Source organism: Elephas maximus, chromosome 22, assembly GCF_024166365.1.
Source record: "Elephas maximus indicus isolate mEleMax1 chromosome 22, mEleMax1 primary haplotype, whole genome shotgun sequence".
In the NCBI taxonomy this organism is placed as follows: Eukaryota; Metazoa; Chordata; class Mammalia; order Proboscidea; family Elephantidae; genus Elephas; species Elephas maximus.
In genome coordinates, this window is record NC_064840.1 from 57,626,662 (window position 1) to 57,770,840 (window position 144,179).

A 144,179-nucleotide genomic window follows, 5' to 3' on the forward strand; every position below is an offset into this window, starting at 1 on the left:
TCAATTGCATCAAGAATTCTACCCTCAGCCCCCACCTTGTTTAAGACCTAAGATTAATTTTTTGCTAGAGTTAGCATCTAACGAGCCAGTTTAATGTCCCCTACTTGCGCTTGCCTGTCTTGATTCAGTCTATGTAACTGGCTTTTGCCTCAGTTTCCCTGTCTTTACACTAATTTCTTGGTTGAACCAGAGCACTGTCTTGAACCTCAGCTTGTTTGCTGGGATCCTGATACTCTCCCTGGCTTTTGGATGTTTCCTCTCTAGGAATTTGTATCCTATTTCCTTTGTCATCGCTGGCTGCTGGAACTCTTCCATGAACAGGCACTTGTCACTTCACTGGGGACTACAGTTTGGGCCAGAGTCCCTGCTAGTGATGAAGCAGCCCCTTCACTTCATTATGTCCGGAGTTCATTCTTGCCCTTAATAGCCATATAAAATGATCTGAGCCTTATCTCAGGGTGGTGCAAACAGTTAATGTGCTCGGCTGCTAACCAAAAGGTTGATGGGTTGAGTCCACCCAGAGGCATCTCGTAAAAAAGACCAGGTGATCTACTTCCGGAAAATCAGCCATTGAAACCCCTAGGGAGCGCAGTTCTATTCTGATACACATGGGGTCTTCACAAGTCGGAGTTGACGAGACAGTAGCTGGTTCTGATGTATATCAGTTGGATTCAGCTATTCATAACAGAAACTGCAGTTTGCAGGGGTTTAAAAAGATGGTGTTTTGTTTTTATTACATAGATATTGAACTATTTGGTAAATATTTGGTATAGACTGAATATGTTGGCCGGGAAGTTCCATGATACTCTCTGGGCCCAGCTCCTTTAACTTTCAGCTCAGCCATCTCTGGTATGTACCCTTTGTCCTCATGCTTTATTCCTGCCATCATGAGGTGCTCCACTGCCAGCTCCGTGTCCTTGTTCCAGGCACGCAGAAGGTAGAGGATGAAAAACAATGGTACGTCAGCGCATTGCTGCCTTAAAGGAGCTTTCCTGGATGCCCGACTCAGTGTTTCTGCTGACATTCCATTGGCTAGCAGTGTGTCACATGGTAAGACCCAGCTGCTACCAACCTTGGAAAATGTCTGTGTTTAATCTGACACATTGCCTCTCCGAAAAAAAAGTGAATTTTAAAGGAAATTAGAAGCAAAGTATGAGTATTGGGTGACTCGCTGGGTCTAACGTATCACGTAACCTCTGGAAGTCGTGTCCTCCCTAATATTTTTGACAGTGTCTCAGATGGAGGGGATGCCCATTTACACTTTCCTGATGGTTATCAGTGACTGCTAACCAAATCCCCGCTCCCAGATCAATTCTCCAGCACCCCTCCTGACTCTTCACTGCGGGGTCCCTTCCCCTTCATTTGCGAATTCCATCCTCTGCCTTTTATTCTCCTAGTGGGACTGCCACAATGCTTTTGTGATACAAGCTTTCACTAAAGCTTTGGGATAACAGAGAGTTGTTGCAGAGCGTACACATACACACAGATACACAAATACATGCATGCACACATCCATACATACACACACATGCCCTACACACACGTATGTGCATGCATGAGTGTCAGCCTTCCTCATTACTCTGAGCTCCTTACCATTTCCCTCTGCGTTAGGTGCAGGCCATCAACCATGCTGCTGAAGCCTACTCTCACACTTGCCCCCAGGAATTTTCTTCTAGCATTTCTAGAAATTATTTCTTGTGGAGAGCAACTAGCAGTGCAGACTAGCTTAGTTTTCCTTTTTACAACAAAAAGATCCATTTGCATATTTTCCTAAGTAAAACAGCAGTTGTCTACCTGCGAGATACTCTGTTTTTCTCCCAGAGCAGGGTTAGAAAATTGCGAGTTGTGATCTGAATCTGGCCAGCAGATGTGTTTTTGTGGGACCACATGCTATTTTAAATGTTTTTGTTTTTCTTTTTGAAAATTAAAAAAGTCACATAAAATTCAGAGTTTAGGCTTCTCTTGAAAAATCAGAAGCTCTGGAAGCACTGTTTTATGTGGCCCAATGAGCTGGAGCGGAGCAGGGTTAGCTGCCGTTTCTGGATGGGGCATTGGGGACCAGCTCAGCCAGCCCATTTGCTCTTGGCAGTTACTTGTTTGGCCTTAAAGGTGTTCGAGTTGGCAGCCTTCGCCTAGAACAGCAGGCTCAAACTGCAGCTTGCTTTAAAAATAGCAAATATTTTCTCCTACTCCGTACATTTCCCTCATGAGCCTTGTGGGATAGAGGCAGGAAGCAAAGCAGCAGGGTTCTCTAGATGCCTCTTTGATGTTGTGAGTCTCTCTCTACAGCATCAACAACATGGACAGCTTAAGAATATTAGATCAGAATCTTCAACCATTTGCAGTGTTGTTTTCTCTTTTAAAAAAGAATCTTATCATATTGTTTTAGTGTTTTCTTTTCTCAGATACATCACCCATTAGCTTCAAAAGCTTAGATGATTTCCTACATTCTTTTCTGCTGTGAAGCTTTGAGTAACTTCCCTAAGGAGATATCATAAACTCATAGGTTTGCTGGAAAAGGGCAGCATATTTAGAAATAATTTTTTAAATATGTGCACAGCTGCGACAATGGACTCATACATACCAATGATCAGGAAGATGGCACAGGATCAGGCAATGTTTCATTTTGTTTTACATAAAGTCACCGTGCGTCAGTGTCAGCTTGACGGCAACAACAACATGTGCACCGTAATAAAAATAGTGGTATTGTATGGCAAGTAAATTTTATCATTAACATATAAGGTGTTTGCAAAACAAAAAGTTATGAAAGTATTTGTACCGCTTACTTTTGTGTATTTTAAAAGTTACCCATTGTACAGTTTTCTTTAAAGGCAACTCATTATTTTTGTGTATCGTCATTTTTCAAAAACTGATGGCTCATCAGCTCTGGAGGTTGGAAGTGGCTAGTGACTTTCTGGATTTCCACATTAGTAACAAGCTCAACTAACAGTTTTAGGTAAATACTGTTTTCAGATACCCAGATTCTTTTTCAGTTATGTATCCAAATCTATCCAAAAAAAAATCCCAAAGCACGCATTTAAAAACACATGTAAGTAGCTCTTAACCAGGCTTTAGAAGGAAAGAAAAATGCTCCCCCTTCGGTCTCTCTAGTTCTTTCTTAAATACAAGTTTTTTGTGGCACACAATTCAGAACCATGAGAAAACGTGCTCTACCGTGTTGTTTTTTTTTTTTTGCTTGTTTATTTTTTTAGGCAACCAATATGACCATTTCTTTTATTCTTTGTTTAATACATTTTCTTTTTCATAATATCTCACATTAAGCCTAAACCTTATGACTATGGCCAAATTTAATTTCAGACCCAAATTTCACTTAATTAAATCTGTTAGAAGCTCTCTTAATGCCTTGCTGCCTTGCAGACTAGAATATGTAGCCCAGATGTATACATAAGCCACAGTAAATGAAACGATCTTTAGTCTAGTCCAATTTGACCACTGTTACATAAATATGACCTTAAGACTGGAGGCCTGCCAAGCAATTTCCTTGAAGTAATTTGATTTAGTGTTTAGCTTGAGAGCTACCATAATCTTGACATTTAGACTGCCTCTTTACACAGAGATAAAGAGTCACTATGACTGGTTAGCCCAGCATGGTTCAGGCAGCACACAAAGATTCTTGAGCTTTTCTCCTCCTAAGAGTCTAGATCTTGCCTGAGTTGTTCAACATTCCTTATCATTTTGCCTTTACAACCTCACAATTTTATGCTTAAATATAATCTCCATACATTGTATTTATGTAAAAGATCATTCCCTCAGTCAAATAAACACTCTTTTCCATTGTTAAGGAAACCTTGGTGGTGTAGTGGTTAAGTGCTACGGCTGCTCACCAAAAGGTTGGCAGTGCGAATCCACCAGGTGCTCCTTGAAAACTCTATGGGACAGTTCTACTGTGTTTTATAGAGTCAGAATCGACTCGAGCAATGAGTTTGTTTTTTTGGTTTGGCCCATTGTTAAATTATGTTGTTGTTTCTGTTGTATGCCGTTAAGTTTATTCTGACTCCTAACAACACAAGAGGACAGAATCGAACTGCCCCATAGGGTTTCCTAGGCTGTAAGCTTTATGGGAGCAGGTTGCCAGGTTCCTTGTAGTGAATGGTGGGTTGGATCCACTGACTTTTTGATTAGCAGCCAAGCACTCTACCACTGCACCACCAGGTTCCTTGTTAAAAGTCTAAAGAGTTATAAAATATGACCACTGCCTTTTAAGAGCATGTTTTGGTTTGGGTAGTGTTTGAATTCTGATTTTCCAAGCTCTAATTAAGGTTCTTGAGAGGGAATATTGTGGTTGATCCCAAACATCCATTCCACCCCAAATGGCTCTTAATCAATGTGGTAATTCCAACCTCTTTGCCTGTAATTGGTCAAGAATGGGCATGTTACTTAGTTATAGCATTTGAGTTATAGGGTAAGTCTGTTGGAGGGGCTCCTGGGAAAATACTTCTCTCTCTTAAGGGAGAACCACAGGAGACAAACTTCTAGTTAAATAAAAAAATACGGAGGATTAAAGAATGTCTTTCAACCAGTGGCAACTCCATTAAAGTGAGAGAGAAAGGACTAAAAACAGTATAAGCTTATAAGGGCCAAGATGATGGGGAAAAAAGGACAAAATTTTGGAAGCTAAAAGAGAAATAAATGAGTGATAATTGACTTAATAAATCCAAGAAAGAAGAAACCTAAGCCAGAAGAGTGGAAAGACCTGAAGGAAGTCAACTGGCATCGCAGAACTCCAGAAGAGCCTAGGAATTATTGGTACCGACTACTTATGAAGTGGCAGAGGTGAGGGGCTGAGGTACATGATGGTAAAAACAGGAGAATTTTGGAAAGTCCACATAACAAACACTAGACCTCAGATCTTTCCCTCCAAGCAAAGCACCGGTGATTCACTCTCTGGAGAAGTTCACCCAGAGGGACTCTGGGCCAGCTCAGGATGGGGCTTGGAGGAGGGTGCCATATTGAAAATAGGGAGATAAAGTGACACTCTTTCTATTGAATGATGAGACCCTTCTCCAGGGTTTGGACTAGGGTAAAGCTAGTGACCACTTGCCTTGGGCACAAAATTTAAGGGAACACACGGACACACACACATACACACACACACATGCACACAAAACCTTAGTGATTTTTTTTTTGCTTATTATTTATTCTTTCATTTCTGATCTTCTTTATGTGATTATTTTCCTTCTGTCTGAATTACATCTTCTAGAAGTCCAAAGCTGATTCTTCTCTCTACCCAGTCTCTTTTGTCAAAAGGTCATCTCTGATTATTTTTGACAAGACCTTGAGTAGACAATATTCTACTAAATAGTCAGTGAATTCCCTATATATTCATGGAGGAGCTAGTCCTTCTTTGGCTTCTTATCTACCACACACATTAGTCATTAGTACACTCCTCTCCCTAGATCTATGGAACACTGGTGGTGCAATGGTTAAGTGCTTGATTTCTAACTGAAAGGCCAGTGGTTCAAATTCACCAGCAACTCTGTGGGAGAAAAATTTGGCAATCTACTCCCATAAAGATTACAGCCTTAGAAACCGTTTGAGGCAGTTCTACTCTGTCCTATAGGGTCACTATGAGTTGGAATCAGTAGCACACAACAACAACAAAAAGTCCCTAGATCAGTGTTTGAGAAAAGTTGTCTGAGAACTCCTACTTTAAATGTTTATTAAAATTAGAGTATCTAGGGGCTGAGATTCTGGTGTTTGCATTAAAAGTAATTCTTCAGATTAATCTTATATACTGGCAAGTTTCAGAGCTTTCTATATTTTAAGGTGTACGAAAGTAAGAATTGCTGCTCTTTGTCTCATTAACTCTCCACCTCGCCCTAACATCTTACATGTAGTATATACACTGTGAACCCTTTTAAATGAAAATAGAATATTAAATGTATACTACCAAAACATGTAACAACACATTTGGCTGAATTACATGAAACTGCCATTTTCATAGGTCAAGAACAATGTCACAGCAGCACCTTCCCTTGGTTCAACTTCATATTTGTTTGGAAAAGTGAAAAACAAGCTTGCCAACGGTCTCAACTGAACTATAAAATGTCAAGCAAGTTAGTCTTCTTAGTTTTGAACTCTCTGATGAGCATATGGAACCAAATGAACATGTAATTCAAGTCTTAGGTTATATATTCCTTAAGTTTAAACTAAAACTTACAAACTACCATACAATGAGTTTGCAATGGTGTTATTTGCCATGACTTATGGTAACCCTATGTGTGTCAGAGTAGACTGTGATCCATAGAATTTTCAAGGCTGTGAATTTTTTTAATAGATCACCAGGCCTGTCTTCTGAGGCACCTCTAGGTGGGTTCGAACTGCCAAATTTTCAGCTAGTAGTTGAGCACTTAACTATTTATGCCACCCAGGGACTACAGAAGTTTGAAAATTTTGACTATTAGCAATGAAAGCGTTGAATCCAAAAAGAGCACTGGGTTTAAACATCTTTGGATATCTGAAGTGAATTAATTTAATACATTTTAAGAATCTTCAATTTCTCAAAATATTCTACAGAAATTACTTATAAAATAAATTGTTAAAAACAAAAACCTTGATACATCAAAAAAGACACAGCATAGGGCAGGGATTAATGTTTCTAAATATTAGTTAGTTTCTACCATATTAATCCCATATTCAAACTTTTCAACAAGACCAAACTTGTTAGCTTAACTTTCAAGGTCCTCCGAAATCAGGCTCTAAGCTGACATCTCCACTCCTCAATGAAGAAGCCAAACTGGTCTACTTATCATCTCCCAGCCACCCCTCTCTCTCACTTCTTTGTGTTTTCCCTTGTCTGCAATGCTCCGCCTGCTTCATCTCATTAAAGTGAAACTCTTGCTTTCCTTCAAGGCCTCTTTGCACTCTTCTCTTCCAAGAAGTTTTTTTCTAAACATTATTTAGAAATAATGTCCCCGCATTTGAATTCCTACAAAAGTAAACCACTCATAGGGTGAATATCAAGTATTACTTTGAACTCAAAAGTTATATGAGTATATTTTATCTTCCAGGCTAAATTAGAAAATCCTGGTAGGTAGGAACTATAAAATCAGCCAGGAAGTTGGTCATTCCCTCTGAATTCACAAATATTTACTCTTGACAATGTTCAGGAGTGCTCCTTGCCTGAAACACTGGTTCCTACTTAATAAACTCATATGACTCAAGTAAGCACTCAAATGTCCACTTACTCATTTACAATTAGAAATGTAAAAATCACAGGTCTAATGGATGTTCTGTGCACTCTTTCCACATATCGAAAATATACTGGAAGTCAAACCGTAATCAAAGGCTGCTTAATCGATTCACCTGTCATAGGAACCAGGAATATTGGAACCCGTATAATTTAGGCAGATAGTATATGATCAAGAACTGATGGTATTGAAGGAGGAAGTCCAAGCAGCACAGAAGGCACTGGCAAAAAACAAGGCTCCAGGAATTGATGGAGTACCAATTAAGATGTTTCAACAAATGGATGCCAAGAAATTTGGAAGATAGCAGATACCTGGCCAACCAACTAGAAGAGATCCGTATTTGTGCTCATTCCAAAGAAAGACCATCCAATAGAATGCAGAAATTATTGAACAATATCATTAATATTATATGCAAGTAAAATTTTGCTGAACCTAATTCAAAAACTGTTGCAGCAGTACATTAACAGGGAACTGCTGAAAATTAAAGCAGGATTCAATAGAGAGGACATGGAACGAGAGATACCATTGCTGATGACACATGGATCTTGGCCAGAAGTAGAGTGTCATGAATTGAATTATGTCTCCCTAAATATCTGTGTATCAACTTGGTTAGGCCACATGTGATTGTCTTCTATTTTGTGATTGTAATTTTATGTTGAGAGGATTAGGGTGTGATTGTAACACCACCCTTACTCAGGTCACCGCCCTGATCCAAGGTAAAGGGAGTTTCCCTGGGGTTGGGGAACTCATACCACCAAGAAAGCAGCACTGGGAGCAGAGCACATCCTTTGGACCTGGGGTCCCTGGGCCTGAGAAGCTTCTCGACCAGGGGTAGATTGAAGACAAGGACCTTCCTCCAGAGCCGACAGAGAGACAACCTTCCCCTGGAGACGATGCTCTGAATATGGACTTGTAACCTACTAGACTGTGAGAAAATAAATTTCTCTTTGTTAAAGCCATCCACTTGTGGTATTTCTGTTTCGGCAGCACTAGATAACTAAGAGAGAATTTGGTAACGAGAGTGGGATGCTGCTCTAACAGATACCTAAAATGTGGATGCAGTTTTGAAACTGTGAATGGATAGAGTTACAACAGTGGCAGAGGACCAGCGCAGCAGAGAACCTACAGTGGTTGAGAAGTGGCAACAGCAGTGAACCATCAGTAGCAGAGCCAGGAGACCAGTGCAAAATGGCACTGGAGCCAACCCGTGGAATGAGAGAGCTGAATGCCTGTGCACAGGAGGCTTTATGGCGGAGTGGGGTGCCTTCAGGCACTTATCAGTGGAGCTACTGAGCTTTGGAACACTTGCCCCCAGCAGAGCAGATGTGGGCATGAGGCCCGAGAAGCCGAGAGGCCAAGAAACCAGAGAACAGAAGCTGAAGAGACAAAGAACAAAAGAAGCAGAGCTGCCTCAGTCTCAAAAAGTACGTCCTTGACCTCAGGGGTTTCAAAGGGTGAAGCCATGGCCTCTGGTGTTTCTAACGGTAGAGTTGCCACTCAGATGGACTAGAAGAATGGTGCACCTAAAGCAGAGAGAGCAGAGTTGCTGTCCCAGTGGGCCTTGAAGGCAGAGCTGAAGGCCATGGCTAAGGGGCTTCTGCTCAGAATCCCAGAGAGTGTGGCCAACACCTAGAGGCTAGAGGGCAGGGCCACTGTGTAACTTGTCTCAGAAAACAGAGAATTATTTTCAAAGCTTTGAGGGCTAAACTAATGTGTTCTGCTGACTTGCTTGGTGCCTGTTATCCTTTCTTTTCCTCCAGGTTTTCCTATTTGTAATGGAAAAGTCTAGCTTGTCCCTGTTCTGCCATTGTACCCTTGAAAACAGATAACTTGTATTCCAGATTTAACAGATAAAGAATTTTTAGATTTTGGACTTAGAGTTAAGACTTTTGCTATGATATGTTGGAATTAATATGTTTTACATGTTACAAAGATGTGATTTTGGAGGGGTCAAAGAGTGGAATGTCATGGATTGAATTATATCCCCTCAAAAATCTGTATATCAAGTTGTAGGCCATGTGTGGTTGTCCTCCATTTTGTGATCGTAATTTTATGTTAAAAGTATTAGGGTGGAATTGTAACACCACCCTTAGTCAGGTCACCTCCCGGATCCAAGGTAAAGGGAGTTTCCCTGGGGTGTGACCTACACCACCTTTTATCTCTCAAGAGATAAAAGGAAAGGGAAGCAATCAGAGAGTTGGGGACATCATACCACCAAGAAAGCAGCACTGGGAGCAGAGCATGTCCTTTGGAACCAGCGTCCCTGAGCCTGAGAAGCTCCTCAACCAGGGGAAGATTGAAGACAAGGACCTTCCTCCAGGGCCGACAGAGAGAAAGCCTTCCCCTAGAGCCAATGCTCTGAATTTGGACTTGTAACCTACTAGACTGTGAAAAAATAAAATTCTCTTTGTTAAAACCATCCACTTGTGGTATTTCTGTTATGGCAGCACTAAATAACCAAGACATAGAGACTACCAGAAAGTTGTTTACCTGTTTTATTGACTATGCAAAGGCATTCAACTGTGTGGATCCTAACAAATTATGGATAACATTTCAAAGAATGGGAATTCCAGAACACTTAATTGTGCTCATGCCGAACCTGAACGTAGACTAAGAAGCAGTCGTTCGAAAAGAACAGGGGATACTGCATCGTTTAAAATCAGAAAAAATGTGTGTCAGAGTTTATCCTTTCACCATATTTATTCAATCTGTATGCTGAAAGAATAATGAGAAAAGCTGGACTATATGAAGAAGAACGCAGCATCAAGATTGGAGAAAGACTCTAACAACCTCCGATATGCAGATGACACAACCTTGCTTGCTGAAAGTGAAGAGGACTTGAAGCACTTACTAATGAAGGTTTAAGAGTACATTGCTGTTGTTAGGTGCCCTGGAGTAGGTTCTGACTCATAGCGACCCTTTGTACAACAGAATGAAACACTGCCCGGTCCTGCACCATCCTCACAGTCATTGCTATGTTTAAACCCATTGTTGCAGCCACTGTGTCAGTCCCTCTCACAGAGGGTCTTTCTCTTTTTCGCTGACCCTCTTCTTTACCAAGCACGATGTAGGCAACTCTTTCCCAGTCATATTTTGAGTGCCTTCCAACCTGAGGGGCTCATCTTCTGGCAGTGTATCAGAAAATGGTCCGCTGTTATTTGTAAGATTTTCATTGGGCAATTTTTTTGGAAGTAGACTGCCAGGTCTTTCTTCCTAGTCTGTCGTAGTCTAGAACCTCTGCTGAAACCTGTCCACCATGGGTGACTCTGCTGGTATTTGAAATACCTGTGGCATAGCTTCCAGCATCACAGCAACATGCAAGCCACCATAGTACGACAAACTGACAGATGAGTGGTGGATATTGGGCCCAAAAAACGAAACTCCTTGCCATCGGGTGGATTCCAGCTCTTATAGAAAAACACCACATATTTGTTCGCGTCGCTGTACTTCATTGAATACCGTTAAGAGCTGGATGGGGACTTTGAGCTCATCTGGTCCAATCATGTTATCTTAAGGAAGGAACTGAAACCTAGAGAAGTAAAATGACTTGATCCGAGTCTCACAGTGAAGGAGGGTGAGAGTGGCAGAACTAGGTCTGGGCGTCTCAGCTACACCACTTTGATGCCTTGTTTTAGGCATTTCTTTTGCACCGTTGGATTTCATTTCTCTTCCCTCTCTGACTTCATTTATGAGTAAGGTCATAGTCCTTGGTTCAGCTGGGCAGGAGCCAGGTTTCTAACTCCTGCTGAGAAGATTTCACTGTCCTCTGTGGATCGTCCCCACCCCCTCCTCTTCATGCCCTCCAATCCCTTCCCACTTGCCAATTCTGGACATTGGAGCTTCCTGGCACCTTCCCTCACCTCGGACAAGTTGCATCCATTGTAGACGTTTGGACCTCTGCCCTTTGGTTTGAGGAAGAGGGAGGTGCTCTGGCGTGGAAACTCCAGAAGAGAGAAGAGATAAGAATTAGAAAAGGGAGGCTTATGGGAGAGCCTGAGGGACTAGTTGGTACTCCCGTAGGAAAGGTGATTAGGGCCAGACACTGAAGGAACTGTGTTTATGGAAGTCTGTGTAAGACTCTGGGCACAGCAGCCCTGTTTCAGCATGTTGCTGGGGAGAGGTTCTTTCTGACCCCCTGCCTGCTACCCCTTCCCTCCCCATCCTTCATCCCCCTCTCACTACCTCAGGTCATAGAGCAGCTTTGGCCTTCGGGAAAGCCTGGGGCAGAGTCAAGCTCTCTAGGCAAAGGCATTGAGGACATCCTGATACCTCCCTGAACAAAAGGGAAACTTTGGGAGGTGGTGGAATTAGGATCTTACCATTAATATTCTCTCAGCTGTATGCACAGACTGGTGAAACCTGGAGGCATATACATTTTATACATTATTAATTTTGCCTTTTTCCCACTTCAAAAAATAGAGGACTGGTAAACCATCTTTAAGATTTTCGAGAAAGGGATCTTTGGGGCATTACCTTGGTATTAATTTTTTAATTCTACTTTTTTGTGGGCAGAGAATGTTCTTTATGGTATATATTCTCTGTTATTTGGTTAGGTTAATTGTGTTCTAAATAAGAAGTCAATTTTTCCAAGTGTTTCATGGCGTATTTGTTTCCTCAGACTGTGGTAACAAAGTACCACAAACTGAGTGGTGTAAAACAGCAGAAATTTAATCTGTCACAGCTCTGGCGGCTAGAAGTTCAAATTCAGGGTGTTGGCAGGGCTGCGCTTTCTCTGAAGGCTCTAGGGGAAGATCCTCCCTTGTCTCCTCCAGTTCTGGGAAGCTCTAGGCTTGTAGCCTCATCACTGCAACCTGCCTCCATCACCACGTGGCATGATCCTCTGCATCCCTTTGTGTTTCTGTGTCTCTTCCCCTTTTCTTGTAAGGACACCGGTCATATTGGATTAGGGCCCACCCTACCCCAGTACATCATGTTAACTAATTACATCTGCAAAGATCTTATTTCCAAAGAAGGTTTGCATTCACAAGTACTGGGGGTTAGGACTTTTAGGGGGTCGCAAAATCAATCCATAACACGTGGATACTTGAAAAACAAGTGGGCATTTCCTACAGCTATACTTCATAATAAAAAAACAAAACAAAACCCGTTGCCAGAGTCGGTTCCTATCCATAGGGATCCTATAGGGCAGAGTAGAACTGCCCCACAGGGTTTCCAAGGAGCTGTTGGTGGATTCGAACTGCCGATCTTTGGATTAGTAGCCGAGCTCTTAATCACTTCACCACCAGGACTCCTATTTCATCATAAGGCTCATTAAACACCAATGCTGAATTAGCTTTTTTACATGGAATACAGCACCTCGTTTGTCATCAGGTGTAGCAACTTCAGAATATCTCTAACATTTTTGTTTTGCGACATACAAATTTGCAGGGACATGCATGTCCCAGAAATATCTAACCCTGTAACGTCACAGAAAAAAAAAAAAAAAATTTTTTTTTTTTTTTTTTCTGTCTCAGAACTATGCTATAAATGGGCCACATGGAAATCTTCTGGAAACTATCAGGCAGAGCGTTTCTCCGATTGTGTGGTGGTGACAACCTACATCAGAATCAACTTGGGAGCCTTTTAAAAATGTGGTTTTCCAAGTCCCCAGCCTACTGAATCCGAATTTCTAAGGATGAGGCCTGGAAATCTGATCTTTTAAGATTGTCCCCCATCGTTGATTCTGAGGCACACTAAAATTTGAGAAGTACGGCTCAGGATCCATCATCTAAGCAGCTTTTCAGTATTTCTTCTTCAAAGGAGCTACAAACCTGTATCACTCTGTGTGAAAGCAGGTGTTCTTGCTAAGCCTCCCCACTGACCCCAATGTCTCTTGTCCTACACGTCAAAATGCTGCTCTCTAGAAGAAGAAAGTCAAAGGACGTCATCCCTACTGTACTTCAGTAGCTTCTATTATTATATACATTTTACAATCAGATTCTCATTACAATCCCGTGAGATGGCATAATGGGTTGAACGGTGATTTCTAAAAAAGGTATGTCTATATATATATATTTTTTATATATACCAACCCTACGTGGGGCAATTCTACTCTGCCCTATAGAGTCTCTATGAATCTGAGTTGACTCAATGGCAATGGGTGTGGTTTATATACCAACCCCCAGTGCTTGTGACTGAGACCTTCTTTGGAAAAGGGTCTTTGCAGGTATAATTAAGTTAAGGGTCTTGAATTGTGATCATCCTAGATTATCTAAAAAACACCTGTTGCTGTCCAGCTGATTCCAACTCATAATGAGATGAACCCTAAATCCAAAGACTGCTGTCCTCAAAAGAGGAAGAGTTACAGGCACAGAGAAGAAGGCCATGTGATGACACAGGCAGAGGTTGGAGTTCTGCTGCTGAAAGTCATGAGACTCCTGGAACCACCAGAAGCTGGAGAAGACAAGGAAGGATTCTCTTCTACAGCCTTCAGAGGGAGAGTGGCCTTGCTGACACCTTGATTTTGGACTTCTGCCCTCCATATCTGTAAAAGAATAAGTTTCTATTGCACTAAGCCACCAATTTTGTGGAGATGTATATGACAAACCTAGGAAGCTCATAAAGATTGGGTATTGTTATTCCCATATATGATCATAGAGATGAATCTGCTGTAGTGGAATAAATTTTATTACAATAACGCTGGGTTCTAGGACACTTAAAAAAACAAACAAACCCCTTGCTGTCAAGCTGATTCTGGCTCATAGCAACCCTCTAGGACAGAAGAGAACAGCCCTATAGGGTTGGTTCCCAAGGCTGAAATCTTTACAGAAGCAGACTGCCACATCTTTCTCCTATAGAGCAGCTGGTGGGTTTCGACTGCCAACTTTTTGGTTAGCAGCCAAGTGCTTTAACCACTGTGCCACCAAGGCTCCTTTCTAGGACAACAATCAAAAAAACAATTCAGTTGCCATCTAGTCAATTCTGACTCATAGTGACCCTATGGAACAGAGTAGAACTGCCCCACAGGGTTCCCAAGGAGCGGCTGGTAGATTCAAACTGCTGACCTTTAGGTTAGCAGTTGAGCTCTTAACCATTGCGTCACTAGGTCTCCTTCTATGACAATAGTAATCTTGGATTGAGTCTTCCTTTTAGAGGATGTTAAAGAGAGAGCCAAAAATCAAACCAAATCTGTTGCCGTCAAGTAGATTCTGACTTATAGCTACCTTATGGGACAGAGTAGAACTGCCCCATAGGGCTTCCAAGGGGCACCTGGTGAATTCAAACTGCCGACCTTTTGGTTAGCAGCTGAGCTCTTAACCACTGTGCCACCAGCGCTACTAAATAGAAAAACAGAGGGTCAAATTGACAGAGTCCCCTAAGAGCATAGGAAAATTCACAGAGGTCACTGACCGTTCTGGAATGTACCCAAAAACAGATAAAAAGGAATAATGTGGAGACACAATGACCACAAAGTCCCCAGTGTGACAAAAACATCTGGTAAACATGAACTAGCTCAAAGCTTAACACATGCAAAGAATTTATCTTTAGGGAATTTCCCTTGCTTCCTGAAAGATAAATTCGAAATCTTTAGAATTCCCTGAGTAGTTGAGATACCTTTATTATTTGAAAACCTGAAGACTAGCCTGAGGATTTGTACAAATGAATGGGGGCTGACCAGGCCACAGAGACCACCTAGTAACCTGATGTCGGCTTATCTCAGAAGGGGTAAGGTTGGGCGGGCCTGGTTCAATTATTCATGCTAAGATTAAGCGATGGTTAATTTTCTACTCTATTTCCTCCGGTCCTCCTTAAAAACTTGTTATAACTGGCTTTCCTGTTTCTCTGAAGAGACAGGTCTCTCTGTATGCATACAGACCAATTGCTGGAATAAACTCTATACACTTTAGTTTTTTGTGTGCTTTGATTGTTTTGATGGGGGTTGAAGGACATACAGGATTCGTGTACATTTCCTTCTACCCTGAAGGGTCAGTATGTAAGTGCTGACTTTTTAGTGAAGCGAAGAGGGTGGAGGGGGAGTTACAGGTATGTGCAGTAATTTTTCTGGTTGAAAGAGTATAGCCTACTCTGCCCTTGAGATGGTTTTTAGCTTAGTGACTCTCATGGCACAGCCAGTAAACATGCCCAAAGACTTGGACATGGCTGTGATCACCTACTCTCCAGGAGCTGGGAATTTTCCTGACATCAGCCTGTGCCCTAACCAGGCAATTTTAGAGGCTTTCGCTTCTTCCTGACATCAAGTCTATTGTTTCAACTCTCTTTACAAATTAGCCCTGATTCTCTCATCTCTGGTGGAGCAGGACAGGGGAATCCATGGTTAATGATAACGAAGGTAGTGCTAACCACTCCTATTTCAATACTGACCTTCTAAAAAGATATTGAATTTATAAAGTATTCATAGATCTAAAAGCACTACAGTGTAGCTTTAAGTGAAAGCTTTAGCTTTACTTTCAGACAGACCTGGGTTTGATCCTAACTCATTTACCAGATCTGACGGACATTTAAGCGAGTTACTTAACCTCCTTGAGTATCAATGTTCTCACTATCAAAATGGAATCTTGCTCCATAAGGTTGCTGTGAGGATTAAGAGAGAGAGTATAAAGGGTCTAGCATGGTGAGTGACACGCAGAAAGTGCTCAGAGGTAGCTGTAATCGTGTCTTGCATTTTCAACATAGTTGTGACTTCCACTGCTTTACTCCATCCCAGTCTCTCAGGTTCGCCCTTTTTCTTAAATATTAGGGGGACCAAAGGTAGGCATTACAGGGTAAATTTGAGTCTCTCTTATGATTCTTTGATGTTTCTTTGTGGTCTAAAATTAGCATTTAATTTGAATACTTGCCCTACTAGCCGTTCTGTTTTTCCTGCCTGGGAAATGTCAAGCATGGAGGATGTGAAGTATTCCTCATGGGGGACATTGAAAGTGTGAGAGTTAATGACAGCAGTTATTAAAGAAAAAAAGAAGAAAGCACAAGCATATGGAATCATTAAATTATTAATGATTTTTTTTCTGCAGTGAATTTATAAATAATCCATGTCTAAAAGGTTACCTCCTTTACATTTCTTTAGGGACCACTGAAGACTCTTCTCGTTTTGAGTTTAAAAAGAACTGACAGTTGGAAAAAGGTCAACAAAATGTTCATTGGTGCGGTTTCTATGTCCAAAATCCCTTAAACAAGAGCTTAGCCTATTTCTATAACCATATCAAACGGTCTCTCTTATTTTGGGAAGCAGAGTGAGCCAATGAATTTAATTTAGCAAATGGGGGTGGGAAATGAAAATAATTTCAATAATCAAAGTTTCATATTAAATAATACCACTTTTTTTTTTTTTTTTTGCAGAAAACCTGCAAATTGAAGTTAGTTTTTGTGGATTAAAAAAAAAGAAACCCAACAATTATTCTCTAAAGGGTACCAATTTCCTAACACATTAATTCTTTAGGATTAAAAAGATATAACAGAGAGTGGGTGAGGTTAGATAATAGGAGAAATCTGCAACCAGCTATGGTTACTCTCTACCCAGGTTTGGCTTTCCACGGGCCTGTGAATCTTCAGAAATTATATGCAAAAATTCTTTGGTATGCATATGGGGGAATTGGATCAATAATTTTCTTCAGATTTATGGCCTGGACGGATGCTAAGGTCTACTGATTCTTCCTATTTCCTTGCAGAACTGGCTAAGAGGAGGGAGGAGTCACGAGGAGATGCTGTTAGTGAGGTGTTGTTCAGTTATTTCCCACTCATAATGACCCCATGTGACAGAGTAGAACTGCCCCGTAGGGTTTTCTATGCTGTTATCTTTTGGGGAACAGATTGCCAGGTCTTTTCTCCCGAGACCTTTCTGTTATAGCAGGCAAGCGCTTAACCATTTTACCACCAGGGCTAGGGAGGCAAAGGAGAGAAGGATGAAACAAGAGCTCTTGCATTGTTAATTAACCTCTTCCTGCTTAGAGCTACAAGTACCTCCCCTATCTTCTTTCATCTTCTCCACTTCACTAAGACTCAATGGTACACAAAGACAACAAAATCAAAGGCAGAGCTCTAAACTATTAACTGATTCAACAATACGGGTGAACAAAAACTAATTACTAGAACACTTAAATGAAACAGTATTCAGTGACATCAGGTGAAGACCCAATTTTCCTTAACTTTTTTGTTTCTTGAGTTAAAATTTTTTTTGAAAGTTCACTCATTAAAAAAATATTTTATTGAGTTTTTGGTGAAAGTTCACACTGAAAATTAGATTCCCGTTTAACAATTTCTATACATATTGTTCAGTGACATGGGTTACACTTTCTACATAGCATCACTATTTTCATGATTTCCATTCTGGTTGTTCCATTTCCATTATTCTTGCTTCTCTGCCCCCCTGACCTTCTCATCTTTACATTAGGGTAATGTTGTTAGGGTAATGTTGACTGTTTGGTCTCAAGTAGATGACTTTTCTTAATATACAAGAAGCACAGTACTCAAGGGTGATATTGTTTATTTTATGAGCCAATCTGTTATTTAGTCCAAAACTTACCTTCAGGAGTAATTTCAGTTCCAAGTTTAAAGGGAATCTCAGGGCAATAGTCTCAGGGGTTCCCCAGGTCTCTGCTGGTTCAGTAAATCTGTGCTTTTTAAAATAAGATTTTGAGTTTTGTTCTACAATTTTCACCATTCTATCTGGGACCATCTATTGTGGCCCTGGTCAGAATGGATGGTAGTTGTAGCCAGGCACCATCTAGTTCTACTTGTCTCTGGATATGTGAGGCTGTGGTTCATGTAGGCAACTGGTCCTATAGGCTGGTTTCTCCTTTGAGTCTTTGGTTTCCTTCTTTCTCTTTTGCTCCAGATGAGTAGAGACCATTAGTTGTATCTTAGATGCATACTCACAAGCTTTTAAGACCCCAGATGCTACTTACCAAACTAGGATATAGAACATAAACTTTGTAGCCTATGTTGTGCCAATTGACCAAGATATCCCTCGAGACCATAGTCCTAAGCCTTCAAACTCAGTAAACCAACCTGCAAAGTATTTGGTTATGTCTGGGATGTGTCCATGACTGTGCCTCCTATGTGCTTTTATATGTATGGATATAGGTGCAGCACTCACAAACATGTATACGGATAAGTGTGTGCCCAAATATATACCCACATACACCTTCCTATACACATGTAAGTCAGAATTGACTCGACGGCAATGGGTTTGGTTTTTTGGTTTATACGCATATAGCCACATTGGCTGCAGCAATGGGCTCAAACACAGCAACAATTGTGAGAATGGTTCAGGACAGGCAGTGTTTCATTCTGTTGTACATAAGGTTCCTATGAATTGGAACTGACTCACCAACTCAATGGCACCTAACAACAACAATAACGTACACATATATGTATACATGTCTAAGTAACTACTCATGTATTTTTAGTTATTACTGTTGTTGTTGCCAAATTGTATGTTATAGCATTTTCCAATAATGTCACTTATTCTTGTGTATTTCTAAGTGTCATCCTTTACCTTGGTTAAGTTGTACTCACTTCGCTGATATTTGGTGTTGCCTTTCCCATCACCAACACTAACAAGTGTCTATTGTCTAGAGAGTGATTCTCCCCCATCCCTCTCCCATCCACAGTAGCCACCAAAGAATGTTGGATAAGGGTTTCAATCTCCCCACAACCCTGCCAGCATTTGTTGTTGTTGTTTTATCATTCCCATTTTTGCAGGAATGAGATGATATCTCATTGTAGTTTTGATTTGCTCCTGATAGCTAATGATTGTGAACACCTTTTCATGTGTTTGTTGGCCACTTGGATGTCCTCTTTGGTGAAGTGTCTGTTCATGTTCTTTGCCTATTTTTTAATTGGATTGTTTATCTTTTTGTTGTTGAGTTGTTGAGGTTTTCTATGTATTTTAGAGATCAGACCCTTATCAGATGTATCATGCTCAAGGATTTTTTTCCAAACTGTAGGTTTTCTTTTTACCCTCTTGATAAAGTTTTTTTATGAGCCTAAGTATTTAATTTTTAATAGGCCTCGGTTACCTAATTTGTCTTCTGTTGCTTGTGCATTTGTAGTTGTGTTTGGTAATCTATAACTGAAAACAATTAGGTCCCATAGCTTTTATTCTACATTATCTTCCAGGAACTTTATAGTTTTAACTTTAACATTTAGGTCTTCAATCCATTTTGGGTTAGTTTTTGTGTGTGGTGTTAGACATGGTTCCTGTTTCAAGTTTGCTCATTGTGTGTGTGTATTTGCTTATAACTACTATCTTGGCAATTTCCAATAAGAGTTTGAATCAGGATATAAACCCATAATTCAGTTATAAAACTCTTAGGAATTTTTTCTGATGGCGGGGGCATAGTTTAAATGTTTTCTTTGAATAAGAGAGTGTATTCCTTTTACAAGCACTTAAAAATAAATCTTTCCAACAAGTTCAGGCCTTGAGAGTTATTTAATTGTGTTACTTATTTGTAGTGGTAAGACAGTGAGTAGAAATCACATGTAAAATTGGGTGGGGAGAGAGTAAATGATTTATGTTACCAAATTTGATCACATTTTTTTTGATGAGGACAAAGCTCAAGGAGTTTATATCACTTGCCCAACGGAGGTAAGCGTCAGGGTCAGAATCCAAATCTACGTGTGTTGAACTTCAAAGTCCATATTCTTTCCCCCGCAGTCTGCACTTCTGCGATCTCCACTCCTAGTAGCTCCCATTCTTCCACTCCCTATCCTTGACAGAAAGGAACAGATTTGTGGGGATCCTGGGAGAAAGAAGGGTTGACTATTGCTGCATCCTGACGTTTACTCCTCTGGGCTGGTAGGCTGATGAGAAGGACATTCAGGTATGGGATAAAACAAAAGATGTGAACCAACAGCTTTCTTCAAAGACTGTACCATTTATCTAGCAGAGAGTATGAAGAACAAGCCAATTAAAACCTGAGCAAGGGAAACTATTGTTGGTGTTGGTGCTTTGGAAAGCAGAAAATTTGATTTGGGTTTTACCTTAAAAACTAGGGAGTCATTGCCCCATTTTGGGGTGTGAGGCAGCATTTTACCCATCATGGATTCCAGTGTTATCCCCTTCCTTTTTCTTTATATCGCCTTAGTTTCTTTCCAAACTCCACAGAACGCATCAGCACGGGACAAAAACCCATCTGCTAAGGGGAGAACTTGAGTACCATCTTTAATATCTGAAATGTTTGATCTAAGTTTTGTTGTTGTTGTTCTTAGCTGCTGTCCAGTCAGCCCCCAACTCATGGCAGCCCCATGCACAATGGAACAAAATGCCGCCTGGTCCTGCACCATCTTCACAATGGGTTGTGGATCAAACTGTTGTGACCCATAGGATTTTCACTGGTTGATTTTTGGAAGTAGATACCAGGTCTTTCTACCTAGTCTGTCTTAGTCTAGAAGCTCTGTTGATAGTTGTTCAGCGTCATAGCAACACACAAGCCTTCACTGAAGGTGCACTGACCAGGAATTGAACTGGAGTCTTCCGCATGAAAGGCAAGAATTCTACCACTGAACCACCACTGCCCCCTCTTACGCCACGGTCTAACTTTGGTGCTAAATAAATGTTAGTTCCCCTTTCATTCCCTCAAAAGATGTGAGGTGAATAGAATTTTGAGGGAAGTTGTTTGTCTGAACTCTGTACGTTTGCAAAGTGCTGTATAGAATGTTTAGATGGGGAGGCTCTGAGAACATCATCTTTGGGTCCAACTGTCTTTAACCAACGGCAAGATGTGATCAGACGGCCCAGTCAACCAGAATGCTATTGACACTGAACTTAAGGAGGAAAGAGGAAAATTACAAGAAAACCAATTGATGAAAATGATATTTAAATAACCATAAATATGCCCAGGTAGCATCCTGCGTTCAGTACCCATTCCTCTTGTTCTCCTACATCTCATTCTCCAGTCCTGGATGGTAACCACTGACACTCAGAAAGACAGGGCACTGGACGCTCTGGAGTCAGCAAAAACCAGATTAATTCTTTTCTTTCCAAACTGTGCCTACTAAGATAGGAAAGTAGACTCGTATTTTAGGAAGTTGTTTTTTACAAAAAGGATTTTCTGGCTAAGCCTTGATTAACCAGAGAGCTCACTAGTTGGAATACAGTATTTGGGACCTGGTATTTTTTTTATATGCCTTACCTAAGGACCCCCTGGTGCGCAGTAGTTAAGTGCTTGGTTGTGGTTCAAACCCACTCAGTGGCTCCATAGAAGACCTGGCGATCTGCTCCAGTAAAAATTGTCGCCTAGGAAACCTTATGGGGTAGTTCTCCTCTGCCATATTGGTGCTATGAGTCAGTATTGACTCAATGGCACACGACAACAAAATATGCCTTACTTATAGTTGGCGCTCAGTAATGTGTGTATTCTTCCAAGGACTATGGTGGAGACTTGCAGAAATATATATGAAGCCATGGAAATGGTTTCCGTCCTCCCTCACTCCAAATCTAGGTGTGTCCTGCCTCTCATTCCCTTGCTGCTTTGCTTCACCATTCTCGCATGAAAAGAGATCTAAGGTGACAGGAGATGTGATGAGTCATCTGACATCAGATTAAGTCCCTTTTCATTTGCCGTTTATGCCTGCCTCAGTCTCTGCTACGGGAACAACCGTGTATGTTTCGTGGATGTTTTTTAATTTGCAGAAGACGCAAATGGATTGCAGTGAGACTCTGATGATTTAAAGGTCTGATGCGTGTAGCTGTCTGATAGCTCTTTGTTTTCCACACTTCTTTGCCTAGAAAAAGAAATCAAAGTGTGTTTTAATCATGCTGACCAGCAAGGGTGAGGAATTCCTTCACTTTGCTGTGTGTCTCTGGTTGTGTGTATTCATATCTTTCTCTAAAGGTAGGTTTTATTTCTGCTTTATCTCATATTCCCTTTTTAGTTCTATGTGTTTACGCTTTTAGTTGTGTTTGAATGAGCAGATATGAAATATTCTATAGATAAATACGTAAAGCCGTGGCCTAAGAATGACCACTGTTACAACTGCTAATAAATCTATCTGATTTTTACTAGTTAGGTTTAAGTTGTAAGATGACTTTTTTTTGGGGGGGGGGAGGACAATAAAACATATTATAAACCATGTTTTATTTTCTCTTCCCAATTAAAAATGGTAATCATAAGAATAACATAGTTTTCTATTTGTCTCTGCTATGAATGTATTTAACTTATTTATTTCTAGTTGTATTTAATATTTTTTTCCAAAACTGTGATTTTATTTATTAGCTGTGCTGTTACTCAGTGTATAAACCCTGCCACTTTGCAGATAATCATCTTTGTTTCAGGAAACATGTCATATTATTATGCTGAAGTGTACCCTAAAAGAAAGATCATTCATTTTCAAAATTAAGACTTAAAAAGGATCTGCTGAACGTAACTTCACTCCCATGGGCTGGTAGGTTTGCAGGGAACTTGCTCTTTAAGACCCATGAGGGATTTTCCTAAAATGTCTCAAAGTGAAAAAAAAAAAAGAGTAATGGCATGAATTTTTTTTGTCTAATACTCTTTTGTCTAGAAATAGTTTATCATTATTAATTATGATAGCAAGATGATATTTTATATTTAAAACATCTTTCGTGCTGAAATCCCAGAGTTTCCAAATGCTTTTGTCAATCAGCTCTTTCTCTTTAGCAGACAGCTATCCTTTTTCATTTTTGCTTGATGAGCCTTTCAATCCCTTTAATTTTTTTTTTTTCTTTCAAGGTGTAAATCTCTTTGGGAAATTTGTGGAATACTATTTCAGGTGTCAAAGTTGAATTTTATAAAGGAAAATGCAGAGGGGGTATTAATAAAAATGAATTATGTCAAAGGAAGGTAACCTACTTTTAAAGTATTTTTGAAAAAATACAAAGAGATATGCATTGAAATATTGTCTAGCATGCAAAGACTGAACATGCTCTTATCTCAGAACAAATTTTGAATTATTTAAAAAATATTTTAAGTAAATTTGCTTTAAAACTTGCATGCTCACAGATTTCCAAATTAACTAAATTTCAAAGTTGGTTTTAAAAACGAAGATCTCTTGTTAAGACCTGAGTGAAATTACTAGCCATTTCAGTTTGCTTTTAGAAGGTTCCCCAGCAAAGCACCTTGCTGGTTTTAGAAACGGAGGCCAGTCAGATCAGTATTTTAGACAAAAAAGGGCAAGACTTTTCTATAAACACCAGAAGACTTCTAGTCCGATCAGTTCAATTGCAAGTTACATTTAGTGACATTAGTAAGAATTCCAAGGCTTGTCTCTATCCCTTTACATTTGTGGTGTATTAGACTTGTAAAAGTGCTCTTAAGATGATATTTGATTATCACACTAGTCATGTGGTGTAGGCATTATGATTACCATCCCTGTCCTAAAGGTGAACAACTGAGGCTCAGAGAGGTAAGGTGGAATCAGTGCAAGTGGAAGCATGAACAGGTAAAGAGAGAGAGAGAGCGTGCAGGGGAGGGGATGCTCCAGTGGTCTGGACGCCCCACTTCCCCTGTTACTGAAAACTAAGCATGGCAGACCCAGCCTGGCCTGCCTGCAACCTCTGCTTCTCTAACTCTTTCTTCAATTTGGTCAATGCAGGTTGTGCAGGCTGTGCGTCTGAGGAGAGACTCTTTCACAAGCTATTCTTTCATTATAACCAGTTCATCAGGCCTGTGGAAAATGTTTCTGATCCTGTCACGGTGCATTTTGAAGTGGCCATTACACAGCTGGCCAATGTGGTGAGTGTGTATTGGCAAGGACCCCAAACTCTGAGGGAGTCAGAGCAAATTCCAAAGAGTGTCATGCTTTTTTGCATGTGGTAAATAAGGGAATTTAAGAACTCCAACAAACAAATGAAAAATCTGTGTGGATGCTGGCTCCTTCAAAGCAGTCCTCTTGGAAGGGAGACACCGTCCTCAATGGTACTGTAATTGTTTGTGTTTAGGCAGTCCTTTTCTGGAACTATTTTCAGAACCAGTTTATGAAACAAAGAGGTGAAGGTAGGGTGGGGCGGAATACAAAGGGAGCAAACTTTATTGTGCATCTGTTATGCACCAGACACTGTGTTTACACTCAGGAGACAGAAGAAGCTCAGTTAAGTAACTTTCCCAAGGTCATAAATTAAAAAATGTGGAACCGAGATTTAAAGCCAGGCCTGTCCAGCTCCAAAGCTCATGATCTTTTTATTTCATAGAAAAATGATTTGCTTTGTAAATCTTCTGAGGAAAAATTCACTTTCTTTTTTATATGCAGTTCCATCCAGCCTTAAAAAACAGAGCATAGAAATTTCGAGGTTTTGTTTTCATTTGTTGCTATCATGTTCAAGAACAATTAGGACTCTTGAGTAATCTTTACTCTCTAGCTGCTGGGCAGGAAGACAGTAGGTCCTGGTGCTCTGACATAAAGCAGGGTTCTGGACTTCAAGCTTAGCATGGGAGGGGACAGGGCTGGCCTGAAGCTCAGGTTCTGGAACAAATTCCAGGAATAGGCAGGCTTAGGAATAAAGGAAATCTGAAGCATCCTTGAAAGGGGGTTACAGAGAGTTCCTGAGACAACAGAGCACAGAAGGAGGGAGCCCCTTTTATCATTTCCTCGCTAAGCCTCACCCCATGGATGGGGAAATAGTCCTCCTTCCTCCCAGACCTTGCCTGTGGGTAAAATGACTTCTTTAGGCATGCTTGGAGAAAATCTTTCATTACAGATGTGGAGTCAGGCTCCACCATGTTTCTCCAGTCAGGCTCCACCATGTTTCTCCAGTCAGGCTCCACCATGTTTCTGCACTCTGTGTTTGCCAGTGACTAGGCTGACCCTGGTCTGAGTCCAGCTTTTTCTGTGGGAGACACTGTTTCCCTGCCCTGGCTCACTGGGGCTGGCTATCATGACGGGTGGAATCTTCATGGGTCTACCAGGGCAGGGAATGGTAAAATACAGTCGAACTCCAAGAGGGGGAGACAACTGTAGTTGGAGAGTACCTTATAGATGGCCTCCGTCAACTCAAAGGCCTCAGCCAGTGGTCCTCTACCTTCTGGCCGCAGGCTGGAGGTGTGTATAAAACCCAAACCAAACCCACTGCCGTTAAATCGATTCCGACTCATAGTGACCCTATAGGACAGAGTAGAACTGCCTCACAGAGTTTCCAAGGAGTGCCTGGTGGATTCAAACTGTCGACATTTTGGTTAGAAACTGTAGCATTTAACCACTATGCCACCAGGGTTTCCAAGAAGTGTATACATACTGATTAAAACAAACAAACAAAAAAAAACAGATGTTTTCTCTCACCCAGATAGGCCCACTCATTCCTTCAATAAATATTTGTTTAGTGTCTACTGTGACTATCCTTAATCCCAATAGCTCAGTACTGGTTATCTGTCTCATACTGGCATGGAAGCTATACTTTCTACTAATGAAGAACTGAAGTGAGTTTTATCTAAAGTCTGTGAGGGTGAGTTTCCTTCAAATCCCTGAGTGATAAACCCTTTCAGGGCATTATTCTGAAGATGACGGGTGATGCACTGCTGACTGCAAATTTCGGGCAAAATCTGGAGCCTGACTTAGGGACTGTATTAGCTGGAAATTCCATTTGGCTGCAAGTAACAGAGATAAAAAAGATAACACAGCTTAAGGAAAATAAGTTTATTTCTTTTTCATAACAGAAATTGAAAGGTTAACAGTGAAGGACTGATAAGGTGGCTTCATAGTGTTAGCAGTTGAGCCACTGTGCTTGGTTGCTCAGGTTGTGCACTCCACAGCTCCAGGGCATGTCATTCACATGGACTATGATGATAAAAGCGTAAACCATACTTAGGCAAACCTACAGAGACAGAAAGTAGATTCATGGTTTAAGGCTATGAAAATGAAATGAGATGAGGAATGCCTGCTTCCAATGCAGGCATTTGGTGCTATATATTTCCCTCTCGGTGCTGCTTTAGCTGTATCCCACATATACTGATAGGTTGTGTTTTTATTTTCATTCAATTCTATGTATTTATTTATTTTGTAAATTTTCTTTGAGGCTTCTTTGACCCATGGATTATTTAGAAGTGTATTTTTTAATTTCCAGAGCTCTGGTGGCCCAGTGGTTAAGAGCTCAGCTGCTAACCAAAAGGTCGGCAGTTCAAATCCACCAGCTGCTCCTTGGAAACCCTATGAGGCAGTTCTACTCTGTCCTATAGGGTCGCTATGAATCCTAATTGACTTGATGGCAACATGTTTGGTTTTTGTTTTTAATTTCCATGTGTTCAGAGATTTTCCCACTATCTTTGTGTTATTGATTTCTAGTTTAATTCCATTATGATCAGAGAATATACTATGCTTTAAATTCTTCTAAATTTGTTGAGGTTTGTTTTATTGTCCAGGAAATGGTCTATCTTGATTTAATGTTCCATGGGCACTTATAAAAAAACATGTATTCTGCTATTTTTGAGTGGCGGGTTCTGTATATGTCAATTAGATCCTATTGGTTATCCTCTTCAGATATTATATGTATTTGCCGATTTTCTGTTAGCAGTTTTATCACTTGCAGGGGGCAGGCTGTTGAAGTCCAGAACTATAATTAGAGATTTATCTTTTTTTCTTTCAGCTTTTGCTTCATGTATTTTGATGCTCTGTGTACACATTTAGGATTGTTATGTTTCCTGGTGGATTGATCCTATTTTATTAAGTAATGTCCCTTTTCATTGCTAAATTTTTTTTCTTCTGAAGTCTACTTTGTCAGATAATAATATAGCCATTCCTTTTTTTAGTAATAACTTTATTGAGACATAATTCATATGTTACACGATTCACCCCTAAGAACCACTTTCTGTCTCTCTAGATTTGTCTATTCTGGACTTTTCCATAAATGCAACCATACAATATGTGGTCTTTTGTGATTGACTTCTTTACTTAAAATAACGTTTTTAAGATTCACCCATGCTGGAGCATGTAACAGTACTTCATTTCCTTTTATTGACAAAAAATATTCCATTGTAAGGTTCTCCATTTTTTTATCATTAATGTTTGCATGGTATATTCCATGCCTTTGTTTTCAACGTATCTATGTCATTGCATTTGAAGTGAATTTCTTGCAAAAAGCATGTAGTTGAGTCACTTTGTCCACACTGGAAGTCTCAGGAAATATAGTTTAATTAACTAGGTGCATTGTTTCCCAGAAAAGGGAAGGTAAGTATTGGGCAGACAACTAGCAGTCTCTACCACGGGGACAGAGACAGAAATCAGGTGACCGTTTGTGGTTGCAGAAGATATGTTTACAGGGACTGGTGTGAATAGGGGCCCAGTGTTGAAGATGCAATGTACAATCTTGGTAAGGATGTCTGCAACCACCGAATTACTGTTAGGCCCATGCCATAGAGTTAGGTCAGAAGTGAAATGTAGGGTAGCTAAATTTGGAAGGGACCCATGAAAGTTGAAATTACCTCTAGTTCACTCAGGTTGGTATTTGGCCTAACCACAAATATTCCCAATGTTGGTATATTGGAGGCTACTGCTTCTCATGTGAGGTCACCAAAAGTCCCTGTGGACCATATTCATTGCCGTCACTGAGCCATGCTGAGCTATGGATGCACGGTCAGCACTCTCTTTTAGAAGACTGCTAGACCCTCCACTGCTGAGCCCCCAAGTTGGCCTTAGAGCTCCAGAGAGCCTACATGGAAGTGTCTGTTTGCTGCCCATGCAGAATAACCTTGGCCATGATGTTTTCTGGTCTCCAAGTGTAGGAGCATGTCCACTGTCTCCCACACAGAGATCCAAGACAAAGCCCCTGCCCATTGTTTTTGATGGCTTGTCATATCTGAAATAACAAGTGTAAAGCCCTTATAAAACGCAACCCATCTAGACTTTTTGATCTGAGAATCTCAGTCTGTTGCTGAGTCCATTTGAAATTGTAACTCAAACTCTTTAATGTGGCCTGGTGTCAACCAAATTATTTTCTCAAGAAAAAGACACATGGTGATGGTTCCAGGAACGTGAGATGGTATTATGAGTCTCTGGCCTCCTCCAGATGGGCTGTATTATAGCAGAGTCCATAGTCATTGGTGTAGTCTAGAAGTGGATGGAGAATAAGACTCGCCAGACCATATCCTGATCCATAAAGTTGGCCGACACCCCTGAAGGTGTCTACACTTTCACGGACAGGTCTATACTACCTGGGCCTTTACCACATAAAGCTTTACCAGCTTGTGAAAGCGTGGGTGGGGAGATAGAGATACTGCCAGGAAGGTATTGCCAGCTGATTTCAATTCTATGAACACAGTACACCAGTTCAGACAGTTTACAGAGCTTGGAAGATGGTCAGAGGCTTATGCCAGTTACCTCTGAGACTTTCCAGGAACCAAGATTGCAGAACTAGTCCATTCCTGACAGACAGCTAATAGATTTATTGAAATGGCCCCTGCTGTAATCTATAGAAATCAAGATGACCCTCTTATGGTCAGAAGGCACTGACCTGAGACTTGGGTAATTTTAAAGCCATGTACTGCTTGGCCTATATAGAAGTATACTCCACTTCTTTGCTCACCCCTCCAAGTAGGAAACCTTAAATGTAACTTCTTTTGCTGACCTTTTTAAATCCTGGGACTTACCATGGCTTGACACAAACCCATTTGAAGGAGAAGCTAGGCAAAGTCTTCAGAAGCTACCTAGTGTTCCAGGAGAATTAGCAACCAGAATGGGGTGGCATAGGTGGAGTACTGCAGAGAGGCTTATTGAACCAGGGCAGTCTGGCATCTGAGCCCTAACACAGCTCCCTTAGCCACAATTGAGCTGCTGTATACTGGAGGGTGCTCTTGTGTCTTGGGAAGCAAGCTAGGCTGAGTAGGCTTTTGGAATCCACTACTAGTCACTGGGTATCCATCAACACCCTCCACAGGATATGTTGTAAGGCTGCTGATGGCTCTGGGTGTGTCTTCAGTAGCTCTCCCACTGAGAGTTAGTAGCTACTTAGGAATTCATTATATCTGGGATATTGGCCTGGAATACTCTTCCTCCAAATAGCCCCATGATTCTTCAGGACATTTAGGCATCTGCTTAAACATCACCTCCTTAGAGAAGACTTCTTTGGCCATTCTGTCTGAAATAGATTTGTGTGAATGTGTGTGTATGCACATACATACATACACACACACACACCACTCTATCCCTCTTCGTGTTTCTTCATAGGACTTATCAGTATATAACATTATCTATCTGGAGCCCTGATGATGCAGTGGTTAAGAGCTGGGCTCCAAACCAAAAGGTCGGCAGTTCAAATCCACCAGCTGCTTCTTGGGAACCATATTGGGCAGTTCTACTGTGTCCTACAGGGTGGCTATGAGCCAGAATCGACTCCACGGCAACAGGTTTTGGTTTTGGATTTTATCTATTTACACACCAACCATTAATGCCAAAGATGAAGAAATTGAAGATTTTTACTAACTTCTGCAGTCTGAAATTGATCAAACATGCAATCAAGAAGCATTGATAATTATTGGTGTTTGGAATGCAGAAGTTGAAAACGAAGAAAGATTAGTAACTGGAAAATGTGGCCTTGGTGATAGAAATGATGCTGGAGATTGCATGATAGAATTTTGCAAGATCAACAACTTATTCATTGCAAACACCTTTTTTCAGCAACATAAACAGTGACTGCACAAGTGGACCAGGCCAGACGGAATACACAGGAATGAAATCGACTACATCTGTGGAAAGAGACGATGAAGAATCTCCATATCACTAGTCAGAAAAAGTCTAGGGGCCAAAAGTGGAACAGACCATCAATTGCTCATACACAAATTCAAGTTGAAGCTGAAGAAAATTAAAACAAGTCCATGAAAGCCAAAGTATGACCTTGAGTATATCCCACCTGAATTTAGAGACCGTTTCAAGAACAGATTTAACACATTGAGCAGTAATGACTGAAGACCAGACGAGTTGTGAAATGACATCAAGGACAGCATACATGAAGAAAGCAAGAGGTCATTAAAAAGGCAGGAAAGAAAGAAAAGACCAAAGTGGATGTCAGAAGAGACTCTGAAAGTTGCTCTTGAATGTTGAGCAGCTAAAGTGAAAGGAAGAAATGGTGAAGTAAAAGAGCTGAACAGAAGATTTCAAAGGGTGGCTCAAGAAGACGAAGTATTATAACGAAATGTGCAAAGACCTGGAGACAGAAAACCAAAGGGGAAGAACACGCTCAGTATTTCTCAACCTGAAAGAAGTGAAGAAAAAATACAGGCCTCGAGTTGCAATATTGAAGGATTCTATGGGCAAAATGGAGCCCTGGTGGCACAACAGTTGAGTTTGGCTGCTAATTAAAAGGTCGGCCGTTCGAATCCACCAGCCACTCCCCAGAAACCCTATAAGGCAGTTCTTCTCTGACCTATAGGGCAACTATGAATTGGAATCAACTCTTTGGCAATGGGTTTTGTTTTTTTTTTTTATGTGGGCAAAATATCGAACAATGCAGGAAGCACCAAAAGAAGATGGAAGGAACACACAGAGTCACTATTCCAAAAAGAATTGGTTGACGTTCAACCATTTCAAGAGGTAGTATATGATCAGAACCAATGGTATTAAAGGAAGAAGTCCAAGCTTCACTGAAAACATTGTCAAAAACAAGTCTCCAAAATTGATGGAATACCAACTGAGATGTTTCAACGAACAGATGTAATGATGGACGCACTTACTCATCTATGCCAAGGAATTTGGAAGACAGCTACCCGGCCAACCAACTGGAAGAGATCCATAGTTGTGCCCATTCCAAAGAAAGGGGATCCAAAAGAATGTGAAAATTATCAAATAATTTCATTAATACCACACACAAGTAAAATTTTGCTGAAGATAATTAAAAAACTGTTGCAGCAGTACATTGACAGGGAACTATAAAAATTCAAGCCAGATTCAGAAAATGTACAATAAGGGATATCATTTTTAATGCCAGATGGACCTTGGCTGAAAGCAGAGAATACCAGAAAGATGTTAACCTGTGTTTTATTGACTATGCAAAAGCATTCCACTGTGTGGATCATAACAAATTATGGATAATATTGCTAAGAATGTGAATTCCAGAGTACTTAATTGTGCTCATGAGGAACCTGTACACAGACCAAGAGGCGTGGTTTGAATAAAACAAGAGCCTACCGCGTTGTTTAAAACGAGGAAAGGGGTGCTTCAGGGTTGTATCCTTTCACTATATTTATTCAATCTGTATGCTGAAAAAATAATTCAAAAAACACCCTGGTGGCGTAGTGGTTAAGTGCTATATGGCTGCTAACCTAAGGGTTGGCAGTTCGAATCTGCCAGGTGCTCCTTGGAAACTCTATGGGGCAGTTCTACTCTACAGGGTCACTATGATTCGGAATCGACTTGATGGGACTGGGTTTAGTTTTTGGTGTTTTACGAAAAGAATCAGGATCACAGCATCAGGATCAGAGGGAGACTCATTAACAACACTACGGATTGACATAGTGGCTACAACAATGGGTTCAAACATAGCAATGATTGTGAGGATGGCACAGGGCTAGGCAGTGTTTTGTTCTGTTGTACATAGGATCACTGAGTCGTCACTAGCAAGCAAGATGACACAATCTTGCTTGCTGAAAGTGAAAAGAACTTGAGGCACTTACTGATGAAATTACACCTCAAAATAAAAAACCAAAAATCTTCACAACTGGACCAATAAGCAACATCATGATAATGGAGAAAATATCGAAGTTGTCAAGAAATTTATTTTTCTTGGATCCACAATCAATCCCCACAGAAGCAGCAATCAAGAAATCAAATGATGTATTGCATTGGGCAAACTGCTCCAAAAGACCTCTTTACGGTATTCAAAAGCAAAGATGTCATCTTGAGGACTAAGGTACGTCTAACCCAAGCCATGCTATTTTCAATCATGTCATATGCACGCGAAAGCTCAACAATGAAGAAGGAAGACCAAAGAAGACTGATGCATTTGAATTATGGTCTTTGTGAAGAATATTGAATATACCAGGGACTGCCAAAAGAACAAACAAATCTGTCTTGGAAGAAGTCCAGCCAGAATGCTCCTTAGAAGGAAGGATGGTGAGACTTCATTTCCTGTACTTTGGACATGTGATAAGGAGGGACCAGTCCCTGGAGAAGGACATCATGCTTGGTAAAGTAGAGAGTGAGTCAAAAGAAAGAAGACCTCAACGAGATGGATTGACATAGTGACTACAACAATGGGTTCAAACATAGCAATGATTGTGAAGATGGCACAGGGCTAGGCAGTGTTTTGTTCTGTTGTACATAGGATCACTGAGTCGAAATCGACTCAATGGTACCTAACAACAACATCTATTGTATTTCCATCTATATTATGTAATATACTATATTATATATCTGGTATTAATTTTCTGTCCTCAACTAACAGCTAGGACCTGTAAAGGGGCCACCCTGTTTACTGTTCTATCCCCAGCCTTGATAGAGCACATAGTAGGTTGTTGTTCGGTGCCATCAAGTTGGTCCTGACTCATAGCAACCCCATGTACAAAAAAATGAAACGCTGCCCAGTGCAGCCACTGTGTCAGTCCATCTCATTGAGGGTTCTTCCTCTCTTTTGCTGACCCTTTACTTTACCAAGCATGGTAGGTACTCAATAAATATTGTGAAATAAATGATTAAAATAGTCAGAGGAGGCTTGAATGGAAGTGTGAAATGCATTGTTGGGTAAGTGGTACAATCTAGCTGTAAACTAGCTAGCACTTTAAGGTGGGGTCCTTGTGCAAATGGACTCAGGACTCAGATCCTAGAGAGTCTTGAGGCATAGTTGAGGATGGCAGTTTTTGGGAGGTGGAAAAGAAAGCAGCAAGAACAGTGAACTGGGTTTGAATATCTATCACCATCTGCAATATTTCCCTTCCTTCCTTTGCACCCTCTCTCTTTTCTTTCTTCTTTTCTGTCATGGAATCAGAAACGTTTATGGGATGAGGTGATCAGGAAAGCCTTCACAGAAGAAATGAGACTTAAACCAGCTTCGAAAGCCATGTTTCCTTTCAACATCAACATGGTTGGACCATGTCATGGATTGAATTGTGTCCCCCCAAAATATGTGTATCAGTTTGTCTATGCCTTGATTCCCAGTATTGTGTGATTGTCCACCATTTTGCCATCTGATATGATCCTATCACTATGATGTTAATGAGATGGATTAACGGCAGTTATGTTGATGAGATCTACAAGATTAGATGGTGTCTTAAGCCAATCTTTTTTGAGATATAAAAGAGAGAAGTGAACAGAGACATGGGGACCTCATACCACCAAGAAAGCAGTGCCAGGAGCACAGTGTGTCCTTTGGGGTTGCTATGCAGAGAAGCTCCTCAACCAGGGGAAGATTGATGACAAGGACCTTCCTTCAGAGCCAACAGAGAGAGAAAGACTTCCCCTGGAGCTGACGCCCTGAATTTGAACCTGTAGCCTACCAAACAATGAAAGAATAAATTTCTCTTTATTAAAGCCATCTACTTGTGGTATTTCTCTTATAGCAGCACTAGATGACTAGGACAGGCCACATTTGGAAATATTTTATTTCTGGTTGCATACTAAATACTTTTTATATATTGCGTTTTCACTCTTCTTGCTCTCCTCCATCAGCATGAGTAATTCATATTTGGCTCATTTTAGTTGTAATTCTTGTGCTGACGTCCACCTCTGTTAGCAAGCACCTTTGAGGCTAAAAATATTATTTCTTCTTCCCAGGATGAAGTAAACCAGATCATGGAAACCAATCTGTGGCTGCGTCATGTATGTGTCTGCATCATCTCTTCCTCTCTTTGAACTGTGTTACTCATGTATTAGCTTAATAATGTCTAATGGATAAAATGTACTAGCATTCCCTCTTTCCATCTCCAAGTTGTGACAGAGTATAAAATATTACCCATCCTGTCATCTCCAAAGCCTAAAATTCAGCTCTGGTAACAGATGGCTTGATAGAAGTTTCACAAATACAGAAACGTGGTGGCAAAAGTCTCTCTGACATAGACTCTGTCATTTCTCATTTCTGCTCTCAAGTTTCCTGTTTTTATCTGTAACTTGAACTCCAGAGTCAGACACTTGCCTGTTCTTTGATCTCTACTGCAAGAGGCCTAGGGAAGCCAGTAGCTCAGCACGAGAGCAAGTAGGTGCTAGTTCCACCAGGTGGCTTTTTTTTCAGTTATGCCATGTCTTCCTTTCCGTCTTAACCTTTACACAGACTTTTTGTCATACATGTCATCATACACTTGAACTACCATTTTGGTAAGAAAATAGGTTGCTATTCCAGGTTGAGTATTCTGTGGAACATGGAAATTGAGCCTGCAATCTCAGCCAACTAATTAATGATCAATAGGTAATTAGTTATCTAATTAAATATTTGCCAAAGTTAGCTCAGTTACCTAGCTCCCCACACTTCGTGGATTTAATCTCCCAAATTTTTTTTTTTTTAATTGTAGTTTAGATGACGGTTTACAGAACAAATCAGTTTCTCATCAGTTAGTACACATATCTTTCTATGACATTGGTTAACAACCCCATGACATGTCAACACATTCCCTTCTCAACCCTGAGTTCCCTATTACCAGCTTTCCTGTTCCTGCCCCAGGGCTGGTGACCCTTTAGTCTTGTTTCATTCCATGGGTCTGTTCAATCTTTGGCTGATGGACTAAACTCAGGAGTGACCTCATTACTGAGCTGAAAGGGTGTCCCGGGGCCATACTCTCAGGGTTTCTCCAGTCTCTGCCAGGCCAGCAAGTCTGGTCTTTCTTTTTGAGTTAGAATTTTTTCTACATTTTTCTCCAGCTCTGTCCAGCACCCTCTGTTGTAATCCCTGTTGAAACAGTCAATGGTAGTAGCCGGGCACCATCTAGTTGTACTGGACTCAGCCTTGGTAGAGGCCTGGTAGATATGATCCATTAGCCCTTTTGAACTAATCTTTCCCTTGTATCTTTAGTTTTCTTCATTCTTCCTTGCTCCCGAAAATCTACCAAACTTTTGGTAGAAACCAATGTATTCTTCAAAACTCACTCAAATTCAACTAGGTACAAATAACATTAAAAATTTTAAAACAAACAAACAAAAAATAAATGTTGAATCCACATAAAATTAACATTGGGAGAAAGTTACTAAGAAATTTTTAAATCACTTCTATTTCCTTTAGATCTGGAATGATTATAAATTGCGATGGGATCCAATGGAGTATGATGGCATTGAGACTCTTCGTATTCCTGTTGATAAGATTTGGAAGCCTGACATTGTTCTCTATAACAAGTATGGGTGTCTGACAGTCATTGCCTCTTTCCAAAGTTGTCTTTGATGCATGCTGACCAGCAAAGGGAGTGTTGCTGATGGTGTCTGATTTACTTTACAGTGCTGTTGGCGACTTCCAAGTGGAAGGCAAGACAAAAGCTCTTCTTAAATACGATGGCACGATAACCTGGACTCCACCAGCTATTTTTAAGAGTTCCTGTCCTATGGATATCACCTTCTTCCCTTTTGATCATCAAAATTGTTCCCTGAAATTTGGTTCCTGGACATATGACAAAGCTGAAATCGATCTTCTAATTATTGGCTCTAAAGTAGATATGAATGATTTTTGGGAAAATAGTGAATGGGAAATTGTTGATGCTTCCGGCTACAAGCATGACATAAAGTATAACTGTTGCGAAGAGATATACACAGATATAACCTATTCTTTTTACATTAGAAGACTGCCAATGTTTTATACTGTTAATCTGATTATCCCCTGTCTCTTTATTTCATTTCTAACTGTGTTGGTCTTTTATCTTCCTTCCGACTGTGGTGAAAAAGTGACACTTTGCATTTCGGTTCTGCTTTCTCTGACTGTGTTCTTGCTGGTCATCACAGAAACCATCCCGTCCACTTCTCTTGTGATCCCACTGGTAGGTGAGTACCTACTGTTCACCATGATCTTTGTCACCCTATCCATTGTGGTGACAGTCTTTGTGTTGAACATACACTATCGTACTCCAACCACACACACCATGCCCAAGTGGGTAAAGACAGTTTTCCTTCAGCTGTTACCCCAGATCCTGATGATGAGGAGGCCTCTGGACAAGATGAAGGAGACACGTTCTGATAAAAACCCCAAAGGTATTTCCAGTAAACCAACAAAAGTCAAGTTTGCTAACCACAGAGAGCCCAATCTTAAAGAGTGCTGCCATTGTAATAAAACAAGGGAGCTTACCACCACCAGCAAGAGAAGATTAAGTCATCGGCCTTTACAATGGATGACTGAAAATTTGGAGCACTCCCCTGAAGTTGAAGATGTGATTAACAGTGTTCATTTCATTGCAGAAAACATGAAGAACCAAAATGAAACAAAGGAGGTAAATACATGTCTCTTCTGGCCTGCCCAGTCTTCACCCTTAGCAGGCTTAGAGATACGTTATAGACATGGTCAGATTATAAGTGTGAGGTCTGTTTACAAGAGGCCGTCAGGCAGCTTTATTCTAAGGTCCGGCTTTCTTATTATGCAGCTATGTGTGGAGTGATGGGTTATACCTGGGTATAGGGTGGGGTAAGATATAGTACCAGGGTAAACTTCCATTTCCAGAAATTTTAACTCAAGTGGAATCTGGTTAAAATCAGCATTAAATGTGACCTTGGTTAACGAAACCAAGAACTGCTACACAAGAAACAATGGCAGATAGAAGGATGGAAAGAGAAAAGTTGCCCCCAGAAAGGAAGGAGAACAACTTGCAAGAGCAACTTGCAGTCTGAAGGTGGTGAGAAAAAGGTGGGAATGAATCTTCTGGCTGCTCTGATCCCACTCATTTTAAATGGGAAGAACTTGGGTGTTGAGTGAATGAGCCTCAGGGATATTTTTAGCACAAACTGTCAATACCATTTTCTCCCCTGCTGCCCAGAGTCTAACTACAGCTTCATGCTCCTATGCCCCAAAGAGAGAGCTCCAGAAAATCATGCCTATTATAGTTCCATACTATAAGGATGACTAGCTAAGGGCATCTGAAAATTTGTGCTAGGTGTTTGGGTTCGACCTCATACCACAGTTCCTGGCATCCCTATCTTCTAGTGAAGAGATGTTGTGAGACCCGAAGTCCACCCTCTTGGTGTGGGGAAGATGCTATGAATGCCTGTCACATGGAGGGAGGTGGGAGGTCATCAAGGGATGAGAAAGCCCAGAAAATGTGGAGTCTTCATAAACTCTAAGAGGGAGTTGCTATTGACTTAATTATCCCCAGATAGGGCTTTCAAGGCACAACCACAGAGCCTTAGCAGGAAGTTGGAAATTGAGAATTGGAAAGACATGACAAACGCAAGAAACTCTCCACAACTAACTTCCCTTTGAGGTCTGGAGGGTTGCCTATTCTTGATAAGGATTTCCTCAATTATACTCCCTGTCCTACCACCGTTTCTCCTCTCCTCTCATCCCCTGCCTCAAACCCATTTCCCAGACTTGCCAAGGGGCCAGGATACCTAGTTGGGCAAATCACAAGAGTAGAGATAGCTAAGCTTGAGAGTATTCCTTACAGTCAAGAAGTGTCCTTTGTGACCCACGGACTCATGAATTGTTTAGGTCTTCTGCATACTCTGTGCTCAACCATATGAGATACGTTTTTCCCTCAGACAAGACACAATTTCTCATGTGTACTATGTAGGGGACACAGGTTAACCAAAATAATACCAATATTTGTTTAAAAATGACCAGGGGAATCTTCTTTGAAAATGAAAAAGTTTGTTTATGAAACAAAGCATGTTTCCTTTGGTTTTGACTTAAAAATACTACTTTGTCTCCATTTCAGGTAGAAGATGACTGGAAATATGTGGCCATGGTGGTGGACAGAGTGTTTCTTTGGATATTTATCATTGTTTGTGTGTTTGGAACTTCAGGGCTATTTCTACAGCCACTACTTGGGAACACAGGAAAATCTTAAGATATATGGAACTTGCAACCACTTTGTTTTGTATTCCCTACCATAAGGAAAAAGACATAAAGCTTCCTACCCAAGTCCCCTATCTACCGAAGCCAATGACTAGATGGATAAATAGGATTGTGGAAGAGGAACCTGAATGCCTTCCTTTGTAGATGTTTTATAATGCAAGAGCCCAGAATGGCACCACTCCCAGGCTAAGAGTGTCAGGTCAGGCTTCTCCTGTCTGTATATGGGAGGCTTCCTGGGACATGAATGACCTGCAGTACAGTCAAACTGTGTAATTAACATCAAGATACACTAAGAAGAGGTTTATTGTACCTCCGGTTTATGCTGTTTATCAGTGTAATGACACATGCCAGCTGTGAAACTCTGGGACTGGGACCTTGCTGACATTTGCAGTGCCCGTGAACTATTATACCCTTGCTTTCCTGTGCATGCCTCTGTGATGATCCCCACACACGTCAGCATTTTTTGATAGATTCGTTGGTAAAAATAATACCAGATAATCAGTGTCTATCTTACCAGGGTATATTTAATTAGCATTCATCTGTCAAGAACCTTGATGGTAACCCAGCCCTGTGTTAGGCATTGCAAGGGTAATACAAATAGGTTCTGTCTCCACGCACTTGCAGCTTTTTAGGAAAAGTCATATATACAAGACCAGGCAGGTATCATGCAGGAATGTCACTAGGAGGAACAGATTACCTGATAAGCAAGGTAAGCACGTGCTCAGAGCATCAACAGAACAGGGACACCAGTTGTCAAAAGCAAAGACCCATAGATGCCAAGCAGACAGGATACAAGGAAAATTGAGAGCCACAGTGGAAGGGAACTGGCAGGGCACTAAATGATGAGGGCACCCACACTTTTTAATGGGAAATTGGTGAAAGTCAATTTTTCATTGTGGGAGATCAACAGAATTTTACATTGATTGTTGAAACAACTAAGTTCACAGACTCATTTTCTTTGTTGTAGAATATGTGAGAATGTTCTTTTTGTAGAAAATGTGGTGTATAGTGAAAATCTTAGTTCCTGTCACCCACTAAAAATTTTATAATCCAGTTCATCTCATTCCACTAAAATAGCATATGCCACTTTTGAGTTCAATCGCTAATATTATAGTCGCATTTAAAACACACACGCAGACACACGCACACATACGTGTATATATCTAACTCACATATCGTGTTTGAATGCATGAGTAGCAGAGGAGAGGATACCACAGATTATCAGTGCCCCTATAGGGCCCTTAAATGCCTTATCTGGCCCTGGTCACTAGAACAATCAAAATAAAAATGTTATATGATGTGCCCAGGCAAACCTAAACAACCTTGGTTGTGGGTTGAGAGAAGGTCTTCTTCTAGTCTTTTCCCTTCAATAGTTTCCATTTGTTCATTGTATCTGAGACTGAAAATAAAGTTATTTCTTCTGTAAGAAATTATGATCTTGTATCTTTTGGGACAATTCCTCTTCTGAGAGGGAGAACCTTCAGAATTCTGCTTTATCCACCCTAATTGCCTTATTTGTTGTTTAATTGCCTTATTTGTTGTATAAATATTACTATAACAATTTTAAAGGTTTATTTTAAAAGAGGGGGAAAAAAAGCTAATCTAGCACAGACACTTTCTTGTTTGCCTTTTCCCCTCCAGTGGTTGCCCATAAAAAATTTTACATTTCAATTTGACCTTTCAATTTTGTATTTTGCTTTTTTCTCAACATAGGTATCAGCAACACTTCTGCCACGTTGTTACCTAGTCCTGAAGTTTAATTTTTATGATTACACAATCCGTTGTGTTGATATTCAATAATTTCTCTTGCCACAATGTAAAGTCTTTCTCTTCTCTTTTCTTTGATAACGCACTCTCTAGCACCCCAGCCAGAAGTCTTGAATTGAATTACTCTGTTTTAAGATATTTTTACTCGTTATTTGTGATTGTAGTATCAGTATTTTATTTTACTGTCTTTACAGAGGACTGGTTGTTATTTAATACCTTTTTTTTCTTAACAGCCTGTGGGGGAAAACATGTATACCAGAACTAAATAAAAGAGATCGAATGATTTTATAGTATATTGTGTGGGAAAAGGCCACAAAGTCAGAATTTTAAAACAAGACTTTTAAGAACTACTTTGCAGGAAAATAGGAGAGTGCTTCCAGACAGGGGTGAGGAAAGCCTTATGCTAACTTCTTAACACATTCCTTTTTTAAAATAATTTATTTCATTTTTCTTATTGTTGTTGAGAATATACTCAGCAAAACATATACCAATTCAACAGTTTCTACATGTACAATTTAGTGGCATTGATTACATTCTTTGAGTTGTGCAACAATTCTCAACCTCCTTTTCTGAATCATTGCTCTCCCATTAACATAAATTCACTGCTCCGTAAGGAAAGGTTCATATCTAATCTTTTGAGTTGCTGTTGCCAATTTGATCCCTTATAGGTGGATCTTAAAAGAGCATAATCTTCAAGGCAGACATTCTTTACTAGTTAAACTAAAATATTGTTTAGTTTCAAGAAGACTTCAGGGAATATTTTTGGTTTAAGACTTAAAGATTATCAGGGTAACAGTTTTGAGGGTTCATCCAGCCTCCATGGCTCCAGAAAATCTGGATTCCATGAGAATTTGAAAATTTGTACTGTATTCCCCCCATTTGATCAGAATTCCTCAATAGAAGCTTTGATCAAAACTTTCAGTAATGGTAGTGGGGCACCATCCAGTTCTTCTGGTCTCATGACAAAGGAGGCAGTTGTTCATGGTGTGGCTACATATTCCATATTCTCTGTCTATTCCTGACTCTACTTCTTCCTCTGTTGCTCCAGGAGAATAGAGACCAATTGTTGTGCCTTGGATGGCTGCTTGCAAGTTTTTAAGACCCCAGGCACTACACAACAAACTAGGAGGTAGAACAAAAGCACTAAACCCTTAATACATTCTTCTTACTTGAGTATGCTTCAGACCTCCCAACCCACCCTTCCAGAAGCTGTTTAATGATCTATAAGACAGGAGGGTCTTGTACTCACAAGTAAACAAATTAATGACATACATTTTAAAAGAAGGAAAATAAGCATAAAACAGGGATGTAGAACAGGGATGATGGTAGTGCCTAAGATAATCTTAACAATTTTTCTCTTTTTTCTTTCTATTTCTCCTCTTGCAGCCTAAGCTGGGACCATCTCAGAGCATTCTGGTGGGCATATCTAATTCTACAACAAGCCAGGCTGCCCTGCCCTAGGGTGGGTAACCCTGCCTGGGTGTGCCACAATCCACCCCAATAGATATAGTGCTGCTTTAGGCTAGTTTTCCCAAACCTCAAGATTATGTCCACAAGGAGCAAAGAAATGCATGGTTTTTATTTTTGCTATTATTTTATTGGCATACTGAAAAGAAAATCTTAGTACAAAGAAGTAGCACGTGTCAGATTAAACATAAATGGTAGTCTCCATGGCTGTTCATTAAATGATTTATTTTTAACACATAGTAGTAGGTGCGACAGAGAAAGAATTATGACACAACCATAAGGCCCATCCTAGCATAAAAGTATTACTCTTTGAAAATTATAGTGTTCCAATGTGGCTGGTTAGAAACCACCTTTAAAGGGACCAAGGTCATTGGTGAGAGCCATTATGACTTTGCTGTGTTCTTTTATGGCAACAGGCTAAAAGAAAAACCAAACCCACTGCCTCAAGTCGATTCTGACTCATAGCAACCCTATAGGACAGAGTAGAACCGCCCAATAGAGTTTCCAAGGAGCAACAGACTAGATCACTAAATTTATCACTGGATACAATGGAGAGAACAGGTTGTCATCACCTTAATCCAGGAATTAATCTTAACACTAATGATGAGACAACAAACAGTATGTTTCCTGATACAATGCAATGTGAACTACATATCATCATCTATGGTGTATTTCTGCCCAAAATATTAAACTAGAGTTACATTTAAGATTACAATTCTAATTTCCAGTTTACATGAAATATAGGAAACAGGAACAAGTAAAATAATACCACAAGGAAGCAACCAGACAAATCCAAAAATTGGGACATTCTTGGGGAAAACTGATCTAGTTACTTCAGCAAGTCAGTGACAAGAAGAGATTAAAACAGATTGAAGAGACATAACAAAATGGTTCCAGGTTGAAGACAAGCTAACTATATTTAGACCAGCTAAACATAAAGTGTATTTATGAGACAGTTATAGAAAATTGAATATAGAATGATTAATTTTGCTAAGCCTGATAATGTTATTTTGGAAATTCTGTAATGTTTAAGGAAATATTTTTTAAGGTACGTACTGAAAATTATATATGTGTGTGTATAGAAACTAAACTCTTTGTGGTAGAGTTGATTCCAACTCAGTGATCCTATAAGACAGAGTAGAACTGCCCCAGAGGGTTTCCAAAGAGTGGCTGGTAGATTTGAACTGCTGACATTTTGGTTAGCAGCCCAACGCTTAACCACTGTGGCATCAGGGCTCCATATGTATGTATACAAGTATATATATATATATATATATATATACACACACCCAGTGCCGTCCACACACACATATGTACATATATATGTACATGTGTATGTATACACACATATATATGTACATATGTCTATATATTATAGCTGGAAATGTGAGGTGGGGCTGATCAACAGTACAATTTTGTTCCCATTTTAGACAAACAACCCAAACCCAAGTTTCTGGTTTTTGGTTTAATTAATTAATAAGTATTAATTAAGTCTTGACTATGTACTCATCTCAGTTAGATGCTGTTGTGAATATAATAGAGGATTAAGATAATCAGAGAACAATGTAGTATAGACTGAAAACTCCACAAACTTTCAGAGACAGGGATCTCAGTGAGAGCCAATGCTCAGTGAAGGCTTCAAGAGGAGGTGGGGTATGAGCTGAAGGCTGAGAACAATTTAGGAAAGCTGTCTGTGTATCTGTGTGTGCACACACACGTGCTTGCATGCTTATGTGTGATGGCAAGTCGTGTGGGTCTCCCAGCTTCCACTTGTTGGAATTAGCTGGCAAGTTTTGCCCACAGAAGATTTTTCTTGCTCTACATTTGAAATTAAAATTTCCTTGCTTTAAAGCTATCTTTTGTAGTTACTTCCTTAGGGATATTGTGATATATAAATATTTATCATTTTCCACTTTTTAACTCCTTATCATCCTCTTCTACCTTAGCTGCAATGTGGCTTAAGCTGTGCCACACATACAAATGCTCGCTCTTTGATATATCTGTGACTGGTCTGAAATAGGCTTGCTGTGGAAAATATTTCAGGTCAGTATTTTTCAAAATTTAAAACTGAATTCAAATCTAAACTTTTTTTTTAAAGATTAATATTGTCACCGACTTAACAAACTAATGGGTTAAGTAAAGCTAAATAATGAGATAAAGTCAAAATTATTCTCAATAAAAAGAAGGAGAACAGTGATCTGGCCTCCGATTCTACAATCACATCAGAGAGTTAAGATGTGGAAATTCTTGATTTTCATTACAATGTATTTCCACAGATTCTGTCTGAATGTGATGATAAAGCAGATTACATTTTCCTAAAGGAACAAATTTATAATTAGAAGTTGTGTGGTTTTTTTTTTAATTATAAAAGCTCCAGTATAACTCTCCAAAGTATGAGATTTTAGAACTGGGGGAACTTCAATAGTCATGAGTCATAATCTATTATTTTTTGTTGTCATTATTGCTATCTAATAAAGTTGGACCCCAAGTGTGCAGAGTAGAACTACTCCATAGGGTTTTCAAGGCTGTGACCTTTTGGAAGAACATCACCAGGCCCTGTCTTCAGAGGCGCCTCTGGGTAGGTTTGAATTGCCAAACTTTTGGCTAGTAGTAGAGCATTGGTCCATACTGATAGCACTTCACCATTTTGTGTCTCTTTAAAAAATCCAGAAAATGTGCATAAAAGTAATGGACATATGGATCATACAAAATGCTCATATGTTCTACAGCTTGTTTGTATAGTATATAAAAACACAATTCTATGGTGTAATAAATGTTACCTATTGAAAACAAGTACAGTGACCATATTAAATATTGTTTAAACATTGAAATAACTATAACTGTGATTTTTTTTTTTTTTTAGGGATTTAGAATTGCTTTTGAGGATGATTGAATTATACAAATTTCTCTAAAAAGAGCAGTCCAGGCTATTTGAACAAAAATTCTGTTATTTCTGTTTAGTATGGGTCCATGCTTGTTCTAAGAATAAAGCAGATCTGGACATTTTGCAGGTCTGGGAAAGAGAACCCTACAAGGGAGACTGAAGATGCAGGAGGCAGGGGGAGTGGTAATTAAAGTATTGACATCCAGGAGGGGGACAAAGGGAAGGAGAGACTAGCTATGAAAAGGAAAAGGTCTGGTTGGGATGAAGGAGACGAAGGGAGTCTGATTGGAAGCAGGAAAAGCAGCTAGGAGGCTACTATAATTATCCAGGAGACTGTAAACAGCCAGGTGGGCAGAATCCCATTAAAGTGGATGCAATCCTTCTGCCAAGTCTAACAACACACGTTAATCACCTACCTTTAAGCCACACTTCACTAATTATTTATGTCCAATAAATCAGTAACCCTCTTCCCAACAGCATCACCTTTCCAGTCCCATCAATCTGCAAAGTCAAGATTATTTAGAGTCTTTAAAATAGGTCCACAATCTTCTCATGGTACGGCACCACCTTTGGTGATTCTCAGTGTTCCAGTTGCCATGTCCAATTGGACAAGTCTGTAGGGATTGAGGGTTCCTGGGTGGTACAAATGGTTCATGTGCTCATTTGCTAACCAAAACATTGGTGGTTCGAGTCCAACCATAGGCACCTCAAAAGAAAGCCTTGGTGATCTACTTCCAAAAAATCAGCCATTGAAAACCCTGTGGAGCACAGCTCTACTCTGACACACACGAGGTCATCATGAATCAGAACTGACTACAGCAACTGGTATAGGGACTGAAATTTAGAAAAGATTTCTAGTACAGGATGGCTGACTGAAGAGCTATGTCCCTCTCCCCACAAGTCTTACTGACATTCCAGAAGAAATGTAAGATAAAAATGAATTCATAACATCAACAGAAGGTTGGCGAGACGCCTTCATAGACCAGATCAATGGAAAGGTCTGAAATTTGTAGGGCAGATGAGATCAAATTTCTGGTAAAATCTAAGAGAGCAGTGAAATCTGTGGTCCCATACAAGAAAAATGAGACTGCCAAAGAGATTATTTTTTTTTCCTAGTAAAACCCCAGAAAAATCCTAAAATTACAGACAGTGGAGACATCAAGAGGAGGTGGTGGAGTTATCAGTGAGTAATCAAGTGAAAGACCAAGGAGAGCTGCAACAGTGCTCTGTTTTCACAGTGACTTTTGTAGTCTCTTCCACTAATGTGGTCATTCTAACACCTAAGATACTAGAGAGGGCATTGGAGACAGAGAATTAGGGTGCAAGATTACTTAGGGCTACCAGGAAGGAAGGAGAGCCCCTAAGGGTACAAGATGAGCTTCTCACACACCTGAAAGGAAGGAGCCCGAGAAGATTCCGCTTTGTTTAAACCCAACTCACTCTAATGCCAACTATTAATTAACTATGGGCAAACCCACATTTATTCAGGTTTCTCCCATCAAGAGATGTTTCATTTCCTTGAGGCTACGCAGTCAGGTTCTTGCAATAAGCACGTGCATTTGGATTCTGTGTACAGGCTAGATGCATGCGAGGTCTAAGGTATAATTTTGTGTTGATGGTTTGTCTTTCAAATTGCTCTGGAGACTTGTTCTTCGTGGTAACTATGCAGCCACATCTTCAAAGCAGGAGTAAAAATCAGGACGGAGCCTGTAACTGACACTATCAGAAAGAGCCACAGGAAAATTCGGTCAAGAACTTGAGCCACGAATTTCCAGTCTTGTACTACCTGCAAAAGAGTAAAGGGGGCCATCAATTCAAGGTGTTGGGCAACTCTCCTGAAATCATTTGGAGGGATTTAAAAAGAATAATATTCATATTTATGGCACTTAAGTTTTGAAAATACACCTAACCCGTCACCTGCAACATAGGCTGATGCCTTCTCGTGACTTCACTAATGGTACCCAAGAAAATAGCCTCGTAAGTCCAGTTTATAAGAACATTTTAATCAATATGAAAGAAGCAAAATAAAAACAACGGAGTTGTTTATGCATTGTTAATGTTACTGATTAAAGTTCAAACTAGGAAAAGCCTGATTTTAAACAAATAAAAAGACAGTATATCTTAATGTGATGCTTTCTCATGTACATATGAAATTAGCCACAAATTTAAAAATTAAGTATTATTGTGGCCAAGTGTCACAGGTCTTCTACTTCACATGTGGGTATGCTGTTAAATAGCTGTAGAATGAATGATAGACACTGCAGAGGAGGAGAACTGACCAGGAGATGACAGGAATTGACAAGGGAGGGAAGAAACCGAAGTCCCCTTAGTTAGGAAGAGTTGAGGGAGATTAAGAAACAAACCTCCAAGAGTGGGGTCAGAGTAGGAGCTAGCTACAAGGCTAGGGAGGTCTTAAAGAGAGAGGTGTGTTTTCATCCTTCAAGAGAAAATAAAAATAAAAAAAAAAACGAACCATTGAGTCTATTCTGACTCATAGCCACCCTATAGGGCAGCGCAGAACTGCCCCCTAGGGTTTCCAAGGCTGTAATCTTTACAGAAGCTGACTGCCACATCTTTCTCCCGTGGAGCAGCTGGAGGGTTCAAATGGCCCACCTTTTGGTTAGCAGCCGAGTGCTTAACCACTGTGCCACCAGGGCTCCTTTAAATAAATGTTCCAATTTTGTTCTATGGGGGTGTTTTAAAAGATGGAACAGAACAGGAGGCTGCCATTGTAGAGGGAGCTTGAAGCAGAGTTTGCGACAGCAGGAAGCCGCTGCTGAAGGACTTGAACGCATTGTGTGCACAGAGCGATTTAGAAATAAAAGCTTAGAGACAATGCAAAGAAGATAGATTAAAATGTTAAAAGTGTTACCTTTAAATTGTGGGATTGTTAGTGGTTTTAATCTTTTTATTTACACTTCTCTGCATTTTCCAAATGCTCTATACTGATGTTATTTTTATAATTTTAAAAAATTTATTTAAATCTTTGTGTTAGAACTTTTAAAAGATGTAAAGAAAGAAACAAAGAAGAAACAAAACAAAAAACCCTTAAGAAATGCTGAAATGCTGGCTCTATAGCAGCGATCTCTTCTCTAGTGCTTTTTTCTTTTCTTTTCTTGGTTGAAAAAATGACAAATTTTAAGAAAGAGGATATGCCTGTGCAAAGAAGAGAAAGTGTAGAATATTTCATTAAAAAAAGAACACTCTTTCATAAGTCTGTTTATGGGAACAGGTTCTTGACACAAATTCACAGATTTTAGAGGAAAATAAGTGAACCCTAAATAATACACAGTTCTATTGGTCTACAGGAAACCCTGGTGACATAGTGGTTAAGAGCTACGGCTGCTAACCAAAAGGTTGGCAGTTCAAATCCACCAGGCGCTCCTCGGAAACTCTCTGGGGCAGTTCTACTCTGTCCTGTAGGGTCGCTATGAGTTGGAATCAACACAACGGCGACAGGTTTGGTTTTGGTATTGGTCTATTGTATAATTTCTTTTAAGCAACAGACTAGTTTTTCAGTTTTCTTTATAATGAATATTTGTATGTCAGATAATATTTTCATTCCACTTGGAAGGCCCATTTATAGGAAGAATCAAAATACAGATGAGAAAAAGAAGGGTGAGAATCAACATTTATTGATTGCTCATATAATCACAAGGCGAGGCTCATATGCCTGGGCAGATAACCTGTTGCTCTCTGGCAATCATGTAGCAGGTATACAAAAACCAAACCAAACAAAACCTGTTGCCGTCGAGTCAATTCCGACTCATAACCACCCTATAGGACACAGTAGAACTGCCCCATAAGGTTTTCAAGGAGCACCTGGTGGATTCAAACTGTCAACCTTTTGGTTAACAGCCTAGCTCTTCACCACTGCGCTGCTAGCGTTTCGCCTGGGCAGAAAGTGCATGTTTTATATTTTATGTCATTTATTCCTCACAATAACCCATTTAGGTAGGTTTCAGAAAACTGAAGCTCAGGAAGGTCTCAACTTGTCTCCAGTCAGACATGGTAGGGGGTTGGATGTGAGCTCAGGACAGTTCTAGTCTGAAATCTACATTCTTCCCATAATTTTTTTTTTTAATCTGTAAACTGAATTACTACACTTTTCCTCTCCCCAAAATATCTGATGTGACACTCTACTTTCATATTAATTAATGAACCTGGTTCTTTTTGATTCTCTAATTTCTTAATAAATATCATCTAATGAAAAACCTACCATTTCATGAAAACTGAGAGATAAATTAGTAGAGACCAGGAAAACCAAGCACCACACATCTGTGAGTTTGTCATTCTATGGTGGCTTGCAAGTTGCTGTGATGCTGGAAGCTATGCTACCAATAATTCAAATACCAGCAGGGTCACTCATCTTGGACAAGTGTCAGCAGAGCTTCCAGACTAAGAGAGGAAGAAGGACCTTGTGATCTACTTCTAAAAAAACTGGCCAATGAAAAGCTTATGAATAGCAGTGAACATTGTCTGATATATCAGTGCCAGAAGGTGAGCCTCTCGGGTTGGATGGTAATCAGAATATGACTGAGGAAGAGCTTAAAGTAGAGTAGGACCTTAATGACTTGGACCGAGTCAAGCTTTCCGGACCTTCATTTGCTGATGTGGTACGACTCAAAATGAGAAGAAATAGCTGCAAATAGCCATTAATAACAGAATGTGGAATGTACGAAGTATGAATCTAGCAAAATTGGAAGATATCAAAAATGAAACGGAACTCATAAAGATTGATATCCTAGGCATTAGTGAGCTGAAATGGACTGGTATTGGCTATTTTGAATTGGACAATCATATGGTTTACTATGCTGAGAATGACAAATTGAAGACGAATGTGGTATTGTGTTTATTGTCAAAAAGAACATTTCAAGATCTATCCTGAAGTACAATGCTGTCAGTGTTAGGATAACATTCATATGCTTACAAGGAAGACCAATTAATATGATTATTATTCAAATTTACGTACCAACCACTAATGCCAAAGATGAATAAATAGAAGATTTTACCAACTTCTGTAGTCTGAAATTGATCAAAACGTGTACTCAAGATACATTGATAATTAGTGGTGATTGGAATGCAAAAATTGAAAAGAAAGGATTGGAGTTAGAAAACACTGGCCTCAGTGATAGAAACGACTCTGGAGATCACATGATAGAATTTTGCAAGACCAACAACTTATTCATCGCAAATGCCTTTTTAAACAATCTGAGTGGCGACTGTAATTGTAGAACCTATTGGATGGAATACACAGGAATCAAATCGACTACTTCTGTGGAAAGAGAAGATGGAGAAACTCAAAGTCATCAGTCAGAACAAGGCCAGGGGCCGGCTGGGGAACAGAGCATCAGCTGCTCATATGCAAGTTCAAGTTAAAGCTGAAGAAAATTAAAACAAGTCCATGAGAGGCAAAGCATGACCTTGAGTACATCTCACCTGAATTTAAAGACCATCTCAAAAACAGATTTGATGAATTAAACACCAATGACTGAAAACCAGACAAGTTGTGGATGACATCATACATGAAGAAACTAAAAGGTCATTAAAAAGACAGGAAATAAGGAAGAGACGAAAATGGATGTCAGAAGAGACTCTGAAACTTGCTCTTGAACATCTAGCAGCTACAGCAAATGGAAGAAATAATGAAGTAAAAGAGCTGAATAGAAGATTTCAAAGGGTAGCTCAAAAAGACAAAGTAAAGTATTATAATGAAATGTGCAAAGACCTGGAGTTAGAAAACCCAAAAGGAAGAACACGCTCAGCATTTCTCAAGAACTGAAGAAAAAGTTCATGCTCTGAGTTGTAATATTGAAGGACTCTGTGGGCAAAATACTGAACGACGCAGGCAGTATCAAAAGAAGATGGAAGGAAAACACAGAGTCACTATACCAAAAAGAATTGGTTGACCTGCAACCATTTCAGGAGGTAGCATATGATCAAGAACGAATGGTATTGAAGGAAGAGGTCCAAGCTGCACTGAAGGCATTGGTGAAAAACAAGGCTCCAGGAATTTGCAGAATACCAATTGACATGTTTCAACAAACGGAGGCAGACCTGGAAGTGCTCACTCGTCTATGCCAGGAAATTTGGAAGACATCTCCCTGGCCAACCTACCAGAAGAGATTCATATTTGCGCCCATTCCAAAGAAAGGTGATCCAACAGAATGTGGAAATTATCAAACAATATCATTAATATCACATGCAAGTAAAATTTTGCTGAAGATAATTAAAAAACTGTTGCAGCAATACATGGACAGGGAACTGCCAGAAATTCAAGTCAGATTCAGAAGAGGACGTAAAATGAAGATCATGGCTGAAGTCAGATGGATCTTGGCAGAAAACAGAGAATACCAGAAGGATGTTTACCTGTGTTTTATTGACTAAGCAAAGGCATTCAACTGTGTGGATCATAACAAATTATGGGTAACATTGCAAAGAATGGGAATTCCAGAACACTTAATTGTGCTCATGAGGAACCTGTACTTAGACCAAGACGCAGTCTTTCAAACAAAAGGAGATACAGTGTGGTTTAAAATCAGGAAAGATGTGTTTAAGATTGTGTCTTTGCACAATACTTATGCAGTCTTTATGCTGAGCAAATAATCCGAGAAGCTGGACTATATGAAGAAGAATGCAACATCAGGACACAACATCAGACACAACCTTGCTTGCTGAAGGTGAAGAGGACTTGAAGAACTTATTGATGAAGATCAAAGACTACAGCCTTCAGTATGGATTACACGTTAACATAAATAAAACACAAATCTTCACAATTGTACTAATAAGAAACATCATGATAAACGTAGAAAATATTGAAGTTGTCGAGATTTCATTTTACTTGGATCCACAGTAAATGCCCATGGAAGCAGCAGTCGAGAAATCAAACAACATATTGCATTGAGCGAATTTGCTGCAAAAGACCTCATTAAGGTGTTAAAAAGCAAAGATGTCACTTTGAGGACTAAGGTGCGCCTGATCCAAGCCATCGTGTTTTTAATCATCCATACGCATGTGAAACCTGGACAATGAATAAAGAAGATTGAAGAATTGACTCCTTTGAAGTATGGTGTTGGAGAAGAATATTGAATATACCATGGACTTCCAGAAGAATAAACAAATCTATCTTGGAAGAAGTATAGCCAGGGTGCCCCTTGGAAACAAAGATGGCGGTATTTCATCTCAGGTACTTTGGACTTGTGATCAGAAGGGACTAGTCCCTGGAGAAGGACATCATGCTTGGTAGAGGGTCAGAGAAAGAAGAAGACCCTCAACTAGATGGATTGACACAATGGTGCAGCAGTGGGTTCAAACACAGCAATGATTGTAAGGATGGTGCAACACCAGGCAGTGTTTCATTCTGTTGTGGGTAGGGTCTCTCTGAGTTGTAACCGATTTGATGGCATCTAACAACAATGAGGATAACCAACTTAAAGAGTTTAATTGAATTATTTAAAATAGAATTGAGGCTCTTATTAATTTCCCATAATTTTTTCTTAAAAAAAAAAAAGGATTGAGGCTACTTATTAGCTGTGGTGTCACTAGGGTTGGTGTTGTCACCCAGTGTAGTAATTCATTGTGTCACCTCTCCTATGCTAACTACCACAATCCATTTAACCCATTGCCATCAATTGTAGCTAAAACACCAGAAAATTTGACAAAATCAGTGAGTATAAAAACATGGCTGCAACAAAAACAATGCACGGTTGTAGTGGGTGCTGACAAAACCGCGTAATTTGAAGCATCATTGTAATTGGGTAATACCGACAGCTCTAACTGGAGCACGTTACCAAACAAAAATCCAAACCGTTGCCCTAGAGTTTTAGCCTTGTAGGTATATTGATACACGTAAGCTGAGCCTGGACTCCTGGTGGCGCAGTGGCTGAGAGCTCGGCTGTTAACCAAAAGGTCAGCAATCAAATCCACCAATGCCTCCTTGGAAACCCTATGGGGCAGTTCTCTGACCTATACAGTCACGATGAGTCGGAACTGACTTGCAATGGTAATGGATTTTGTTCTGGGGTTTAAGCTGAGCTTACAAAAATTTTGTTTGTTGTTATAACTAACTATAGGAATATTTTTTTTATAAAAAATAATAAATTTTTGCTGAAACACTGCACAAAAATTTTATAGACAGTCATTTTGGTGCCACCCCCTCTGACAGTGTCACCTGGTGAGATCTGCACTCCCTGCAGCCCTTTAGTGAAAAACCAAAAAAAAAAAAAAAAAAACGAAGCCAGTTGTTGTTGAGTAGATTCTGACTCATAGTGACCCTATAAAACAGAACAGAACAGCCCCATAGAGTTTCCAAGGAGCAGCTGGTGGATTCGAACTGCGGACCTTTTGGTTAGCAGCCAATCTCTTAACTGCTGTGCCACCAGGGCTCCAAGTGAGGCCACTGCTTATAAGGAATAGTGCTTATTCTACAATTGCTTCACTTTTGCTTACTTTTTTTGTGAACTTCCTAAAAATTCATACTAAAATCTCTATAAGAGAACTTGTTTTAAATTTTTTATGTGTAAACTGATTGCCAGGTAGCCCTGGTGGCAAAGTGGTTAAGCTCTAGGCTGCTAACTAAAAGGTCGGTGTTTCGAACCCACCAGCTGCTCTGCAGGAGAAAGTTGCAGCTATCTGCTTCCACAAAGATTTCAGCCTTGGGAACCCTATGGGGGGTAGCTTTACTCCATCCTATGGGTTTGCTGGAAACCCTGGTGGTGTAGTGGTTAAGTGCTATGGCTGCTAACCAAAGGGTTGGCAGTTCAAATCCACCAGGCACTCCTTGGAAACTCTATGGGGCAGTCCTACCCTGTCCTATAGAGTTGCTATGAGTTGGAGTCAACTCGATGGCACTGGGTTTGGTTTGGTTTGGATAAGTTTGCTATGAGTCAGAATCAACTCAAAGGCACACAACATTGCCGTGGAATGGATTCATGGCAACCCCAAGTGTTAGAGTAAACCTGAGCTCCATAGGTGTTTTGGTTGTAATCTTTACAGAAGCCAATCGTCAGGTCTTTCTTCAGCGGTGCTGCTGCATGGGTTCAAATCACCAAACTTTTTGATTAGTAACAGAGTACCAACCTTTTGTGCTACCGAGGGACCCTTATACGTGTCAAGTAGACAGCTAATAATGTCACATTTTAAGCAATGACAGAATTTTGTTGTAAACAGTTGTTACAATATTAATCTTCTACACATCACAATGGCACCATTATCATGAATGCTAGTTTACTCACCTGGCTGATAAAATGCTCTTTCTTCACATGCCTTGAAATGTATCGAATGGAATCCGTGGCCTTTTCCAAGGAAGCAACCAGAATTTTTTCTCCATCACTCATTTGTTTCTGTTTCTTTTTTTCTGGAACTCTAGCTTTCACTACTGGTTTACTCTCATCTTTGTCTGGGAAAGAGTAGCGATCTACATGGTCCTTCATGCAAAGTAATTTAGGGAGTTGTTGAAGAAATAGCCTCTTAACCCAGGGGGCCATGGGATGGTACGTTGAGGAAGATCTGTGGTGAACATTAATTACAAAGACAGTGACAATGATTGACAGGGTAACAAAAATCATAATGAGCAAGAGGTATTCTCCAATGAGAGGAATGACTTTTGAAGAAGATGGGATTATTTCTTCAATAACTAAAAGAAAAACTGTCAGGGAAACCAAAACAGATGTTGATAATGACAGCTTTTCACCTTCATCAGAAGGTAAATAGAACACGAGAACCGTTAGGAAAGACAGCCCCAGGCAAGGGATTATCAGAAAGAGGGTGTAAAACAAAGGCAGGCGTCTCAGGACAAAAGAATAAGTGATGAATGGATATGAATATAAACCCTCTCTTCTGTTTCCCTTCATCCCTTTTGCATTTAATATTTCCCATTCTCCATTATCAAAGAAGTCTTTTCTGTCAACATTCTCATTTATCAAAATGAGGTCAACCATGGTACCATCGTAAGTCCAGGATCCAAACTTCATGGAACAGTTCTGTCTGTCAAATGGGAAAAATGTGACATCCATGGTGCACGAGCTTTTATAACTGGCAGGAGGGGTCCAAACAACAGTTCCATTATGCTTCACGATGACTTTTGTCATGAGGGAGCCTTCAAAGCGTCCATCAGCACTGTAATTAAAGTAGCTTCACTTTAGTAGTTAGTTAGCATATTTTAGTGTTGTTTTTTTAACCCACTACTGTACTATTTGGAAACCCCGGTGGCGTAGTGGTTAAGTGCTACTGCAGCTAACCAAAAGTTCCGCAGTTGGAACCCACCAGGCGCTCCTTGGAAACTCTACGGGGGCAGCTCTACTCTGTCCTCTAGGGTCACTATGAGTTGAAATCGACTTGACAGCAACGTTTTTTTTTGTTTTGTTTTGTTTTCCTTACTACTTGTATTGCATTACTTTCCTACCACAGTAGTGTCAAACGATATTTTTTAAAGAAACAATGCAATAAGAAATACGATACAGAAGTACGAGAAAGGTATTTAAAGTTGTACATTTCACTTAATTATTTTGTCAAAATAAGGCTTTTCTATTCCAAGCCCTATTTTGACCAGAGTACTTCCCTCTGTAATACTTACTTTTCAAAGAGAACTATGTCAGGAAGCCAGAGAGATTCTGATGGAACTTTAATTGAATGAATCCCGCCATATTCATCAGGATTCCAGCATAATTTGTGGTCTGTCCATTCCTGTATGAAATTAGTATACTGTAATTTTATTCTGAAAATTCAATGTATTAGACTTTGGGCTCTGACGATTTCTGTTAATTTACTGATCCAGTGTTTTACAGCCTTCAGTACAGATTACATCTTGACATAAAGAAAACAAAAATCCTCACAACTGGACCAATGAGCAACACCATGATAAAAGGAGAAAATATTGAAGACGTAAAGGAGCTTATTTTACTTGGATCCACAATCAATGCCCATGGAAGCAACAGTCAAGAAATCAAAGGACGTATTGCACTGGCAAATTTGCTGCAAAAGACCTCTTTAACATGTTAAAAAGCAAAGATGTCACCTTGAGGATTAAGGTGCGTCTGACCCAAGCCATGGTATTTTTGATCGCTTCATATGCATGTAAAAGCTGGATAATGAATGAAGAAGACCAAAGAAGAATTGATGCCTTTGAATTTTGGGTTGGCAAAGAATATTGAATATACCATGGACTGCCAGAAGTAAAGCCATTACGCTACTTAAAACCAGGGATGGTGAGACTTCATCTCATGTACTTTGGACACGTTAACAGGAGGGACCAGGCCCTGGAGAAAGACACCATGCTTGGTAAAGTAAAGGGTCAGCAAAAAGAGGAAGACCCTCAACAACATGGGCTGACACAGTGGCTGCAACAATGGGCTCAGACATAATAACGATTGTGAGGATGGCACAGTACTAGGTAGTGTTTCATTCTGTTATGCATGAGCATGCTATGAGTCAGAACTGACTTGGGGGCACCTAACAACAGCAACAATGGGTACCAGACAATTGTGAACATCACTGAAGTGGCTTGGACAAGCATCCATCCAGTATGTTAATATGAAACTTTCAGTATCCTCGGACTAGGATGACATTAGAACTTTTATTCAACGGAAAAAAAAAAATTCCAAAACTTTCCTTTTAAACTCTAATCTGTATATGGCAAATGTCCTGTTACCTAATTCCTTACCACGATAATAATGATAATAATAAAACTACCCACCATAATCTCTACTCTATCCTGTAGGGTTGCTATGAGTCGGAATCGACTCGACGGCACTAGGTTGGGTACCCACCATGATGGAGCCCTGGTGGTGTAATAGTTAAGCGCTCAGCTACTAATCGGAAGATCAGCGGTTCTAAGCCACCAGCAGCTGTTTGGGAGAAAAGACCTGTCGATTTGCTTTTGCTTCTGTGTAGATTACAGCCTAGGAAGCCCTATGGCACAGTTTTACTCTGTCATATACAGTCGCTATGAGTGGGAATTGATTCGAGCGCACAAAAGAAAACCGTGCACCATAAAATATTGTTTTAAATACGAATTTTAAATGTTTGCTATTTTAAAATACCCCAATTTTTAAAACTAACATAACTAAAAAAAAAATCCCACTACCATGGAGTCAATTCCAACTCACAGCAACCCTGTAGGACAGAGTAGAGCTGCCCCATAGGTTTTCCAAGGCTGTAAATCTTCATGGAAGCAGACTGCCGAAATCTTTCTCCCTCGAAGAGGCTGGTGGGTTTGCACTGCTGACCTTTTGGTAAGCAGCTGAGCACTTAATCACTGTGCCACCAGGACTCCTTAAAACTGAGTATATTGCAGTAATAAATACTATCAGAAATAAAGTCAATTATGAATTTTATTTTGTGAGCTCCCAATTACAGATTTAGATTATATTCCTGATATTACTAGCCCCCAGGTGCTTACATATTTTTCCTCATGATAGAATAAGATGTTTAAGCATGTTTTACTGAGGCTGATGGATCCAGGTTAGCAAACCTGACCATTAATTGATTGGATTACAAAGACCAAAAGGACGATGTATAGATGACCCAATGAACAGCAAAAGCGGACCTTACTAAAAAGACTTCAGATCCAGAATCTTACGAAATCTGACCTGAAAATTAAATTCTTGTATCCCACTGTCCCTCGTGTGAATGGTTGAGTAATGATATAAGATAATGGGAAATTTACATTTCAGAGAGTTAGGAGGGTGTGCTCAGTGTGAGGCTTCCTGGAGTCTGTGATGCCAACCTTGCCATTAAAAAATCAGGAGTCAGCAGATGGCTGACTTCTATAGATGGTAAAATACTGAAATATGCATGATGCCTGGAAACTGATGGAAGCAGAGTCCAGATGAGACATTGTTTGTCTTAGACAACATTTGTGAGTGATCCTTGAAAAAGAAATTTAGAAAGGTATGGGCCTTTAAAAAGATAAAATCTAAAGCATAAAAAATTGCTTGACTATGGGTAATCACGCATATTGAGAATGGACAGTTTAAGAGCCCAAAACAATAAAGTATTTACCATGTTTACTTGGCACTCATAGGTGTCTCCCTTTTTCTTCCTCTCCTGCCCATTTGGAGGAGCAAATATAACTCTCCTCCAGGAATAATTTGTCTCCTGCTAAGGAGACTCTGGAAACCCTGGTGGCGTAGTGGTTACATGCTATGGCTGCTAACCAAAGGGTCGAATCTGCTAGGCGCTCCTTGGAACTCTATGGGGCAGTTCTACTCTGTCTTATAGGGTCGCTATGAGTTGGGAACTCAAAGTTGTGTTACTGTTGATAGGTGCTGTTCAGGCGGTTCCAACTCACAACAACCACCTATGTACAATGGAGTGCAACACTGCCCAGTCCTGTGCCATTCTCACCATCTTTGCTGTGCTTGAGTCCATTGTTGCAGCCACTGTGTCAATCCACCTCCTTGAGGGTCCTCCTCTCTTTTGCTGACCCTCTACTTTATCAAGCATGGTGTCCTTCTCCAGGGGTTGGTCCCTCCTGATAACATGTCCAACTCATAGGGTCACTATGAGTTGGAATTTACTCAATGGCAATGGGTTTGGTTTTATTTATTTATTTTTGATAACATGTCTAAAGTAAGTGAGATGAAGTCTCACCATGTTTGCTTCTAAGGACCATTCTGGCTGTACTTCTTCCAAGACAGATCTGATCGTTCTTCTGGCAGTCCATGGTATATTCAGTATTCTTCAGCAACCCATAATTCAAAGGCATCAATTCTTCTTCGGTCTTCCTCATTCATTATCCAGCTTTTGCACACATATGAGGCTTGGGTCAGGAACTCTAGTAGCATTTTTTTATTTCTGTTTCCCTTCCACTTTATCCATTTTCTACATTTTACTTAGAATAAAATTCACTGTATTGTGTACAGTTCCATATGAGAACAGTCATATAACCACTACCATCATCAAGATACAGAACAGCTTCATCACCTCCTAAAATTCCCCCATACTGTCCGGTTGTAGTCAATCCCTCACATCCCTCTCCCCTGGCAACCACTGATCTCTTTTCTTTTCCTGCAATTTTCCCGTTCCAGAATGTCTCATAAATGGACCACGTGTAGCCTTTTGATTCTGACTTATTTTACTTAGCATAATGCATTTTGGGTTTTCTATGTTTTTGTGTATATTAGTAGCTTGTTCATTTTTATTATTGAGTAGTATTCCATGTATGTATGTACCACAACTTATATTATCCATTCATCAGTTAGGGCATTAGGGTCGTTTCCGGTTTTTGACGAGTAGGCATAAAGACACTATAAACATCTTGTACAGGTTTTTGGGTGAATATAAATTCTCATTTCTCTTGGGTAAATATGTAGAAGTGGGATGGTACAATGTAAGCGTATGTTTAGCTTCATAAGAAACTGGCAAACTTTTTCTCAAAGTGGTTGTATCATTTCTCATTCCCAATAGCAATGTATGAGAGCCCCAGTTGCTTTGTGTCTTCTCCAGCACTTGGTATTGTCATATTTTTTATTTTAACTATCATAATAGGTGTAAAATGGTATCTCATTGTGGTTTTGATATGCATTTCCCTAATTCCTATTAATGCTGAGCATCTTTTCATATGCTTATTTGCCATCCATATGTCTTATTTGATGAAGTGTCTATTAAATCTTTTACATATTTTTTAGTTGGGTTGTTTGTTTTTTTATTACTGAGCTTTTAGAGTTCTACTAACCAAAAGGTCAGCAGTTCGAATCCACCAGCAGCTCCTTGGAAACCCTATGGGATAGTTCTACTCTGTCCTATAGGATCGCTCTGAGTCAGAATTGACTCGACAGCAATGGGTTATGTATTTCTGATACCTGCCCTTTGTCAAATATTCTACTTGAAAATATTTTCTACCAGTCTGTGCTGTGTCATTTTGTTCTGGTAACAGTGTCTTTCACAAGGCAAAAGTTTTAAATTTTGATGAAGTCCAATTTGTCAATACTATCTTTTATGGATTGTGCTATTGGTGTCATATCTAAGAAATCATTGCTTGACCCAAGGTCACAAAGATTTTCTCCTATGCTTTCTTCTACAAATTTCATAGTTTTAGGTTTTACATTTAGGTCTATGATCCATTTTGAGTTAATTTTTTATTAAGTTGCAAGGTATGGGTTGAGGTTCTTTTTTTTTAATATATAGATCTCCAATTATACCATATGCATGTGGGTCTATTTCTGGGCTCTCTATTCTGTTCCACTAATCTGTGTGTCTTTCCTTTCATCAATATCACACTGTCTTAATTACTATAGCTTCTTGGTAAGTTTTGACATCAGGTAATGTGAGTCCTTCAACTTTGTTCTTCTTTTTCAAAAGCGTTTTGACGCTTCTATTTTCTTTGCCTTTTCATATATTTTTAAATCAGCTTGTTGATATCTACCAACAAATCCTGCTGAGATTTTGATTATGATTGGTTCGAGGTTATACATGAGTTTGGGAAGAATTGATATTAATATTGAGTCTTCCAACACAGTAATATCATGTATCCCTCCATTTATTCAGATCTTCTTTCATTTTTTTAATCAGTGTTTTGTAGTTTCCAGCTTACAAATTCTGCATTTGTTTACATAGATTTATACCTAAGTATTTCATGTTTTTTTTGTGTGTGTGTGTGCTTTGTAAATGGTAGTTATGTTTTTATTTTTAATTTTCCAATTGTTCATTGCAAATACATAAATATAAATTTGATTTTTGTATATTGACTCCTTATCCTGTGACTTTGCCTAGTGCATGTTGTTGTAGGAGCTTTTTTATAAAAATTCTACATAGACAACTGTGTCTTCTGTAAATAAAGAGTTGCATTTCTTCCTTTCTGATTTGTGTCCCTTTTATTGGTTTTCCTTGCTTTAATTCACTGGCTAGGACCTCCAGTATAATGTTAAATAGGAGCAGTTGGGGTGAATAGCTTTGCCTTGTTCCTGGTCTTTGGCAGAAAGCATTTAGTTGTTCACCATTAAGCATGATGTTAGCTGTTGGTTTTTGTAAGTGTCCTATTCATTGTTTGTTGATTTTATTTGTTTATTACTTATTTTATCGTGAATGGATGCTGAGCTTTGTCAAATGCCTTTTCATCATCTATTGAGATGATCGTATGATTTTTCTTGTTTAGTGTTTAATATAATGAATCACATTGATTTTCCAATGTTGAACCAGTCTTGCATTCTTGAGGTCAGCCCCACGTGGTTGTAGTGTATTAGAGTTTTCTTATGGAAGAAAAAAATAGGTAGACCTCTGTCTTCTGGAGAATTAGGATTTATTGGCAAGGAGGGATGCTGCTCTGATGCTTTTCCTGACGCTGATGTTGTTTGAATTCAAATCAAAATACAGTTGAGATTTCCTGAGAAAAGGTGGAGGCAAGGAAATAGCATGTGTGTAACTTTTGCTTTTGCTACTGAAGTATTTTGTAAAAATCGTTTCTTTGCGGGACTGAAAATATATCCTAATAGTTCACCAAATGTCTGAGATACTTCTGGGCTAACTATAAGAAAGAAAAACAACTCACACATTTCCCTCTTTGCAGTGTGAAATGCTTTTGCCTTAGCATTGGGGAATATTCATGTGGTTATTTAAATAAAACCATGAAATACTTAAAAAAAATTTTTTTTACTATTTTTGCAACTATAGTGGTGACCCTGATAATAATAATAAAATTTGTCTTTATTGAATGTCAGTGATGTGCTAGGCACTGTACTAAGTGCTTTATATTTATTAATGCTAATTTCTCAATAACCTGCAAAAACCGCATTGTCATTGAGTTGATTCTGGCTCACAGGAACCCTATAGGGTAGGGTAGAATTGCCTGATAGGGTTTCTAAAGCTGTAATCTTTACAGAAGCAGGCTGCCTCATCTTTCTCCCATGAAACGACTAGTGGATTTCAACTGCTGACCTTTCAGTTAGTAGCCAAGTGCTTAACCACTGCTCCACCAGAGCTCCTAAATAACTTGGCAAACTACCTATTATTAGTACTATATTGGAGTGACACAACTGTGGCTCAGAGAGATTTAGTACCTTGCCCAAGATCACACAGCTAGTCAGTAGGGACAATAGGATCCAGAGCTATTGAATATGGCAGGGTAGTCTGTGCAGTCACAACTCCAGGAGGTACTATTCACGTTGACTATGAAGTGAAGGACATGCCCCAGAAGTGTGCAGCCTGGTGGCCTTGATGTCATTCAAGCTGAGGTCTGTCTGAAACCAGATCCTCTCCACACTACTTTAGAGTGAAAACACTTGAGGCCTAAAATTCTTCAGAATTTCAATTCCTTTGACCAACCTTTCTATAGGTCTGCTCTCATAGTTATTTCTGGTGCTGATGTCTATAAAGCTTATTGACTGTGTACGCAGGCTACAACAGACACCTATTCCATCTCCCCTCTGTTAAAGAAGACAAAAAACAGAACAAAACCTGTTTGGCCTTCATGTAAAATATCTGTTAAAGAATGGGGAGACTGTACAAATAAGCATGCTTCACCGTGGCTGTGTTTGGTGATGGACAATGGGAGGAAAGTTGTAGGATGGTGATGAATTGTAATAACAGGTGCCTCAGTAGATCCACTCAGGCTAGGGTTAACTGGGTTAGTAAAAAGGACAGGCGCTGTGTCTGCTGCCTCAAGTTTACCCGCCCTTCTGTTTAGGGAAACCCTGGTGGCATAGTGGTTAAGAGCTACGGCTGCTAACCAAAAGGTCAGCAGTTGGAATCCACCAGTCTCTCCTTGGAAACCCTGTGGGGCAGTTCTGCTCTGTCCTATAGGGTCACTATGAGTTGGAATTGATTCGACAGCAGTGGGTTTGGTTTTGGTTTTCTCCTGTTTAGAGCACCTCAGGTTCCTTCTGGAGGACCACCTTTCTCCGCTGTTAACCCACCAGCTTTGGGTGGAGCCGTCTCTATGTCCTGCTCCAGGAGTGGGCCTGTATCTCAGAACTGCCCTCCATCATTTTCAGGGATGGGCACAAAACCAAAAGCAGGCCATTTTCATTCCTGTTGGACTTGAACATGGGAAGCATTTTGAGGATTGGGTTGATGTAGCCACCCTGCTGTCATCAGAGGAAGGCCTGGATGAGAACGGAGCCAACCCAAAGGATAAGGAACCCGGAGACACTCCGTGAGATCACTGGGTCCTGGAAATATTGCTTGAGTTCCTGGGTTGAGCTGGAAGTGAAGCAAGCCCTACCCCTGGACTTTTCAGACTGTGAAAGCCGATACATTCTCTTCTGGCTTATATCAGTTTGGGTTGGATTATATGTTATTTGCAACTAAAAGGAGCCCTGGTGGAGCAATGGCTAAAGAGCTTGGCTGCTAACCAAAAGGTTAGCTGTCTGAATCTACCAGCTAGCTGCTCCTTGGAAACCCTATGAGGCAGTTCTACTCTGTCCTAAAGAGTCACTGTGAGTCACAACTGACTTGACGGCGATGGATTTGGTTTTGGCTTTTGCAAATAAAAAGTTCTTGGTTGAACCTGAGGGGAATCCAAGCAGATCTCTACCAAGCAGACTGCTGCAGGCACACAGCCAAGAAGCCCCAGAGACAACAAGACTCGGCTCCAGAGCTGCGCTTTTCCCCTCCAGGTCCGTCTCTAAAAAATGTTACCCAGCACAGCTAAGAAGTTCAATGTCAGAATTCTCCATTTGGAACATCAGGGCTGCTGCAAGCTACATTGCCTGCTTCTTGAACCCCAGTTTCTTACTTCTAGAGCCAGAGCCAGTGTTGACCGAAGCTCAGCCCTACCCTGCAAAGAAGATAACCAAAAAAAAGAAGACAACCAAAATTCAGGGCTTCTGCTTCTTTCAACAAACATGCAAGACTTTCACTAAGAACTGAACAGAGAAAGGTAATCAAAACAAAGTCCCTGTGACTATGTACTCCTTGCCTAGGGCTGACTCAGACCACAAACAAGTGAACTAACAGATATAATAATACATAATAAATAATAACCACACCCTGTGATCACTGGTATGAAGGAGAAACAACTTGGGTAAAATGGTAGAGAACTGTGGAGCGACAAGGAAGGTATCTCTGAGATGACATTTAAGCTGAGACATCAGAGGCAGTCAGGGTGTCAGATGGTGGTGTGGGGCAGGGAACAATGTTTCCTGTGGATGGAACAACATGCGGAGAAGGCTTTGGGGCAGAAACAAATGGATGAATGGGTGAATGAGGGACACATTTGAATCCCTGAGAATAGAAAGAGATACATAGTGAATTCAGGAGTCCCTGGATGGTACAAACAGTTAACACACTTGGCTGCTAACTGAAAGATTGGAGGTTCAAATCTACCCAGAGGCCCCTTAGAAGAAAGACCTGGAGCTCTACTTGTGGAAAATCAACTACTGAAAGCCCTGTGGGGCACAGTTCTCTGACACATGGTGTCTCCATGAGTCCAAACAGACTCAGCAACTGTTTTTTGTTGTTGTTGTTGTTTTTTATAGTGGATTCAGGTTATATTTTGGCCAGTAAAGAAAAAAGGCCTGATGGGACTTTCAGTCACTATTGCTTACTTTGATGTACCCAAAAGAGAAAGAGCATTGAATTAGAGTCAAAAGATCCAAGTTCCACACTGGATTTCCTTTACTAGTTGTACCATTTAGACAAGTCACTGTACTTCAGCTTTCGTGTTCCTTTGTGGCAGGTGAGAGACATTTTCCACAGCGCCTTGGTGTCCTTCTGTAACCAGGCCTGGGCAATGAGGTCTGTCCTCCCTAACAGGCCAATAGAGAGGGCCTCACTGATTTTCTCAGTGGTATGTGTGTACCACCATGCTGGCTGAGCCCACTACACACTGTTCACAGTTTTAGAGCTCAAGCCAGCTGTGTTGGGATGCGGATGCAGAGCCCAAATCTAAGAACCTGTGAGGTTTCCTGATCACTTTCCTGTTCTCTCTGAAACCCCTGGAGGCATCTGGAGGCTAGCCTCCTCACCCTTCCCTTCTTAAAGTTAAGAGATTAGAAATAATATCCTGTGTTTGGGTAGCACGTTCTAGCCAAGCCTCTCAAAGCCCTTTACAAACATCGGCTCCACATGGCAGCAGCTCTTGCCTTAAGAGTTGTTATTGCAAGAGACAGGAGGATCCAGGCCATGTCAGAGCCAAATATCAAAGTTAATCTGTGAATAAGGAGAAATGGAAAAATACTCCGATTCTAGGCTTCTTAATTCTGAAAAAATGCAACTCCAAATCCAAACCATACGTATTCTCTTGAAGTTGTCTTTTCTTAAATATATTACCTGAAATATCACTCACAAATGTCTAGTATTTCCCACAACCCTAAACCAAATTTCATTATAAATTATATAACTTATACATAAATTGTATAACCTAAATTATGTAACTTCTTACTCTAAATAAATCCTTCTAATTATTCTTAGTTTAATATTAAGACCAAAAGATTCAAACCAAAAGCCCGAACCTACTCCCATTGAGTCAATTCTGATTCATAGCAACCCTATAAACCAAAAAAACCCACTGCCGTTGAGTTGATTCCGACTCATAGTGACCCCACAGGACAGAGTAGAACTGCCGCATAGAGTTTCCAAGGAGTGCCTGGTGGATTTGAACTACCAACCTTTTGGTTAGCAGCCATAGCACTGAACCACTATACCACCAGGGTTTCCAGCAACCCTGTAGGACAAAGTAAAACTGCCCCATAGGGTTTCCAGGACTATAATCTTTACAGAAGCAGACTGCCACATCTTTCTCCCTTGGAGTAGCTGGTGGGTTTGAACTGAGGAACTTTTTGGCTAACAGCCGAGCGCTTTAATCACTGTGCCACCAGAGCGCCTGACCAAAAGATAGTAAGGGAAAGACACTCCTTGCCATTGTCTGAATTTGCATACTTTGGAACATTCTCGTGACCTGTTGATTCACTTTAATCTTAAAGACAACATGACATACTACACGTCTCATGTTCCCAATAAATCTATGAGTTGTTTAGGCCAAGAAATGTCATTTGTCATTAAGTATGAGAAAGCCTACAAAGGTGGCAGAAGGAAGTGACGTTTATTGAGCCTACTACATGCTAGATAAGGTGCTAGTCACATTCACACACATTATCTCATCTAACCTCCCAACAACACTGTGATCTAGGCATTGCCTCCATTTTCTAAACGAAGAGATTGAGGGTCAGAGAGGTTAAATGACTTGCCCAAGTTTTGACCCCTACTCACTCTGCTTGATTCTGACTCAGAATCAAGAAACCCAAACTGGCCCCCTTTGCTATGATGAGAAAGGCTGCAGAGAAAGCAGGGAAATAAGACAGCATATAAAGGTTCAGGATTCATGGATTTATAAGGGTGTTTCCAGGTTATGAATGATAATTAGATTTTTAGGGAGATCGCCCTGACGTTTAAGCCTAGCCTATCTCTTCCATGGCAAGTTTGTTCCTTACTTCTCCTCAAAGCCCAGCTTCAGGGGTCTGTCAGTGAAGCCTTCATTGTGTTTGCTGAACTTCTTTTGATCTGAAATGGAAACCAGCTGTTGGAGAAACAGTACTAGTTTAAGATGTTGGCTTTGGCAGACACTTGGGCAGCTTTATTTTCCTCAGGATGGCCATGGGGATAGGAGACCAAACTACGTCTCAGCAGCAGTGATGCCTGGGGCACTTAAAATTCTTACTATCTTATTGGCATTTGTACCCAACAGTGTCTTGCACAGTTCCTGGCACACAGTAGGTCCTCAGTAAATGCTTGCTGAGTGGGTGAATTTCACGTCAGTTGTCATAGTGATTTTTCATCTAAGAAAGTCTAGTCTAAGAGTACAAACTTTGTGTCACTGAAGAAAGATTGGCTTCTTTTTCCATTTCCATTAAAGTGGCTGAGATGCAGTTTTCCTAACCTTGGCCATGACTGTGCAGAATCAGAGGGGCTGAGGCATTAAGTATTTTCTCATGTAGTCTTAGCAAGTCAGTGTTAATAATACATTTATGGTTTATCGGGTTTTGATTCTCCCTGGAAGTAGGAAGGAGGAAGACAAAAGAGTTTGCAAAATAAAATCAATAAAATAAAAATAGCTCCATGTAGAAGACTCTTTGGATGTCACTAGGTTTGTGCTTGATAAAGCTAATCTCTGGTTGAGAGGACAGAAGAGGAATGCCTAAATATGCTAGAGGAGAAACCAGGGTTTCCAGACTTCACTTAGCAGTGTGTAACCTTGGACAAGTCACTTAAATTCTCAAATCCTCAGCTTCCATACCTGCAAAGTGGAAATAATAATTCTCTCTCTCTCTCTCAGTGCCGTCGAGTAGAACCTACCTTTTAGGGTAGCTGTGAGGATTACAGGAGCCCTGGTAGGGCACTGGTTAAGAGCTTGGCTGCTAACCAATGCAATAATACCTCCTTTCCTAACTCAGGGTGGTTGAGAGGCTTCAATGAGACTAGAGCTATGACAACCATTGGCAACTTAAATGAAATTAAAGACTATTGCCCTCACTTTTCTATTAAATGGGGACCTAAGCCAGCAGGCCGACTTTTCCAGGTGCCAACTTGCTGTATTGCTGCAGATTTCTCAGGCTTTGTTTTGGGTGTTGGAGACTTTTAGGATTTAATTTCATCTTGAGCTAGTGGCACTTAGCAGGCCATTAAGATTCTGGTGACACAACTTGGTTGGAAGTCATTTCCACAGCTTTAGTTAAGACCCAAGCAGTGGCCTGGTGGTTAAGAGCTAAGGCTGCTTAACCAAAAGGTTGGCAGTTTGAATCCACCAGGTGTTCCTTGGAAACTCTATGGTGCAGTTCTACTCTGTCCTATAGGGTCACTATGAGTTGGGTTGACTCGATGGCAATGGGTTTTTTTTGTTTGTTTGGTCTAACCTTGCTCTCTGTGCCTAAAATGGCCTATTGCTTTCGAAATTGCAAGGAAAATAAAAACCACCTGCTGTCTCAAAATTCGAGGCCAAGGACCACTGTTTCATGTGAGAGGTTTATCAATAAGAGCTTAATATCAAGGAGCAGTTGGGGAAAGATGTGTGTGTGTGTGTGTGTGTGTGTGTGTGTGAAGGAGGGAGGGTTTTTTGTTTATTTTTGTTAACCTCGTCAGCCTATTTACACTTTGAGAGAAAAGTTCAAGTTCTCTCTCCCATAAGATCAAACTCAGGACTTCTTACTGGTTTTTATTAACTCAAATAACTTCTGAATGCCACAGCCTCTACATTTCAAACATGGGATAAGTCACTGAAGGACAAGCTATGTGAATAGCAAGGTATGTTTATTTAAATCATATTTGTATATTTATAGTTTCAGCTTACTGTTTGTTTTCTCCTGAAAAATTTTATTTGCAAGTAAAATACTATGCAGGTTCATTTCACATGCTACCATACCTACCAATTAAAGAACTAGTGGAATAGAAAGGCATAAAAATTACAACCCTAGCTCTGAACAAAGTTTTTGGTTGGGAAAAAAATGGATGACACTAAATGGGGCCTAGGGGATTTCTTTTATCCTAGTTCCTTATAAACCGTCTAGCAAAAAGAACTGAACAAGGCCTACGAAACCTGAATAAATAACTCATTTCAATATTAAAAAAATGAAAAGTGTTATGTACATATGTTAATGAGATATTTAAGATACTCCCACCAGGAGTATCCTAAATCCTGGGTGGATTTGGCCACAACCTGGACATTCATTAAGAAACAAGTAATTGCTAACAACAATGATAACAACAACGTGTGCACATAAAAACATACAATATATCAAACCCAAACTTCTCATCTACCATCAGGGAAGCGTGAATATTTCCTTCTTTTACATAACATTCTAAATTGAGTTTTGAAAGCTAATTCTTTACTGAAAATTCTAGGAAAAATCTTTCTGCAGACAAATTCCTCTTCATAGTTTTAGGAAATGTACTACAGCCAAGCTAAAAGCAATAACCCAAGCAGAGGGTGAAAACCATTTCAAATGGATTATGTTTCAAATGGATTAATCTGTATTAGTCATGCCAGAAAAACATCGGTCATTGCTTTGTTTTGGGCCTCACTTCGCTCTGAGATTAATGGTGAGCAGTTTTTGGTACCTTCATTTTGAGCTCAGTTTTTTCTAGGGAGGAGTGAGAAGTAATAGAGATAGATTCTGCCCATGGAGGACAGTGGAGACTAGGGATATTCTCATCCAGTTGCTGTACTCCAAATGGGGAAAGTTGCATCTTGGAGCCTTTTCCCCTCTTTTCCGAGGAGTCCCGAGGCCCCTGCCCAGACCTCACTGTCAGAGTCACTCTCCCACTCGGGCCCCACCTACCCAGCCTGCCAGGCACAGTTCTAGCAACACCACACAACTATGAATACTTCTTAGGAGCTTCCAGGATCTGCTTTCCAACTCTCACCAAAGAAAATGAAAAATAACTGACCTTCCCAACCATTCCCAAGTATTTTCTGAGGAACACAATGTTGTTGTCATTGGGTGCCGTCAAGTCGAATCCAACTCATAGCGATCCTACAGGGCGGAGTAGAGCTGCCCCATAGGGCTTCCTAGGCTGTAGTCTTTACGGGAGCAGATCACCAGGTCTTTTCTCCCGCGGAGCCACTGGTAGGTTCAAACTGCCCACCTTACGGTGAGCGGCCAAGAGCTTAACCATTGCACCACCAGGGCTCCTTGAAGAACAGCATATTCTCTTTAAAGGAATTGATTGTTTTTCAAAGGGCAGCCTTCCTAAATAAAAAAGAAGCGAAAGTACTGGGCTGGCAGATACAATTTTTTGATTGAAATTTACCTGTTTGAGCCAGACATTTGTCGTCATCAGCTGATTCTTCTCATCCTGAGAAAAATGACAAAGATATTCTCAAGTATGTCACGGAATTGTACAGGCAGAAATTGTTGAGAAGATGTAGGCTTGGTTATGTATATTTTCACCACCACCGTAACAGCAGAAAAGATGTGAATTGAAACTAAAGGAAGATTTTTTTTTGTCAAACAGACCTCTCTTAGTGTTACCTTTGATTTGTTCAAAAGGATTCTCAAGAACTCTCCGATGGCATGTGATTCTAAAATAGTAAGCTTATTTTGTTTAAAGTGAAAAATAATAGCTCAAGCAAGTAACAGTTCATTGCGGTAATATTTATATAAAATTGTATAACCCAGAAGCCACTTTCAGGGTGCAAACCAAAAAACCAAACCCATTGCGTCAAGTCTATTCCAACTCATAGTGACCCTATAGGACAGAGTAGATCTGCCCATTGGGTTTCCAAGGAGTGCCTAGGTGGATTCGAACTGCTGACCTTTTGGTTAGCAGCCGAATGCTTAACCACTCTGCCACCAGGTTTCCAAGGGTGTGAAGTAGAATAAAATATTAGCTAAATTGGAGGCACGCTAAGGTGAAGGGTCATGGAAGCACAACTTTGCGTGATTTTCTAGCAGGAATCCTGGGGCATTGGGCCAGCTGGGGCTGAATGGGGAGTGCATGGGGTATGAATGTCTGGTAAGGCGGGGGATTTGGGCAATACAGAAGGGTTGTTTTGGGACTTTGGAGTCTCTGGGTGATGTAAATGGTTAACATGCTCAGCTGCTATATGGAAGTTTGAATTCACCCAGAGGCCTGTCAGAAGAAAGGCCTGGCGATCTGCTTTTAAAAAATCGGCCATTGAAAATCCGAGGTACACAGTTCTACTCTGACGCACGTGGGGTCACCCTGAGTTGGAATCAACTCAATGGCACCTGGTTTGGGTTTTAGGCTGGGACTTTGGGAGCCACAGCAGGAAGATTTTGCAGCATTGGGGAAGGAAAGTTCACTCATTTTCCCCAGGAACGCAATCATGGCAGAAGTGTGAGCCCAACCAATGATAAGGTATGGGTGAGCTCAGGGAAAAGGTACCAGTCTGAAGGGGATTCAGGAAGGTGACGGGGTGCCCAGGTAGAGCAGCTCCAGGAATGGGAGAAGGGATGGCCTCAGGGCCCTCTGTCATCTCTGCCTGCAGGCGACCCCTGCCTGCTCCTTCCCACAGCTGGCTGAAGGAGGAGCCCAGGCTACCCTGTATCTCTCTGGAACCTGGCCTCAGCCTTCCCTTCTCTCCCACTCCCCACCCTGATGCTTCACCAAATCCGCTGGGGCAACTCACGTCACAGCAACCATATCTGCCCCCCGGTGAAAAGGTCCCACACTAACAGCGTCGCAATGAAAATTTACCCCGCAACGCTCCACATACTTTCTTCGGGTCATTTCATGGCTTCTTGAGGCAGATATTTTCTCACAGTAAATTATTTTTAAAATTAGAAAAGCAGGCCCAGAGAAAGAAAACAAAACCAAATCTTAGACCCACAAACAGGTTCAGGAATGCAGATTCTTTTTAACGTAGGGCCAAGGATTACTCACCACGTCGACCAGCTGAGATATTTTCAATCCAAAATATACTTTTATGGTATCATTCGAATTTAATACAGGGCGAACCCATTTCTGATAACCTTGGAATAAATGTCTGAGGAGGGCATCTTCGTTTTCCACTACTGAACTGAATCCCGAAGTTTCTGTCAGAATTAAGAGGGAACCTGAATTAATGGGAGCGGCCTAATGGCTGGTTTAGCATCCTATGGTCTGAGTAGGGAAGTGGGGAGCTGAGTGTGGCAGAGGCCTTCATATATTTTTAAACAGCCTGCAGAAGTTTCCCGTGGCTGCCATAACAAATTACCAGAAACGCAGGCACTTGAAAGAACAAATTTATTGTCTCACGGTTCAGGAGGCCAGAAGTCTGAAGTCAGAGTGTTGGCAGGACCGTCCTCCCTCCAGAGCCTCTGGGGGAGAGTGCTTTGTTGCCTCATCCAGCTTCTGGTGGCTCCAGGCGTTCCTTGACTTGTGGCTGCATAAATCCATCTCTCTCTCCTTCTCCACATGGCCATCACTTCTCTCTACTCCTCTTTTTTCTCTTATAAGGACACTTGTCATTGGATTTAGGGCCCACCCTCATAATCCAGGATGAGCTCATTTTGAGATCCTTAATTACATCTGCAAAGACCCTTTTCCAAATAAGGTCACAATTACAGGGAGTTAGGCATGGGCATATCTTTTGGGGGGGGCCACGATTCAACCCACTGTACAGCTTAATTCAGTAAAGACAACTTTGAGTAGACAGCGTTCTCTTAACCCCATTCTCCATACCTACCTCCCCCCCCACCACAAATGCACACAGCTAAAAATAGAATCGATGCTTTATCAAGATGTTTGTTCTCTCACAAGATTTTCTAACCATAGGGCCAACATCTTGACCCCAAAAGAATCATCTACAGCTGCCCCCCACCTGTGGTCTCACCTTAAATGCTTCCTCCTTACAGACGCGTTGGTTGTCTTGTGCTATTCTTTGTCATGGCATCCTATTGGTCTCCTTCATGTCCCTTATTTGTTTGTTATTGTCTTGAGCTCCATGATGGCAAGGGTGGTGTTAGTTCTATTTGACAACGCCTACCCAGCACCTAGAACAGTGCCTGGCACCCAGCATTGATATATATTTACCCTTTGTATATATATTAACTGCATGAATCAATGAACGGAGTATGTCAGGGCCTTTTTTTATTCACGAAGTCCCTGGGTGTCACAAAAGGTTAAGTGCTCAACTACTAACCAAAAGGCTATTGGTTCAAACCTACCCAAAGGCACCTTGGAAGAAAGGCCTAGCGATCTACTTCCAAAATATCAGTAATTGAAAACCCTTTGGAGTGCAGTTCTACCCTGACACACTGGGTTGTCATGACACGGAATTGACTCAACGACTCCTGGCTTGTTTTTTACCCCCATTTAGCACACATTCACTGAACACCTACCAGGTGCCATGCCCTGTTCTCTCGCTTTCTTCCTGGTGAAGCCTTCCTGTATGAAATCCCTTCTTGGTAAACAGCCAGGTTCTAGCACTTCTCAATCACAAAATGTGTGAGATCCCAACAAACACGCTCATTTCAATCTTTAATCCTCAAGCTGAGGAAATGCAGTCTAGAAATTTGTTCAGTTTCTTTTTAATGCCATACTATGAAATTTAAAACAAGAAAGCTTTTTTTTTTTTTAATACTGCTCTCTCCTTGTACAATCAGCACCCTACTTATATTCTATAGCAACTTGGCCTGCACATACACTTTACTGTGGAAAGCCTTTTTTCCCACTGAGAGAAACATACAAAAGGCAATGATCACTTGCAAGACACACCCCCCCCCCATATTTACCCAGTCAGAATCCAAACATTGTTTCAAAATAGCACACACTCCTTCTAGGTGCATGGCATTTTCCTAAGAGCATTTTACAAAGAGAGTAGCAACGACAGCAGCAGGAGAGACAGCCTCTCCAGGTGGACGATGAGGTGGGGAAGGAGGGCTGAGTGCTCTGGCTGGACCCCACCTCTTCCTCTTCCACTCAAGAAAGCACTTTAAAATGAAAATGAATGGTAGAGGGATAGCTTTATATTTGTGTTTATTTATTTAAAAAGTTAGCCACTCCCAAACTTTGATACTTCAACTATTATTAGTAACCAGAGCTGCATCGAGAAGGGCAGCTGGCCAGCTGCCAGGCATCCATCTGCAAGGGCCCCTAAAACCTTACAGGAAATGTAGGGAGAGGGAGGGAATTGAAATTCCCCAAACCTTCTTAGGGAAGAGGTGTTCACTGGCTCAGGAGGAAATTCTTGAAGGCATCCTTGACTTCTCTCTTTTTCTCCTTTTCCACATCCGCTCTTAACTTCCTCTAAAATACATCCCAACTCTGACTGCTCCTACTTCCTTCACTGGTACCACCTAATCACTAACTACATTCTCTCTCTCTTGGGTTATGGTACTGACCTCCTAATTGCTTCCTCTCTTGCCCCTTTAAACCCAGTAGCTACAGTGATTTTTTTTTTTAATAATATTTAATTGTGTTTTTGGAGAAGGTTTACACAGAGGTTTAGGTTCCCATTCGACAATTTATACACAAATTGTTCAGTGACATTGGTTACATTCTTCACAATGCGTGAACATTCTCATTATTTCTGTTCTGGTTGTTCTGTTTCCATTAATCTAGTCTCCCTGCCTGCTTACCTTCTCATCTTTGTTTTAAAGTAATTGCTGACCATTTGGTCTCATATAGATGATTTTTTAAAGGAGCAAAGTACTCACAGGTGATATTCATTATTTTGTGAGCCAATCTGTTATTTAGCCTAAAATGTGACCTCAGGGGCTAGTTTCAGTTCAAGGTTTAAAGAGCATCTCAGGGCTATAATCCCAGGGAGTCCTCTAGTCTCAACTGGTCCAGTAAGTCTGGGCTTTTTCAGAATTTGAGGTTCTGTTCCACATTTTTCTCCCAGTCTACCAGGATCCATCTATTGTGACCATGATCAGAACAGTGGGTAATAGTAGCTGGGTTCCATCTAGTTCTTCTGATCTCGGGATATATGAGGTCATGGTTCACGAAGACTATTAGGCCCGTAGACTATTTTCTTCCTCGAGGCTTTGGTTTCCTTCTTTCTCTTTTGCTCTGGATGAGAAGAGACCAATAGTTGTATCTTAGATGGCCACTTAGCAGCTTTTAAGACCCCAGACACTATTCACCAAACTAGGATGTAGAACATAAACTTTATGAACTATTATGCCAATTAACCAAGTTGTCCCATGAGACTATGGTCCTAGGCCTTCAAACTCAGAAAACCAATCTCACAAGGCGTTTGGTTATGTCTAAGAAGCGCCCATAACTATGTTCCCTAAGTGCTTGATCATATATATGGATATAAATATATATGCATACACATATACCTCATTCAGTGTAGAACAATCTTTTAAAAACAGCAGAGAGTTATGTCAGTTCCCTGCTCAAACCCTCTGAATGCCTTCCCATCATAATTAGAAGAAAAAAATTCCCAAGTCCTTACCATAATCTCCCAGGCCCTATTCAATGTGGCCCTGCCTACCTCTCGCCCTCTGCTACTGGCCCTAACCAACCCCTCCTCCCTAGTCCCTCAGGCCTATCTTCTCTTTCTCAGACATGCCCTTAGAAAGCCCCATAGTTTGTTCCCACACTTTGGTCCAGTCTTTGCTCAAGTATCATCTCCTTAAAGAGGCCCTTCCAGATTAAAAACAAAAACCAGTCGTTGTCAAGTTAATTTTGGTTCACAGCAACCCCGTGAGTGTCAGAGCAGAACTCTGCTCCCTAGGGTTTTCATCCTGTGACCTTTGAGAAGAAGGTCTCCAGGCCTTTCCTCTGAACTGCCTCTGGGTGGATTCAAACTGTCCACTTTTTGATTTGTAGCCGCTTAATCTTTTGCCCACCCAGGGACTCCATCCTTCCAGATTCCAAAAAAAACCAAACCCACTGCCGTCAAATCGATTCTGACTCATGGCAACTTATAGGACGTAGTAGAACTGCTCCACTGGGTGTCCGAGGCTGTAAATCATTACGGACAGACTGGCACATCTGTCTCCCATCCTCACTGATTACCCTCTCTAAAAATCTCTCCCCACCGTCTATCCCCCATTGTAATTTACTTCCCATCAGAGCACCTTATATTGCATGGTTTTTGTTTAGTGTCTGTCTGCCCCATTAGAAAATGCTAGCTCCATGAAGGCAGGCTTTGTCTTGTTCACTACTGTATCCCAGCTCCGTAGCTGCTGAGCAAATAGTCGCTGAGTAAACAACCACTTAAATAACAATAGGAGTTAGCTGCTTGGCTTTTGTTTCTGTGGAGCAGCCTTGAAGAGTTTGGGCCAGAGCCAAATTGCTGAGGACAAGAGAGAAGCAGTGAATGTCACAGCTGTCCCCTTTCTCTGGCCTTCCCCTGCAGCAGGCAGCCCCTCCTCTAATGTAGGGAGTCCTGTTAAAAGGATACCATGCGGACACTGCTACTTCCTGCCATTCTCCGGTTCTTCCTTGATAACAGACGCTAAATTGGTTCAGGGTAAGAGATAGGAGCCCTGGTGGTGCAGTGTTTAAGCGCTGGGCTGCTAACTGAAAGGTCAGCGGTTTGAACCTACCAGCTGCTCCATGAGAGAAAGATGTGGCAGTCTGCTTCTGTAAAGATTACAGCCTTGGAAACCCTGTGGGGCACTTCTACTCTGTCCTGTAGGGTCACTATGAGTTGGAATTGACTTGATGGCAATGGGTTTGGTTTTCTGGGGGGGTTAAGAGATAGATAGATAGACAGATAGATACATCTAGATAGCTAGCTGCCATTCAGTCAACTCTGACTCATGGACCTCACATACAACAGAATGAAATGCTGCCCAGTCTTGTGCCATCCTTATGATTACTGGCATACTGGAGTCCATCACTGCAGTTATTGCACCAATTCATCTCACTGAAGGCCTCCATCATACCCATTGGACCTCTATTCACCGAGCAAGGTATTTTCCTCCAGCAATTGATCCCTTCTATGACATGTCTAAAGTGAGTAAGTCAGACAATATTCTGTTGTGAGCTGTAAAGTTTCCATTGCCTGATTTTTGGAAGTAGATAGCCAGGCCTTTCTTCCTGGTCTGCCTTAGTTTGGAAGCTTCAACATCACAGCAACATGCAAATCATCATATTACAACAAATTGAAAGATGGGTAGGAGGGTCCCTGTCATGGATTGAATTGTGTCCCCCCCCCCAAAATGTGTTTATTGTGTGGTTGTCCTCCATTTTGTGATTGTAATTTTATGTTAAAGAGGATTAGGATGGAATTGTAACACCCTTACCCAGGTCACATCCCTAATCCAATGTAAAGGGAGTTTCCCTGGGGGCGTGGCCTGCACCACTTTTTATCTCTTAAGAATAAAAGGGAAAGGGAAGCAAGCAGAGAGAGGGGACCTCATACCACCAAGAAAGCAGTGCTGGGAGCAGAGCACATTCTTTGGACCCAGGGCCCCTGTGCTCAGAAGCTCCTAGACCAGGGGAAGATTGATGTTAAGGAACTTCCTCCAGGGCTGACAGAGAGAGAAAGCCTTCCCCTGGAGGTGACGCCCTGAATTTGGACTTGTAGCCTACTAGACTGTGAGAGAATAAATTTCTCTTTGTTAAAGCCATCCACTTGTGGTGTTTCTGTTACAGCAACACTAGATAACTAAGACAGTCCCTTAAAATATTCAGCTTCTCAGGCTCCCTTACAGTTAGGGATGGCCATGTGACACACTTGTGGCCAGTTAAGATACAAATGAAAGCCATTGATTGGGTTTACAGAAAAAATTACTAAAGACGACAGACTCAACCCAATAAACATCTCAGCTTTCACTTTTTGTCTTTTACCTTTCCCCCTTCTTCCTGCCTAGAACTGAGACGTGATGTTCAGAGATTTGGCAGTCCAAGTATCTTGCCAGCCTGATGAGAGCCCCCCACACACAATACAACAAAAGACAAAAGAGACTGGGTCCCCGATAGCTTTGTGGAGCTGCCACTCCAGCCTTGGGCTGCATGCCTCCAAATTTCTTGGTGTGTGAGAAAAATAAACCCCTGTTTGGTTAACTCAATGTAGCCACGTGCATCTGAAGGCAGTGCTAACTGACACTGGCACCAAGGTAGTAGCCTGCTGAGGGGCCAGATTACTCACCTTCTTTGAGGGCCCATGTGCCCCAGTTCATCCCCATTAGTACAATGGACTTACGACACTGTCTGTAACCGACCAAGACACTCAAGGGGGACTAAAGACAACTGAATAATGTCTGCACCGACCAACCCCCCCCCCCCCCACGGGCTTCTTAGCACATTCGCGGCATGAGAATTTGGAGCATGAGAGGGTGTGTCTGAAAAGGAGCAGGCACCACACCTCTGAACTCCCTTGCGTGGAGAGAAAAATTTACATCATTTTGAAGGGAGGTTCAGTTGTGTATCGGGAGGGCCAATCTAAATTTATGACGTTGATATCCCCAGCATTTGCCACCCCCAAAGCCATACCCTCCATGGGGGTATTCTGTTCTTCACCAGGACCTAAGGAGAAATGTCAAATGGTGTCCTCTGTCTGAATCAAGGAAGAAAAACCATGAATCTGTACTGACCAAAACAGACCTTACCAACAACAACAACAACAAAAAGCCAAAGGTGTAATGCTTTCTGACTAACATCTTCAAGCTTCCTGAACCTTCCCAAAATAGAAGCTGAAGTCACTGAGGTTACTGGAGCAGATTTAGAGGGCAGGCCTGGAAATGGTCATGATTTGTCCTTCTTCTGAAATAGAGCATTATGGAGAAGGGCAGGCATTTCTCACAGTTGATTCTTTGAGCCAAGACTTGCATAAATATTTGATATTTGATGAATGAACAAATGCATGTGCAAATGAACAAAAGGCCATAGGGGGCGCTCTCTATGCCCCTGGGGCAGGAGGCAGAATGACTCTGGTTCACTGCTCTAATGGATGGAAGATCACAGATATGCTCAGGATTTCCAGGACAGGTGGTCTTTGTTTTAAGAAATAAGTGGATTCCTGAAAAGTTGCAAATAGATTTATATTTTAAATTAATTAGAGACCAGCGTTTTAAGATACATTTCAGTGATCCATTGGCAAAGGAAGAAATTGCCCTTGGAATATGAGTGACCCTCCACTGTGGCTGGGTCTCTTTGGGAAGCTGGGATTTCCCAACGTCAGCCATCCTAAAAGGGAAGCGTTACGGATTGAATTGTGTCCCTCAAAAAGATATGGTGAAGTCCTAACCCCTGGTACACGTGTACATGACCTTGTTGGGAAATAGAGTCTCTGAAGGTGTTATTCGTTAGGTTAACATGAGGTCATACTGAAGTAGGGTGGGTCCTAGTACAACATGACTGCTGTCCTTATAAAAGAAGAGTCAGAGAGACACAGAGACACAAAGAACGCCACGTGATGATGAAGGCAGAGATTGGAATTATGCCACAGCTGCAAACCAACGAATGCCTGCAGCTACCAGAGGCTGGAAGAGACAAGAAAGGATCTTCCCCTAAAGCCTTCAGAGAGGGCATGGTCCTGCCGACACTCTGAATTCAGACTTCTAGCCTCCAAAACTGTGAGACAATGAATTTCTGTCATTTTAAGCCACCCAGTTTGTAGTACTTCATAAAGGCGGCCCTAGGAAACTAATATAGGAGAGATAGGAGAACACAGGTATTCATAAATAATTTCAACACCAATTAAAGAGGAAAAAGAAGTGAAATGATAAAAAAAAAAAAAAAAAGCTAAGACAATAGGGCTGGAAAGAAACCAGGAAATCATCTAGCCCGTCATTTTACAGCAGAAGCTACTGGCAAAAGGGGAAGTGACTTGTGCAGGGTCACCCAGCTGAGTGTCGGGTGTGGTTTCCTAAAGCTTAGGTCAGCGACTTTTCCACCATCCTATAGTTCTTTGACGGGAGCCCTGGTGGTGCAGTGGTTAAGTGTTATGGCTGCTAACCAAAAGGTCGGCAGTTCAAATCTACCAGCTGCACCTTGGAAATCCAACGGGGTAGTTCTACTCTGCCCTGTAGGGTCGCTATGAGTCAGTATAGTTTTTTGAGGACTCAGGGGGCCAAACGACGGTTACTTCCACTGAGGTTTTCTTTTTTTTTTTCTAAATACCACATAAAAATTGTTTAAACAATTCAGGATCATTGCTTTTTAGTTGTTGCTGTGTTGTTGTTAGCATTATATTTTCCAAAATGCTTTACGGTTGTTTAAAACAAGCTATTACCTGGAAGACTGATTTTCTAAAGCCAGGTCACAAATAATATTTGTTTGGTCGTAGGGAGACACTCAACAGTGGTGATGGTGTCTCCCTTTGCTGTAGTGGGCACCTGCACAGTGTTTTGTTCTGGGGCCTCTCAAGGTGGCGCCCCTCTGCGGTCATTCTTCTTGGGGGTGGACGCCCAAAGCTTTGCACTGAAGGACTTCTGCTTAAATTTTGATCAGAGTTTCCCCACATTTCCTTGCTTTAAATACGGCTCTACACCTGCCTCTCCCCCCGGCCCTACACACTTGGTCCAACGCACCATCTTCAGAGGTTGCTGAAGCCTATGACTATCTCTTTTTAGTAAAAATACCAACCAACATGGAGGCGGCGCAGGACTTGGCAACGTTTTGCTGTGTTATACATAAGGTCTTCATGAGTCGGAGCCCACTAGATGACAACAAAAACAACAAGAGGAACAACGTTTTCATAAAAAAGGAATTTCAGTGTTCCCCTAAATTCCAGTTCTCCCCTTTTCTCTCCTCTCCCTCTTCTCCTTGCTTAATCTTTGTCTCATTCTTCTTTGTCAGAGTATTTCCTTTGGGAGCAGACAGGCAACTCCACAGGCAGAGGGTGAGAACAAGAGGGCGAAAACCACGGAGGGCAGAATGAGGGCTTCAGACAGGCAGAAAGGGAGGGAGAAGGCGAACACTCTGGCTGATTGTTTCTTTCCTCCACCTGGGACTCAGGCCTGCCCGTGCTCCAGGAGAGCTCCTGCTCTCTGCTCAGAAGCCCACCCGAGTCTCTTGCCAAATTCAGTAGAAGGAGAATCCCACAAGTATTTATTTAACATTGAGAGGCCCTGGGCTCAGATTCAGAGAAAGGAATTCTGGTCCTGACTCCCAGCTGTGTGCTCTTAAGCCATTTAACCTCTCCCAATCAAAACAGGGAGTGGATGGTTTCTAAGGCCCCATGCGGCTTGCGTACCCTGTGCTTCTAGGATCTTTGTGTCCGTGAAACGGCTACAAAATGTGGCCTATTAATGCCAGATATTTGTTGTGCCAAAGGGACAAAAGAGAGCCCAAGTTTAAGATGCGTGATTGATTGCCGAACAGCCCTTCACTCCTGACTGCCATCTGTTGGAACAGAGAAAGCATCCAGAGAAAGGTAACTGAAGCCATCAAGGGGGCAGTGAGGGTTCGGTGGTAGAATTTTCACCTTCCATGTGGGAGACCTGGGTTCGATTCCCAGCCAATGCACCTTACGCACAGCAACCACCATCAGTGGAGGCTTGTGTGTTGCTTTGATGCGGAACAGGTTTTAGTGGAGCCTCCAAACTTAGATGGACCAGGAAGAAAGCCCTGGCAATCTCCTTCTGAAAATCAGCCAATGAAAACCCTATGATCCAGCATTTCCACTCCCCTCCCCCCAAAAAAAACCATCCTATGAGCACAACGGTCTGATACCAGCCCATCACGGGGATGGTGCAGGACTACACAGGGTTTTGTCGTGCGTGGAGTCATGGTGAGCCAGGGTCTGACTAGACGGCAGCTAACAACAATAACAAAAGCTATCAAGGGATAGTGGAAACCCTGGTGGAGTAGTGGTTAAGTGCCACGGCTGCTAACCAAAAGGTTGGCAGTTCGAATCCACCAGGCGCTTCTTGGAAACTCTATGGTGTAGTTCTACTCTGTCCAATAGAGTCGCTATGAGTCAGAATCGACTTGATGGCAATGGGTTTGGGTTTGATCAAGGGATAAGAGAGGACTCCATCTAGGGGGCCAGGACTCTGTCAACCCCAGTCAGTGGAATTGTGAGAGATTTGGATGAGGTGCCCAGTACCAGATTGAGGGGGAAAAAAAAACACTTTTTTTGGACAAAAAACACTTTTTTGGGGAGCCTAAGACTTGACCTTTTGGTCTCTTTCCTCTTCTTGATCAGGTCTCCTTACTTCGGGCTCTCAGCAACCCCTGCTCTCTCCCTAACCCCTTATCAACACCCACTTTCAGCAAGATTTTGACAAACTCCTTCACACTGAGGTATAAGTAACTAGTAAGACTTAATAGATGGAAACTTCCATGCTGATTTATGGATTTACTAACAATAATGCCATTGTTTATCCTTGGCCAAGAGAGTAAAGAAGTAACTGAAGAATTTCAGACCTCAGCAAGTATGGCTCTCAGGGGGGTATCTGTGGTTTTGACACTTTTTAATATATTTTAGTTTTGCCCTCTGTTACCACCCCCTCTCCCAAAAAAGCATACTACAAATATGAGAGCCTCTTTTGTCAACACAGAGAGCCAGCTTCGAGGGTGGAATCAAATAATAAATATTTAATGAGTTCTTGCTAGCATCACGGTTTCTTAGACTGACTTGGTTTTGTTCTCACTTGCACCCCCATACACTGGAACCATGCCTAGGATACAAAAGATACTCAGTAAATATTTAGTGAATGACTGAGTAATGAATAAACGTAAGTCATCATGTAGTAACAGTGGTAGGAAAATGCATTCGATACAGCCTCTGCTTTCTGGGAGCAGACACAAACAAGCAAGCACAAATTAACATTATGAGAGAGGTCTTACCCCTATATACGGTTAACCTTTCCACCAAAGCCAGGAATATAAAAATGTGGGGTTGCCCCTTGTCATTTGGAAAAGGTAGTTCCATGTAACAAAAAGAAATAATTTTCTAGTGTAGCCGCTGTGGAAAATAGTTTGGCAGTTCCTCAAAAAGTTACACATAGAACTACCATATGACCCAGCAATCCCAATCCTAGGCATATACCTGAAAAACTTGAAGGCAGGAACGCAAACAGAAACCTGTACACCAGTGTTCCCCACGGCACTGTTCAACTATTCACGATAACCAAAAGGTAGAACCAACCCAAGTGTTCATCAACAGACGAACGGTTAAACAAAATGCGGTGCATACATGTAATGGGATATTACTCAGCTATGAAGAGAAATGAAGTTCTGATACATGCTACAACCTGGATGAACCTTGAAAACATTATGCTGCGTGAAATAAGTCAGTCACGGAAAGGCAGACACCGTATGGTCCCACTTATAGCTGGGAAATATCTGGACTAGGCAAAATGTATAGAGACCAAAGTTTATTAGTGGTTAGCCAAGGTGGGAGGGAGGTGCAAAGTGAAAGTCGTTGCTTAGGGGGCACAGAGTTTCTGTTAATGGCGGTGGAATAATTTGGAAATGGGTAGTGATGATGGTTGCCCAACATGAAGAGTGTAATCAACGTCACTGAGTTATACATGTATAAAATGTTGAATTGGCAGATGTTTTGTTATATATTTGTATTTACCACATATAAATTATAAAAATATAATATATGTATTCACCACAATAAAACAATTAAAAAAAAAACTATTTACAGTGGTAGTTAAGATTAAGAACGTAAGGAAAGGTTGTCAGATCTAAAATATAAATAGACTTCGAAGGCCCTGAAAATGTTCACAGATGGGAGAGTTATTACGTAGATCTATTACAGATCTATTATAGATCTATACGGCTCAGTGTACATTCCCAAACCCTTGCAGCCTACATCACGGAAAATGAGTACCAGGTTCTCCTCCAATTCCAATTTTCTTATGTAACCATTACTGTGCATAGGCGGCAATGAAACCTTGAACCCTGACAGTTTATGCTAAAAAAAAAGAAGGGTAAGAGCCAATTCTTTCAAAATGCATACCATTCTCTCATAAATTAAGGAAGAAAAATATTAGAAAGATGTATATTAATTGTATGCCATAAAAAAATATTGGTGATTATTTTTACGATTGGCTAACTGCATTTAAGACTTTGTAGAAAGCAAATTCAGTAATATTTGAAAGTGGGTTTGATGCTCTCTGCACTTAAAAATTACTTTGTTTGTTTCCAGGATGAGGAAAGGCTAAGTTTTTAAAGATATGATAATGTCTAGGTGTGTCTCATGGTCCTATGACTTCTAAAGCTAGATTTGTTTCTGGAGTTGGACAAATCCATCTCAGCGCCTCCAGTTCTTCGCCTGCAAATTGCACACTCGATTGTGGCAAAAATACTAAGGAGAAATAAATACAAATTGCTGTGGAATGGTGTTGCCCTTTCCCCTTCTGGCTCCTGACTTTGGAAGGTCTCTGGTATAATGGGAAGAGCTTTCTGTTCTGTTACATAAAAACGGAGGACTCCAAAACTCAGAAACCTGGCAGGTAGAAAGGATCACTGTTGGTAGACTTTCCAGTATTTCCTGCCTCTTTTGTCTTTCATTCCGTTTCCCTTTCTCTCCTTCTCTCCTTTTATTCCCATTTGTCCTCTTTCCTGATCAAGCAAGAATTCCCCTATTATCAGCTGGATAATGTCCCTTTAAAACAAACACATGTCCAAAGACATGTGACAAATATTTTCTGTTTGTGAGATATGAGCATACTAAGTCAGACTACATACACAAATTTACTAAAGTATTTTTTTAGTTATATAGGTCTACAGCATATATTGGACAAAATTAAATGTCTACACACAGATACAGTGACTATTAGCAGACAGGATACAAAAATGTTGATAGAGTTCATTTCTGTGCTAAATATTTTAACAATTCTCTGAGTAACATTCGGTACATTCAGTAACATTTTTCCTGCTTCTATATTTGCCCACCAAGCTAAGAACAAAATAAATGATAGAAGCATAAACACGATGGAATTCTTAGATAAGATTTCTTTTGCAATATACAGATTTCACAGCATTACTTACACGATCCACTTTTTAAAAGTTCTCCTGCAGAGATCTATAGATTACATTTTATATTTCTAACATTATCAACATCATCACGGTTTTGCCTCCCTTGCTTAAAACGTAATTCTATAATGACAGTTTTGACTTAGTTGAACTTGAACTTACCTGAAGCACCAAGGACAACAAGCACCAGCATAAAATCTGGCAGCATCATGATGTCAGTTTTAGAAAGATAATTTCTTCCTTTTTAACAGCAGAGTATTTCCATTGTAAAAGGGGCTTTCAGTAAGAAAAGGCGGTGGTTTAAAGTCCAAAATGGAACCCAAGGGGAAAGTAGACACCTAGACTGGAGTAGAATAGCTCTCAAGCCATCTCCCATCAGTGTGATGTTTCATAAAGTACACTTCATTGATTTCCACTCAGCTGTCAGATCGTGTAGGTCTAAAAAATCTCTCTGGGTCCTAACTCCTGACTTATTAATTTACTCACACAAAGAGACGCAGGACAGTAGAGAAAGTCTGAACCTGCAACTTACCGAATGTTCTGTGGTGTTTTTCTTAGGGTTGGAGATCTGTGTAAAAGAGAAAAAAAACGCATCTTATAACACCTATTATGGAAGTTAGCAAGAAGTTTCTCGTACACGCTATTCCTCTATCATCTTTGCATTTTGGATGTGGAGCTTAGAAGTAATGAATATGTCCATTAGCTTCCTTGTCCAATGGTTTTCAAAGGTTTTAATGCCTGAGCATCCTCTGTGGTTCCCTGAAGCCCTCCCAGTTCCATCTTATTGTTTCTACAGGAGAAAATGTGATGGGATTTTCATCTTATTTTGTTTTGCTTATGAAACTGGCCAACTGCTAATGCCACCCATTCTGTGTTTCATGGGCTATACACCTCCAGGGGGCCCTTAATAAATGCAAATCAAATGAATGCGTAAGTGTAAGATTTATGGCTAGATAGGGGAAGGATTCGCTGTGTGGTGCAAATGGTTAACACACTCTGCTGCTAACCAGGAGGTTGGAGGTTTGAGTCCAGCCAGAGGTGCCTCAGAAGAAAGGCCTGGAGATCCACTTCCGAAAAACCAGCCACTGAAAATCCTGTGGAGCACAGTTCTCTGACACACGTGGGGTCACTATGAGTCGGGATGGACTTGATGGCAACTAATACTGGTTAGATAGAAGAGAGGGGCAGGTGGGAGCACAGAGTTACCTGGATAGGGATAGAGAGAGCCAAATATTCCAGGACACTGATGAACTCAACTTTTGCAACAGTGGTTTAGTTCAATTTTAAAATGTCTCGATGATATCTCATTAAGCCTCCACTGTATGTTCAGTAAGGTACCTCCATTCCTTCCTTGTGCCCCGCCTCTCAGGGCTCCCGACAAGTACAGACAGACCTCTCCCACAGAGCCCCTCACCCCATATTGTTGTTTACTCATTTGTGTCCCTTACCAGTCCATGAGCTCTGGAGGACAGGGTCGTGTTCTTTTATTCCTATGTTCCCAGTGCCTACCACATGTAAATACTTTAAGAATAATAGTTGAATGAAAGGAGAAATACAAGAATGAGACATTGATTGCCTATCCATCTAAATTGTATTCTAGGCCTGCTGTTGAATTTACAACAGTCTCAAAAATAAATTAGCCAGGTAATGTAGGAAATATCCCATTTCTTTATTTTCAATAAATTAAATTAATGATACATCTGTTCTACATTTCCCCCCTTTTGATCAAGATTCACCTACAGAATCTTTTCTCAAGCACTGTGTAATGGCACCAGGCACCATCCAGGGCTTTTGGTCTCATGACAAAGGAGAGAGTTGTTCATGGAGGCAATTACCCACACGTTCCATTTCCTCTGACTTTTTGGAGTCATTGAAGCTGGATGAACCCCCAAAACTATTGCCCTGAGATAATCTTTAAACTTTAAACCAAAAATATTCCCTGAAGTCTTCTTTAAACCAAATAACCATTTAACTTAACTAGTAAAGAATATGTGCCTTGAGCTCTTTTGAGAACTATCTATATGGGATCAAATCAACAATAGCAACTCAAAAGATTAGATAGGAAACTTAAGGCACAGTGAGCTTATATTAATGGGGGAGGAACAACTCAGAAAAGGAGGGTGGGAATGGCTGCACAACCTGAGGAATATAATCAGTGTCACTGAATTGTACATGTAGAAATTGTTGAAGTGGTGTATGTTTTGTTGCATATATTCTTAACAACAACAAAAAATTAATGATGTTTCCACTGAGCTGACAGGAAATTCAATCTCTGTCATGACAGGGGCTCCATCCCCTTCTGTAGGGAAGAAAAAGAATCTGGAAGGTTTTATGGTCTCCGCTAGATAGGATAGGGACTCTAGGCTCCAGGCCACCTTGACCACAGGAGATGGACTCAGTGGCCAGCCTACATGGTCCATTGGAATTGGCAACTCTGCTACCCTGTGCCGACCTGAGGCTCAGGACTCTGCCAAGACCGGAAGCCTCTGTCATAGGTTCCAGTCTCTCTGAGCCTCCACACAACCACTCTCTTCTGAGGACTGCACCTCTCCAGGGTGCTGCCAGTGAGATTTAGTCCCAGCTGCTGGGAAGACATTTAAGTCACGGGAAGGTCTCACCTGTCTGCCTAAATAGCCGCCTTCCCCTCTGGAAGGAGCTCACCTCTTCTCCATCCTGCTCTAGAAACTGCAAATAATCTTTGCCGCGAGGTCAGGGTTTCCATGAAAGCAGACATCAAACAACCAGGGAGAGAAGTTGTCTTTAAACAGCTTCTTCCTTTGGTCTCTACAGACACAAGGAGCCTACCTCCCTTCTTGGAAAAGGAAGAAAACCACACAGTAAACAAAACACCAATTTATTTCTCAGAAAGTTATCGTGCCCCAAGCCAGGGGTGCTCTCTCCCTCACATGCTCTGTCACCAGTGAACATTCGCTGGGCAGCTGCCTGGCTGTGGTTCTAAGTCCATCAAGGCAGGAACCATCAGAAAGTCTCTGTTACCTATGGAACCCATTGCAGATGATTTGATTCCAACTCAGAGCGACCCTATCGGACGGCTTAGAACTTGCCCCATAGGATTTCCAAGGAGCAGTTAGTGGATTTGAACTGCCAACCTTTTAGTAAGCAGCCAAGCTCTTAACCACTGTACCACCAGGGCTCCATTACCTACGGAGACATAAATAAAAAAAAGTATTCTAGAACCCTAAGTAAAACCCCTGCTAGTCCATCACTGACCAAATGTTGTCCTTGTGTGGAAGAGTGAGCTTTCTCATCCTGAGGGCTCTGGCGTGCTTCCCAGGCTACTTCCATATTAGGTGGACTCACAATAGGGACAAAAACAAAGCCTACAGTGAGAGAAAGCTGGTGTACTTTCAACTGATGATTTTAAAAGTTATGATTATTATTTTTTAAATCTTGAAAAGTAGTATAATCCTAATACTAAAAGTTAAGAACGCTTGTAATCCATCTTCCTAATCCAACCGATAAGACTTTGCTTTATTCCTTTCCAGTGCGCATACATATATTCACATGATCACAGAGTCGTTATCTAGTTCATATAGAAGTTTATATCCTTGGCACCATTGAAAAGAATGTTTTAGTATCAACTCTGAGAAATTTTTGAGAAATTATTTCATGATCTCATTGGGGACAAAAGGAAGTTCTATAATACAATTAACTGGATTCATAGCTAGGTGACCAACCATAAACAAAGGCATTGACTAATAGATGGAACCCAACCAGGAGAAAGGTCTCTAGTGGTGGGCGACATGGCTCTAGCTCATTTAACATCTTTCTCAAGTACTTTCTTAAAGGCATGGAAAATAGGCTTCTTAGATTTGTCAATAACACAAAAATAAGACTGGTCCCTTCCAATCCTAAATGGTACAGCCTTGTCACCCACTACGTAACAGAATCAAGATACAGAGCAGCCTCAAAAGGTTGGGATGCTGAGCCTATACTAACAAGACTGAGTAGTTACAGTTATAACTTAGCTATAGTGATCACATGTGTGTGAACTGGGACAAAATAGGTCTTTCTGCTTTATTATTTTATTTCTAAAAAATACTTTTTTTTACAATGTTAGAAAAACTCAATCACATAGAGGTATTCGTTGAATGAACTGCCTTCATTGCAAAGAATACGATTACACAATAATGACAGTATCTTGGCCACCAAAAGAAGGGTGCCACAGCAGCAGCTCTGCCTTGCCAGACCGATCAGGAACTCTGTTTTTGTTTCGGGCGACATGTTTTAAAGAAGCTAAGTATGTCCAACCAGGGGATGGTCAAGAGGTCTAGGGCCTGGAAATTAGGATTCATGAGAAATGATGAAAGAGCAAGAAGTTTAGATTAGAAAAAAGGAAGTCTGAGGAACTTTTTGGAGCACTGGTGTGCAAACAGTTAAGTGCTTGACTGCTAACTGACAGATTGGCAGTTCGAGCCCAGCCAGAGATTCCACAAGAGGAAGACCTGGCGATCTGCTCCCGTAAGGATCACAGGCTAGAAAACCCTCTGGGGCAGTTCCACTCTGTTCCATGAGGTTGCTAGGAGTCAGAATCGACTGGACAGCACCTCACAACAACAACAGGAGCTTTCTGGTATGAAAAGCTTACATGTAAGAGTTAACCTTCTCCATACCAACGCTATTTTACACAGGAAGAAACTGAAGCCCAGGCAGGTGGAGTCATTTGTCCCCATCACACAGCTCTACCTCTAGCCAACTTTACTAGAATTTTAAATACTCACATCTTCTTCCTACTGACAGTGGGACTGTTTTATTGGGTGATATTAGTGATGGCTGTTAGTGTTTGTAGGAGTCAGAGGTCTGGCATTTCGTAGTGTCTGAATTTGCAATTCTCACTGACCTCCGAAATGATTTCCCATACTCTGTTTGATGCCCCAAATCTGCTCACTTGGTTTAAAACTTATTAAATCTAAAGACCCTGAGAACCTCAGTTCTTTTTTCTTCCTGTACACTGTTCACATATATGACATTCTCCCAATAGCAATGCTTCTCATTATCCATAGAGATTTGAAAACCGTGGTTTTAAACTATCATATGTTTCCTCTAAGAGTGAATAAGTGTTAGATTCTTTTCTGAGATCAAACTATGAAGGCCAAGGGCTGCCGTGAACGCTTTGCAATTTCCCCATTTTGACACGAGAGACTTGGACTAGGGACTAGAAAGGACTAGGCGACTTTGAAGATGCAGTATGGGACTTGGGCGACCCCTGGTGGATGACGGCTCATACTGCAGCCTTATGCAATCGCATTGAACTCCTTAGCGGACAATGAAAAAGGAAGGCGGAAGAATTGATGCATTCAAACTGTGATGTTGGTGAGAAGTATTAAATACAACGTGAACTGCCAGAAGAAAAAAATAAGTCTTAGAAGAAATACAACCAGAATATTCCTTAGAAGCAAGGATGATGAGACTTTGGCTCCCTTACTTTGGACAAGTCATCAGGAAAGACCAGTCGCTAGAAAAGGACATCATAGTTGATAAGGCAGAGGATCAACAAAAAACAAGGGAAAGCCTCCATGAGATGGAGTGACACAAAAGCCGCAGCAACGGACTCAAACATACCAACAATCATGAATATGCCTAGGACCAGGTAATGTTTTGTTCACTTATACAAAAATGCAGAGGTGTAACTAAGGTACAGCAGGCAGGGCACCTACCCTGGGTGCACGCGAGGAGGGGCATTAATGAGCAGTTTCTATTGGCCGCTGCAGTTTCCATAGCCGAGCTCTGAGAGATCGTTCAGCAACTTAACACTAATTGCCGTAGGCACTATTTTCTGTTAGATAGGCCCCTGCATAAGGTCGCCATGAGTTGGAGCCAACTCAGTGGCAGCTAACAACAACAAATGCTTTAGATATTATTGTTCCTTAAATTTTAAAGTAAAAACAAAAGCAGCCTACCTAAATCCAAAACTAAGCACTAAAAGGAAGGAGTTGTCAATCTAACAGCTCCCAGGAAGAGAGTGCAAACCCGGAGGACCTCTAGAACCACAGGCCCGAAGGATGTATTTAGGTGAATGAATTGATGATGCCCGTTACCCTGCTGGAATTGGGAAAGCTGTCGAGCTGGAAGCGCCCAGCCACCAGGGACCTGGCATGTGCTGCAGGAAAAAGGGCTTGAACAGAAGACATTATCTCCAAACTTATCGCAGACAGCTGTGTTTCCGCCTGTGCTTCCCAGGCATCTGCGGGGCTTTGGAGAAATACAAACTACTGGGTCCATTCCCCAGGAATTCAGATTCAGAGTCTGGAATGGGGCCCACATGGTTTTGGAAAGAAGCCGAGTTTGCAGACCACTGACCGACATCTTCTTCCAAGTTAAACCACCACACAGACCAGGAGACAACACTTGATGGCAGTGGAGCCAAACCACATTAAACCATCGCCAACAAGAAGGGATCATGAGGGCATACCCACAAACACACAGCCTCAAGCCCTGGAAGGCCCTAGAACCACAGTGTCTTTCAGGAAAATATCCATGCCACTGGGGGGAAAGGAGCTGGAGTCCAGTATCCTGACCCCTGACTGAGAAGTGCTTTCTTACTATTCTCCTTTCTCTCTCCAGTTGTTTATTATTGTTATTGTATTTATTTTGTTATTGTTGTTGTTGAGAATAGCATACACCAATTCAACAGTTTCTATGGGTACAACTCATTGCCATCAATTACATTCTTCAAGTTGTGCAACCATTCTCACTCACCTTTTCTGTGTTGTTCCTCCCCCATGAACATAAACTCACTGCCCCCTAAGGTTCCTGTCTTATCTTTCCAGTTGCTGTTATCCATCTGATCCCATATAGATAGTCCTTTTTTCTTTCCTGTAGAATAAAAATGTAGTTTTATTAATATCCTAATTAATGATTATTACATTGAAAATGGAAACCCCGGTGGTGTAGTGTTTAAGAGCTACGGCAGCTAACCAAAAGGTTGGCGGTTCGAATCCACCAGGCGCTACTTGGAAACTCTATGGGGGCAGTTCTGCTCTGTCCTAGAGGGTCACTATGAGTTGGAATTGACTTGATGGCAAAGGGTTTGGTTTGGTTTTTAGTTTACATTGAAAATAGTGTTACTTGAAAAATTTTGTAGAAATGTTCTATGACTTCTTTACAGATCTTAAGAAAAATTCGTAGGGGTATCCATCAGAACAGATCGGGTTAGGCTGTGGATACCAACAACCAGAAAACGCCTGTTGGTCTGAGATAGCAAAATTTATTTGTTGCCAATGCACTACAGCCCTTCGTGGGTTAGCAAGACTGATAGAGGCATCTTTTTTTTTATTGTACTTTAGATGAAGGTTTATAGGAAAAACTAGCTGCTCATTAAATGGCACTCATATTGTTTTATGACATTGGTTAACAACCCCATGATATGCCATCCCTCTCCCTTCTCGACCTTGGGTTCCCTATTACCAGCTTTCCTGTCCCCTCCTGCCTTCTAGTCCTTTCCCCTGGGCTGGTGCACACCTTTAGTCTCATTTTGTTTTATGGGCTTGTCTAATCTTTGCATGAAGCGTAAAGATAGAAGCATCATTTTGACACACACTCCCATAATCACGGAATCAGAGAAAAGAGAATGTGACAAGCCATGTTCTGGCACTTAGTACCTCTACCTAGAAGTGACACATGGCACTTCGATTCACGTTTTATTGGCAATGCAAGTCACAAGGCAGCATCTGACTTCAAGTGACAGAAAGTGCAATCCTACCATGTGTCTGGAATGTGAGTACCCAACATCCCAACAAATAGCCTTAATGGCAACAGAGTTTACTTTTTTTTGTTTTTTCTTGGTTGTAATCTTTCTTTTTTTTAATTGTACTTTAGATGAAGTTTTACAGAACAAACTAGTTTCTTGTTAAACAATTAGTACACATATCGTTTTGTGGTATTGGTTACCAACACCACGATATGGCAATACTCTCCCTTCTCGACCTTGGGCTCCCAATCACCAGCTTTTCTCTTCCCTCCTGCCTTCTAGTCCTTGCCCCTGGGCTGCTGTGCACCTTTAGTCTCGTTTTGTTTAACGGGCCTGTCTAATCTTTGGCCTCAGGAGTGACTTCATTACTGAGCTAAAATGGTGTCTGGGGGCCATACTCTTGGGGTTTCTCCAGTCCCTTTCAGGCCAGTAAGTCTGGTCTTTTTTTGGGAGTTAGAATTTTGTTCTACATTTTTCCCTAGCTCTGTCCAGGACCCTCCATCGTGATCCCTGTCAGAACCATCTAGTTGTGCTAGACTCAGTCTGGTGGAGGCTGTGGTAGCTGTGGTCCATTAGTCCTTTGGACTAATCTTTCCCTTGTGTCTTTGGTTTTCTTCATTCTCTCTTGTTCCTGACCATATATAGATAGTTCTTAAAAGAGCATAATGCTCAAGGTCGATGTTTTTTTACTAGTTAAACTATTGTTTGGTACCTTCAGGGGATATTTTTGGTTCTTCGGTTGTTCTTTATCCTTTGCTTGCCTGAGATTTTATTTCATCCTATTTGAATGACATTAACTTCTTCCACTTCATCTCATTATCACCATCATGGTTCAGTTTTTTTCCTGGTCAGGGGAGCAGTTGGGCTATTCCTAACCAGATTTGCCAGGGCTGAGCTTTGAGCTTAGGAGCAGAACCTTTTGGAAGCTTTTCATTTCGTTCTAGACTCTCCATCTTTAGCAGTGGAGTTGGTTCCGTGATACACAGAAAATGGGTCAGACAGCCAGCTTATCCTGGCAAAGAAAACGGCGAAGAGGAGGCTTACATCACATGCTACTGCAGATTTTGCCGGCTCTACAAAATAAACTCTTGTAATTCAAGAATAATTTTCTATTTTGTTCTCTCTCAGACTCAAGGTAAAGAGGAAAGCTGGAATAAGCACTTTTAAGCCATTCTCTTATGTCAGCTATATTGCTAAAAAGGTTTTTCTTGTTATATCATATAATGTCAGGAGACATTGGTGGTTCAGGGGTAGAATTCACTCTTGCCTTCCACGCGGGAGATCCAGGTTCGATTCCCAGAAAACGCACCTCATGCGCAGTCACCACCTGTCTGTCAGTGGAAGCTTGCATGTTGCTATGATGCTGAACAGTTTTCAGTGGAGCTTCCAGGCTAAGATGGACTAGGAAGAAAGGCCTGGCAATCTACTTCCAAAAGTCAACCCATGAAAACCCTATGGATCACAATGGTCCAATCTGCAACTGAGCGTGCGGATGGCGCAGGACTGGGCAGCACTTTGTTCCGTTGTGCATGGGGTCACCAGGAGCCGGAGGCCAATTCTACAGCACCTAACAACAACAACAACAAAATAAAGAAGCTTTGCCTTAATCTCTTCTGGTGGGTGTGCTGGCCAAGCAGGCTGCTGCTGAGATGGGCTTCTAGACATGATTAGAAGGGTAGCTACCTCAGGTATCTGAAAGCATATGGGACTAAGGGGCAACCAGAAGCTGAAGAGACAGAGTGCTAGGGTCAAAAAAGTTGAGGTCACGTCTATAAACAGGGCCAGAGGAGATGTCTGGGTAAGGAACAGATAGCTGAAAGACCAGTTCAGGAGACAAGGGAGCTTAGAACCAGAGCATGTGTTGGGAGAAAGTCAGGGTCAGAAGCAAGAAGAGAGTCCTGTGTTTCGTGCACACAGCTGGAAGCTCAAAAGTCTGTTTTACTGAGGGCCAGGCAGCTGGTGTGTGGGAAAGTTGCCCTGATAAGAACACTGGGCACTGGGGTGATTGCAGGCAATTAATCAGTAATTACCATCTATAACAGGATTGTGGTGTGTGGAACCCTGACTTTTGCCCCAAACTAACGATGTGACTTTGGGCATATAACTTTGTAGTCTCAGATTCCTCATCTATAAGATAAAGAAGTTGGGTTCAATCAGCTGTTCCAACACTGGGAGCTCATTAGAATCCCTTGGAGGAGCTTTTACAAAATACTCATGGTTGGGCCTCCAGCCCAGAGATAGCAATTTAATTCATCTAGTGCAGGGTCCAGAAGGAGGCCCTGGCTGGTGCACACTTAACACACTCAGCTGCTAACTGAAGGGTTGGCAGTTTGAGTACACCCAGAGGCACCTGGGAAGAAAGGCCTGGTAATCCACTTGGGAAAATCAGCCATTTAAACCCTGTGAAGTGCAGTTCTACCCTGACACACATGGGGGTCGCCATGAGTTGAAACCGACTTGATGGCAACTAGTCCATCAGTCAGGGTCCATGCAGAAATCAGATTTCTTTTTTAAAGCCCCCCCGCCCCCTGAAAAAACACACACAAGCCAAAGGGTAAGACAGTACACAGTCCTGGGGAACCCAGCACAACTTGTCCAAGGCAAGGTCATGGGCGCTCCATAGACACATCCAAACCCCTGAGGGAACGAATTGCTGGGCTGAGGGCTGTGGGGACCATGGTCTCAGGGAACATCTAGCTCAATAGGCATAACATAGTTTATATAGAAAATGTTCTACATTCTACTTTGATGAGTAGCATCTGGGGTCTTAAAAGCCTGTGAGTGGCCCTCTAAGATACTCCACTGGTCTCACCCCTTGGGGAGCAAGGAGGACCGAAGAAAATTAAAGATACAAGGGAAAGATTAGTCCAAAGGACTAATGGACCACCTCTACCACGGCCCCCACCAGACTGAGTCCAGCACAGCTAGATGGTGCCCAGCTACCACCGCTAACTGCTCTGAAAGGGATCACAACAGAGGGTCCCAGATAGAAAAATGTAGAACAAAATTCTAACTCACACAAAAAAGACCAGACTTACTGGCCTAACAGAGACTGGAGAAACCCCAAGAGTATGGCCCCCGGACACCTTTTAAGCTCAGTAATGAAGTTACTCCTGAGGTTTACCCTTCACCCAAGGATTAGACAGGCCCATAAAACAAAACGAGACTAAAGGGGCACACCAGCCTAGGGGTAAGGATGAGACGGCAGGAGGGGACAGGAAAGCTGGTAATAGGGAACCCAAGGTCGAGAAGGGAGAGTGCTGACATGTCGTGGGGTTGTTAACCAATGTCATAAAACAGTATGTGTACTAACTGTTTAATGAGGAGCTAGTTTGTTCTGTAAGCCTTCATCTAAAGTAAAATTAAAAAAAAAAAAAAAACCCAAACCGAACCCATTGCTATGGAGTCGATTCCAAGACAGCAACCCTATAGGATACAGTAGAACTGCCCCATAGGGTTTCCAAGGAGCACCTGGTGGATTCAAACTGCTGACCTTTTGGTTAGCAGCCAAATGCTTAACCACTGTGCCACCAGGGCTCCTAAAACTCCCCCCAAAAGCCAGAGTGGAGACCCACAGGCTAGATAAACTCGATGCTCTTTGCATTTGAAAATTGTCCAAGTCTATGATATAACTGGGATAACCAACCATCCCAGTTTGCACAGGGCTGTCCCAGTTTTAAAACTGAAAGTCCTGTGTCCAGGGAAGCCCTCAGTCTCAGGCAAACCAGATCACCCAGTTACAGCCTTTATAACAGGGTTCAGAGAAACATAATCTCTCAGATACACCAGTCATCCTCTCAGTAAACTTTTTGCTAAACCTAACACTGTTTTGCCATATGTTGCTCTAGAACCGAACTGGTAATTTTCTCTCTTCATGCTTTCTGGATAGACACTTGCCCGCAGCTCCCGGGCACTTAAAAATTCTTTTTCTTCTTTTCCATTTCCAACTTTACTACCTAAAACTCTTTTGATATTTGTTTGGCTTCCCTGTCTAGCCAGCTGGAGCTCAGACCGCAGTAGCTAGCTTCTCAGATTGAGAAAAAGCCACATTCTATGGTCTCCCCTGTACTGTCAATAGAAAAAGAAAGAGGAGAGGTACCCTCAGAGCTCTCTGGGATGTAGGTTCATGTGTGTGACTTCCCCAGGTCTGTCAGTAAGCAAATTTATGACTCTACTATATACCTGCTTTGACTTGACAGCACTGGGTATATACCTGCTACGTGATTGCCAGTCTTTTTTTTTTTTTTTGATAGTCATATTTTTTTAATGTCAATTAAACAATTTCTACATGTACCATTCAGTCACATTGATTACATTGGTCAAGTTGGGCAACGATTCTCACCCTCCTTTTCTGAGTTGTTCCTCCCCCGTTAACGTAAGCTCACTGCCCCCTAAGCCTCCTGTCTAACCTTTGGGGTTGCTGTTGTCTTTGGGGTTGCTGTTGTCAATTTGATCCCACTTAGTTTTTTTTAAAAGAGCCCAGTGCTCAAGGACTGGCCAGTTTTTTAAGCACACATTTGGGTAAAGCTTACCTTGTGCTGATTTCCAAAAATTATATGTCAACCATCCTAGCCCGTGTCCTGTTCTCCAACCTGATGCTTTGGGGAAAAAAAATGCTTTTTCCCCTCTGACACAAGAGTAAACCAAAGAAAAATTAAAAGCAGAACAGTTTTAAAAGACATTCATTCATTCATTCAACAAGTATCTATCCAGCCTCTATCTGTTGACTCCTCTCTTTCTCCATTCCGCATCCAATCGACCACCAAGTTACCTTCTCTCTACTCTCAAAACATATCCTGACTCTCGCCCCTTCTAATTACCCCAGTCCAGTAGTTCTCAGGCTTTAGGGACATTGGAAACACTTGGTGGACTTGTTAAAAACCTGATTTCTGGGCCTTATCCTGGAGTTTCTGATTCAAGGGTTCTGAGGGAGGACCAACAATTGCATTTCTAATATATTCCCAGGTAAGGTTGATGCTGTTGGTCCAGGGACCACCTCTGAGAACCATTATCCTTCCCCTGGATCACGGCAATTCCCTTCCAACTGTTTGGGCTTTCTGGGTTGATTTTTGCCTCTGTACAGTCAACATAAAACAAAAATCCTCACAACTGGACCAATGAGCAACATCATGATAAACGGAGAAAAGATTGAAGTTGTCAAGGATTTCATTTTACTTGGATCCACAATCAACAGCCATGGAAGCAGCGGTCAAGAAATCAAGACACATTGCATTGGGTAAATCTGCTGCAAGGGACCTCTTCAAAGTGTTGAAGAGCAAAGATGTCACCCTGAAGACTAAGGTGTGCCTGACCCAAGCCATGGTATTTTTAATCACATCATATGCATGTGAAAGCTGGACAATGAATAAGGAAGACCGAAGAAGAGTTGACGCCTTTGAATTGTGGTGTTGGCAAAGAATATTGAATATACCATGGACTGCCAAAAGAACGAACAAATCTGTCTTGAAAGAAGTGCGGCCACAATGCTCCTTAGAAGCAAGGATGGCGAGACTGCGTCTTACATACTTCGGACATGTTGTCAGGAGTGATCAGTCCCTGGAGAAGGACATCATGCTTGGCAGAGTACAGCGTCAGCAGAAAAGAGGAAGACCCTCAATAAGGTGGATTGACACAGTGGCTGCAACAATGAGCTCAAGCATAACAGCGATTGTAAGGATGGCGCAGGACCGGGCAGTGTTTCGTTCTGTTGTGCATAGGGTGGCTATGAATCGGAATGGACTCGACGGCACCTAACAACAACAACACAGTCTATTTTGGAGTCCCTGGGTGGTGCAAATGGTTAACACACTTGGCTGCTAACTGAAAGACTGGGAGTTTGAGTCCATCCAGCAGCACCTCGGAAGAAAGGCCTGGCAATCTACTTCTTAAAAATCAGCCACTGGAAATCCCATGGAGCACAGTTCTACACTGACACACATGGGGTTGCCATGAATTGAAAAAAAAAAAAAGAGTCAACTCCATGGCAGCTGGTTACTGGTATAGTCTATTTTCCACATGGCCATCAGAGTGATCTTTTAAAATATAAACCAGATCATGTCACTTCTCTGCTCAAAACCCTCCCAGTGACTTCTCATTATTTTTAATCATGTCGGTTTAAAAGTCCCATAGCCCAGGGGTCAATGTTCCTCCCTGGAGCCCAACATCCAACCCTGCCAGATCTCCATATATTGTCCCGGAATGCAGTGGGTAGTGGGGACCTGTGACTGCCACCTCTTCTGTCTCTGAGAGTTTTAGTTTTTCTCTAGTGAACACTGCCTGCCTGGTGTGCGTGCTGACTGGTCTTTTACCTTTGTGTGCAAACATACACCAGTTGTTTTATTTTAGGGCCGCTGCTCTATGCTAGAGAAGTCATGAGCGGCACAAACGGTTAAGCACTCAACTACTAACTGGAAAGCTGGTAGTTCAAACTCACCCAGAGGTGCCTCAGAAGAAAGGTCTGGCGATCTGCTTGCAAATGGTCACAGGCTTGACAACCGCAATTTTACTCTGCACACGTGGAGTTGCTTTGGGTTGGAATCAACTTGATGGCAACCGGCTTGGTTTGGTTGGCTCTTCCCTAGAGCAGAAAAGGACATCACGGTTGGTAAGGGAGCGGTTCAGTGAAAACCAGGGAAACCTTCAATGAGATGGATTGGCCCAGCAGCCACAGCAACAGGCTCAAACATACCAGCGATCACGAAGACGGCACAGGGTCAGGCAACGTCTCGTTCTGTTATATGTTGGGTGGCCGTGAGTCAGAGGACCTTCATTAATTAGATTCTTTAATAAACGCTCCCCATCGCCGTAATTCTATACAGTTGTTGTTGTTAAGTGTTGTCAAGTCAATTCCGACTCATAGCGACCCTGTGTGACACACCCTGTTTATTTCAATTATAGTGTGTGTTACAGCCTGTACTTATTTTATTTCGTCCATTCACTTAGGAAATTACTTATTGAGCATTAATGTTTGCCAGGCACTATTCTAGGTGCTGGGGATACAGTCGTGAAAGGATGACAGGATTCGGGCATCTGGGGGGAGAGGCTTCCTGTCTGGCAGGGACACAACAATAAGCAGTGAACAGTGCAATTTCAGTGAGTCCTCTGAAGAAAGTAAAGCAGGCTAAGGAAACGGTGACTTGGAACAGGGTCTGGCTTCCCCGCAGAAGAGCTCTCAGAGAGAAACGTGAAGCCCCTGCGGTGGGATGGAGCTTGGCCTCTTCAGAGAACAGCCAAGGCCAGTGAGGTTGGGATTCAGGCAGGTTTAAGAGCCGGTGGGGCCTGTCAAGGGCAGGGCCAGAGCATGTGCTTAGGGGTCTGGATTTTACTTTAAGGAAGTTGACAGAATTACAGTTTTTAAAAACCCTTAATGGGGATCTCAGGGGGCAGAGGAGAAAAATGCAGTCTGAAACAGAAATCTGCTTACCTATGTTTTGATGAGACTCCTTTCATCGGTCTTTCTTTCTTGACCTTCTTTCTCCTTTCTTATTTTTCTTTCTTTTATTCAGCTCCCATCTCTATGCATTCCGTATCCAGCCCTCTAACTTATAGAATGGAGTGGTCCCTGGGTGGCACAGATAGTTTGCTCTCAGCTGTCAACCAAAAGGTTAGAGGTTCAAACCTACCCAGCTACACTGTGGAAGAAAGGCCTGGCCATCTGCTGCCATTAAAGATTAGAGTCGAGAAAACCCTGTGGAGCTCAGTTCTACTCTGTGACACCTGGGGTCACCATGAGTCGGAATTAACTTGACAGCCACGAGTTTGTTTTTGCTTTTTAACTTACAGAGCAATCATCTTACGTATGTGGCAAGCTATTTCTTTCTCAAACCTACTGGGATCTTTCTTGGGCCAAGAACCAGAATGGAATCAATTCTCAATCAGGTGTTAAACAGTGGAAGTTGGGTGCCTTCTTGAGTGCTTCTTAAGCACACTCGTCTTCTTCCAAAATCACAGAGCAAATGTGTGACGGCTTTAAAAAAAAAAAGCCATAGGGCATAATGCTATAGGGACCCAAGCTGCTACTTCGCCCCTTTGCCCCTGCTGAGAACTACTGGAATAATTTGTCTTACTCCATCAGCCAAGGTTTGCATGCGGATCTGACATACCTTTGCATAAAAGTTGTTTTTGTTCACCACTGGCCTCGAACCCCGGTGCTCGTCTGTTTTGTCTCATATCCCTGAACTAGCAGAGGCCTGGGAGCAGCACAAATTAAGCCTTGAGTTATTACAGTGTCTCAGCCTGCCCTTAACGTGGTCCTGTAAATAAGATAATTTTAAAAATCCGCCACTGTACAGAAGTTCCGACTGCAAAGCCCACCACCACTCATTCTCATGCCATCCCAGCTGCTCCCTTCCATCCCCCATCTGCACTGCGGAAGCAGATGTGACAATACGCTGTGGCACTCTGTTTTGATTTGCGTCCACTTCACTCACCTGTTTCTGGGACACTGTAATTTCTTGGTGCACTGTGAGTTCCTTGAAGGCCACGACCATACCTTAGTCCTCTTGGTATTTATGCCCTGAGCTCGCCTGGTTCCTAGAAATCTCTAGAAAAGTTTGTTGAATGGAGATGAAGTAAAGACAAGCCTGCTTAATATATACTGACCTGTTTAGTCACCTTCTGTGTGTGTGTGTGTGGTAAGTATACAAATGTTGTTGTTAGGTGCCATTGAGTTGGTTCCGACTCATAGCGACCCTATGTACCACAGAACAAAGCACAGCCCAGTCATGCGACATCCTCACAACCGTTGCCGTGCTTGAACCCATCGTCACAGCCACTTTGTCAGTTCATCTTGTTGAGGGTCTTCCTGTTTTTCGCTGGCCCTCTACTTTACCAAACTCGATGTCCTTCTCCAGGGACTGATCCCTCCTGATGACAAGTATACAGATAGATAATAAAACATTTGCCATTTCAACTTTTTTTTACATGCACAATTCAGTACATTGATTACATTCATGTTGCCACTTTCTACTTCCAAATTTTTCCATCACCCTTAACAGAAGCCCAGTGTCCCCTAAGCAATGATCCCCCACTCCCCCCTCCCTCACGCCCATGGTTACCATGATCTCCATATTTGCCTGTTCTAGATAGTTCATTTGAGTTCATGTGCTGTATTTGTCCTGACTAACTTCACTCAGCATAATGTTTTCAAGGTCCATTCATACTGTGGTATGTATCAGGACTTCGTTTCTCTTTATGGCTAAGGAATATTCCATTGGATGTATGTACCACATTTTGTTTCTCCATTCCTTTTTTGATGAGCATAAAGATTGTTTCCCCCTTTTGGCTATTGTGAATAGTGCTGCAGTGAACATTGGTGTACCAGTATTTGTTTGTGTTTCTGCCTTCATTTCTTTTGGGTATTTATCTAGGAGTGAAATTGCTAGACCACATGGTAATTCTATAGTTAACTTTTTGAAGAACTGCCAGCCTATTTCCCACAGGGGCTGTACCATTTTCCATTCCCAGCAGCAATGCGTGGTCCCCTTATTAAGTGCCTGGAATTGCTGATTCCTTCTTATTGATTAGGGTTACTTAAAAGAAATTAACACATATAATGTTTTCCTATTAGAGATCGGTTATGATATTATAAATCTGCTGAGTCCATTCCCAGGCCAATGTGCCCTTCACCTTAAAGCTGATGGTCAAACAGATTGAGAAAAGATAATTCAGTTCATTGTAGGCTTCTTAATTCATTCTGTTTCTTTAGTGATTGGGAAAATTATAAAGCATGTCCCATGTGGTTTTACTTTTCCTGCCTGAAGGGAAACTGGGGTGGAAGTAAGGGTGAGAGTGGGAGCTGGCCTTTGCTTCCCCTTCTCCACCTCAATTTAGACTCACTCTGCCTCTTGACCCAACGTACAAACTTTCTGCACTGCTGTAAGAGTCACTGGGGGTCGGGGGAGGTCTGGGAGGGAGTGGGATTGTAGTCACCATGATGTTGGGTTTGATCCTAGACGGAAACAGAGACACTCCAGGAAGATTGCTGAAGACTCAGAAGGCCTTTATCTCTACTTTTTCCCTGCCCTTCAGTTAACCCTTCATTTAAGACAAGCAGCTTTTAGGTTTTATAAATTGCAGTTAGGCATGTTCCTCTTAACGGCTCATCTGAGACCCCTTAGAGATGTTTTTCAGTCTTCCTGGAGAGAGTTGTCCAACACTGGAAAGCAAGTAACTCGCTTCCTTTCTTCCTAAATTGTTGGAGTTAACACCCTTTCAGTTTGTGCTAAGCTTTATTTTGATCTCATTCTGATTTACTGAGTTCTTACCTGAAGCAATACTAAGTTGGCAAGTATAAAATGTCACGTGTAATGGTTGAGAAGAGGGGTTTTCTTGGGAAAGATGACACAAGAATAACCAAATATGGTCTCAATTGCTATTTCTCATTGGCTGTGGCTAGAACCACAGAAATTATATTGAAAATCAAGCCATTAATCCTTCAGCAAATTTGTGACCTTTCTCCAATTTCTAGGGATTGTGAGACTAGCAAATGGCTCTAGTCTGAAATATTTTTAAAAATAAGGACAGGCATATTCTAGAAACTATGACCTATAAGTCTGACATCAATCTCTCACTAATTTTTAGAATAGATTACTGGAGAAATGGCTAGTAGTTATTACTCACATCCAACATGGATCCACTAAAAACAAGTAGTGCTGATTAAACACACCACTTTATTGATTGAGCTATCAGGCTAAATGTTCAGGGTATGGTAGATACATGAACCACACAAAACTTTGGGTTTTGGATCCTGGCCTCTTGTCAGTAGGAGTAGGAGGAGAGATTGGTGGGAAAGCAGAGGAAATCACTCGTAGCCTGCAGGTAACTGGGGTGAAGAGGCATCAGTATTAGAGTTGCTTCTCCTTTGTAGTAAACCAGAAAAGGACAATATGAGAACATTAGAAAAACAAAGATGGCGGCACACAAAAAAAGGGGACTGAGATTTTCTTCCTTCTTCATGGTTAATGTGGGGTTTCATGAGTTGCGGATTTTAGAGAAAGTCAGAGGACCCAATTGACCACTGAAGACGAACCTCAGAGTATTGAGTTGTCAGTCCCTAAAGGTCTGGAGGCAGAGATCACAAAAGTGAAGAAAAAGATCAGCCCAGAGGGGCCACATCAGCAGGCCCTCAGCAGATAGGGAAGCTGGACCAGAGACTCCCACTTCTTTGGCTGTCATGAGTGATAAGAGCAACATTAAATATTTGGAATTTGAGGGGCATTGGATGAGTTCTCAATTTCCATATGCAGCTACTGACATAACTCATATATATACTGTTTAATACAAGATGGATTGAAACAGTGGCTGTAACAATGGGCGCAAACAAAGCAACTATTGTGAGGGTGGCGCTGGACCAAGCAGTGTTTCGTTCTGTGGTACATAGGGTCACTACGAGTTGGAGCCAACTTGACGGCACCTGATAACAACTGTTAATGAAATACTAATGCAAATGTTAAAAAGGTAATTTAAAAAATTTTTTTAAAAATCGATGCCATCAAGTTACTTCTGACTCATGGCAACCCCTAATGCAGGCTCCGGGAAGGGACTATAGACAAACACATCCTTGATGGAACAGTCTTTTTATGCTTCAAAGATTATTTGCTTGGACTAAACAGCCTCAGGAGTGACGCTTATGAAGGAAGGAAAGACACCATGTCCCAGGGAGATCAGCCGAGCCACCCTAGAGATGAGTGGGGTGACAGTTGTCTCACATAGGCCGTCCTTCAAGGTGAAAATTGTTCACGCCAGCACAGTCCCTCACAGGCAAAATTAAGGCATGTAGCTTTGAGGACAGTAAAGCAGGTAAATTTCTGGCCTATTCAACAATGTTAAGACTGTTGTTTTAAAACTGCTGCTCTTCAGAATTCTGAGGAGCCCTGGTGGCGCAGCAGTTAAAGCACTGGGCCACTAACCAACAGATCAGCCGTTCAAAACCACCAGAGGCTCTGTGGGAGAAAAATATGGCAGCCTGCTTCTGTAAAGATTTACAGCCTGTGAAACCCTATGGGGCAGTTCTACTCTGTCCTCTGGGGTCACTATGAGTCGAAATTGACAGGACAGCAGTGAGTTTTTATTATTGTATTATTCAGAATTCAATATTAAGAATGAATCAGCAAGTATCTGTTGAAAACCAGTTTTGAGGTCATCTGTGGTAGAAACTGTGAGGAATACACAAAAATGGTAACATAGAACCCTGGCCTTGATGAAGTCTACAGTCTATCATTGCCAACACTTCTCCAACTCACACTTGCTGAGAAAAAAGAGTTGGAGGGGGATTTACCTGAGGGTTCCTAAAGGAATTTATGGAATTAAATGAGGAGCTAGATACTCAGATGCAGGAAGACTGGGAACAAGGACACTTGAGGACCACAGAGACCAGGACTAGGGACTCAAAGTTATCAGGACTCCTTTCTCTGCTCCTGATTTGCTCCTCTCTGAGTGTTGCTTTAGTCTCTCTGCTGTAGTGGGCTTCTCCACATGACAAACAAGATGGTGGTTGGTATGGCTGCTGGGCTTCTCCACATGATAGACAATATGTTGGCTGGTACCTCCAGCCTCACATGTGCCTTCTGACAAGTCTCTGACCAGAGAGGAAAGGAGGTTTTCTTTCTCAACTTTGAAACTCGTCAAAAAACAATTTTGGCCACTAGTCACTATGGCCAGGGTTAAGTTATTACGATCAACCCACCCTGGGCTCTGTACCCACTTCTGGAGCTATGGAAATAGGTTGATTCTTCCATGGACTTGGTGTCAGACAGTCATCACACAGTCCTTCTGGCAAGAGAGGACTCATGGGCATGAAGGGGCAACTGTGAGCATGCCATCAGGGCCAAGGAAACATACAGTGGACACAAGGTAAGGTGCCATCTCCTAGGCTGTTAAAGTTGCCAATTCCCATAAAAGGAAAATGTGGGAGTATAAACCAGCTCTTATCTCCAGAAAATTTCACCACGAGACACAAACCATGAGAACAGGACATATTCCACGTTCAACAAGGAAGAACATTGAGAAAAATACCACTTAGATGTAATTATATTTCATCCAAGAGACAATAGAATTGAAGGGGAAGAGATGGTCTAATCAGGAAGCACTGGGAAGGACTTACCGCAAAGGAAGCATGCATTTAGGATGATAATTAGACCTCGTTTTACTGAGGATGTAAGGTTCCCATCTGTCCACTTATTCCTTTATTTATTTATTCATTCATTCTGATTTTCTCCTTTGTTTAGGAAGGGCACAGTGATAAGGTCTCCAGGGACAAAACACTGAATAAGATGACAATTCCCGACCCTTAACCAAAGACTGTTCTTTTTGTGAAATTTCCTGTGAAGCCAGCTATGCACTTGAAAAGAGAACTTCCATTTCCCCATACGGGAGCTCTGATGTCACTCTATAATGTTCCTCATCCATAAATCGAGCCACATTTCCCTCGGACGATGACTGGCGTAGACGGGAAACCAGAGGCTGAGAAATTTTAACGTGAAATGTGAGATGGGAGCCCTTCATCTCTCTGTGCTCCAGGGGGCGCCATTACACAGAGACAATGAGACCGGTGAAGCCTGGTTTCACGAAACTACAAGGCTTTTCCTATGCCAGATATTTGGGGCCTGGGGATTTTAGAGGAGTTTGCTTGCTCTTGCGCGGTGGGAAGGGGAGGAAACCCTGGTGGCGTAGCAGTTAAAAGCCCTCTCCTAACCAAAATGTCAGCAGTTCAAATCCACCAGGGGCTCCTTGAAAACTCTGTGGGGCAGTTCTACTCTCCACTGGATGGCAATGGGTTTTTTGGTTTGGGCTTTTTGGGGACTCATGAGGAAAGGTTCTCTGAGATTTAAAAAAAATTATTATTAAAGTATCACATACATACAGTGTACAAATCTTAAATATAGAACTCAATGAATTTTTGCATAGCTGTACACACATACACACACGTAACAACAACCCAGATGGAGATAGGGAACATTTCCAACCCCCTAGAAGGCTCACTAGTCCTCTTCCCAGACTATACCCTCTTCTGTAACCATTGTTTTGACTTTATCTCATAGATCAGTTTTACCTGTCTTGAACATAATGGAATCATCCAGTTTTTTTTTTTTTCTCTCTCTCTCTGGTCTACTCTCTTCGCCCATCCTGTATCTGTGAAAGTCATTCAGGTGGATGCATTTAGCAGTGGTTTATTCTTTTTATTGCTCTGTAGCATTTCAGGGAGGGAACTTATTGCAATTTTATCCATTCTCTTGCTGAGAAACATTTGGATTGTTAGCCATTTTGGGTTATTATGACAAAAACAGCTATGAACATTCTTGTATATGTGCACTTATTACTCTTGTTACAACCTACAGATAGAAACTAATAGTGTTTTTACATTCTAAAAACTTTGTTCCTAGATGATGTTGTTGCTAGTTACGGTTGAGTCGGCTCTGACTCATGGCGACCTTACCTATAAACAGAAGAAAACGTTACCCAGTCCTGAGCCATCTTCATGATGGCTGGTATATTGGAGTCCATTTTTTGCGACTATATTTTTATTTTGTCAGTCCACCGCATTGGGGGTTTCCCTCGTTTTCAATGTTCTTTTCTAGCGATTGTTCTTTCCTGGTAACATGTCCAAAGTAATTGAGTTGAAGTCTCACCACCCTTACTTCTAAGGTTGTATCTCTTCTAAATTTGATTTGTTCTTTTGGAAGAACATTCAATATTCTTCGCCAACACCACAGTTTGAACACATCCATTCTTCTTCTGTCTTCCTTTTTCATTGTCCAGCTCTTGCATACATATGAGGCAATTGAAAAACCGTGGCTTGGTCTGGCGCACCTTAGTCACCAAAGTGACATCTTTGCCTTTGAAAAGTTTGAAGAGGTCTTTTATAGAAGACATACATGAGGCAAATGCAATTTTTGCCTAATTAGCATTAAAAAAAATTAGCATTAGACATATGCAATTTACGTTAGGCAAAACTGTTCCTGGGTAGGATACATTCCTTTTTATCTCTGAATGTATTTACAGGTATTTATTATAGAGAGATCTAGCTGCAGCCCACAGAAAATGGCTTTTTCATTGTGACTGGCCCCAGTCTGGAGAGAGCACACCATTTTGCTCTACAATCGTACAATGAACACCACCAACTTTATGCTACATAGTTCCTCAGGAAATCGTGACAGGATTTTGGTGAACTTTGCTCTTTAAAGTTAATCGGTTAAAAGAATATTTGCGTAGGCGTACATGGAGTTGGCTTCAGAAAGTGTGTGTTTCTTTTGAAAATTACAGCAGTTAGTGGGGCAACAGGGTTAGAGCCTCAAAATACTGCTGATCTGTTATCCTGTAAGAGATGCAGACATTGTGAAGGCGGAACCTACAGACCTTGATGACTGGTTGGGTGTGGAGTGTGAAAGAGAGAGTGCAAAGCTAACCTTGCAGCTTCCCACCTGGATGACAAGGAGCGTGGTTATGCTATTAAGAGAAGTAAGAAAAGCAAGACAAAGAGAGGCAGACTCACAAATTCACTTGCACTCATACCCTGATTGTAAAGAAAATGTAATCTCTTTCTCTACAACCGATCTAAATTTTTGAGTGAGATCTCACCTTCTAGGTAACAGGACAGTTTACCTGAACTTTGAACTTGCCAGAGAGTAGCATCTCAGCCTCTTTAGATTATCTCTGAGTCCCTCCCTCTCCCCTACAGCCACCTGCCTCTAAGAGGCATCTAGATATGGAGGGAGTGGGGTTGGAATTGGCTGTCTTAATGACTCCACGGAAATAAAGTTGATTATAACATTTATAATCATATAAAGTATAAAAAGAATAATAATTTGTTTTTTATAAGAACATATAAGCAAGACTAGCCAGGAAGCCCCTAAAAAAAAAAGAAGAGCAATGAGAGTGCAAGAACAGAACAATATTACAAAGCCTCTACAATCAAAGGGAGTGGGGCAGTGATGGATCAGTGATAGAATTCGCACCTTCCATGCAGGAGACCCAGGTTCTATTCCCAGCCAATGCACTTCATTGGCAGCTTGCATGTTCCTATGATGTTGAACAGGTTTCAGCAGAGCTTCCAGACTAAGAAAGACTAAGAAGAAAGGCCTGGTGATCTGTTTCTGAAAATCAGCCAGTGAATCACAACATTTCCATCCACAGCTGTTCAGGACCAGGCAGAGTTTTGTCCATCGTGCATGGCATCGCCATGAGACAGGGACCAATTTGACAGCAGCTAGCAACAACATAATGGAAGCAGTGTGGTACTGGCACACAAATAGACGGAGAGACCCAGGAACAAATTAGAAAATCCAAAAAAAGATCCAATTGCATATGGAAATTTAGTATATAATAAAGACAGCATCTCAAATCAGTGGGGAAAAGATGAGTTTTTACCAAGTAATGTTTGAATAACTGGATAGCCATATAGAAAAAGAGAAAACTGGATCCATTCTTCACATTCTTCATTCACTCACGCATTCAAAAAAATATGTGCTAAGTACTTCACATAAATTCCAAATGGATCAAGAGAAATGTAAAAAATGAAACACCACAACTACTAGAAGAAAGCATGGGTAATTCCCCTGAAACCTTTACTAAAGCTTAAAATCCAACAGCAAGGAGAAAAATGATAAATTTGATGACATAAGAAATATTTGCATGGCAAAAATACCATAAGCAAAGTATACAAACTGGGAAAAATATAATAGACAAAGGGTTATTATCGTTAACACATAAATAGCTCGTAAGTTAAAGAAGAAAAAGACCAATGGCTCTGTAGAAACATGGACTAGATAAATGAACAGACGAGTGACGGGGAATGAAATCCAAATGGCTCTTAAGCCATCAGAGAAGATTCTCAACTGTGCCTACAATAAGAAAAATGCAAATTAAAACTCACTGAGACACCATTTCTCACCTAACAGATTGACAAAAATCTGTTGATTTTTGACACCATATTCTGTCGACCAGATTGTGGGGAAGTGGGCATTCTTATACATAGCTGGAAAAACAAAATGGTATGGTCCCTGCGGAGGAGAATTTGGCAATATCTAGCAAAATTGGAGACCTGGTGGTGTAGTGGTTAAGAGCTATGGCTACTAACCAAAAGGTCAGCAGTTCGAATTCACCAGCTGCTCCTTGGAAATCCTATGCAGCAGTTGTACTCTGTCCTATAGGGTCGTATGAGTCAGAATCAAATTGATGGCAATGGGTTTTCCAGCAAAATTACATTGAATTTATTCACTAACTGAACTTTCCTGCTTCTAGGCATCTATCCCAAAGATATTGTGGCAAAAATACGAAAAGAAGCATGCACAAGGCTATCCTTGCAACACTACTTAACAAAATCTTGGCCACAACCCAACTGTTGATCAAAAGGGACCCGGTTGAATAACCTATGGCACATTTACAAAATGGAGAGGCATTCAACCGAAAAAAAGGAAAAAGAAATGTCTCTATATACCACTAGCACAGAGTTGTTTCTGGACCACATTGATAAGTGGAAAAAGCAACTGGAGAAAAGTGTAGCATAATATATTTTATGTGATAAAAGAGAAAGATGCAAACATACATGCACACGCACACATACACACGCTTTTTTTTTTTTTACATAAACATGTATATATACTTGGAGAATAGAGTTGAGAGAATAGGTATAGAAGCTAGACTTCTCTGACTATACCTTTGATGAAGATCAAAGACCACGGCTTTCAGTATGGATTGCACCTCAACATAAAGAAAACAGAAATCCTTACAACTGCACCAATAAGCAACATCATGATAAATGGAGAAAAGATTGAAGTTATCAAGGATTTCATTTTACTCGGTTTCACAATCAACACACATGGAAACAGCAGTCAGGAAATCAAATGATGTATTTCATTGGGCAAATCTGCTACAAAAGACCTCTTTAAAGTGTTAAAAAGCAAAGATGACACTTTGAGGACTAAGGTGTACCTGACCCAAGCCATGATATTTTCAATCAACTCATATGCATCCAAAAACTGGACAAATGAATAAGGAAGACCCAAGAAGAATTGATGCCTTTGAAATACGGAGTTGGCGAAAAATATCGTATATACCGTTGACTGCCAGAAAAACAAACAAGTCTGTCTTGGAAGAGATATAGCCAGAATGCTCCTTGGAAGCGAGGACGGTGAGACTTCATCTCACGTACTTTGGACATGTTATCAGGAGAAGGACATCATGCTTGATAAAGTAGAGGGTCAGCAAAAAAGAGGAAGACCTTCAAGGAGATGGATTGACAAGGTAGCTGTGACAATGGGCTCAAAAATCACAACGATTGTGAGGATGGCACAGGACCAGGCACTATTTTCATTCTGTTGTACATAGGGTCACTATAAGTTGGAACCAACTCAATGGTACCTAACAACAACAACAACAGCAACAACATTTTTTGGTAAATTTTTTTCTGAAACCAGGTGTGATGGCTAAGGTTGTCTGTCAACTTGGCTGGGCCATGATTCTCAGTGGCTTGGCAGTTTTGATGCAGTCTGGCAGTCATATGATCTTATGGTCACTTCCATAATAAGATTTGACATAATGTGATCACCTCCATGATGCGATCTGCTGTGAGTAGCCAATCAATTGAAAGGGAGTTTCTTTGGGGGTGTGCCCTGCATCAGATATAAATGGACTTTCTGGCAAGGCTCCCCAGCTTTTGCGCACTCTGGATCCTGCAGCTGGCTCCTGTTCATCTGATCTCCAGTTCTTGGACTTGAGCTAGGAGCTTACCTACAGTCTTGAGTTTGCCAGCCCCTGTGGCTACATAAATCAGGAGAGCCTCCAGCCTGAGCTATGGATTTGGGACATTCCAGCCTCAACAACCACGTGAGCCATTTCCTTGATATACATGTCTTTATATAGGTATTTATATGCCTTTACTGCTTTTGCTTCTCGAGAGAATCCAACCTAAGACACTAGATAAATATTTTGCATAGTTATAAAACAAAATTAAACTGAAAAAAAAAAAAAAATCCCTAAAAACTGAAAGCAAAATTAAACAAGTGAACCTTACAGTATTGACTTGGCAACATACCCCCATAAAAAAAAAAATAGAGGTGAGATATTTTAAGGGACTTTTATTCTCAGTAATTTGGCTGTATATCCATAGTGGGATATATCATAAGGACAAAAAAAAAAATATGTATAAAACTGTTTTTAGTACCATATTGTGATGATAGTGGTGGTGTTATTATCTTGAGACAACTGTACATGGATTGTGAGATGACTCAATCCGGTAACTATAGTGCTGTCACCGAGAGCCAGGGCTTGGACATGGGAGACAGGAGATAGAGATGTTAGACTGACAAGGTTAAGTAAAAACACTGTAGTCCTGAATTGGATTTGGATCTATAAATACAAGCTCATCATGTGTTTCATCTTTTTAAAAACTTATTTCCTAATTCTCTCCACTGACAAGCCCTGGAGACAATGACCATTCTACTGAGACTGAGCACTCAGCTTGTGGCATTTAAATATCAATTCTTCCTTAAAAGGAGCCAGGCAGAGAATTCCTGTATCCTGCCTTTCCTACCCAAATTGTTCCTATTCATAATCAAATAGTTGGTGAGGGCTGTAAAGAAGGAGTCTAGCTAGTAAATGAAGAAGAAATGATACAAACCCAGTGCCATCGAGAAGAAATGATAGAACATCCTAATTTTGTAACTTCTAATAAAGGAGCCTGGTGGCGCAGTGGTTAAATGCTCGGTTGCCAACTGAAAGATCAGCAGTTTAAACCCACTAGCTACTCCGTGGAGAAAGATTTGGCAGTCTGCTTCCGTAAAGATTACTCTCTGGGGCAGCTCTACTCTGTCTTATAGGGTCTCTATGAGTTAGAATGGACTTGATGGCAATGGGTCTGGTTTGGGTAATAATGGTTCTGAAGTCCTTGGGTGGTGTAAATAGTTAACATGCTCGCTGCTAACTGAAGAGCTGGAGGTTCAAACCACCCAGAGACTTCTCAGAAGAAAGGCCTGGCAACCTACTTCTGAGAAATCAGCTACTGAAAACTCTATGGAGCACAATTCTACCCTGACACAAATGGGGCCACAATGAGTTAGAGTCAACTCTACAGCAGCTGGTAAATAATGGTTCTAGAAATAACCACCAGAGACTGCTAACAGTGCCAAAAGAGAGACCCAACACTATGTGCCTCCTTGTCAAAAAGTTCAAACCAGAATCTGAACAAGCCTAAATTGAACCACTTTTTACAAGGGACAGAGGAATATTTTAACTGTTCATTGGGGATACAATCAGGAAAACCAGACTATGGGAAACTCTACAGGTTTCTTCAACAAATAAATTGCAAGAAAAAAAGTGATGAAAGGGCACTGTTATGAATTGAATTGTGTCCCCCCCAAAATATGTATTGTAAATCCTAACCTCTGTGCCTGTGCTTAAAATCCCACCCTCATTAACATAACAAAGACAACCCATTCCCAAATGGGTGGGATTAGGGTAGGGTGTATCTTGAGTCAATCTCTTTTGAGATATAAAAGAGATTAAATAAGCAAGCTAGGAAACAGAGACAGGGGAAGAGAGATGCCTAGCTACATGAAGTTTGGGAACCAAAGCTCAGAAGAGACAGAGTACCTTCCTCCATAGTCACCAGAGAGGGAAAACCTTCCCCTAGAGCTGACACCCTAAATTTGGACTTCCAGCCTCCTAAACTGTGAGAAAATAAGTTTCTGTTTGTTAAAGCAACTTGTGGTAAATACCCACTTGCAGTATTTCTGTTATGGCAGCACTAGATAACTAAGACAGAAACCTATAGATTAAAAAAAAAAAGAAAAAGGAGCTATATCACCAATTGCAATGTATGGCTCTTACTGGGATCATGATGTAAAAAAAAAAATGTAAAAAACAATTATGAGATAATCATGAAAATTCGAACACTGGTTGGATGTTAAATGATTTTTTTAGGGTGGTAGTGGGTGAGGTAGAGATGACACATAATTGATTATAAATTGATAACTCTTGAAACTGGGTGATAGTAAAGAAGAAATCATTACACTCTTTTCTCTCTTTTTGTGTATGTTTAAAATTTTTCATGATAAAATATTATTTTTTGAAATCCTACTCTGGATATTAAAAGCTGAATATCATCCCCCTCCTGGGCTTTGAAGAAGCCCTGCTGGCTCCAGTGTTAAGCACTCAGCTACTAACAGAATGTTCAGCAGTTTGAACCCACCCAGCAGCTCTGTGGGAGAAAGGCCTGATGATCTTCATCCGTAAAGGTGAGAGCCAACCTTCCTGGGGGCAAATGAACGGTCAGAAACCACACACAAAGGATTGCAAAAGAGAAAAACAACTGACATATCTACAAAAATATTATCTCCATTTCAGAAGATTTATTTTTGATGGAAGATGATAAGTCCTATTTTACAAGTGTTGAATTTGAGATTCCCAACTCCAGCAGGAGTTGAAAATGCAAGACTTCAGACTGGAAGAAATGTCAAGGCTGAAGCTGTGGAAATGAATGATACCACCAGGAGAAAAAGTACATGCAGAAGAGAAAAAGATGAGGACTTAGGATAGAGCCTTTCCTTCTCTCCATCATTCACTCACTTATTCAAAAATCCATGGAATGAGTAGTTACAAGATATCAGAACCTGAGGATAAAAACATGAAAAGGAGGGTCTATTGAGGAAGAAAGCATTTAAACAAAGATATGAAAAGCATTCGATGCTGTAATGGAGGTACAAACGAAGTACAGTAGAAATTTAAAGAGAAGACCATTTAAGTCTGCTCGAAAAAATCAGAGAAATGCTCATGCTTAGGAGGTCAGAGAAGAAAGTAAAGCTGAGACCAGTTGCCATGTTTTAGTTCTGGCCAATGAGATTGTAAGGGACAGGGTGTGGGGCAAATTCTGTGAAGATGTTATTTTCCCTGATAAAAGCAAAGCCCTTTTCTGCCCACTTCTTTCCTTCCTGCTTTCTGCTTTTGGATGAAGTGCAAGACTATGATACTTGGAGCAACTGCAGCCATCTTGTGACTAGTATTTAACAAGCATGAGACAAAAAGTCAACAAGCTGAGAGTGATAAAAAAAAATGCCTGAGTTCCTGCAGTGCAATGAGTTTCTCTTTATATAAGGCCTTTTCTGGCCCTGGGTTTGTAGTTCTGCCAAAAATAATTGGTTGGGCCACAGCCTACCCTGTGATTGGCCTATTTTATGTACTTTACAGGGATTGGACAGTTTACTATGCAAATAAGGTACATAAAACACTTGCAGGGATTAGACAGTTTGTTAACTATGCAAAAAGGCACATAAAACCCTTGCAGGAATTGGATAGCTGGCTATGCAAATAAGGTGCATAAACTTCTTCCTAGGATTGGTCAATTACCATGCAAACTAGGTGACTATGGTCTGGCTAGGGGATTGGTCGGTTTTGCCATCCTTTTTGGCTTAAAAGGATCAATCCCACAGAGGTTTGTGGGAATATCACTACCATCAAGAAAAAGACTCCAGAGCAGAGCGTATCATTTGGACCCAGGGTCCCTCCCCTGAGAACTTCCTAGACCCAGGAGAGAGTGAGCCATAACGCTGAAGATGGAGAAAAACGGCACGAAAGGTAGCAGGAACCAAAAGACTGGTTCAAGATGGCTGCGGTGGGCTTGCCAACCCATGACCCGTGCAGCAAGACAGCTGAGTGCCTTCAGGCAGGAGGCTTGATGGAGGTGTGGGGTGCCTCTGGGTACTTGTCGGCAGAACTGAAGAGCTGTAACACTTGTCTGAGCAGGGCAGAGCGCAGGCTGGTGGCAAAGGCTTGAATGGGGCTGGCCTGCAGGCACAACTGAGAACTGCAGCCTGCCTGTCGGCACGACTGAGAAGGAGCTGAGAGTTGTCACAGTTGGAAATTGTCCTGATTGGTGAACTGCGTCCTGTCTCCTGAGTTGTTCCTGTTACTTCCAAGTTGATCCAGAATTTTAGCCTGTTACTTCCCTAATAAACCACATAATTGTGACTATGCTCTATGAGTTCTGTGTGGCCATTGCAATGAATTATCGAACTCAGCAGAGAAGTAGAGAGTGCTGTGGGAGCAACGGCTGGTGTCAGAATTGGTAAAAAGTTTGGAAAGTGGAGGTGTGTTTGGCCTCCTCCTCTTAGGGATCAGCTTTGGGCTGTGGTCTGATTCTCATTCCCCTTTATGAAGGTAGACAACTTCTAATGCTACTATTAGATTACAGCCCCTGTTGACATTGTTGAACTGCTAAACACAAAACCTAAACAGCCTACCTTTGGACGTATTGTTAAATAAAAAATAAATGTTCTTATATTTAAAACAGTTAGTTGAATACAATGCAGTAAAATGAATTCCTAACTGATGTAGTCTCTCTTCCCTACCAAACCACGTATTACTTGAAGAAACTATATAGCACAGGTTTCAACAGACCTGTGCTGATGTTTGTGAGACTAGTAATGAAAGAATTAAAAGACTGGTGTGGGGAAGAAGCAAGGCTCTAAAGGAGTAAGCGGTATATGTTAGCTTTTAGGGTATCCGCCCCCCACTGAGTAAGAGGAATATAAATGAGTCAGAGGATGGGGTAAATGAGTGCTCTCGCGCTTTAGGTGTCCCCTCTTCCCAATCCCTCTTGCCTTCATACAGACAATGCCTCAGAGAGAATTGGTTTGGGGGATGCATGACTGTAGAGGTTGAGTGAAAACACATCTGTTGTATAAAATCAAGATGATAATTTAAGTTTGTATCAAGAAATTAAAAAAAAAAGATCATGAGGATGGCGCAGGACTGGGCAGTGTTTCATTCTGTTGTACAGAGGGTCTCTGTGAGTTGGAATCAACTCAGTAGCACCTAACGACATCAAAAAATATAACTGCCAAGTGGTAGATCAATGTAATCAATGCTACAAAACAAAATTAGAACATTGCCTGGCAAATGTGGAATCAGAGTAGAGTGGGTTGAATAGTGTTCCCCCAAAATTCATGTCCACCCTGAACCTCAGAATGTGACCTCATTTGGAAATAAAGCCTTTTCAGATATAATTAGTTAAAACGAGGTCATATTGGTGGGCCCTCAATTCAAAACTTGTGTCCTCACAGGAGGAGGAGAGGATACATGGTGAGACAGAAGAGAAAGAGGCTCAGAGAGAAAGATGTGTGAAGATAGAGGCAGAGATTGGAAGTGATGCTGCTACGAGCCAGGGAGAGCTAGGAGCCACCAGAAACTGGAAGAGACAAGGAAGTATTCTCCCCTGGAGCCTCCAAAGGGAGCATGGCCTTATCAACACGTTGATTTTGTACTTCTGAACTTCAAAACTGTGAGAGAATAAATTTCTGTTATTTTAAGCTAGTTTGTGATCATTCGTTATAGCGGCCACAGGAAGCTAACACACAGAGCAAGGCACATCTGTTCAGTGTGAATGGCCTATGGTTGCTGGGTTCTGGAGCCAGGCTAGTTTCCTTCATTACTTGGTTCAACCCGCTAAGGCCACCATAAAGCTCTTGTTGGCTGATCATGGCAGCTTCGCCCCTGCACGGAGTTGAGGCCTCGCCCTCTTTTTTGTGGACTTTAGGCTGACCTCATCTGTCCTGCTAATGGTTTCTTTCTTCTGGCAGGGCTCAATACAGTGGATGTGTTTACGCTAAAACTCCACAGTCACACATTCCCAGGTGAGAGCTTCTACTCACTGTATTTAGATCCCTCTTCACTTGACTTTCAGAATTCTGGGGTGTTCTACAGAACGTCTTGTAATGGTCACATGTGGTGTAAGTAAGTCATGGATGCCCGTGGCGGGGGGGGCTTTGGAGAGACAAAAGCTGCCTGGTGGTCAGAACAAGATGACTGTAAAACAAGGAATCTGCCCACCCCCTCTCTTGCCTCCACTAGGGAATGTTGGTAAAAGAACTTAGACAAACTCTTGTAGGAAGACAGTAATTCCATAAGTATCCATTATTCCCCCCTGATTCCTCTTACCACCTTTAATGTCACTTGGATTTAAAAATAAATTGTGTCCAAAAACTGTTGAGATCCATTAACAATGACTCCAAGTGTGACCCTGTCAGAATTAATCTAAGCCTCCAGAATTTTCTAATTATTATTTCTTTACAAATATTTTTTATTGTGGTAAAATATATATACCAAAATTTTTTTCCATTTTAGCCATTTTTAAGTGTATAATTTAGTGACATTAATGACATTCGGCATGTTATGCAACCATCACCACTATCTATTTCCAAAAATTTTTCATCACCCCAAACAGAAACTCAGTACTCCTGAATCCAAAAGTTTTTCATTCTTTCTTATTTATGAGCTTTCAAAAGGCCCATTTGTAAGAATAAGAAATTGGCTTCTATTTGTGAAAAAACAGCAAGTGATAAAACAAACACAGTGGAGCATACTTGCAAAAGAAGGACAGAAAATAAAGAGCTGAAAGAAGAATGAGGTATCTCTTTCCCTGGCTGCATTCCACCTCTTGTTACAGCTTACCCACAGTGGTGTCACTAGAAGGATTGTGGGGGATGCAGACCAGGGTAACACTGTCAGAGGGGGTAACTCTAAAATGACAGTCTATAAAATATTTTTGCAGTGTTTCAGCAGAAATTTATTATTTTTTTTTAAATAAAAAAATCCCTGTAGTTAAACAACAAAAACATTTTCTGTAAGCCCAGCTTACATGTACCAATATATCTACAAGGCTAAAACTCTATGCTAATTTACCTTTGAGCCTTCTAATGCACATGTCTCTCAGTTTGTCGTACTGTGGTGGTTTGCGTGTTGCTGTGATACTGGAAGTTTTGCCACCGGTATTTCAAATACCAGCAGGGTCACCCTTGGTGGACAGGCTTCAGTGGAGCTTCCAGACCAAGACAGACTAGGAAGAAGGACCTGGCAGTCTACTTCTGAAAAAAACTGGCCAGTGAAAACCTTATGAGTAGCAGCAGAACATTTTCTGATACAGTGCCAGAAGATGAGCCCCTCAGGTTGGAAGGCACTCAGAATACAACTGGGGAAGAGCTACCTCCTCAAAGTAGAGTCGACCTTAATGACTTGGATGGAGGCAAGCTTTCGGGATCTTCATTTGCTGATGTGGCATGACTCAAAATGTGAAGAAACAGCTGCAAACATTCATTGATAATCGGAATGTGAAATGTGTGAAGTATGAATCTAGGAAAATTGGAAGTCGTCAAAAATGAAATGGTATTAGTGAACTGAAATGGACTGGTATTGGCCATTTTGAATTGAAAAATCATATGGTCTACTATGCCGGGAATGACAAATTGAAGAGGAATGGCGTTGTGTTCATAGTCAAAAAGAACATCTCAAGATCTATCCTGAAGCACAATGCTGTCTGTGATAGGATAATATACATACACCTACAAGGAAGACCAGTTAATATGACTGTTATTCAAATTTACACACCAACCACTAAGACGAAAGATGAAGAAATTGAATATGTTTACCAACTTCTGCAAACCGAAATTGATCAAACATGCAATCAAGAAGCATTGATAATTATTGGTGATTGGAATGGGAAAGCTGGAAATAAAGAAGGGTTGGTAGTTGGAAAATATGGCCTTGGTGATAGAAACGATGACAGAGATAGTATGATAGAATTTTGCAAGACCAACAACTTATTCACTGCAAATACTTTTTTCACCAATATAAACAGCAACTATACATGGGGACCTCACCAGATGGCATACACTAGAATCACATCTACTACATCTGTAGAAAGAGACATTGGAAAAGCTCAGTATCATCAGTCAGAACAAGGCCAGAGGCCAATTGTGGAACAGGCTATCAATTGCTCACACACAAGTTCAAGTTAAAGCTGGAGAAAATTAGAACAAGTCCCGGAGAGCCAAAGTATGACCTTGAGTATATCCCGCCTGAATTTAGAGACCATTTCAAGAAGAGATTTAACTCATTGAACACTAATGACTAAAGACTAGACCAGTTGTGAAATGACATCAAGAACATCATACGTGAAGAAAGCAAGAGGTCATTAATAACATAGGAAAGAAAAAAAAGACCAAAGTGGATGTCAGAAGAGACTCTGAAGGTTGGTCTTGAAGGTCAAGTAGCTAAAGCAAAAGGAAGAAATGATGAAGTAAGAGAGCTGAACAGAAGATTTCAAAGGGCAGCTTGAGAAGACTACAGTATTATAATAAAATGCGCAAACAGCTGGAGATAGAAAACCAAAAGAGAAGAATATGCTCAGCATTTCTCAAGTTGAAAGAAATAAAGAAAAAGTTCAAGCCTCAAGTTGCAATATTGAAGGATTCTATGGGGAAAAATATTAAAAGATGAAGGAAGCTTCGAAAGAAGATGGAAGGAATATACAGAGTCACTGTACCAAAAAGAATTGGTCGACATTCAACTATTTCAGGAGGTAGCATGTGATCAAGAACCAAGCTGCACTGAAGGCATTGGTGAAAAGCAAGGCTCCAGAATTGACGGAATACCAATTAAGATGTTTCAACAAATGGATGCAGCACTGGAAGCACTCACTCGCCTATGCTGAGAAATATGGAAGACAGCTACCTGGCCAGCTGATTGGAAGAGATCCATATTTGCACCCATTCCAAAGAAAGGGGATCCAACAGAATATAGAAATTATTGAACAATATCATTAATATCACACACAAGGAAAATTTTGCTGAAAAAACTTTCAAAAGCAGTTGCAGCAATATATCCACAGGGAACAGCCAGAAATTCAAGCCAGAATCAGAAGAGGACATGGAACTAGGGATATCATTGCTGATGTCAGCTGGATCATGGCTGAAAGCAGAGAATACCAGAAAGATATTTACCTGTGTTTTATTGACTATGCAAAGGTATTCAACTGTGTGAATCATAACAAATTATGGATAACATTGTGAAGAATGGGAATTCCAGAATACTTAATTGTGCTCATGGGGAACATGTACATAGACCAAGAGACAATTGTTCGAAGAGAACAAGGGGATACTGTGTGGTTTAAAGTCAAGAAAGGTGTGTGTCAGGGTTGTACCCTTTCGCCATACTTATTCAATCTGTATGCTGAGCAAATAATCCAAGAAACTGGACTATATGAAGAAGAATGTGGCTTCAGGATTGGGGGAAGACTCATCAACAACTTGTGATATGCAGATGACACTACCTTGCTTGCTGAAAGGGAAGTGGACTTGAAGCACTTACTGATGAAAATCAAAGACTACAGCCTTCAGTGTGGATTACATCTTGACATAAAGCAAACAAAAACTCTCACAACTGGACCAATAAGCAACATCATGATAAACAGAGAAAAGATTGAAGTTGTCAAGGATTTCTTTTTACTTGGATCCATAATCGATGCACATGGAAAGCAGCAGTCAAGATATCAAATGATGCATGGCATTGGGCAAATCCGCAAAAGACTTCTTTAAAGTGTCAAAAAGCAAGCATGTCACTTTAAGGACTAAGGTGTGCCTGACCCAAACCATGGTGTTTTCAATCACCTCATAAGCATGTGAAAGCTGGACAATGAATACGGAAGACCGAAGAAAAACTGATGCATTTGAATTATGGTGTTGGAGAAGAATATTGAATATACCATGGACTGCTAGAAGGACAAACAAATCTGTCTTGCTCATTAGAAGAAAGGATGGCAAGGCTTCGTCTCACATACTTTGAACATGTTATCAGGAAGGACCAATCCCTGAAGGACATTAGGCTTGGTAAAGTACAGGGTCAGTGAAAAAGAGGAAGATCCTCAATGAGATGGATTGACATGGTGGCTGCAACCATGGGCTGAAGCATAACGATTGTGAGCATGGCTCAGGACCGGGCAGTGTTTCATTCTGTTGTACGCAGGGTCACTATGAGTCAGAACTGCCCTGAGGGTACCTAACAACAACAAGAACAATGCGCTCTAGTCATAGCTGTCATTATTACCCAATTACAATAATGCTCTGAATCACGTGGTTTTATCTGCATGGACTACAACCATGTGCTGTTGTTTTCGTCACAGCTGGTGCTTTTATAGTTGCTGATCTTGTCAAATTTTCTGGTGTTTTAGCTAAAATATTGTGGTAATTAGTATTTGTGAACCTAGATCAATAACTTTTTTGAGACTGAAGTAGTAATTTAATTAAAGGAAAAGGAGAAAAATCAAAAGTCTTCTGCTCAGTTTCTAATAATGTAACCAAGAGTGTTGTAACTCAATGTAGAAAGATTTTACAAAACAATTTTGTTGTTAGTACTCATATAAACTAAGAAATGTTACATTTAAGCAATTTAAAACTATATTTACCACATATTGTTCTATGATTAAAATTGACATTAAACATTACTAAGGATTCTGTATGGTTTCTGTATTGGTCTGGTACCGGAGGAGGTCCATAGGGGTGGGGTTGGTGACACCATGAGGTACCGCACTGGGTGATACCAACCCTAGTGAAGCCACGACTCACCCTTGCTGCCAACACTTGCCTTAGCAAAGGTGTCTTCCTTGATCCACAGCTGTCCTCCTGGCCAACGATGCCTCAGAGTTATTTGTGTTTGTGTTGGCTTTCTTTCTTTTGTTTGCCAGTCCCACGGGGTCAAAGATTACATGAGAGTAATATTTGTATTCCCAGGACAGTGTGTTGCCCACAGCAAGCCCTCAGGAAATGGCATGTTGAATAAGAGCTACTTCCATTACACTTATTTTTTGGTATTTGGTTCTTAAAATATACTATTACATTATAACCTTTTTTTAACTGCTGACACATGGGATGTGCTCAAAACAAACTTGAATTCTCTCCTGTTGTCCATTTACATTTATTCACTGAAGGTCATTTTCCCTGACCTAGGATGGAAAATTGGGTAGACCGTTACATTCTCGGCTCACTGTTACTTAAGTAAAAGACAGCCCTGCTGTCATCATAGCTTTTCAGAAATGAAAATGTTCAGTCTAATGTATTGGTCTAATTGCTTCAGTCTTTAGGGAAGAGTCATGTGTGCCTTATCCCAACAAACACTGGGAGAGCAGCCGCCCTCAGGGCCACCACTTCTACCCTCCTGTCACAGGCCACTTCAGTTTTCTTAGGCATGAGTCACCATCCCCGCATCTACCAAATGCAAGGAACTCATTTCAAATTCTCTATAATTTTTTTTTTATGTGATCACATCAAAGCCCCCTCTTTAGGGTCAAGGTCAGGGAGATGAAGACCCACCCATCCTCTCACCTACCCCCCCATCCATTCTCTGACCTCTTTTAATATACTGAACCTGACTGAGGGGTTCAAGAGTTGTGGAACAGACTCTGAACATTTCCTTCACAAATACTTCACACGGGGATCTGCATCATGCTTACTTTGGTATCCGGTGTGTATTATATCGGCATTCAATAAAAACTATAATACTATGTTGAGTTGTTAATTTATATGAACATCTTGTCTTTGCAACAAAAAGATGAGCTTCCTGAAGACAAAGACCTGTCCTGACTTTCTTTGGGTGGCCAAAACATTAAAACTCTCGGCTGCTAACTGAATGGTTGGAGGTTCATGTCCACCCAGAGATATCTCAGAAGAAAGGCCTGGTGACCTACTTCCAAAAAATCAACCACTGAAAAACCCTATGGAGCACAGTTATATTCTGACACACTTGAGGTTGTCATGAATTGGTGCCAGCTCCACGACAACTGGTTACTGACTTTTTACTTCTTTGGCAGTGAACACCACTGGGTGCTTGCTGAGGGATCCACAAAGTAGGTGATGGGGATTCATGTGTGCCCCATGATTCGTCTCCACAAAGCTCATTCCGGAATGCCAATACCTTCTTGCATTGTAATTTCCAAAAAAAAAAAAGAAGAAATTTAATTTCATTGTGTCAGTATTGCTTGGTTTCAAATTATTACACATCAATGCTTTTTCTCTCAATTGTCAAATTATACTGTGTAGCTTTTTTATATTTGCTTCAATTTCTATACTTAAGCAGTTTAACTTAAGTGCAGAAAAGACGTCACCCCAACAAACCTACATGAAACCTCCTCAAATGAACCAAATCTCTAGAACATATAATCATAGATAAAACAATAGGCTTTGGTTCATGTTATGGTACTTCTCACAACTGATGGGCACCCTATGAGTCAAGACTCTTTATGTTGCAAGTGACAGAGCCATAACTTGAACTAATTTAAGGGAAAACAAGAGTTATCAACTTATGTAAGTGGGAAGAAAGGGGTGGACTTCATGGTGGGCTAACTGAATCCAGGGCTCAGTGGCTGCCCTCGCCCTCCCCATCACCTGGGTGTTGGCCTCATTCTCGTTGGCTTCTTCCATGCACTGAGGAAGATGGCCTCTTGTGGCCCCAGAACAACATCCTGCAGCACTGTCACTCCAGGAACAAGAGGCCACCTTCCTCGGTAGCTCAAGGAGAAAAGTCCTGGAGAAAGGAGTTGGACTGGCTTTGCTCAGGTCAGGTAAGGAGGGAGAAAAACCTGCTAGGTAGCCTGAATACAGAGAGCTACTACAGCAACCCCCAAGTGTGAGAATATCAGCACTACTGAGAAAAGAAATCCAGAAGCCAATTGGATTTATTACTGACGGCTCACCTTTTCTGTCATTTGCTCCCTTAATTTCACACGCCAAAGTGGGCTTCTATGCCAGAAAGTGATTGAGGTACAAGGAAACTTAAGTCTTCCCGGAAGGAAAATGGAGTTGAGTCATTGTCTGTCTTGAACATCCTGGCACAAAGGTGGTGTGATGTGCTCTATGATTCCTTAGCTGATGGACACCTGTACTCCAGAGAAGGGTGGGAGGCCAGAGGGTGGGACAGAGCTGCTGACTGCTGTGATCCATCTGGCCTGTGGAAGGAAGCCCTGCATCTTGCAGCGGGTAATTAGGCTTGAATCACAGTGCCAGCTCCATCCCAAAAGGCAGAGCAGATGGCAGCAGCAAAGAGCAGCAAGGCAAGAGTCATTTCCCCCTTTCCTGTTGTTCTGTATGTTTCTATAATGATCTCAAATCCTATAAAGCATAAGTCACTATTATGTTTTCAAAATATGTATGTGTAAGCACTCATAATATAAACTCAAATATATCTACCTCTGCGAGGTTCTCTAACATTAAATATAAGTCATCAGCAAAAACCAAAAACCAAGCCCATTGCAGCTGAGTTGATTCCAACTCATAGGGTTTCCAAGGAGTGCCTGGTGGATTTGAACTGCCAGCCTTTTGGTTAACAGCTGTAGCTCTGAACCACTCAGCAACCAGGGTTTCTTATAAGTCATTAAAAAGAAAAGTCATTAGAAGCCTGTAAATCATTACAAAGTTATGTAGAAAATTTCTGAGCTCAGACCTGGAAACAAACACTGTGAAGAATGTGGTGAACAATCTTTGTTTAGTGATTTTGACCTGACGTGCTGTGACAAAAGAAAATATAATGTAGTTGATCTTTGTAAACTAGCCTTGAGACATAAATCTAAACAACCTCCGTAATCTCTAACCTTGAAGAAAAAATGCGACATTCGTCTGATCTCTAACCCTGGAGAGAAAACATACTAGTCTTTGACATCACATTGGCCCCTATAGTGTGAGAAGTTCACATATAAACCCTGAATTACTGCTCACTCACTGACAGAAGGAAGAAGCAAAGGAATTTTTCTCTAGTCTCTTACTCTCTATAAACACTGAGAACTGTTGAGACTTTGCCTGCTGCTGATGACCTCGGACCCTCCCTTGCTACGAGGCACCTCTGCCACGCCTGAGCCGTGGTCAAGCTTTCCTCCCGATACCTCTCATAAAAGGAGAAGGCCCCAAGTCTAAAGATTTGGACTCTAACCACTGAACTAACACTGTAATTGTTAATTCTGTTTCTCTGGTTCTAAACAGATGTCTCGAGGTCTTACTTGCATACCTTGCCACGACTACCTTGCAGTAAACTAAAAGAGTTTATGCATGTCAAACCTAAGTGCTTCTTTATTTAAATTTTAAACTTAAATCCTGCACCACACCTGTCTCTAGTCATGTTTACTGTCACAAGAAGACACTAACAGCTCACAGGGCTGGGACCAGAGTGAAGTGACTGAGGCATTTGCCAGGGGCTCAGAATTTAAGGGGACCCAAACACTACTGAAGGTGGAGCAGTGGTTAAAACACCTGGCTGCCAACCAAAAGATTGGCGGTTCTAACCCCCCGGCCACTCAGCAGGAGAAAGATGTGACAGTCTGCTTCCATAAAGATTATAGCCTTGGAAACCCTATGGGGCAGTCCTACTCTGACCTATAGGGTCGCTGTGAGTGAAAATCGACTCAACAGCAACGGGTTTGGGTTTTTTTTGGAAACACCACCTGTCGGTTTGTTGTATTCGGTGGCTTACGTGTTGCTGTGATGCTGGCAACTGTGCCACTGGTATTTTAAATACTAGCAGAGTCACCCATGGTGGACAGGTTTCAGCAAAACTTTGAGATGAAGGCAGACTGAAAAGAAAGGTCTTGCAATCTACTTCCAAAAATTAGTCAATGAAAACCCAATGGATCACAACAGAATACATCCAATATAGTGCTGGAAGATGTGTCCCTGCGGTTGGAAGGCACTCAAAACACACAGTGACTGCAACAATGAACTCAAGCATACCAACGACTGCGAAGATGATGCAGGGCCGGGTTACGTTTTGTTGTGCTGTGCATGGGGTCACCATGAGTCAGAGCCAACTTGACAGCAACTAACAACAACCGCAGATAAATAATATTTTAATGCAATATTTAAAGAAATCAAAACAAATGCAAAAAAAATTCACAATGAGCAAAATATTTTGCCTTTTGCCTCAAGCTTCAATGCGGCCAGCATAGCATTCTTATTCACCCTGTTTTGATTTAAAATTTTGGTCTTTTTATTTGTCATGGACTTTTGCATTCATTTTGATTTTTAAAATTATTGCATTAAAATATTATTTATCTTAAACTGCATACAGCTGTACATATACATACAGAAATGAATGCAGGCTTAAAAAAAAAATGTTTAGTTAACAGCAATGTGCCAACATCAGTTCCCTGGATGTGTTGTTGTGTTACAGTTACATAAGATGTTACCATTGGGGGAAGCTGGGTGTACTATTATTGCAACTTCCCGTGATTCTATAATTATTTCAAAATAAAACATTTTCAAAATAAAATATTTCTTTTCAAAAACAGATTGGCTCAAAAAATAAAGACGATCACTCGTAAGTATTGTGCTCCTTCAAAAAATCATCTCTGTGACACCAAATGGTTGACAATTACTTTAAAACAAAGATGAGAATGTAAGGGGGTAGGGAAACTAGATTAATGAAAATAAAGCAACCAGACAGAAATAATGAGAATGTTCACACATTGTGAAGAATGTAACAATGTCGCTGAACAATTTGTGTAGAAATTGTTGAATGGGAACCTGAACTGCTGTGTAAATCTTCACTGAAAATGCAATAAAGTATTATTTAAAATCTATAGATATAGTATTTATATTAATTATTGAGCTTTTTGGCACCCGTTCATTTACATTTTGAGCCCAAGGCAATGTCTCACTTGCCTCACCTATCCTGGCCCTGCTCGCTCTGCCATAACTCCTGCCCTCAGAACACTGCGGAGTGTCAACCAAGCATCTCATCTCATTCAGCTGTGTTTGGCTTTCCCTTTGGCTCAGCCTGTAGAGACTGTGGCCCACAGACATACCTACTCCCCACCCCCTTCCCCTGCTTAATCTGTCCCTGGAAGATACCCTCCCCCTACTCCCCTTCTCCCCTTTGTCTTTCAGTAAAGAACCTGTGTAGAAAGTTCAATCAAGAGCAACAATGGGATAAGCTCTTCCTTTTTGTTCTTTGACTAAACCAAAAATTGCTGTCAAGTCAATTCCAACGCATAACAACCCTATAGGACAGAGCAGCTGGTGGATTTGAACTACTAGCCTTTCCGTTAGCAGCCATAGCTCTTAACCACTGTGCCACCAGGGTTCCCAGTTCAGGTGAATTTCAGTAAAGACTGTTCATGATGTAAACAAACCATGTCACAGCCCACTGAAAATTTTAGTGGTAAGGCAAGGTCTACAGTTTTCACAAGCGCTCAGGTGGTTTCAATGTGCAAGCCAAAGTAGAGTACCACGGCTCCAAGCCAGGGTTTCTTTACTTTGCATGAGTGTTAGACTCATCTAGGACAGCATCACCTGGCAACTTGATAGAAATGCAAATTCTGTAGCCCTACTGGGATCTACAGAATCAGAACCATGGAGGTGGGGCCTAGCAATCTGTGTTGAGAAAAACCCTCCGGGTGCTTCTGATGCGTGCTAAAGTTTATTTGGTCTAGAGATTCTGATTTCACTGGACTGAATTAGGGCCCTGATGTAGTATAGTGCATTTAGACATTTCCTCAGGAATTCTAATGAGTACCACAGTGAAGAGCCACTGGTTTCTCTGCTGCTGGTTGGTTTGATCAATCCAGTCTCAGTTTCTGGTCCTCCAGCATAGCTTTGCCCTGGGTGTTTATGTTTTCTTCAAAGAAACCAAAGACCTTCCTTTACTAGTGGTCTAATATTTCTAAGAGGAAAGAAAATGCTTTCAAGAAAATGCCATTCGAAGCACCCATAGCTTCCCAAGAGGCTCTTTTTATTTGTATGGGTTTTAGTTTCCATATTCTCTCTCTGAATACCCACAGTGTAACAAAAACCCCACAAATGTAAAATAAAAATTGTTCTAAACTTGGCCTAGGGCAGAACTTTTTTACTTGATATAATTTACATCTCCTTCTGGGAATATTATTTATCCCTGATAAAATGCTTACGCAATGTTCTCATTAAATTTAAAGAGATTATGACCTATTCCAAGAAACCAGTCGCCCATCCAGCTGTCAATCAAGAGTCTAGTGACTTTCAACCAAACATTCTGACCTTTCTATAACCTGGTCTAATAATGATTGTCTAAACATTCTCTTACCTAATAATATACTTCTACCAAACGTGAATAGTGACTGCCAGATGCCTTCTCTCTTACAGCAAGATTATAAAACAATTTTGATATGTGCTCATACTTATAGTTTTATACAATAGAAATAAGACAGAAATACAAATAGTAATAAGTGCTAGTCCCCCCACAGAATTCCACTTCCCAAAGGTAACCAACTGCAGTGTGGAATGTGTCCTTCCAAGCTATCTCCTGTCCATTCATTCATTCGTTCACTTGATATTTACTGGGCACCTAACTAATGCACTCAGCTGCTAATTGAAAGGTTGGCAGGTTGAGTACACTCAGAGGCACCTCAGAAGAAAGGCCTAGAGATCTGTTTACCCAAAATTAGACACTGGAACACAGAACATACAGAACACAGTTCTACTATGACACACATACAGTCGTCATGAGTCAGAATCAACTCAACAGTTACCGATTTTTTTATATCGAGTGCTGGGGATACAAGCATGGATGAGATAAACACGGTTCTTATATAAACAAATAAAACGTAAACTTGCAATTGTTTGAATTATTAATAAAGAAACTAATTTCCATCTCTGTTTTCTTTTTTCTGCCGTGGCTGCACCAAGGAAAACTAAAACATCACCTTTACCCAGTCCCACTGTCTTGTCCTCCCCACCCCCACTGTTCCCCACCCCACTATTGCCCATCACCAGTGTGATCGTTAAGGTTGTGTGTCAGCTCGGCTGGGCCATGATTCTCTGTGGTTTGGCAGTCATGACGTAGTTTGCAGTCATATAATGATGTAATCACCTCCATGATGAGATCTGATATAATGTGATCACCTCCATGATGGGATGTCCTGTGAGTAGCCAATCAACTGAAAGTGAGTTTTCTTGGGGACTTGGCCTGCATCCAATATAGGTGGACTTTCTGGCAAGCCTCCTGGGCTTTTGCTTGCTCTGGATCCTGTAGCTGGCTCCTGTTCATCTGACCTGTTGTTCTTAGGACTTGAGCTAGCAGCTTACCTGCCGTCTTACCTGTCAATCTTGGGATTTTTCGGTCTCCATAGCCTGTGAACCAGTGGAAGCTTCCAGTCTGACCCATGGACTTGGGACATTCTAGCCTCTACAACTGCATGAGCCATTCCCTTGATATAAATCTCTCTATATATTTATATGCTTTACTGGTTTTACTTCTCTGCAGAACCCAGCCTAACACAACCAGTAGAGAAGTAAACAGCTTTGATGTTTCAGGTTCGTTGAGGGGAATTAAGCTGAATTGCTCAAGACAAGGCTTCAAGGTCAGAGGAGGTAAAAGCAGCCTGGGGAGGGTAGAGAGTGGAAAAGGGAGTTTCTCAACTCTGAGAGATGGGCGTTGGGGGTCCCTGGAGGTAGCAGTGACCAAGCCCCAGTTGTACCCTGTACCCTATGGGGTTTGTTTCAAGGTGGTCTAAGGAGGCAACATACTAGGTGTGTCCATTTGGTGGCCTGGTGAACTTCCCCCTGTCCCAGCTTGAGGACCAAAGCTGCCAGCCTTTGAAATGGACCACTGGGCATTGAACATCTCAGCCATGACCAGATTGGCTCAAGGGCAGAGGCCCTTCCTTGAATTCTGTCAACTGAATAAACATTTCTCCTGCACGGCCCTGAGGCAGGGAAGGGCCTCCAATAAAAACTGACCCTGACCGTCTCACTGCTCTGGTCAGTGGAGGCTGGAAGCCGATGATATTTGATTTAGAAAAATAAAACAAGATGTCTCCTGCATCCAAGGGTTGTAAAGCAAATTTATGTCCATTATACTCCCTCTTTCTCTCTAGTACAATTCTTCAGTTTCATTTATCAACTCCTATAGGATTGCTATGAGTTGGAATCAACTCAATGGCAGTGGATTTGGTTTTTTGGTCTTAACTCTTTAGGTGGTGTAAAAGGTTAAGTGATCAACTACCAGTCGAAATGTTGGCGCTTTGAACCTGCCCAGAGGCACCTCTGAAGACAGGCCTGGCAATCAGCTTCTGAAAGCTCATAGCCTTGAAAACTCTATGGAGTTGGAATCGACTAGCCAGCAAGTAACAATAATAAAGTCTTTATTATCTTTTTTTTTTTTTTTTTAAGTACAGAAAGCAAAACTTATGGGAAGCCTCTTGTGATGGTTAAGGTTATGTGTCAACTTGGCTAGGTCATGATTTTCAGTGGTTTGGCAGGTATTATGTAATCATCCTCCATTTTGTGATCTAATGTGAATAGTCAATCAGTTGAAAGGAGAGTTTCCTTGGGGGTGTAGCCTGCATTCAATATATATGAGGCAAAGCTCGTGCTCTCTCAATTCTGCATTAGATCTTGTATTCTCCTCGAATCTCTGACCTCCAGTTGTTAGGACCTGTGCCAGCAGCCTGCTGCCTGAGCTGCAGATTTTTAGTTCATCAGCCCCTACAACCGAGTGAGTCAGGAGAAGCCACCAGCCTGATGCCTGACCTATGAATTTGGGATTTGTCAGCCCCCACATTTTCTTGAAATAAATCTCTCTGTATATATTTATATATACTCTTCATTGGTTTTGCTCCTTCTTATGGATCGAACTGTGTCCCCCAAAAATGTATGTCAACTTGGCTAGGCTGTGATTCCCAGCATTGTGTGGTTTTCCTCCATTTTGTGATCTGATATAATTACCCTATGTGTTGTAAATCCTAACCTCTATGATGTTAATGAGGCAGGATTAGAGGTATTTATGTTAAATAGGCAGGACACAATGCACAGAATTAGATTGTATCTTGAGTCAATCTCTTTTGCAATATAAAAGACAGAAGCAACCAGAGAGGAGTGGGACCTCATACCACGAAGAAAGAAGAGCCAGAAGTGGAGCACGTCCTTTGGATCCGGGGTTCCTGCTCTGAGAAATTACTAGACCAGGGGAAGATTGATGACAAGGACCTTCTGCCAGAGCCAGCAGAGAGATAAGGGCTTACCCTGGAGCTGGCATCCTGAATTTGGACTTCTAGCCTCCTAGTCTGTGAGAGAATAAATTTCTGTTTGTTAAAGCCATCCACTTGTGGTGTTCCTGATATATCAGCACTAGATAACTAGGACACTCCTCCAGAGAACTCAGCCTAAGACACTCCTTCTTGCCAATGATAGGGCTTGTCACTGATTTAGTGGAAGTATGCACCCATCAGTACGAATGTTGAAGAAATTTACTCTAAAATGAACAGATCTTATGTTCTTTACAAAGCCTGGACAATATTTACAGCTGCACGGGGCATCTTTCAGGGGTCAAATGGGTTCCTGAAGACTGAAATTTCCACAGAGAAGTCCCAGGGTCCCTGTGGGGGTTAGAGGGTCAGGGTGGATTGGGGGCATCCCCACTTCAATAATAGCAGCTCTAATTTTCTTAAAAAATCAGCGTTAACCAAAAAAAAAAAAAAAAAAAAAAATCCATTGCTGTCCAGTCAATTCCGACTTATAGCGACCCTATTGGACAGAGTAGAATTGCCCCATAGGGTTTCCAAGGCTGTAATCTTTACAGAAGTCAACTGCCACCTCTTTCTCCCAAGGAGAGACTGGTAGGTTCAAACCATCAACATTTTAGTTAGCAGCTGAGCACTTTAAGGAGCCCTGGTGGTACAGTGGTTAAAAAATCAATATTATAGAAGTATAATCTACACACAATAACATGTATCCATTTAAAACATGCGGTTCAATGAGCTTTGACAAATGTATACACTGCCACCTCCTGACTACACTTTTTATGCTTCTATTCTCTTATTTCCCCCACACGTCTGTCAATTTGTCATACTGTGAGGGCTTGCATGTTGCTGTGATGCTGGAACCTATGCCACCACTATTCAGATACCAGCAGAGTCACCCATGGTGGACAGGTTTCAGCTGAGATTCCAGACTAAGACAGACTAGGAAGAAGGACCTGGCAGTCTACTTCTGAAAAGAATTAGCCAGTGAAAATCTTATGAATAGCAGTGGGCCATTGTCTGGTATCGTGCCAGAAGATGAGCCTCCCAGGTTGGAAGACACTCAAAAGACAACTGAGGAAGAGCTGCCTCCTCAAAGTAGAGTCGACCTTAGTGATGTGGATGGAGCCAAGCTTTCGGGACCTTCATTTGGTGATGTGGCACGACTCAAAATGAGAAAAAACATCTGTAAGCATCTATTAATAATAGGAACATGGAATGCATGAAGTATGAATCTAGGAAAATTGGAAATCATCAAAAATGAAATGGAACTCATAAATATCAATATCCTAGGCATTAGTGAGCCGAAAAGGACTGGTATTTGCCATTTTGAATAAAAAAATCATATGGTCTACTGTGCCAGGAATGACAACTTGAAGAGGAATGGTGTTGCATTCATTGTCAAAAAGAACATTTCAAGATCTATCCTGAGGTACAATGCTGTCAGTGATAGGATAATATCCATATGCCTACAAGGAAGACCAGTTAATACGACTGTTACTGAAATTTACCCACCAACCACTAAGGCCAAAGATGAAGAAATTGAAGATTTTTACCAGCTTCTGCAGTCTGAAATTGATCGAACATGCAATCAGGATGCATTGATAATCACTGGTGACTGGAATGCACAAGTTGGAAACAAAGGAGAAGGATCAGTAGTTGGAAAATACAGCCTTGGTGATTGAAACATTGCTGGAAAATGCATGACAGAATTTTATAAGACCAACGACTTCATTGCAAATACCTTTTTTCACCAACACAAACAGTGACTATACATGTGGACCTCGCCAGATGAAATACACAGGAATCAAATCAACTATATCTGTGGAAAGAGACGATGGAAAAGCTCAATATCATCCATTAGTCAAAACAAGGCCAGGGGCCAACTGCAGAACAGATCATCAATTGCTCATATGCAAGTTCAAGTTGAAACTGAAGAAAATTAGAACAAGTCCATGAGAGCCAAAGTATGACTTTGAGTATATCCCACCTGAGTAGATTTGACATGTTGAGCACTAATGACCAAAGACCAGACAAGGTGTGGAATGACATCAAGGACGTCATACATGAAGAAGGCAAGAGGTCATTAAAAAGACAGGAAAGAAAGAAAAGGCCAAAATGGATGTCAGAAGAGATTCTGAAACTTGCTGTTGAGCATCAAGTAGCTAGAGCAAAAGGAAGAAATGATGAAGTAGAAGAACTGAACAGAAAATTTCAAAGCATGGCTCGAGAAGACAAAGTCAAGTTATAATATGACATGTGCAAAGAGCTGGAGATAGAAAACCAAAAGGGAGGAACACACTTGACACTTCTCGAGCTGAAAGAACTGAAGAAAAATTCAAGCCTTGAGTTGCAATAGTGAAGATTCTTTGGGGGAAAATATTAAATGACACAGGAAGCATCAAAAGAAGATGAAAAGAATACACAGTCATTATACCAAAAAGAATTGGTTGACGTTCAACCATTTCAAGAGGTAGCATATGATTAGAAACCAATGGTACTGAAGGAAGAAGTCCAAGCTGCTCTGAAGGGATTGGTGAAAAGCAAGGCACCAGGAATTGACGGAATATCAATTGAGATGTTTCAGCAAATGGATGCAGCACTGGAAGTGCTCACTGGTCTATATCAAGAAATTTGGAAGACAGCTACCTGGTCAACTGACTGGAAGAGATCCATATTTATGCCTATTCCCAAGAGAGGTGATCCAACTGAATGAAGAAATATAATCATTAATATCACATTCAAGTAAAATTTTGCTGAAGATCATTCAAAAGCAGCTGCAGCAGTATATCGACAGGGAACTGCCGGAAATTCAGGTTGGATTCAGAAGAGGATGTGGACCCAGGGATATCATTGCTGATGTCAGATGGATCTTGGCTGAAAGTGGAGAATTACCAGAAAGATGTTTACTTGTGTTTTATTGACTATGCAAAGGCATTCGACTGTGTGGCTCGTAACAAACTATGGATAACATTGGGTGGAATGAGAATTCCAGAACACTTAATTGTGCTCACGAGGAAACTGTACATAGACCAAGAGGCAGTTGTTCGGACAGAACAAGGGGATACTGCGTGGCTTAAAATCAGGAAAGGTGTGCATCAGGGTTGTATCCTTTCACCATATTTATTTAATCTGGATGCTAAGCAAATAATCCAAGAAGCTGAACTATATGAAGAAGAAAGGGGCATCAGGATTAGAGGAAGACTCGTTAACAACCTGAGATACGCAGATGACACAACATTGTTTGCCGAAAGTGAAGAGGACTTGAAGGACTTACTGATGAAGATCAAAGACCACAGCCTTCAGTATGAATTACACCTCAAAAAAAAAAAAACCTCACAACTGGACCAATAAGCAACATGATGATAAATGGAGAAAAGATTGAAGTTGTCAAGGATTTCATTTTACTTGGATCCACAATCAACGCCCATGGAAGCAGCAGTCAAGAAATCAAAAGACACATTGCATTGGGCAAATCTGCTGCAAAGGACCTCTTTAAAGTGTTGAAAAGCAAAGATGTCACTTTGAGGACTAAGGTGTGCCTGACCCAAGCCATGGTATTTTCAATTGCATCATATGCATGCAAAAGCTGGACAATGAATAAGGAAAACACAAGAAGGTAAAGTACCAGGTCAGTGAAAGACAGGAAGATCTTCAATGAGATGGATTTACACAGTGGCTGCAACAATGGGCTCAAGAAAGAAAAGATTGTGGGCATGGCTCAGGACCAGGCAGTATTTCATTGTGTTGTACATAGGGTCACTATGAGTCGGAACCAACTCGATGGCACCTAACAACAACAAAAGCAAATTCTCTTATTTGTAAAATGAGAATAATACCACAGAGGGTAAGTGAGAGGATCAACTTCAATGAGATTGCATACAAAAAGTACATAGCAATGCTCAAAAACTGTATTTCCTTCCCACCTTACCCACCTGGGAGAGAGACATGCCAGCAGCAGTGCTGTCTGGCCCTGTTTAGCTCAGCAGACCAGATGTACATGAGTAATTTTCCATCAGCGTCACTGAGGACTGCCTGTAAGCTTAGAAGATTTAGCTTACATTGTCTAGGGAGCCCTGGTGGTGCAGTGGTTAAAGTGCTCGGCTGCTAACTGAAAGGTCGGTGGTTCCAACCGATCAGCTGTTCCTCAGGAGAAAGATGTGGCAATCTGTTTTTGTAAAGATTCAAAGCCTTGGAAACCCTATGGGGCAGTTCTACTCTGTCCTATAGGATCACTTTGAGTTGAAATCGACTCGACAGCAGTGGGTTTTGGTGGGTAGGGCACTGTCTGGTTCAAACAGTGGTCCATGGACTTTGGGGCATTTCTAACCATGCTCTAAATGTCCCTTTTTGAATTGATTAACTACTCAAAGCTCCAAAGTGTCCTGTATTATCTTCAGCTTTGCAGGGTGTAATGGATTGAATTGTGTCCCCCCAAAATATGTGTCAGTTTGGTTAGGCCATGTGTGGTTGTCCTCCATTTTGTGATTTTCCTATGTGTTATAAATCATAATCTCTGCCTGTGGTTAAAGAGGATTAGGGTGGGACATAACACTTTTATTCAAGTCAACTCCCTGATCCAATGCCTGCACCACCCTTTATCTTACAAGAGATAAAAGGAAAGGGAAGCAAGCAGAGAGTTGGGGACCTCAAACCACCAAGAAAGGAGCACTGGGAGCAGTGTGTGTCCTTTAGACCCAGGGTTCCTGCACAAAGAAGCTCCTAGTCCGGGGGTAGATTGACAAGTAGGACCTTCCTCCAGAGCCAACAGAGAGAGAAAGCCTTACCCTGGAGCTGATGCCCTGAATTTGGACTTCTAGCCTACTAGATGTGAGAAAATAAATTTCTCTTTGTTAAAGCCATCCACTTGTGGTATTTCTGTTATAGCAGCACTAGATGACTAAGACGTAGGGGATGCTGGGTAAGATTAAGAGTCTTTACGAGTTTGCTGCTTGGTTAGTAGTAGAAAGTTCCTACCAGCTAACTGCTAGGATGTTTCTAGAGAAACAGGCTTAGCAGACACTGGGACAGAGTTAAGGAGCTTATGGTATAGCAGGCTACTCTGAGAGAGACGATGGCTTCACCTAAGCCCTGTGCTGCAGATTCTGAAGGCCTTTATTGTCATATATCACTCTGTGGGAGTCATAGAAAAAGAGATGTTGAGACATGCAGTCACTTGGAAAACAACCATTTGAAGCACCTGGAAGAACAAAAAAGTTTAGCAAGGTCAAGTCTAATCTAATAAGGACAGAGGAGTTAGGCCAAGAGTGAGAAAATTGGAGTCTTGTGATAGTACTGCCTCCAGTCAGATCCCTGGTGCAAATCCCTTCACCTCTGGGGGAAGGGAGGGGCTAGGTTTCTTTATCTGTAATGAAGGGGTTGGAACAAGGTTGCTCCCAGCACTGACATCCTATAATTTTGTGATCCTGATTAATCCATGGACAGTTAACCAAAAAAAAACCAAACCCACTGCCATCAAGTCAATTTCAACTCATAGCGACACTATAGTTAGGTCCTGCAAACTTGGTTCCCCAAATAATTTCTGATGCTCATCAAGCCCCATGTAAAGTAATTGTTAGGAATGCTTACGCTGGGAAGACTTGTGAAGCAAAAGACAAGAGTAATGAAGCTGGAAGGGCGGGTTGCAGGAAGGATAGGAAGAACAATTAGTTCAGTTTTTGACCAGCTATGTTCCATGTCAGGAGCCCTGGTGGTACAATGGTTAAGTACTTGACTACTAACCAAAAGGTGAACAACTCGAACCCAAGAGCCGCTTTGCTGGAGAAAAGGCCTGGTGATCTGCTCCCATAAAGATTCCAAAACAAAACCCAAACTCATTGCCTTAGAGTTGATTCTGACTCGTAGAGACCCTATAGGACGGATTAGAGCTGCCCCATAGGGTTTCCAAGGAGCAGCTGTTGGATTCAAACTGCCAACCTTTTGGTTAGCAGCCAAGCTCTTAACCACTGCGCTACCAGGGCTCCCTGTAAAGATTATGCCCTAGAAAACCCCATGGGGCAGTTTTACTCTGTCCTGTATCATTATAAGTTAGAATCAACTTGATGGCAGTAGGTTTGGTTTTTTGGTTTACCTTAATGTGTGAGGACATTGGTGGTTCGGTGGTAGAATTTTCCACTTCCATGCAGCAGACCCAGGTTCGATTCCTGGTCATTGCACCTCATGAGCAGCCACCACCCATCTGTCACTGGAAGCTTGCATGTTGCTATGATGCTGAAAAGGTTTTGGTGGAGCTTCCAGACTGAGACCAACTAGGAAGAAAGGCCTGATGATCTACTTCTGAAAATCACCCAGTGAAAACCCTGTGCATCATAACGGTCCTGTTCCTGACTGATCGGGGGAAGGCACAGAAGCGGGCAGCATTTCATTCTGTTGTGCATGACCAACTCAACAGCAGATAACAACAATAACAACTGGAATACAGACCATGGGAGGGAGAGTCAAAGAGAAAGGAGACACAGGTTTGTTTTCAGAAATTTACAATGTAAGTTGCACTAGACAAAAAAAATTATGCTACAGGGTGGAGTAAGATGAGTTCTATAAGAGAAATACAAACAATGTTTTGGGGGCTCCAAGGAAGCATGTAGGATTGGGGACATCAGGAGAGGCGTCATGAAGGAAGTGACATTTGAAATAGGCTTTGAAGAAAGAATAGGATTTGTCTGTGGAGATGGGAGTGGGTAAGGCATTCCAACCAACCCAACCCATTGCCGTCGAGGTGATTCCGACTCATAGTGACCCTGTAGGACAGAGCAGAACTGCCCCCATAGAGTTTCCAGGGAGCGCCTGGTGGATTTGAACTGCTGATCTTTTGGTTAGCAGCCATAGCACTTAACTACTATGTCACCAGGGTTTCCAAGGCATTCCAAGGAGAGGAAATAGCACAAGTGAATGATGTGTGGAGTAGAAAGTTTTGGAGCATGTTTGAGTATTGGCAAAAAGGTTTGGTTTGAGCGTGAGTACAGCTATAAAGCAGGGCTTTGAACCAGTTCCTTCCGGTTCAAACCCCTATTGAGAATTTGCTTTCGTACGAGTTCCCAGGCAATGCTAATACTACTGGTCAGGGACCAATTTTGAGAACCACTACTATTTTTTTTTTTTTTACTAGAGCAGAGGTTCTCAAAATTTATCCTAGGTTGGTTTTTAAGAATCACCTAGGGATCTTGTTAAACTGTGGATTCAGTATGTCTGGGGTGGAAATGCAAATTCTCAGCAGGGGTTTGAACTGGTTTGAAGCCCTGGTATAAAGGAACAGTGGGAATTAAAATTCAGGTAGTTTGAGGTTATTATCATGCAGTACTGAAGGCTGAAGTGTTTTCCTCATTTGGGAAAGGCGTCGCTCTGCTGATTTGAGCAAGTGGACGCCGTAATCTCAATTTGGCCCTAATAGGATTTACCTGGCCGTGCTGGGCAGAGCAGATTGGAGTTTCAGGTAAGAGGCAGGTGAACTTCTACTTCTGAATTCAAAGATTGGTTGAGCCCAGAAGGAGTGAAAGTTGAGGAGGAGGGGGAAACAAAGGTCTGAGGTTGATCTTTAAAGACACTCCAAGTGACAGGCCCAGGGAAGAAGGCAAAGTAGCCAGAAGTTGGGGAAGTGCATGTAACTTTTCACAGGCCCAGAAACAAGCAATCGGGGTGGGGAGACAGGTGACAATCTCTATGGTCTTTAAGCCTGAATCTCACACGTCCCATCAAGTTCAATTGCACATAGAGCTATGGTCCAGTGGAAAGAGCTATGGTGTCAGGGATCTGGCTCATCTCTGGGACCTCAGTTTTTTCATCTGTAAAATGGGAGTTTATTGGAAGATCAATGAGTTAAGATATATAAAAGTTGTTGTTAGTTGCCGTCGAGTCAGTTCCAACTCATGGCGACCCCAGGTATGCAGAGTAAAATTGTGTTTTCAAGGCTGTGGCCTTTCAGAAGTAGGCCTGTCTTCTGAGGTGCCTCTGGGTGGGTTAGAACTCCCCACCTTTTGGCTAGTAGTCAAGTGCTTGATCACCACTTAGGTGCTTAATTCCCACCAGCTGAGTCAGAATAACAGGCTTCATAAATTCATGGAGTTCTGTTCTATACAAAATCAAGTCAAGGTTTCAATTACATTATCAGACTAGCAAGCCACAGGGCATCTGCCCTCCCTCTGAACAGTGTTAAAATCGGGTTGAATTGTATTGAAATGTCACCAAGAAAACAGCCAGGTGGGCAGAATCTAAAAGGAGGGAAGACTCTGATTTAGAACCAGAGTGAACTTTATTCTGAAACCAGGAATTTAGCCTTTCTGATCCTTCCCATCTTTTAATGTCCTATTTTATATTCCACATGCTATTTTCCCCATCCCATGAAACATTGTGCCTTTCAACAATTTTCTTGCCACAACATGGTGAGAAAAGGGAGAGGTGCAGTAATGATGAGCTGATGTTTGCAAAGGGCTTTGAAAGTCTTGGCTGGAACATGCTACACAAACACAGGATATTATTTCTAAGCTGCTGCTTAAAGAAGGGAGAGACAGGGAGGGGCGGTCTCCTAATGTTCTGGGGCAGCAGGGCGGGGGACAGGTCAGGGGAACAGGAAATAACCAACAACTTCCCAGAGCTCTTGACAGAGCAGAGCAGTAGGGGGCTAAGGCTTTGAAGCCCATCTCCAAGGCCAAGCCAGGCCAGGCCATCATTGGCGAGAAGCCTTGCAGGGAGTAAACAGGATCCTGGCAGCTCACACCCTCCTGCTGGAGTCCCGAGGTATACAAACTTCCTAAGGAGAGTTTCTAAGAGTCCATCTTAATGGGTGCCGTAGGGAGAGCCAGGCCTTCAATCTCTATGCCTCACGCTGATTTTGGCCCGGAGGTCACAAAGTCACTACAAGAATCAGACTTTGCCGCCTTTGCTCTACAAAGCAAAAGGCAGGGGTCACATCCCCAAACCCTGATCTCTATGCAAACTATAAAACAAAAAAAACCAAACCCATTGCCATCGAGTCGATTCTGACTCATAGTGACCCTGTAGGATAGAGTAGAACTGCCTCATAGGGCTCCCAAGGAGTGGCTGGTGGATTTGAACTGCCAACCTTTTGGTTAGCAGCCGAGCTCTTAACCACTGCACTAGCAGGGCTCCATGCAAACTATGGCCCCCACCAAAAACCAAACCCACAGCCATTGAGTCGATTTTGACTCATGGCAACACCTCCTGTGTTTCAGAGCAGACTTATACTCTATAGGGTTTTCAGTGGCTGTGGCCTTTCAGAAGTAGATCATCAGGAGGACTCTCTTCTGTGGTGCCTCTGGGTGGATTCAGCCACCAACCTTTTTGTTCATATTCTTTTAAAGGATTTTAAAGGATTCGTATATGGAGACCAGGGGAAGACCTACTTGCCTCATAAACCAACCCCCCTACCCCAAGTTGTGCCTCCTATGGCTCCATATCCCTCAGTTGGTAGAAGTTTGAGATTTTGAAATTTAAAAAAAAAAAGATTTATCTAAATTAAAGGCTGGACAATGGAGACTTCTCTTGCCTTATCTCTCACTGGAGTCACTTTAGAAAGATTCAGAATGAATTTACTCCGATTCTCCAAACACAGAAACCCTGGCGGTATAGTGGTTAAGTACTACAGCTGCTTACCGAAAGGTCGGTGGTTCGAATCCCCCAGGCGCTCCTTGTAAACTCTATGGGGCAGCTCTACTCTGTCCTATAGGGTCACTATGAGTCAGAATCAACTCAACGGCAGTGGGTTATGGCTTTATACATTCTCCAAACACTTACTGAGTATCTACAACATGCAAAACACCAGGCTAAGCACCATGAGAAGGATACAGACGTAAAGAAGATTCCAGTGATGTGTGTAATCTAATAAAGGAGATAAATGCTTGCATGAATTACAAGCATCAGGGAAACAATGGTCACATAAGAACATGGAAGATAAAGAGTGAATTTTTCCTTCTGGGAGGACCAGGAGAGGGAGGGATAGGACTTCAACAAGTGACCACAGGGTGCAGGAGAGACAGTCCATCCGAAGCCAAGAACCAAGAATGGAAAATGTAGAAAATTGTGAATGGCCAGGTGTGGCTGGAGCGTTCCCTATGTGGAGGTTGTGGTGGAGGTAAGAAAGGAACGATATCTTTGAATAACAGGCTGAGGTATTTGACTTTGTTCTGCATGAAACGGGAAAGCATTGAATGTTCTTATAAGTGGGTTTAACACTACTAACATGGTGTTAGCATGAAGAAGCAAGGCCAGTTAGGAGGCTGTCACAAGAGTCCAGGAGAAGGGTGATGAGGACCTGGCCATGTGGGATTGGACACCTGGAGTTCCTGATCACTCCTTGTTCGTCTCCAGTGAGCATCAGAGAGCCAAGGGCACTAAAGCAGAGATATGATAGCTCTGTCTATACCAAGTGCTGGGCCCAGGCATTTTCCCAGAGAGAGGCCACACATGTGTGATGACGGTGACATGTGTCAGAGATACACATTTCTCTGGGTTGATGCTACAACCTGGGGTCTGTCACAGCCCTTGCTACCAGCTGCTTCAGTGACAGTGAGGAGAAAGATCAGAGAAACGAAGCCAGGATAAGTCACCAATACTCCACAAATCCAATTGGTGAGACAGAGTTGAGCTTTCCAGATTTAATGATTGTTTATTGAGCACCGACTGTGATGGTTTTTCTCTTTTTGCCACCCTGCTCCCTACTCAAGGGAGCCCTGGTGGCACAGTGGTTAAAGTGCTCAGCTGCTAACCAAAATGTTGGTGGTTTGAACCCACCAGCCACTCCGTGGAAGAAAGATGTGGCAGTCTGCTTCTGTAAAGATTGGAAATTCTATGGGTCAGTTCTACTCTATTCTATAGGGTTGATATGAGTTGGAACTGACTCAAAGGCAGTGGGTTTGCTTTTGGTTTGGTCTCTCCATTCCCATCTACCCTACTCTGTTCCTACTAGGGTCCCTTGCCCTCTGGTTTCCAGATGAGCCTGACCCTTGTCTAAGGAATTTGACCTCAAACACCGTTAATGGTTCCCTTAATCCTGCCCACACCTCTGTACCAAGTCCATCAATTATTGTCTTTTTGTCAGTGTGCCTCCTGTTTCCTGCTGGGACCCTGACACATGTATTGTCAATCCTTACGACGTCCATGGGAAGTACATATTTTTATCTTGTAGATAAGGAAAACAAAGTACAGGGAGGCTAAGAGGCTTGTGGCAGAAACAGTAAAGCTCACCAGTTATTCCATGTGCCTCTACATTTCCATCCCAGCCCCCAGCTGATAGGGAGGGACTCTGTAACTAGTTCTGGCCTATGGGCTATGAGAAAAAGTGATGGATAGACACGCAGAAGGAATGTGAGTTCTCTAGGCACTCTCCTCCTCTGCCGGGGCAATTGTGGCTGGCTCATGTTGAGAGTCAAGAAATGTCAACAGGCTGCATTGCCTAGCCACTGCAGAGAAGACAGTTTCCTGGGACCCACAGCCAACCTTGCATGAGTGAAAAATAAACGTTTATGTGTCAAGCCAAGATATGTGTTACTTTGTGACCCATTCCAGCAACGTGCTTTGCTAAGGTTACATGGCTAGTAAATGGCAGAACCAGGATTTAAGCAGGATACAGGGCAATTCCAAGTCCTTTGCTTTGGATGAGGATTTAATTAGGAGGAAGAAAAGACAAAACATGCTAGGTCAAGTGAAACCAGAGCCTGCGGCATTTTCTTTTGCTCACTTTTCCCACAGTTGTTTCACCCTTACTTACCACCACCCCCTATGAAACTAAGCCTACATTTATTGAGTGCTTAATGTGTGCCAAAAAATGTGTCAAATGCTTTACCTTATCTTATTGAGTCCTCTTATGAGGTATGCACAATTATCGTCCACATTTTTCATTGGAGGGAACTGAGCTCAGACAGGTTAAGTACTTTTCCAAGTACTTAACAAGTACTTCTGAGTACTTCACAAAGGTGGCAAGTGTCAGAGCTGGAATTTTAACCCAGACTGTGTGACATCTCAGAAGAAAGGCCTGCCAATCTGCTTCCAAGAGGTCGCAGCCTTGAAAACCATATGGAACACAGCTCTACTTGGCAACACATGGGTCACTGTGAATTGGAATCAACTCAATGGCAGCTGGTTTGGTTTTGGGCTTAGTATGACATCAAAGCCCAACTATTCCTTTCTGCTACCTCCTAAGACTTGCCAATGCTGAGAGAGAGAGGGCAGTAGGAAGGTAGCACGTGCACACACACACACCCACATGTTGAACCACTTAGGATTGGAGGGATCAGATCCAATGAACCCTGAGTATTGAAAACTTTCCCCCAGGCCCTGCCCCCACATCTAAGCATATGTTTTCGTGAGCCAAGATAAAGCCATTTTCCATCAGATAATTTAGAGCTGCTCTAAAAAACCCCCTTGCTGCTCCCACACTTGAAGCAGTTTCTGTTTTGAATAGTCACCGGGGCGGTTTTGAGAACTAGCTGTTTAGATAAATATATGCTATGGAAATTGAGAGGTGAGCTCACCAAGGCAGCTGTCTACACCTAGGCAACTACGGCATGTCTGTTGTAGTGGGATAATCACGCACCAGCCATTTTAAGTGCCATCCTACAAATCATTTTCTTAGGAGACAATTATATTTGGCTTGGAGTGATTCTGACCTGGTTAGCACCCAGGGTCCAGATGCCCATTTCCCACTTGCTGATGAAATTAAACATACCTGGGATCTCCGAGGAACTCCCAACACAACTTATTCTTGTACTCAGTAAACTATCTTTTCTTCCGTGGTCCGGCATATTTTTTAACTAGTCTTCCATTTGGATTCTATAATTACATTAATATTAGAACAAAATTTATATTAGGGAGGCAAAATGTATACATGTTTTCGAGTAAAATTAGGTAAGATAAAGCTGCCTAAATCAAGTGTACCCTAATTCAGGCATTCCCCAATCACCATCTATAGGTTTGTAGTCCAATGCACGATGTAAACAACATTTATAAATCCTGGTATATTGACTTCCAGTCTTTTTTTTTTCCTCAGGTTATGGTAATATTTCCTTTTCTACAAAAGATTTTTTTCCTAGGGGAAAATTATTTTAAATATGGAAGGAAACTTCCTTTTCTGGCAATACGGTGGAGTAGATATCTTGTTAAAACAATGTCGAATAGAACAACTAAAAATATTGGATACTTTAATTTATAAATTATATCCTTTAAATATATAGCAGCATTTTCAAGAAAGTCAGGGAAATTCCATCGAGTCAAAAATGAAGAGACAACAGGAAACCACAGTAGTAAGGAGGTTTAAAGAATAAGAAAAGACCTTATGGAAGAGTTTACCAATCTGTTTCTAAGAGCCTTGAGTTTTAATGGCCTCATGGGGTAGGGAGGCAAGGCTTTGGGTCCACACAAGTTGGGAAGTTGGAGTTGAGACACCCCACCCCCTACACACACACATATCTTTGCCACATCAGTGAAAAGGTAGATCTGAAAAAACCCTGCCCACTAACAAAGGAACACAACACAGAGAGCTACTTTCTTTGGCCTTGGGTCTAAGTGCAAGAAAAAAATCCCTTCAAAACTTGTAACCATAGCCTTCCTTCACATGGATTTGGGGGATGAATTTAGATCATTTGAGCTATCCAGAAACTCCAGAGCTGTAATCTTTAGAGTAGCCTTGGATTGAGGACACTTGGCAGAATTAAACATACTTCCTTTTTGGATTTGGGAGGTTTGTACACTCAACCACAGTGTCATAAGATTTCACAAATAAAGCCCAATAAGTAGGACATGAGCTCATAACTCCAATTACAAAACACATAAGTAAACAAGTTGCCATGAGCAAGAGCCAGCAGAAATAGCAGCAGTAGCATTAGATTCCCCAAGGACATCAGATATTCAAACTATCACCTGTAGAATACAAACCAAGCACGTTCAGAATGTTTAAAGAAATAAGACATAAACATGAAATAAGATACAATCAAAAAGATCAGACAGATTTGAAAAAGAAGCAAATAGTGCATCTGAAAATATAATAATAATGATGATAATGATGAAAATTAAAACTCAGCGAATAGGTTAAACGGTAAATTAGAGCTGAGAGAATTGGAAAAGAACTATTATCTGGGCCTGCAAAATTCATTTTTCTGTCTTTGTGGCTGTTCATGCTAAGAAGCAACCAATTTGATCCTATCTTTTCTCAGAGCTGAAGAACGGGAGCAGCACGACATGTCATGTATCTTACAAGGTTCATTCATTATGTCAAGTGGGACAGAAACAATGATCCCTAACCTAGAGGTACCACTGACTAATTCAAGTCCTACCCAATGCTTATAGATTGTAGC

The 144,179-nt window shown here is 41.4% G+C and overlaps 2 protein-coding genes across 3 annotated transcripts; one reads left to right on the forward strand and one right to left on the reverse strand.

Moving 5' to 3' along the window:
• Positions 1 to 21,927: 21,927 nt before the first annotated feature.
• On the forward strand, positions 21,928 to 38,011 carry CHRNA6 (cholinergic receptor nicotinic alpha 6 subunit). 2 transcript variants are annotated; one of them, XM_049866096.1, is made up of 6 exons: positions 21,928 to 22,006; positions 23,727 to 23,866; positions 33,819 to 33,863; positions 35,254 to 35,363; positions 35,464 to 36,442; positions 37,880 to 38,011. In XM_049866096.1, the coding sequence occupies exons 1-6, from the start codon at positions 21,928 to 21,930 to the stop codon at positions 38,009 to 38,011; spliced, it is 1,485 nt and encodes a 494-aa protein (XP_049722053.1). The 2 variants fall into 2 exon arrangements, with proteins under 2 accessions (XP_049722053.1, XP_049722054.1); XM_049866097.1 differs by lacking the exon at positions 33,819 to 33,863.
• Positions 38,012 to 45,764: 7,753 nt separating this feature from the next.
• CHRNB3 (cholinergic receptor nicotinic beta 3 subunit) lies at positions 45,765 to 83,564 on the reverse strand. The gene is made up of 6 exons (XM_049865499.1): positions 83,516 to 83,564; positions 70,412 to 70,563; positions 68,816 to 68,860; positions 54,711 to 54,820; positions 53,371 to 54,253; positions 45,765 to 45,923 (listed from the first exon to the last, which is right to left on the reverse strand). Exons 1-6 carry the CDS (start codon positions 83,562 to 83,564, stop codon positions 45,765 to 45,767), a joined length of 1,398 nt encoding a protein of 465 aa, XP_049721456.1.
• Between the last annotated feature and the right edge of the window lie 60,615 nt (positions 83,565 to 144,179).

Excerpts from the sequence above, each read along its gene's own strand:
- CHRNA6 (XM_049866096.1), top strand. The coding sequence starts at position 21,928 with ATGCTGACCAGCAAGGGTGAGGAATTCCTTCACTTTGCTGTGTGTCTC. Across the intron at positions 35,364-35,463 it reads GACATTGTTCTCTATAACAA|TGCTGTTGGCGACTTCCAAG; the intron begins GTATGGGTGTCT and ends TTTACTTTACAG. Across the intron at positions 36,443-37,879 it reads ACCAAAATGAAACAAAGGAG|GTAGAAGATGACTGGAAATA; the intron begins GTAAATACATGT and ends TCTCCATTTCAG.
- CHRNB3 (XM_049865499.1), bottom strand. The coding sequence starts at position 83,564 with ATGATGCTGCCAGATTTTATGCTGGTGCTTGTTGTCCTTGGTGCTTCA. Across the intron at positions 68,861-70,411 it reads TATCTCAGCTGGTCGACGTG|GATGAGAAGAATCAGCTGAT; the intron begins GTGAGTAATCCT and ends CATTTTTCTCAG. Across the intron at positions 54,254-54,710 it reads GACATAGTTCTCTTTGAAAA|TGCTGATGGACGCTTTGAAG; the intron begins GTAAGTATTACA and ends CTTTAATTACAG.